Source organism: Otolemur garnettii, unplaced genomic scaffold, assembly GCF_000181295.1.
Source record: "Otolemur garnettii isolate 467f Iridium unplaced genomic scaffold, OtoGar3 scaffold00008, whole genome shotgun sequence".
NCBI classification, from domain to species: domain Eukaryota; kingdom Metazoa; phylum Chordata; class Mammalia; order Primates; family Galagidae; genus Otolemur; species Otolemur garnettii.
Window position 1 is genome coordinate 23,669,536 of NW_003852403.1, and position 144,179 is coordinate 23,813,714.

Consider the following 144,179-nt stretch of genomic DNA (forward strand, 5'->3'; position numbering starts at 1 on the left):
TATTGGTTGTTTTGGATGGGGGAGTTGTTTGTTTATTTTTGTAAGTTGCCTATCTATGAACTATACACAATGGAGACATGTTTTGTATTTCAGGACCTCAGCAGTTAGACATCTTAATGTCAGAAAAGTTTCTAATAATACTATTGTCTGTAATTTCCACAGTTACATCCCAGGATGGTGAATCTCTTTATTCAATAAACCCCAATAAAAACCTGCACTATCCATTATAGCAGAGAACCAAAGTATCACTGTCATTCATCTAAGAGGGTAAGATATATCAAAGACAGTGTGTGAACATGGAGAATAACTAAGTTAAGATCATTTTTCAGGAAGAACTGGAGGGGTTGATGGTGTAATCTTTTGGGACACACTGAAGCAGACTCAAAGCCCCTAAGCTGGTTGCTTGCCTGTGAGTTGCTCAGATAGCAAGAAGGGGACAGGTAAAATGTTTTAGTTGCCCAAAATTAGTTTAGAAATAAAATCAACACATATTTTAATCATGTGACTATATATATAGATATAGATATATAGATATAGATATATAGATATATATAGATGTTCTTATTCTAATTATAGTTAGGCTCACAGGAAGAAATTAAGCTTCACGGAAATGCTTGATTTACAGGATGCAAGTGAAAAGATCAGGTTGTTTCCATGCATGCTGTACAGCACCCTGAATGCATCAGTCTCATCTGACCATCTTCTCTCTAACCTTCTGTTCCCTCCTCCATTCCTTCTCCCTGCCCACACACACAGAGCTCATTTTCCACAATGCATTTAACACTTTAGTTCGTCATTGGGGAGGGTGCAGTGGAAGCAGCAAGTAAAAGAGGCACAGTCTTGTTCTGAAATCCAATACTTCTAATAACCTGAAATTCTTTTCTCAATGATAATGACATTTAATGTTATAATTATAACTTCTATGTGAATCCGCTATAGATAGTAGGCATTATGTTATAAAAATATTCCTTAGAATACAATTATGAGGAAGCCCATATTTTACTCTCTATGACTTTTAAGTTTGTAGGTCACTCCAATGCCTTGGCACTACAGATTCCCAAGATAGCACTGGGGACTTGGTATCTCCTGGTTTTAGCACTCATAAACTTTGCATCTTTGTACAAATTACCAAAATTGTACAAGTTTCTTGAAACATCAAATGTGTGTAATAATAACATCTACATCACAGTCATAGGGTTGAGGATGAGGGTCAATTAGCAGGTTAAGTGAAGTCCTCTGTACAGTGCAGGGAACATAGTAAATAATTAAAATTAGTTGTCATCCTTATTATATTATTAACATAATTATTTTTATTGTTCAGAAACCAAATGATAATAAAGAGAGGAAAAAAGTTCTTGAGGTATCTCCAAGATACAATTCAGTAAGACAGATCCTTTCACACAAGATTTGTTGGTGTCTCCTATGCACTGCTGTGAAATGTCTAGCCCTTTAGCCTCATAGACAATCACAGCTCTCCTCCTCCCTGCTTCCCCTTCTGAGTGCTTCAAATTGAACCTGAACTCCCTGAGTATTTACTGGGGAAGAGAACCAGGATGAGCTGGAGGCAGGAGGTATGGATCCACATCCTGTCTCTACTACTTGGACAAGTTCCTTAAGCTCTCCAAATTCGTACTACCTCCTTTGTAAAGCAGGGATAAAGATATCAACCTATAGGGTTGTTGTGATTGTTAGAGAGATATAAAACATATGTAAAATATGATCATGGAAGAAATCAGGGTAATGTGTTTTCTTTACGAGTGACTCTTAAAAAAACCCATCTTAAATTCAAAGTAATTCCACCTTAATGAATCTCTAAAAGTTGACGGACTCCTTCTAAGGCATAATGACTATGGGTGATCTGGACCTGTTCCATGTGTACCCACCTGCAGGAGGGACTAAGCATCCACAGGGCAGAAACCGGAGCAAGTAATCTGGTCCTGAACACTATCCTGTGTGGTTCATTTCTTCCTTGAAACCCTTTCAGATTTAATGGAGAGGAGAAATATCCTCCCTTTCCCCTGATGATATAAAAATACCTCTAGCCCAAGCTAATGCCATTGAAAGAAAGTCATTGAACAACAAAAGACGGTGGGTCCTTGTTGATGGTTTTTATAACATAAACCTGGGAGAACATAGGCTGCCTTTTAAAACTTTATCTATTTAATTATTAACTAAATGGGAAGATGGAAAAATTATCAGTTGTGAAATTTATAGCATGCATACAATGAAAAGCCAAACGCTCTTGTGTGGTATGGTTGTCTCTGGTATTGGCACATCCTTATGAAGAAGGATAGTGTGATAACCTTCCAACTAGGCTCCTCATATCTAGTCTTGTCCCCATCCTTCACTCATAAACTAAAATTTATCTTCTCAATTAACACAATTTATTATGTCTTTCTCAACTTAACATCTTCATAGGTCTGTTTTGTCCTCAGGAATACCTTTTGAGAAGTGTTAATCTGGTAAATGTTTAATAATCAGTTCTTGGAAGAAGGCAGGGGCTCTGTCTTGTGGACTTGCCAATTATTATGGTGTAAATACTCCTACCATGGCTGCTCTCTAGCTACCAAAAATGGATTGCAAAGAATTTCCACCAACCAGATACCACAGACATAAATAAATTCAAAACGTGGATAACACTATATATAGAAATATATTATCTTCATACATATGTATATATATGTAGTAACTGATACATTTTAATGATTAATTTTTATATCATTTATTTAGCCATAATTTTCTATAATTTAAGTTTTATAATACCTACTGAACAATAGCTTACAAAATTCCCAAATATTTAGCAACTGACTCTCTCAAATCCATAATAAACTGGCTCTAAAATACTACAGCTTCTAAGGTATTACAAGATCTGGCCCCAGTTGTCTTCTACTGACTCATCTCTCTTCACTTCCTCTCTCACACTTTCTGCCCCAGACATTCTAAAATATCATGAATAATCTAAGCTTTCTTCTTATCTCAGAGCTTTTGTATAAAATGTTTCCTTTGAGAAAAGACCCTGACTATGCTTATTTGGCCTGCAGATCTCCATTTATATATTTTACCCTCTGAGAAGTCTTTCTTGGTACTGTACACTGGTATGGTAAAGAATTAATCTGGTTTTTGTCCTTGGCTCCCAAAGAAAAGTTTTAAACCACTGGAAAGTCCTGCCTATTAAGAGTATCTTTGTTTACCTGGGCCATACCCAGTAGTATAAGTTTTACAGTATGATTTACAGTGGAAGCTTTGGACATTATGGGGTATTATCCTAACTTCCTCAGGGTCTGAACACTAAGGTTGAATACATGAGTGGTCAACCATATCTAAGTCAGGTTGACGTTAGGCATCTTAGGTAATCCCCTAAGGTCAACCTTACCTAAGCTCCACATAAAGATTCAGGTGAATTTTTCTGCAGATACCATGTTCTATATGTATCATCACACATTGCTGCTGGGAGAAACTTGCACTGTCTATGATTCTACTAGAAAACAGCTAGCAGTTTGCACTTGGAACTCTCCAGTGCTCTGCCCTATGCACTACTTTCCCTTGCTGATTTTAATCTGTATGCTTTTGCTGTGATAAGCCATGATTATCAGGAGAACATACTCATACTCATTTCAAAACTCATTTTGATGAGTTTTGTATTTCTAGCAAATTATTGAAACTGAATAATCTTAGAGCCCCCACCAAACTTACAATTAGAGTCACAAGTGAGGGCAATTTTAGGGACTACCAAACTTTGCAGTGAGCCTTTGAGATGCTTTCCCTTACCATGGTACATGCATCACCCTGTGAAACATTTGCTTGTTTACCTAAGAATAGTAACCGCCATATTAGCTATTACATTCCAAGACTCTAAACCATCGCAAAAATATATATATAGCCACTCAATTCAGTGGACAATATCATTATATTGATATAATAACCACACACTTATTCTCTAGGATTATTTTTATTTTAACATGAATCTGTAAAACTCAGGACAATGATGCCTGATGGTCATTCAATAAAACCAACTTCACAAACAGCCAAGAAGCATGTCATTGTAACTCTCTCTTTGATAATTTCACTGCATCTAGTAACAATATTTAGACCATAGAGGAATGAAAAATTTTTCTCTAGATTATGTTCTATTAGTATTGTTCTTCCCTATTGACCTTCTAATGAAAATTATCCTGAAGAATATGAAGGCTTATTTTTTGGAATACTACCTGGAAGGCAGATAAAAGAGTTGGTCTAGAAGTTTCAGAAGCCTTCCAAGACTAGGAGCATATTGGCACAGGCCTGGAAAAAATACAGGGATTTGATCAGGGCACTTGGGTTGGAGAAGGATACCAAAAGAGTAGAGAGAATCACATTTCTTTTGTTTGTTCTCCATGGAAGTAAAAACACCTGAAAACTTAACCTAAATCTACCACAAAGAATATGACAGATCAAAACCCTTTACCCCTGTGAACTACAATGTACTCACCTATAGAACAGCCATAATAACATTCCTCTTGCTTCAAAAAAGATGTTGTAGGGATAAAAGGAGATGTTATAATAAGCATAAGGGCCTTGGAAATACCATAACATGTGTGAATATTGTTTTTCTATTAACTATTAGCATACTAGAGACACTTCCCATCTGGACACTTACTTAATAGTATTTGAGATCATTACTTAGTCTAAGGAAGAAAGATACAATACCAATGTCTACCAGGTCAAAATGGTGACATAATGTCAACAGCTAAATTTTATTGAGTACTTCACATATGCCAGACATGGGGGGCAGGGGCAAATCCCTTTAAGTGATATTTTTTTCTCCTCACAACTCTGCAAGGTATATATACTATTATCCTCATTTTATAGATGGGGAAACAGAGGCTCAGGGCTATGAGCTAAGTTGCCCAGGGTCACATAATTGGTAAGTAGAAGAGCTAAGACTCCAGCTCAACTTTGTCTCTGTAAAATCCAAGCTCTTACTATGATGTACACCTCCCCTTCTGCAGAGGGACTGAGTGAGGAAATAGGTGGTAAATTTTTGTTCATTGCACTGCTGTGATTAGGGATTTAGTCACAGCTCTCACTAGTGTTCACACAAGAACTCAATGGACTAAGGAAGGATGATATATGAATATTTTAACATGCAATTTAATGTCTGCCACTGACCACACCAAATACTGCAACCCCCATTTCAGATGGCTCCTTGAAGATGAGAGAAGATCCCCCACGGGAAGCTTGAAATTTAAGTCTACTTTACAATCCATTTGAACAGGGTGCTGAGGCAAAATTAATTCATGACAACTTGTTCTCTAACTGTGAATTTGGGGGAACCTTTCCAGTATTCATTAAGTCTAAGATTCACACTTCCACCTGTGTGCTGAAGAGCTGTTTTATCAGTTCCTGAAGCCAGAGGATAAAATATATGGAGCAACTGACTTTGTCTCCTTTTCTCTTTAATTTTCCAGTTTTAAATGTCAATCTAGTAAGTTAAGAATGGCGATCAGGAGTTCTCTAGTTCCCAAATCCCCTCCCCTGTTAAATCTCTAGTCTTCTTTATGGTCATTTGTTCATGCTCCGGGTTTCTCTCAAATTTGAATTATATGGAGAGAAGGTTTTGTTAGAAAGAATTTTTGCCTTATGATCTATAATAGCTTTCTTGGCCAATAAATACTATAATAAAACTGACCTTATTTTAAGGCCACTATGCTCTGAAATGCCGCTGAGCTTAATACTATAGCAAAACTCTCAGTGAATTTCTTACATTCACCAGAAAAACTAGAACTCAGCTAGAGAGAAAACAGGGGTCATCATCCTGGCAGTGAATTCATAGGTGTCTTCTTGGGTAGCAGAGCTTAGCATTGTCCCTATGCTATTGGGTATAGATGCCCAAGTTAAAATTGATCTTCTAATTCTTCCCTCTACTATACCTACCTCATCATATACTAGGCCTATTACTGCCTCATTTCTTATGGCAAGTTAGCCTGGATTTATTAGTGTCTGGACCAGAGCAGGAGTACACTTTGTAGACATTTTCTTATGCAAATGAGGTCATACTCACCTGACTCCCACCCCCTAACTGTGGATGCTATTAATGCATTAGAAATTTTGCAGGTTTATTAATTTAAAAGTATCCTATTAGTCTCCTCTTCTAATAACTCATACTCAGGGAAAAACAGAACAGATGTTCCCCATTTCATTTTTCTGCCTACCTGACAAAAATATATTTTGGCAACAGTAACACCAGGAAAAAAAAAAAAAAACTTTAAAAAAATGCTTAGGAAGAGAAAGAATTGAACAGATGTTGTGGTCAAATCCTCACTTTCCCTACAAATTTGGATCAGTATGGGGGAGGGGAGGGACACAAGTGACAAGGTTGGGGTTTGGGACGACAATGCCCCCCTGAATTTTTTCTGCTTCTTTTCTGCATAAGGAGCAGCCCTGCCTTCAATGTTCTTCCCTTTTTTCTTTCCTTATTTCAAGCTCCATTTTTTTTTCTTTCAACTATTTTACACTGTCAATTGAGGTTCCACACCCCTTTCAACAAATCTAAACATTTTTGATAAAAGAAATAGAATCAAGGGTATAAATTATCTGGATGATTTTGTTGATTTTCTGTTTTGCATGCTCAGTAGACACTAATTAATGTACGGCTATGCCAGTATGAACAGAAATAAGTGAACTCTTAAAGTCATTGCTAAGGCAGGAGTTAGTTGGCTCGATCAACATGCAGTCATATTCTTTAAATTCAAAAAGACTTGTCAACTAGGAATTTCTTAAATGCTCTGATTTGATGAGCAAAGGAAAAGCTTCAGAGAAATGTATGAGAGAATCATATTTATATGATTGTGAATTTTCTAAGCAGCAAGGATCCAAAACATGCTTTTTAAAATAGCCAGATAGAAAAATCTTGGTGTGAGCAATTTACACTTGAAGTGACTGTTCTGTCTTTAGAACTCTGGGGAAAGCGAGGTGTTTAATGTATCTTCCAGACAATTACAAAGCAGTCCTTGATCAAAACCCTCTGTGAGGGATATTGACAAACCTGTCCAATTGCAAGAATCTCCTGTAGAGAAGATGATCTATGAGATTACCTACTGGTGGGTTCATGGGTCAGATTGTCAATATCTAGAGAAGGATCACAGAAATAAACATTTAGCGTTTGCTGTTCTGACATCTATATTTATGGTCCTGTTAAAGCACTTGGTCAATCAAAACCAGTTAAAGCAATTACAATTTTCCCTAGCTACATGCAGGAGAAAGAAACTAAACTCTTTGTGATGAGAAGTCAATATAGCAAGATATACAAAAAGCTTTTTATTCATGTGGAGAGAATTTGGTACTATTATATCTTATCCCGTGTAATTGTCTGATTACATGAACACAGTGAAGATGCATTAATGTAATAAAATCAAATACTCAATTAGATTTATTTTTTCTTCCCTTCCTACATTGTTTTGGATCCCCATGGAATATAGAACAGAATGGTCCATTCCCTATTGAGTTTGGCTTTTTAAATATTTGGCAAATATTTATTCTTTTATCAGTGTTTCAGTTGGAATTGCAATGAGTGGATCCATTTTTCTTATGGTTTGACTTCTGCTGTCAAACAATACAGGCGATGTTGTTAGGTGTAAAATTATTTTGGAAATGACATAAATCACTAATGCAAGACAGATTGTGTGCTGGATTCAAAAAGCAAACCTCTTTGAAGGGATAAAAGAAGTATAAATGGCAGTGTCTAAAGGGGGCTGTGATTTCCAATATGTTGACTTAGAGCTCAAATGCAATCTGGAGGAAGATGTGTCAAATTGTAAATCTTCTGAAAGGTTAAAAAGAAAGGCCAATTTAATGAACCAACATCTATTTTGGAAAATTCAATATTAAAATATTTGAATGAAAAGTAATACAACTTCTGATTAAGAGCTCGGTGTCTTAATCATTGAGTGTCTAAAGTTAGGCCAAATGGCTTTCACCCCACCTGCTGATTATGTGACCACAGGCAAGTTACTTTACCTCCCTCAGCCTCTGCTATCTCATCTGTAAAATGGAAATAGTTATCAAACCTGCCTGATAGAACTGTTATGAGTTTTAAATCATGTAATGCATGCAAAGCACTTGGTACATTGTCTGAATTATAGTCAGCACTCAAAAATGTCAGCTATGATTATTAGAGCACAGATTAATAGTCAATTCAAGGAGCATTTCTTTTGTGCCTTCTCTGGAAACAAGAAACCAGGTGGATTCAGAGATAAATAACACATGATCCCTATGCTCAGTTTAGGGGATTAAATCTGGTGCTCACTATTATCTCAGAAAGTAGACTGAGATAAGTATTTAAAAGAGACACTGTGAGGTTATGGTATCTTCTCAAGGGCTCCTACTTCCATTCTGACCCTTACTCTAATTTATTCTCTGTATGGAAGTGGATCTTTATAAAACATTTCAGTGCCCTCCTGTGGAATATAAAATCCACATTATTTACCATGGGCTAGTAGGCCCTGCATTATCTAATATCCAGAGACCTCACTTACTGTCACTTTGTCCCCTTTATGTTGCAATCTCTCCCCACCTCACTGCAGGGGTTTTGCCACTCCATACCTTCCCTCTGCCTGAGCTCTTCCTCCTCCTTCTCTTCATCTAGCTAATTTCCACCAATCCTTCAGGTCTCAGCTCTGATGCCACTTTCTAAGGGGAACTTCCTAAACTTTCTTGTTGCCCACTGATACTCTAAACCAATTTCTGTGAGATTTTCCCTTAGGACACCTGTAATTTTCCTTTAAGACCCTAGAATATTATTTATATCTATGATATTTGGAAAATAACTATCTACCCTACTAGACATAAACTCCTGACATCAGGGACCATGAGTGTTTTGGTCATCAGTATATACCCTGCCCCTAGCATTAAGCTTGGCATAGAGGAGTTACCTGATAAACATTGAAGAAATAGTATTAAAGGGTAATCTATAGAAAAATGTCAAATCATGATTGTCATATAGATATGTAGTATGAAATAAAAATATGCTAAATATTTTATTTAAGTCATTATTAGTGATGGAACCAGACAGATGTTAAACTTATTTAAAGGAGAAGTAAAGGAACAGATATAGAATTCATTTATAGATGGGGAGTATTGTAATGAATTTGCAAATCAAGACAAAATTGACTTCTTCCACAGTGGGGTGGGAAGCCAACTGAACCTTTGCCTGACAGAGTTGATTGCATATTTGTAGACAAGAATTGTTCTGCATTATTTTCAGTTGTTTACAACTCACAGAGTTGTGCAATAGCTCAAAGGCAGTGGACAGCTAGAATCAGATAACTTGGAAGATTGTACTCTACATGGTGCATAATTCTCTACTATAACATGCATTTTTCCCGTCAACACATGGAGGGAAATTATGCAGGAACATAGCAAGGTACATTTCAGTGGGATGGGAGGATGAGAGATTTAAGAACGCTTCATAAAGGAGGAACAGTTGAGCTAAGACTCGAAATGTTGGTAGGATTTCAGTAATAATAAAGCACTAGAAGTGTGTGAGCAGAACTCCAGAGAAATCTTTCTGATAGCAATGAATGCTTGTAGATGAGCATATAGTCTGGAGACAAGAGAAAAGGCATTGCAATAACCCAGGGGAGAAACTTCTAGAAAAGAGAAAATAGGCTGGACCACAGTGGCTCACACCTATAATCCTAGCACTCTGGGAGACCAAGGAGCTAGGTGGATTGCATGAGCTCAGGAATTTGAGACCAGCCTGAGCAAGAACAAGACCCCACCTCTACTAAAAAAAATAGAAAAACTAACCAGGAGTAGTGGCGCATACCTATAGTCCCAGCTATTTGGGAGGCTGAGGCAAGAGGATCGCTTAAGCCCAAGAGTTTGAGGTTACTGTGAGCTATGACACTATGGTACTTTAGCTGGGGTGACAGAGTGAGAATCTGTCTCTAAAAAAAAAAAAGAAAGAAAGAAAGAAAAGAAAAGAGCAAACAACATCCAATGGAGAAGAGGCCCTTAATTTTGGTTCTGGCATGAGCATTTCTTATGTGACTTTGTAGTAATTTACAGATACCTTTGGGCCTAATCTACCTTCATCCCTGAAATATGTATTTAGCACCTGGCACCACAGACACAATGATGAAGAAAAAGCAAGCATGGATAATGAGGAAATGTTAACATCCTAAAGGCGCTTCCAAGCTCTAAGAGTTGTGGTTACAGGTGTATTTCCTAATGTTGTATTGAAATGGGAACAATCATCTTGTGTCTATGAAGGGGTCAGTACACGAACAGAGATTCCTTGTCACATGATTAACATGTCTGATGCCTTCTAGTACAAGGGTCAGTACATTTCATCAGTAAAGGGCTACATGTTAAATATTTGGGGGTTTTCTGGTTATATTAGCTCCATTGCAAAGAGTCAGCCCAGTTGTTATAGCTCAAAAGAAGACACAGACAGTATGTGAACAAATGCATATGCCAGTGTTCTAACACAACTTTATCTTTAAAAACAGTCAGCAGGGGGTGGCACCTGTGGCTCAAAGGAGTAAGGCACCAGCCCCAGGCCCTATATGCTGGAGGTGGTGGGTTCAAGCCCAGCCCCGGCCAAAAACAACAACAACAAAAAAAAAAAAAAAAAAAACAGGCAGCAGGCCACCTATGTCCCCCCAAACTGTACTTTCTAAACTGTTTTAAGAGATGAGTGGCTAGATACCAACCATCATTGTAACTGTCAATGATCATTAGTGATATTGATCAATAGAGGGCAGAGATCGTTTTATTTACCTTTGTCCCAAACAGTGCCTTACACATAAATCCTCAGTGTACAGTGTACACAAAAGAAAAAAAATCTTTTAAAGAACCCTCCCCTGAATATTCAGAGTAGTTTGTAACTCACTTAGAGCAGTCATCACATCTTCTTTTGTGTGACAGTTATCCATGCAAATGTCTTCATTCCCTCCTAGCATCTAAAATCCTAGAGGAGAAAGAGATCATGCCTTCTGTTTGCTCCCTGATCAGCACTAAAAAATGTTTCCTAAGTTTGTGAAGGATTTCTTTTGTATTTTTGTTGCTGCGTATTAATTTCATTTCTCATCTTTCAGTGGCCTCAGAGAGATGCAAGGGCTTCCCCTTGGGCACGCACTCTGCGTGTCTCAGCCGTCTTCCCCAAGAATGAGCCATCTCTTAGAGGAGCAGGACCCTTGTGTGTTGCCCCTCACCATTCTCCCTACTTTCTGGGATACCTCTTGAATAAGTGATTATTTGCCTTCTTAGGAAATGTCCTCTTAGTGGCTAGCCATGACCCATTTAACATAATTTAATGCAGCATTCAAATATTTTCCCCTGGGCTATCCTTTCTGCGTGACGATCTGAGAGTTTTACTTTATGTAAGGAAGGGATAGAGTTTTATTGTGGGTCATTTTATACATATGCCACAGACAATGAACTGTCAATGAGAATAAATTTCAACTGCATTCAAATTTTTACTTGTTTTTTTTTTTTTTAATTTCCCTTAAATGTTCCTTCCTTTGTGAGAACACCAAGCTTTCATTTTCCTGCCTACTAATGGCTTTTTCATAAAGTAATTTTTTTTCTATTCTCTCTTTTTTCAGCTTTTAAGCAGTACCAGATGTTGAAAGAAACTTTCTATGATTGTTGTCCAGAGAAAACAAAAAGGCTGTATCACTTCAAGCCTGACCTACACAAAGAGAAAATGGACTCAACAAAGGCTGCCAGAATTAAACGCACTACAGATGGTATAAAGGGAAAATTCTAGATTTGTATGTTTTTTATCCTTGTGCTTTCATTGTTCCTCTTCACACCTGATTACAGCATTAATTTTTGTTAGGAAGAAAAGCTAGAGTAGGAAACAGAAAAGCCATAAGAAAAGGATTTTATTTAGACTTAGCTCCTTGGCTTATATGATCCAGCAGGGAATTCACATGCATTCTATGGGATGCTGAGGATGTTTTCAAAGGGGAAGGAGAGGTTGGGACCAAGGGCTACAGTTTTAATGTATACATCCCTCCAAAATCCTTAAGTGGGAACTTTAATCCCAAGATGACAGTATTAGAAGGTGGGGCCTTTGGGAGGTCATGAGGTCATGAGGGCTCTGTCTTCATGGATGGAATGAAGGTCCTTATAAAAGGGGTGGAGGGGGCTGTCCAGGCCTTTTGCCTTTCTGCTTTCCACCATCTGAGACCACAGTGTCAGCTCCTTTGCCAGGTGAGGATATAGTAACAAGGAGCCATCTTGGAAGCAGCCCTCACCAGATACCAGATCTGCTGATGCCTTGACTGTAAACTTCCCCGACTTCAGAGATGAAAGGGATACATTTCTTTTCCCAGTCTCAGGTGTTCTGTTATAGCAGCACAGAAAGACTGAGACACCAAGTAAACTAATAGTAGGCTGGATTAAACAAGCCAAACAATCGACTAACAAGCATCATTGTGAACCTCCACAGAAGCAAGTAGTTCTGTCCTTCCGCAGTAATCTGCACAGAACACTTTTATTGTAAACTATTTTATACAACTATTGCCCCTTGGCATGCATTTTAGGAAATGCCCTCTGGTAGGAAAAATAGATGTGGCCTATGATTCCTAGTATCATTAACTCTGTGTTATTTATAAAATGCTTGCTGACTGCCTGGTGTGGTGAGGCATGGTGTAGAAGACCCCCGGTCCTTATCTCCTGTCTCCAAATTATATGCATTCTAGTTAGCAAAGCATGGGACATACACAACTGAACAAAGGCACAGTGCAAGATCAGTGGCCAAGAAAGTAGTCACTACATAATTTTTTAAAACCGTGTGTGGTGATACCCAAGAGATTCCCCAAAAGTACCACAGGGGCATCTCAAAGGGAGGAATGGTTAAGGGGAAAGACAACTGGGAAAGACTTAATTTCTCAGACCCGATTTAGCAAATGAGATGTCACTTGAAGACAAGATATTGCCACTGTATGATGCTCAAGTGACTAATAGGTAAATTTCCACTCAATAAATGCAATGATGTCACTGCCATCTCTGCTTTCCATCACTGAGCAGCGGAGCGTCCCTTCTTACACTAGGAAGAGGCAGCAACAGGAAGAATTGGAGCTGAGCAAGACAAGAACTAAGAACTGGAAGGAGGTGGACAAAGCGTATGAGGGAGGTTAGAGAGAGAAACAAAATCAAGAGGAAGAAGAGGGCGAGGGTAAACGAGAAAAGTCAGGGCAGAGAAAAGAGAATTTTAGGAGGTGTTTATGAGTACAGGCTCTGGGGTGGGGAGCGGTGGGAGGAAAGAGAGAAATGGAGCACAATGAATGTTGATAGGATCATTAAGTAGTATTCAAATGTGTTGCATAAAAAATAAAACCCCTTTCAAAAAAATACTATTTAGAACTATGCTCTGTTTGAATGTGGTTCCACATGCATATTGGACTACATAGGTTCAGAACCCATCAGGGTTATACAGGTAAATGTGTATTTGAAATACTACGAACAACGTGAGGGCCCGCTACTTCCTGTAAACATTCTGAGGTACTCATGGGTATCAGATTGGGAAATCATTTCTTAAATTACTTTGATAAAATTGGGAAGGTCTTTTAAAAGTTTCAATTAAGAAGTCTAATGACATTAACTGCTTTTATTATTTTTATTGAACATGATACACAACCTAAAGTGGTTTGCTTTTTCTTACTTAGCATTTCCTACTACCAGTCCTTGTAACTTGCTTCTAATTGCTGTAGAAACGGTGTGAGTAATCTTAACTAATTCATTCTGAAGAATGTCTTTCTTTCTGACATCATGCTTCTAAAAGCAACATTCAGATTATTTATAAAAATTGGGTCTTTTGTGTTTGGTAATTATGAATGCTGCTATTTTAATCAAAGGCTATGAATAAAGCACTTCTGATTTTATATTGGTTAGATCTGATGGGTCTTTTGAGGTTATATTTAATCTGGATGTCTAATATAATTCTCATATTTCTTTCTTCCTTCCTTCCTTCCTTCCTTCCTTTCATCCCTATCAGTACTTTTTCTGAAAATTCCTTTGTCAGACACTTAAATGTGACTTAAACCAAAAAGAGAACCCTTTATTTCCGTTCACTCTACTTTCTGTAACTACCCATCTTGTTGCTAACAGCCATTTCACTGTGGGTTATCTTAAGGGATGTGAGTTAATGAAGTAAGAATTCATTGCCTTCCAAAATCATCTTCTCCCTTGAATTTATGGCCCATAGGAGGCCCAGGGCATGATTCTCAGGTAATTTTCTGTACATACCATGACAAGAATGAACTTATGAGAACAAAGAGTGCTCTTTGGGGTCAGAACGCCTTCATCTCTCTGATGACCTCAAACAGAAATTGGCTATTCCTGTAATTAGAAACACTCGGGGAGTGGGGAGGGCGTCTTGGGTAACTCAGGTGCAGATAGCCTAGATCTTATTACCACAGATAAAATGACTACGGCTTTTTAAGAAACTTTGAAGACATCCTGTTTTCAGTTTCCTTTTCTGATCCTTGTAGATGTGGTTTCATCCTTACATTTCAGCCACTTTATCATCTTAACATGTGGAACTCAGAGGCCAGCTCTGTTGAAAGTACTGTCTCTTGCAGAAGAGGATGCCTTAGTTTCAGCTGCACTATTTTTTTGTTGCATTTTTGCATATGGTAGTCTCATATTTGATTTCTTAATATAAGAGGCCGGGGGCTAAGGAGAATTTATTTTGAGGCAATCTTACAAAACATGTTTTTTCCTAGAGCTGATAAAGCTGGGATCATTGGAATTATGGAGGCCAAAAGAGAACGCAGCTGTCTATTTTCACAGGGACTTCTGATTAGTATTAGGAGCATTGGGACATCTTTCCCCAGCCTGTCTCTGTCTGTCTGTCTGTCTATCTGTCTCTCTCTCTCTCTCTCTTTCCCCCCACAACAGAAAAGTTCAGAAATCGCAATTAAGAGCCAGGCTCAGTGGCTTACACCTAGGAGACCCAGGTAGGCGGATTGTTTGAGCTCAGAAGTTCAAGACCAGCCTGAGCAAGAGTAAGACCACATCTCTACTAAAAATAGAAAAACCAACCAGACATCATGGTGGGCACCTATAGTCCCAGCTACTAGGGAGGCTGAGGCAAGAGGGTCTCTTGAGCCCAAGAGGCTTAGGTTGTTGTGAGCTATGATGACACTACATCACTCTGCCCAGGGTGAAAGAATAAGACTCTGTCTCAAAAAAAAAAAAAAAAAAAAAAAAGGAAAGAAAGAAAAGAAAGAAAAGAGAAATAGCAATTAAGAGTCTTACTGCTTTCCCAGTTCTTTTGCCAAACTTAGCAGCACTACCCATATTACTTGGCTGAACAAAAATCCAGTCCCCTCTTCTTTTTTTTTTTTTTTTTTTTTTAAGTTCTCCAGTTATTTGCTTATAAATGGCTCATTTAGCTGTTCTTCATTTGCAGGAAAGCCTTCTGCAACCTCCTCAAAGCCCTCTTCTTTTTTTTTTTGTTTTTTGTTTTTTTTGTTTTCTTCTTTTTGTTTAGTTCTCCCTGCAGGTTCCTTTCATGTTTATTTTGAAAATTCCCTTTCATTCAGAGAAGCTCTGACCTAGCCACCTTTCTTTTCTAAAACAAACGTCAAACCCATTTCCATATCCAAATTATTATGATTTCAAGAAATTGTATTTAGAAATCTAAACAAGATGGGAGGAGTTTTAGAAAAACAACTCTCTATGATATTTATGTATTTGTTTACTATGCTGCTACACAAAGTGGAAAGGAGACATTTAGAGAGCATGCTGAGAACGTTCCAATCTCTTCATCCAAAGCACAGAACTGGAACACAAAGTGAGAAGTGCTTACACACACACACACACACACACAATGAATAACACTGCAGTGAATATTGGAGCACAGACATCGCTTCAGCATTTAAAAAAAAAAAAAAAAGCCCCAGAACAGCAGCTTAAAGGAATAACAATCATTTTTTTGGTCTAAGAGTTGACTGAGCTCAACTAGGTAGTTCTTCCTTGGGGTCTTTCTAAGTTACAATTAGATGGTGACCAAGGCCAATGTCATCATGAAGGTTTCTTACACAGAGGGTGCCAAAAAATGTGTACACATTTTAAGAAAGGAAAAAGCTGTATTAAATTTGTAATACTTGATATATACTAATAACAAAAGACAAAAGTCATATTGAATACCTCTTATAATTGCAAAAATCAAAAGTGACTTCAATATTACAATTTTAACACAGTTTTATTTTTTCCTTTCTTAAAATATGTGTACATTTTTTGACACTGTGAGTATATATGAGATCCGGGATAGGAATGCTCAGGAAGCTGGGAGACAGAATAGTTGGGGCTCCTTGAGCACCTCTTTCTCACTGTGGTCTTTCTACTATGTCTTTCCACATGGCCACCTCATAGTGGCCAGATTTTTTACATAGTTGGTAAGGGCTCCCAGAAGGAGTATCCCAAGAGAAACTCACAGACATGGCATGGTTTCTTGCCTCAAAAGTCACTGGTTTTCACCTCTATGGCATTCTTCTTAAGACAGGCCCCAAAGGCAGCTCAATTGCAAGCAAAGAGTGTCAAAGGATTTGCAGTGTGTTTTAACCACTGGAGCCACCAGAGAATAATGCTGGCTCTATTTCTCTGGGGTCCTGTGGTCATCATAACCCTTGGTAAGTTATCTCTTTTTCCTCCTTTCCTTTTAAAGTCCTTTTCTTCTTCCATCCTCATCTGAACCACTAACATGATTCCTATAATGGCTGTAGCCAAGAATGGCAAATAAGAAAATAAAAAGGAGCCCAAAGATTAAAACCTATAAATACGACTCTGGTATAAAGGCTAGGATAAAAAAATAATCCCTGGCCAGGGATGGTGGCTCATATCTATAATCTTAGCACTTGGGAGGCCAGGTGCAGAAGAATTCCTTGAGCTCAGGAGGTCAAGACCAGTCTGAACAAGAGCAAGACCCTGTCTCTACTAAAAAATAAAAAAAATTAGCTAGGCAAAGTGAGACACTTCTTTAGTTCCAAATACTTGGAAGACTAAGGCAGGAGGATTGCTTGAGCCCAGGAGTAGGAGGTTGCTGTGAGCTAGGCTAAGGCCATGACACTTTAGGCTGGGCAACAAAGTAAGACTCTGTCTCAGAAGGAAAAAAAGAAGGAAAGAAGGAAGGAAGGAAGGAAGGAAGGAAGGAAGGAAGGAAGGAAGGAAGGAAGGAAGGAAGGAAGGAAGGAAGGGAAAGAAAGAATCTTTTACTATAAAAATAGTCAAGAGAAAATTATGATGACAACTAATACTGGAATTTACTTCAAAATACAATAGGAAATAGTGAGGACTGGGGCAAATTATTCATCTCCTACTCTAAGTTGTTGCCATGAGGGATATAGATAGGCTCTATTTTGCCCAATCTGCTTATCTTTCTAGGAAAGTCAGAAATCTATATTTTTACATAATTATTAAATAATAGTTACTAATTCCAATTCTCTCAAAACATCACTCAGGCCAAGCAAAATGTGTCATTGGCCATATTCGGGGGTCTGGATACCAGCTTGCTACTCCTCCCTTGCATTTCACAATAGGTAATAAGAAAAGCTGATTTCAGGACACTTCTGATTTCTGACCTATCAAAATTCCTAAGGCAAGAAAACCTAAAAGAACCTGTCTACACATGACAATGAAGAAAACAGAATCTATAGAAAAAATATGAATTAATATTTCAGTGAATTATCCTGCTGTGTGGAGTCAGTAAACCTTCATGTGCTGGAAAATTCTGGCCCCTCCCCAGTTTTTTGTAAATAAAGTTTTATCAGAATACAGCCACACCTTTGTTTGTGTGTCGTCTGTGGCTTTTCTCATGCTATAATGATGGAGTTTGGTAATTGCAACAGACTGTGTCATTTGCAAAAGAGTTAAATGTTATTATCTGGCTCTTTACGTACAATATCGGCCAACTCCTGATATATACCATACCACACAGTGTCATTGGAGCTACAAATCACAGACACTTAAAACTAAAAACCCTTAAATCTATTTACTACTTTGGGGGCTACAACAGGGATATTTCCATTCCAAGGAAGAGGTTGTGGTTTATCTAGATTGCTGGTAGCAACCTGGTGTTCCTGCTGAGCCCGGTCTATAATTAGCAAGTGTGCTCAACCTTGACTGCTGTCTCTGTGACATGATAGTCAAAGCTCATAATTCAACAGCTTTATGCAAGTCAAGAGGAAGAATAAAACACACTGTACGCTGTGCTTTCCATCCCTTCCATGGTGTCTTTATTTAATAATCAATGGCATGTGCCATTTTAAAGCATAATACTTCCCTGTCCAGACCAGTAAATTAGAATGAAGATGCAATTCCCATATCTTCAGGTGTATTTAAGCAGACTCTCTAAATAATATCTTAAAAAATTGGTTGATATTTTTAAGAAAATATGTTAACCTCCTTTATTATTCTTTTTGTATAAAAACAGACAGCCTGCTATCACTTTATGTAGTGGAAAATAGTGATTAACCAAGGGTGCTGCTTTTCTTCCAAAGTGCACAATTCAGAAGGAAGTTAACAAACTGGTAAGGTCTATAAGCACCCCAAAATTTCAACTAAAATAATAACATAATAATATAGCCTTATTATTTCTATAGTGCTACCTAGAGCCTGTGTTTCACTAACTACTCAACAAAATTAAATAAAATAAAATGACTCTAATACTTCTAGTTAAAAACCAAGATGGCATAGGCACATTTCTTATTTCTCTCACCATGTGCAACTAAACACCCTGCACACTATATATAAAGCAAACATAAGTAGATGTTGAGAAGGAAAACATGGTGGTGTCCATGGAGGTAAAGCAAAGAGCCTGGATGTCCAATGTGGGGTCAAGGGGGCCTGCAAAAGCCGGAGATTTAAATAACATCTAGGGTCTTACAATACTCAGAATGTCCAACATTTTTGTTATAATAAAAAATTAGTCATCATATCAATTACCAGAAAAATCGAAACTTGAATAAGAAAAGATAAGCAATAGATGCCAACATCAAGATGACAGAGATGTATGCATTATCCCCACAGGCATTTTAAAGCAACCATCATGAAAATGCTTCTATAAGCAATTGCTATCACACTTGAAACAAATTTGAAATAGAAAGCCTCAGCAAATTTAGACGATATAAAACAGAACAAAATGAACACTTTAGAATAGAAAAATTCAATAACCAAAACAAATACGAAATTAATAGATGAGCTCAATTACAGAACAAAGACTGGGTGCAGTGGCTCATGCCTATAATCTTAGCACTCAGGAAGGCCAAGATAGGAGGATTTCTTGAGCTCAGGATTTCAAGACCAGCCTGAACAAAACAAGACGCCTTCTCTAGTAAAAGTAGAAAAATTAGCTGGGTGTGCTGGTATGTACTTGTAGTCCCAGCTACTTGGGAGGCTGAGGCAGGAAGATTTCTTGAGCCCTGGCGTTTAAGGCTGCTGTGACGTAGGCAGAGGCCATGGCACTCTAGTCCTTTGCCTGAAAAACAAAAAATGTTTTTAAAGATAGCAGAAAAGAAAAAGAAGATAGAGAAAAAGAAATCAATAATAGAACAATAGAAATGATCAAACCTGGATAACAGAAAGATCATAGACTATAAAAAGTAACCAATTTTGAGGGACCTGTGGGACTATAACAAAAGATCTAACACTCATGGCATTGAACCAGCAACAGGGGAAAGAGTGGGGCTAAGATATATATCCCCAAATTTAGCAAAAATCATAAGCTGCTGATTTAAGAAACTCAGTAAATCCCAAACAGGATAAACTCAAAAATATCCATGTCAAGATACATTATAATCAAACTTCAGAAAAATAAAGGAAAAATCTTAAAATTAGCAAAACAGAAAAATACCTTACCTATATGGTTAAAGCCATTCAAATACAATGAATTTCTCATTAGAAACTATGAAAGCCAAAAGGAGGGGATATATCCTTCACATGCTAAATAAAAGAATGATCAACACTAAATTCTATATTCAGCAAAATTATTTTTAAGAATGAAAGGAAAATAAAGGCATTCTTAGATGAAGAAAAACTAAGGGAATTTATCACCAGCAAACCATCCCTAAAGGAAGTTCTTGAAACAGAAAGGAAATACTTAAAGAAGGAATCTTGGAATAATAGGAAAGAATGAATAACAACACAAACAATAAAAATATAAGTAAATACAATGCATTCTTCTACTCTTGACATTTCTAAATTATATTTGATGGTTAAAGCAAAATGTATAATGTGTGATATGGTTCTCAAGAAATACCAATATATGAGGAGCTGGGTTATAAACAGAAGAGGGAAAAGAACTTTAAGGGAGGTGAGGTTTTACCCTTCATTCAAATTTGTCTATAACTCAATAGTAGAGTTGTTACACAAATTACTCATGTGATAAAATGTTTTGGAACATTATATTCACACGTTGTACCAATGTCAATTTCCTGAATTTGATATTGCTCTATAGTTATGTAAGATGCTATACAGGGAATGTTAATGTGTCTCCCAAGTTCATATGTTGAAGCCTAATCCTCAGTGTAATGGTATTAGGAGGTGGGGCCCTTGTAGGGTGATTAGTGCCCTTACAAGATGACCCCACACAGCTCCCTTGCCCCTTCTGTCATGTGAGGTCACAGGGAGAAGACAGCTATGAAGCAGAGAGTGAGCCTCGCCAGACACCAAACTACCAGCATCTTCAACTTGGACTTTTTAGCCTCTAGAACTGTATTAATTAAATTTCTGTTGTTTAAAAGCCACCTGTCTATGGTAGTTTGTCATAGCAGCCCAAATGGATTAAGACACAGCCTGTAACCCCTGGAAGAAAACTAGGTGAGGTGTATTGGGACCTCTAGGTATTATTATTGCAACTTTCTGGAAATGTATAATTTTTAAAAAATGTTTAATGACTCTAGATAGATTAATAGAGTTTCTGTTTGGGATGATGAAAAAGTTTTGGAAAAAGGTAATCATGATGGTCGCACAACATTGTAAGTATGCTTAATGCCACTGAATTATATACTTAAAATAGTTAAAGTGGTAAATTACATATTATGTATATTTTACCATGTTAAAAAATTGACTATAGAAAGACTGTCTTTTCCTTGGATTATCAAATTTAATCTTTTAAAAAATATGAACTTGATCCTGGGCGGAGAGAGGAAATGTTTTCAGTCTCTCGGTATTTAGCATTTTAAATGGATTCATTTTTTAGATGACAAACCAGAAAGTAAACATTCCCACTCACCTCCCTTCACCCTCCTAAAGATGTTTGGTGCCATCTGGTAAGGAGGTGAAAAGATTGGGTTTCCAGAGGGATTAGTATAGGCTGGCTGTTTAAAGTAGTAAGTTAGCAGAGAGGCTTTTAACTTGCAGTGACAAATGGCTTTGGGCTCTGATCAAGTTCTACAAATAGATTAAGCCCTTTTTCTTCTTAGAAATAAAACTCGCCTGTCAAGTACTAAAAATAGGTTGCTAATCACCTGGCCTATTTTCTTACCATTATTATTTTTTTAAACTCTCCTGGCCAGACCTTAGTAATTCTCACTTACCTAATTAAGAAATTAACTGTACAGTTCTTTAATGAGAGCTTTGCCTGATAAATGAACTCCTTTAAACAGATTTATGGTTTCTTATACCAAAAAGTACAATTGTAGCAGGAAATCAAATATCTAAGCAATCCGGTCCCGGGAAAATTTTGATTCCAGCAGGCAACTCAAAGCTCTTTCTTAAATCTTGTTCATCCCAGTTTTTTCAATAAATAAAAGTTTTTTATTTGAGATTAATTTTATATTGTTTGGACGTTCACGGTGAATAGTGTTGAGTCTGTTAAAGCTCAGCCTTGGAAAACTCCAATCAACCCTTCATTTTTCCAATAGAGTCTGTATTTCCAAGTGTTCTGAGGCCGTAGCAGAAAAACATCAGTCTCCTCAGGACACCTCGTGTTTTAGTGGCAGATTTCTCTAAGCCTTTTCAGATAAGTTTTTCTGCTGTTTGATTTTGTTCACTTGATTCATTTTCCTGTAAAGTGAAAGTCTTCACATTTTCCAAGCAAAATATCTATGAGAGCTGGCAGGGCATTTTATATTTCCCATGATTAAAAAGACACCTAACAACAATAATAGCTCTTTTATTTTATTTACATCCCTTCTTGTTTCAGAGTAGATTTTAAGGTAGTTGTAATACTAATAGGAGTTGTCATTTAATACGTGCTCACTACACATCAAGGGTGGCACTGGGGAATTTTATGTGAAGGTTAAGAGCACATTTCTGGAGCCTAGCGTTCCTAGTTCAAATCCCAGTTAACCACTTACCATAACCACCTATGGAATTTTCACTTTTTTTTTACTTTCTCCCTTTGTAAAAATGGGGGGAAATCATTGTTCCCATTAATGATGACGTTTAACTGAGATGTAGACAACTTAACATAAGCTTTAACTTATAGAAAACACTCAGTGGAAGCAAGTCTCATCAGTATCAATTTGATCCTTGTGATGTCACAAAATAAGACAGTGTTCTTCGACAGCACACAAGCTTAGAATGATTAAGCAATTTGTCCTAACTAGGCAGGGTCTGGATTCCTGTTTATCAGCCCCTGCAGTCCAGGATTCTTTCCTGGCTGCTATGATTCTATTTATTCTATTCATTTTATTGGAACAGTAATGCTCAGAACAGCCACATTACAAGTGGAGGTTACAAAACAAACCCTGATGTGGATTTGTTAGTTCTCACTACATTCGTGTCTTCCAGGCATTTTCTTTTTTCTATTCATTGATGCTCTGTCTTTGGCAAAGGGAAGGTTCTGATGGTTGGATCACAAAATTGCCGGAACTGTGACCGAGAAAGAGGTCTTGCTGCAGGATTTAGGAGGCGATACAGAGCCTTAAATGCCCGGGCTACCGGCTCATGCTTAGTTCGTCCTCAGACCTCATCAGCCTGAAAACAGACACAACTGGGCTGTCCAGGTGGCTATTTTGCTTGAATGATGCTCCAGCAAATTGGAGCTCTTTAGGCACACACCACTCATGGCTGCAAAGTACAGGAGCCACTTGGGGGGTTTTATGACATGGTATTGTTCAACTATAATAACGCATGAGACAGATGACTGCCACCATGGAAACAATATTGTCACCCTGTACTCTTTACTCTTGTTATCTTCCCAGTCCTTGACACCTTTGCTAACAGAGCTTACTTGTTTCTCTATGTCTTGTATATGTGTCATGTTTTGTTCTGCTTTATTTAGCTGGATCAGCAACATTTGCTATTATTTCCTTCTCTCCTCCTCCTCCTTCTTCTCCTTCTTCTCTCTTCCTTTCTCTTCTTTTCTTTTATCATTATTATTATGACTGTTGTTATTGTTCTGAGATTGTCCAGGTCTCCCCAAACTTACCGATTCCATTTGGAAACGACTCTGAATAGTTCCCAGAACTTCTCTTTAAAAATAATGGCTTGCAAATCCATGCCTGCTACTCATCTCGCTAGGAGCAGCCTGCCTAATATTTTTTTCAACACCTGTTGCCTGATAAAAATGTATTTTCTCAACTAGTATATGATTCCCCCCACTTGTCTCATGCCACCTGATTGAAAACTCCCATTTTAGTTTTATGGCTTCAGCTGTCACCTTTGTAAATTACAGAGCCAGCTTCATGAGACACCGCTGCAGCCAGGAATTCATTTCAAACTGATATTTTTGGTGTGACCACATGTGGCCCTATTTGTTCACTGAAACCTGCAAGAATGAGAATGCAGACATTTTAAAATCTCACCAGGCTTTCATCTCTCTTGCTGGGCTGTCCCTTGGCTGACACGGACCATTATTTTCCCCTCACTCACTCAGCCTCTCTGATTTGCTTTCTACAACCCTACATATTTCTCATCAGTTTGTTGTGAGTTCTGACACATCCCAAGTAAGTTATTTATTTTGACAAGTGTGTGTGTAATATACCTAATGTGGGATGAACCTAGGAGTCAGATAACCGGTTATTTTAGTTCTGGGAAACAACTTCATTATCTTGTGAAATATACTTTCAACACTCAATCCTAGCAAGTAATGAATGAGATTGTGTAACACGTTCACAGCAATTACCTTTGGAAATGAAGACTCCCTCTGGTGCTATTGATAGAATGTGAGGTGAGACCCTTCTTCTTGTAGAAGCTGGGGTTTCTATGCAAGCCCAACAATCACTCAATGCAAGCTCAGAACAGCTATGAGATTGGACTAGGGTGATGACCTGTCCACCCTTCTACCCTGCAGACCCTCAATTCCCACTCACTTCAGGCCCAGCCTTGCCACAGGCTCGAAGACCAATCCAGACTCCTGTTAGAGGGGAGGGAATTTATGGGTCCTTAGATCAACAGCCTTCCTCTTTGTCATCACGCCAGCCTTTATCTGGTTCTGCAGTGGCCACATGCCCTGATGCACACAGTTGGACCAGCTGCATGTCGTGGGAGTGAGTGAGTTTTTTATCTCCTTCTGTTGCTTGTTTTATTGAGCAGCATTTAGATATTTGGGGTCCCCCAGCTTCTAAACAGTGGCTCCTTCCAGTGGGCACATTTGTTATTTCTTCTGAGGACCCTTTAGGGTTCCTCCCTGTGGGAGGTGATGGCATAACCCAACCTTCTTCTCTACCCTGTGGCCCTAAATGTGGTTCAGCCTGCAGCCTCTGTGCATGCCCACATCTCATCCACCTACTCCTCTGTTCTGTCCTCTGAAGGTTCCCAGCAAACCAATTTAAACCCCAGCTACAGTCCCCAGCAGTGCTATACTAAATGTTGCAGGTGTTTCCCTCCCCCTAATTGGGTTCTCTAGCTCTCAGGTTCCCTCTGTCCCCTCCCCCTTCTCCACACTCTGCACCATCATTCTCATCAACTTTCATATGCAGCCACATCACCAGTCCCTTACATAATAGCATGACTGTCCCAGACATTTCTGACTGCAAAGTGATTAGCACATATCAAATTCCATCCCACTGAGGGGAGAAAAATACAGCTTTCTCCAAAGGGCAACCTTCTCTCCCCATCTCCAGCTTTTTTTTTACATAATCAAGATGAGTGGAAAAGGCCCTTAGAATGATCTTTCTTTGTAAGAGCATTGGTAAGCTGGCTGCCAGGGCTTCCCCTAAATTTAGAATGCATGGGACTTTGTACTTGGTTCATCAGCTGTGAATGTTGTCAGCAACTCCAGAGATCCAGGGAATGTTCCCAGTTGGCACCTGACACCTTCCATTTTATAATAAATGTTTATTGAATGCCTACCATGTCCCAAGCATGCGTGATTCTATTTGAACCTCACTAAAATCTAGAGGGTACATATTTTTATACCCATTTTACAAATGAAGACTCTGAGATTCATTCAGTTTATCAAACTTGTCCTAAGTCACACAGCTAAAAAAGGATATATTTTCATTGATTCTTTCAATAATCATTTAAGTAGATAATACGTTCCAAGGAATGTCATGGCTAGTGATGATGCAACAGATTTGTAACAACAATTTGTATTCTCTGTTTGCGTTTGTTTTCCCTTATTATTGTATGAACTGTTTGAAGGGAATAAGAATCTCAGTTATCTCTATACCTTCAGCCACTACCCCATTGCATATGGCAAGAGTGCAACAGTCACGTGGAGCTGAACCAATCACTTATCAATCACCCTTTAGGTCAGCCCTTCTCAACAAGGGGCAATTTTATTCTGCAGGATACATTTGCCAATGTCTGGAGACTTTTTTGTTATGACTGGAATCTATTGGGTAGAATCTAGGAATGGCTCAAAACATTCTAAAATGTACAGGAAACCCCCCTCCCCCATCACCGTATATACCCACATATGCACACACATGCACACACGTGCACACACACATACACGCCTGCATAGCAAAGAATTATCCAGACCCCAAATAGGAAATTGAGAAGCTCTTCTTTACACCAAAGCCTCTCCATTCTATGGCCTGGCAGCAACCATCTACACCTTGCATTAGCCTGTTATATGATTCTTATAATGGATCCTTTCCCCATTGTGTGAGGGTAAATACTATAAAATCACTGCCTCTTGATAGTCGTGATCCCATTTTACCCACAACGAACACAACCCTAGAATGTAACCCTCTAGTGGACTTCTTCCAAAGCTGTCACTTTTCTATTTTCCTTGTAATTTTATACCTTGAAACTTGTTCTTGGACTAGTTTAAATCAGAACTTAATGAGGAATAGAGTAGACATCAGTTGAATTGAATGCTTAATATCTGAAATTTCTTTTCCTTGGCTAGCCCCCACTAGCCAAGGTGGGCTTTCAGTGGCTGTTACTACCCTTTGGCCATAGCTTGGACTTACCTGTACCAATCTGAGCCTCACAGATTTTGAAACTTTGTGAGAGAAACACAAGCTGGAGGTCTTGATTGCTGAACAGAGAGTTTCTGGCCTTCCAGAAACCTGGGTCTTCAGCTCTCTCTTCAGTTCTGTAAGAACTCTTATCACTCCAGTCACCCACTTTTGATTCAACTAATCAAAATCTATTTGTCTTGCTTGCCACCAAAACAACAGTAAATAATCCCAAAACACAACACTGTTATACTATATCTCTACCCACTTACAGAAAAGACTGGAGGCAATTTGTAAGAAAAGCTCTGTCATAACGGACCAAAAGCTATTACTAGAAAGCAAAAGGCAAAATTCAATAAATAAATTTGAAACTAAGCAAGTATTTTGGTTTTTTCTCCCTTCTCCACTTACACTATCCCCAAGAAACATAGGCAAGATCTCCCAACTTCTCTTCTCCCTCTTAATTCAAAGAATATTATAATACTGTGCTCCAGATCGATGGTGCTCAACACTCCATGCACTTTACATAATAATTGGTAGTGTACTTTGTTAATTTCCACTCCTCATCTCTCCCTCTCAGGATACTCTGATTTAATAGTCCTGGTGAGGGGCCATCCATAATTTTTAAATGCTGGGCACAAGATTTTAACAGGCAGCCAGGATGGAGAGTCACCTTGGGCTAGCAGTTTTGCAGAGTCATACAATCCAAGGATCTAGTGAATCTATGAAATTGCTCCCCATAAAAATTAGCACACAGTTTCTACATGACACTGTTGGGCAATGGGAAGAGGAATAAGAAAAAGGTAAAAAGAAAGCACAGTCCCCATCTTAAAACAGCTCATTTCAGCAAAGGGGCATAGAGGTATAAGCCAATAATAGGTCTTAGACCCACCCAATGTCTTTCACTGTCTTTCTTCTAACTCACCTACAGTACATTTTCCACATCATTCTCTCAGACTAAGTATAGAGAAGAGTTTGCCTGTCCAACTTCTAAGCTAAGGAAATAGGCACCAATTACAGTTTCAGTCTTTTTCAGGCTTAATTTTTTTGTGTGTGATTATGACTATTTTTATTCATTTATTTATTAATTAGGTTAACAAATATGAATTGTCTACTATTTTCCAAAAACTTACTTTATAAGTATGCTTAGGTATTACATTTGTGTAAACTGCCAGAAGTTAGGGAAGGTGGAGAAAATGCCTAATGTGGTATGTCTGATAAGCTCTTGCTAAGCTTGGTTAAATCTTTTGATTTTCAGTGCAAACTGCACCTCTAAGCAAAGTACAGTGGTGGCAAGCTATGGACATTCACTGGTCCTGAAATCATGGATGTCTTCTACGTGATGGAAACAACACAGGATGAAGAGTCAGAGCACCTGGCTGCTGCCAGCCCAGGTTGGTCTTTTCCCAGTTGTATGAACCTGGATGGGCTTCTTAGTTCCTTTTGACCTCCATTCCCTCATCATAAGGCCATGGCAAAGGACAGAAACCTAATGAGTAATCCCTGACACACAGTGAAACAGAATAGATGAAAAAATCTCCTTTCCTTTATAATTACTTTGCAAATGGTATTGTTAGAGGCATCATGCCATAAAGGAATGAGGGTGGTTTGGGAGCAAGACAAAGCTGGCTTCAATTTGACACATATCTTTCGATAGCAATATGATCCTGGGAAAGTCACCTGACCTCCATGAGCCTTATTTTACTCTTCTACAAAATGGGATTTTTTATATTATCTTATAAGATTGTTGTGAAGATTATAGGTGAAAGGCTTAGCAGAGAGTTCACTCTTTACTAGGCTCTCGAAATATATTACTTCCTATTATTAATATCAATAACTATTATTATTAGTTAATAGTAGAGATGAGTTTACGCTAATCTAGTTACACTACTTTCTTGTCCTATATCTCAAAGGGAATGTTGGATGCCACACATTTGCAAAACTATTCTGTTAGTTGAGCCTTTGGTCATCCTGAAATTGGCCACAGGAAATTTAAAACCATTCCTGACCTCATTAGTACAGGGCTTAAACAATGTACTTGACTTAGGAGTGACTTCTGCTAGACCTACCCTAATCAAAGCAGAAGGTAGAGAAGAAGGAAGAGGTTATGGGCCTAATAAAGTCTGTTTCCTTACAAAAAGGCTCATTAGAAGTCTAATTTAAAATAGTGGTATTATGGGTTTCTTACACTTTAGTTTAAAAATTCTTAGAACTCAAATGGTCATAAAAACCCTACTTCAAAAAAAAATTGTATTTTTTTAACAGCTACTCATGGTTTTAGAAGGCTGCTTTTCCTCTCCTCCAAAAGGGTTTACAGCCTACTGTCAAAACATCTGGCAATTACCTTGACACTGACGTCAATCCATCAGGCCATGAAACTGCTAATATTCCATTAGGAAATAAAGACCACTGTGACATCTGACTGAGTGTATGTTCAGATCATCTCTGACCCTGCATTTTTGTAACAACCATGAACCCATGATAGCAATGCCATATGAGTGAAGCAGAGCTCTGATGAGTCTATTTAAGCAATTTCCCTTGGTGTTGCTAACCTTTCTAGACAGCTGGGGCAAAAAAAAAAAACATTTATTGTACTATGTACCCAGCCACTGTGATCATCCCTGGGGTAAAATGATGAAAAGATATACATGGTCTGTGGTCCATGGCTTCATGTTTTAGGGTCTGAGTTTTTAATTCAAATACAGAGACTTGATGCTTACAGTTAAAATGTGAGGGGCTTTGAACCTGAATTTGTATGACAGCACTGGGGTTTTGCTGAAAGTTTACATAGTTCCTCCTCCTCTTACAGCCTCACAACCATTTACATCTCAGGAAGATGGACATCCTGAGAAAGGAATGGTTTCATCCACCAAAACATGGTGCTAGAGTTGACCTTAAAAGCAATGTCATTCTCTCAGGGAAACAGAATAGGAAGACACCCCCTATAATAAACACAGAAATACCTGCCTGCTTCCCTACTTGCCCTAGCAACTCATAGGGCAAGTATCACCTATCATTAGGCCAATATTATCACCACCGAGTTACTTCCTTCAAGCTTCAACAAGATTATTGGCAAACATGGTATAACCCACTTACACCTCACCACCTAAAGTGGGATGAGTTGAACTTTACTAAAATTATCTATAGGACAGATAGATATTTTTAATGTTGCTTGAGAAGGACAGGTTTAAGCATTTAGTCTCAGATGTGAGGGGCAGAGGACAGGCCCTGATGACAAATTGCATTTTCTTTGCTGGCATACTAGCACTGCCAGATCTCATCCAGTCCAAGGTCAACAACAACAAAAACAATCCACCTGTAATCCTAGCACTCTGGGAGGCCGAGGCAGGGTGATTGGTTGAGTTCAGGAGTTTGAGACCTGAGCAACAGCAAGACTCTATGTCTACTAAAAATAGAAAAACTAACCAGGCATTGTGGCACACACCTGTAGTCCCAGCTGCTTGGGAGGATAAGGCAAAAGTATCACTTTGAGCCCAAGAGTTTGAAGTTGCTGTGATCTATGACATCATGGTATCCTAACCAGAGCATGAACTGGGACTCTGTCTCAAAAAAGAAAAGACAAGACAGAATGGAAAAAAGAAAAGTCAAGAGAAGAGAACAAAAGAGAACAGAAGAGAAGAGGAAAAGAAAATAAAAGAGAAAGGAAAAGAAAAAAAGAAAAGAAAAGAGAAAGAAAAAACATCCACAACCACATCTCTCCAGCAGACATGGCTGCTCAATAAGAAAGCCCTTTCCAGCCAAATCCAGAGGATGCCTCACAATTGCTCTTCTCCCATCCAGCCAGAAAGCTATTGTGAGCATCTGAACTGGGAAGGAAAGAGAAACCCCGTTGCCTTCCAAGATCACCTTTTTCTCCTTTTGTTACAGGCAGATTCTCAGGCTAATTTTCCTTGAAAAAAATAATCTCTCTCATTTTTAAAAAACATTCTGAGAAGAAAATGAAATAGAAATTGAAAGTTGTTTCCATTCTTAAGGGCTTTGGTAAATCATTTGTTTTTAGAAAATTCTTCCTGGGATTTATATCATTTTCCTCCCACCTTACCCCTCCTGTGTTCATTTTGGAGAAAAGCACCTCGTTTATCTTTGGGAGACAGTAATGCAGAAACTGTAACTGAACAGATTTCCCCTTGAGAATCAAAATATTTGTGTTAAATGAAATGAGAAATCTGCTAAGTGGCGGCATGGATCCCCCAGGGAAGGATATTTTGTAATTTTAAAAAATTCCTACTGAAATTCTTCTCTTGCCAAGAAAAGAGGAATGATTTCTATTAAAATGACTTCATGTCTGAATTACTCTCTGCCCCTTGGGAACATATAACATTACAGCTTTTATACTCAGTAATTTAGAAGGACTGGGGACACCTTATTTGGAAAGCATGCAGACTTAACATGAAATGTTGGGTATTAAGTCATTTCACCACAAAAGCCTCTTTTTGTACTTAACCTGTTCAAATTAAAGTTCGTTTTCAGAACTGGTTTCTACCGTTGTCTGTGTAAGTCCTTTTAACTTTCTACTCTTATCTTACGATTCCCTGAAGCTGCAGAGAAAATCCTTTGATTGGTGTTCAAGAGTTGTACCTTTTATAGAGAACAGGATAGATGGCATCACTTTAATAAGGCAGGTGCATGCTTTCAGGCCGCTTAAATCAGTCAATTTTATTAAAATATGTGTATATGCCTTTGTATATGCTGGAGCGAAGTCTTTGGAAAGGCACGAGAGACAGAAAATAGGTTTCAACTCACAGGCCAACTCTCATCAAGTATTCTGGCTCTCTCTGGCACTGTGATGAGAAAGAATCTGAGGCCAAATTCAGGTTGAGAAAAAAAAAATGGGTGCCACGGAAGATGAGGATTTTGCCATTATCCCAAGGGGGTGATTTGAAAGTACAAGCATTAACACAATTGTCACCACTCGTACATATTAAATATCCAGGCAAGTGCTCTCCAGTCGGTGGATTGGGGTTGTTTCTCTCTTTTCTAATTTTCTACAGTAAATATGTATTGTTTTTGTGGGAATAGTAAAAGTTTTTAATATTTTTTTTCAAGTGGAAAAATGTATTTGATCACTTTTCCTTGAGCTCTGTCAAAGCTTCAGCGAAATAGATTATCTTCTTTGTGTCCTTTCCAGAAAAACTCTTCGGTGGGACCAGTAGCAAGACTGGCAGAGGTGTAAGATTTGTTTCTGTGTGTTAAAAGTCATTATTCTTTGGATGATTAATTAATTTTTGAGTTTACCCTGAGGCATAATCATAGGCTCACTCAAGGCAGAGCTTCCTACATAAATAGAAATAGGTGAAGGACGCCAGGAACAGCAAAGCTACAAGAGTATAAATGCTCTCAAACAGCATGGTTACTGATGTCTGTGATGGTTTCATGCTCACACGCTCTTGCACTTGCCCATGAGCGCTCTCTCTCTCTCTCTTTCTCTCTCTCTCTCTCTCACACACACACACACACACACACACACACGCGCGCGCGCACGCGCTTTCTTCACCTCTCAAAGGAAGAGATTAGTAAGATACATCTCACACCACTGCTGTGAGGTCCAAATGAACCAAGAAATTTTGAAAGCACTTCATACATTACAAACACTAGGACTATCCCTCTCAGTGGCGACTGTAAACATCCTTGACTTCAGTGTTAATGAAGGAAAACAGTAGTATCCAAAACACAGATAATCTGAACTTATTTCCTCTTGTTTTGGTAACTGGTTCCTGATTAGCCTAGACGATGTTTCTATACATCTGTTATCAAAGAATTGTGGTTCAACAGGTCATAGCACAGATGAAACAAAGCCCCAAACAAATCAGGAGATGACTCTGGGTCATACTTACAATTAGTGTGGAGGGTGAACTGGAACCTGTAGTTTTGCATTCTCTGTCTAGTCCTACTCCCTAGGACACACTGCTACCTTTTTTTTTTTATCTTTATAATAATTTTTCTCTCTGTGGGATTGGAATAAATGGCCCATATTTGGCTGAAGATGTCAACAAAAAAATTTTTTTTTTTTTTTTTTTTTGCATTTTGTGTCCGGGGCTGGGTTTGAACCCACCACCTCCAGCATCTGGGGCTGGCGCCCTACTCCTTTGAGCCACAGGCACCACCCCAACAAAATTATTTTTTATTAACATAGCAATCACTACCTAAGAGAGAAGACTTTACCTAGACTGGCAATACATTTTTTTAAAAAATTAGCCTAAAACAGAAAATTTACCAGGGATCTCCAATATCTATATTTGTCCAATGTATGAATAAATGTCATCCAGATTAACAAATGACCTGGTTTATATTGGTAAAAAAAAAATAAAAGCAGCATGCCATATATGAATTTTCACATTCTCCTTCCTATAGTATTTGGATATAAAGTTAGGAAAAATATAAGAATACTTAATTCACAGAGAACTTGGACTTGAAATAATAAGTAAAAAAATAGTTGTCACTTAGTGGTGTACACTTATTTTGTTCCAGGGGTGTTAAATGTATTGCAGATAATCTTTATAGCAACTCTGTGAGATATTGTCATTCCATTTTACAGAGGCTCGGAGATTTTTAGTAATTTTTTTAAGTATTAAATAGCAACTACTTGAGGACAGAAGCAAGATCTGAGCCTCCAAAGCCTCTCTTCGTACTTATACTAACAGGTTAGTTCTGGGGAGTTAATTATAGCAATTTTTCCCCTACTAAGGTCAAATAGTGGAAAATATGCTCAGGAACTCAAAAATCTTTTTATTCTTGGACCAAGGTCAGGCCATATGGCGGTGAGAAAGTCGGACCTAGAACTGAGTCTCCCGACTTTTCCATTAGGGTTTTAGCTACTTCCTGGGTCAGACTTCAGAATTAGCCCACAGTTAATAAGAAGGCCCACCAGCCTTTGTGGGCTTCTGGCCTAATCCCCCTCTTCTCACTTTTTTAAAAAAATTTATTTTATTGTAGTAATATCACTTAACATGAAATATATCATCTTAAAATTTTTTTAATGTACAATACAATATATGCATACTTCAGACATAAGGCAGGTTCATTCCCAAATTACCACAATAAAGTGAATATCACACTAAAGGGAGTCACACAAATTCACAATTTGTTTTGCTTTCCCAGCATGTATGGAAATTACGTTTATACTATACCATAGTTTATTAGTGTGCAATTATTTGCATACATAGCATTGTGTCTAAAGAACAATGTATAAACCCTGACTTTATTTCTAAAAAATGCTAATGATCATCTGAGCCTTCATCAAGTAGTAATACTTTTGCCATGGAGAGTCTTGTCTCCATGCTGAGTGCTGCTGAATGATCAGGGTGGTGGTGGTTGAAGTTTGGGGTGGCCATGGCAATTTCTTAAAATGTGGTAAAGTTTGCCATATTGATTGACTATTCATCTCATGAAAGATTTCCTCTTGGATGTCATTTCAACAATGTTCACTGCATCTTCACCAGGAGTAGATTCCAACTCAAGAAATCATTTCCTTTGCTCATGCATAAGAGGCAACTTCTCATCTATTCGAGTTTTATCATGAGATTGCAGTAATTCAGTCAGATCTTCAAGCTTCACTTCTAATTGTGGCTCCTTTGCTATTTCCACCATATCTACGGTGATTTTCTCCACTGAAGTCTTTAACCTTTCAAAGTCATCCATGAAAGTTAAAACCAACTTCTAAGATATTGTTAATGTTGATATTTTGACCTCTTCCCATGAGATATAAGTATTCTTAGTGGAATCTAGAATTTTAATTGTGTACCCAGAAGCTTTTCAATTTACTTTGCCCTAATTTATCAGAGGAATCATTTCTATGGCAGCTATAGCTTTACAAAATGTATTTCTTAAATAATGAGATTCAAAAGCAATCTTACTCCTTGATCCATGGGCTACATAATGGATGTTGTGTTAGCAGACATAAAAATAACATCAATCTCCTTGTCTTATATATCTCCATCAAAGCTCTTGAATTACCAGGTGTATTGTCAATGAACAGTAACATTTTGAAAGGAAACTTTTTTTTCTGGGCAGTAGGTCTCAATAGTGGGCTTAAAACATTCAGTAACCCTGCCACAAATAGATGTGCTGCTGTCATCCAGGCTTTGTCCCATTTATAAAGCATAGGCAGAGTACATTTAGCATAATTCTTTAGGGCCCTGGGATTTTCAGAATGGTAAATGAGCATTGGCTTCAACTTAAAGTCACCAGCTGCTAATGACCCTAACAAAAGAGTCAGCCTATAGAAGCTTCAAAGCCAGGCACTGGCTTCTTTCCAGCTGTGAAAGTCCCAGATGGCATCTCCTTCCAATATAAGGCTGTTTTTGTCTACATTGAAAATATTTGCTCAGTATAGTTACCTTCATCAATCATCTTGGCTAGATCTTCTGAATAACTTGCTGTAGTTTCTACATCAGCACTTGCTGATTCTTCTTGTACTTACATGTGGACAACTTCCTTCCTTAAACCTCATGAACAACCTCTTCATGAGGTTTCTTCTATAGCTTTCTCACTTCTCTCAGCCTCCACAGAATTGAAAAGAGTTAGAGCCTTGCTCTGAATTAGCCTTTGGCTCAAGAAAATGTTATGGCTTGTGTGATCTCTTATCCAGACCACCAGAACTTTTTCCATCTCGACAATAAGCCTGTTTTATGTTCTTGTCATTCTTGAGTTCACTGGAGTAGCACTTTTAATTTCCTTCAACAAATTTTCTCTATATTCTCAGCTTGGCAAACTGTTTGGTGCAAAAGGACCAGCTTTTGGTGGATGTTGACTTCCAACATGCCTCCCTCACTAAGCTTGATCATTTCTAACTTTTGATTAATGTGAGGGGTGTGCAAATCTTCCTTTCTCTTGAACACTCTGAGGCCATTGCAGAGTTATTGACTGGCCTAATTTCAATATCATTGTGTGTCAGAGAATAGGGAGGTCCAAGGAGAGGGAAAGAAACCGGAAAATGACCAGTCAGTGGAGCAGTCAGAACACACACAACACCCATCTATTAAGTTCCTTGTCTTATATGGGCAAGATTCATGGTGCCTCAAGGGTAATTCTAACATCAAGGTCACTGATCACAGATCACTGTGATAGATACAGTAATAATGAAAAATGTGGAATATTGCATTAATAACCAAAATGTGGTACAGAAACACAAAATGAACATATGCTATTGGTCTTGCTCACACGGAGTTGCCACAGACCTTCAATTTATAAAAAGTGCAATAAAGAGAAGTACAATAAAGCAAAGTGTGTCTGTATTGTTAACCATAGGCACAAGGTTGGACAGTAGATCTCTGGAATTTATTCATATTATTTAACTGACACTTTTGCCCATTGCTTAGCAACTCCCATTTCCCTCTTCCCCAGTCCCTGGAAGCCATCATTCCACTCTGGGTCTGTGAATTTGACTATTTTAGATATCTCTTCTGAGTGGAATCATGCTGTATTTGTCTTTCCATGACTGGCTTATCTCTTAGCACAGTGTACTCAAGGTTCATCCATGGGGTCACATGTTGGAGAATTTATCTTCTTATTAAAGCTGAATAATATTCCATTGTATGTACTGATGTATTTCACATTTTCTTTATCCATTTATCTGTCCACAGACATCAGGTTTTTTCCACATCTTGGCTGTTATGAATAGTGCTGCAATGAACATGGAAGTGGTAATTATCTCTTTGAGATCTTGAATGCAATCATTTTGAAAAAGTACCCAGAAAAGGGATTGCTGGATCACATGGCAATTCTATTTTCAATTTTTTGAGGAACCATCAAACTATTTTCCATAGTCACTGCACCATTTTGCATTCTACCAATAGTATATAACGTTTCCCATTTCTCCACATGCTCACAGACATTTGTCTTTTGTTTCTCTGACAACAGTCATTCTGACAGGTGGGATGTGATAGCTCATCGTGGTTTTGATTTGCATTTTCATGATGATTAGTGACACTGAATACTCCTCCTCTACTTCTAAAAATGGTTCTTGGAGGTAGTGGAGTGGCAATCACTAAATAAATTCACAAGCTGATCCCACAAATGTATGTAGAGTTGGTACTGATTGGTAGAAAGGAAGGTACAAAACTAGGTAATTCTGAAAAGAATAATAGATTGTAGAAGCTTATCTTCTAAAATGGCATGTTTATAAGAAGAAAAAATCCCAGGATTCATAGAAGAGAGATTAAAATTAGCTGAAACGGAATGAATGCCTTTGGTCTTGACCATGCCCTTGTGTAAGTCACTGATGCCCTTTCGCAAGTCATTGGCCCCACTGTGCATCTTTCAAGTGGACGTCCCAATAGGAATCTAGTTAATCAGAGAATAAAGGTAAGGAACAGCCGTACAATGATTATAAAGCATTCAACTTAAGAAGAATGCAATAGAAATTATTAAAATTAATGATCTGGGCAGCTTGCAGGTAAGGTGCCTGCTCCAATTTTAGCCAAGTTCTTTCAAGTCATACATTTTTTTAGGAGCTCTGCCTCAATTCCTTGAATTGGATTATTTAAATGAAATACACTTAATAAGTTCCCTTGGGCATCACTTGATACTTCTTTACTATTCTTTTTACCTTTTTTTTTTTTTGTATTAGATTTAACACCTGGGTAATACTAAACGCCATGGTTACCATAAATTATAGGAGACTAAATAAATATTTGAGAAAGCAGGAGAGATTTTATTAAATTGCTGAAAATGAAAAGTTGAGTGCTATTTCCCACACCAAATAGACTTTCTTGCATGAGTGTGCACTGCCAACAGTGGATTTAGTTTTCATAGCCCCAGACGTTTTCTAAATGGGTAAATTGCCAGCATGACCACTTCCGTTTTTCTTTCTTGTTTAAGCCTCAACATATTTTTCACCTTTTGACTTAAATCCAAGCTAGTAAATTATGGCCAAGAATTGAAGGCTTAATAATAAAGGGCTGTAGTAGTAAAACTCTTGCAAAATCTGCCTTGAGTGGACAGGAATATTTATATTGTAAATGTGAGTTTTAGGCACATGAGATTTATGATATGTCAGAAGTAGAGTCCTTCCGATAAGTAGGCATGAATGGGGGACTCAGCTAGGATAATTAATAATAATTATAGTGATGTCAGGAAATTTGGAATGAGCATAAAAGATTACTGGGTGCCTTCAATAGAAAACTATGTACTGTTTAGAGCAAATAATTTCAGTATTACTGTTCCATAAATTAATCTGTTTTCTGAATTCCTCTTTGAACCAGTTACATTTATTTAATGAGTTAAATGAAATCTTTGACACATGTTCATTTTAGATCTCTGTGTGAGTCATGATTTTACCTTTGTAAACAATTATTCTCTCCCTGTCTTAATAACTAATATATAGTGAGCCCTTACTGTGCTAAATTCTCTAAGTGAATTTTCTCACTTAAGCCACACAACCATAAAGCCTATTTCCCCTTTTAAAAGATGAACCAAGTGAGCCTTAGAGAGGTCAAATAACTTGCCTACCTAAGAAATGAGATTGAAATTCAGAGGGGTGTCCCCTGCCACCCAGAAAATAAACAAACTTCTGGTTAGTTCTCTGTCACCTTTGACTAGATGAGTTCATCATGCAAAATTCATTTTCCTTTTGATAACACATTTCCCCAAGGCACATACTGATCCACATACCTGTCTGCAATCTCACCAACTCACACTCCACCTTCTCCAATGGCTGATAACACAAACGTCTTCTAAGATATTTAGTTGTTCATTCGACCCTGGCCTAGGGATCCCTCCAAGGAGAATTAGTGTTGAGGAATGATAGGGAGAGGAGTTCTAAGGTGAGAAGATGAAAAGAAGGAGGTAATGGTTGCAAAATGAAGATTTTTGAAATCTTTGCTCAAACACAGGATCAGGCAACTGTCAAGCATCATAAGATCATCAGTGGAACTTGGTGTTGCGGGCCTGTCATGGAACTCACAATTCCAGTCTCTATGAGTTGCAGAGAAATGCTCCCAAGTGCCCCATGACCCCTCGTTTTTATTCTCTCTGGAATTTGGCTCTCTGCTTTTAGGCTGAGATCTTGTCACAACCTAGGTACAGTGACCTTACTGTCCCAAATGGAAAATCCTACTAGGACCAATAAATCATTAAATCTGGGTATGTCTGGTGACCTTCCCAGGTCCTAATTTTTTTGTTGGGGGAGGGATAAAAACCAGAATGGAGATCCCTTTCAGCTCCAAAATGGAATGAATTCCATAGTTAGTATTCATCATTAAGTGAAACATAATTCCGAATATGGAATTCTAAAATATGTATTTACCCCTTTATTTATTTTATTTACTTAAACTTTACTTTATTCCAAAGGAGAATAAAGTAAACTGAGCTGACTCGCTGGATTTTTGCATAGTGGTAACCCAGATGTTACTGTCTGTGGAAGAGGCACAGAAAAGCCAGGAAACTATATTAGGCAGGGCTGTTGTTACAAGTACGGAAACCCACTCTGCCATTCCAGAGTAAGTAGTGTTCTTATAGAATCCAAGAATAGGAATGTATCTTGGCCCCATAAACAGACAGGAACCAGGGCCAGGAATGATTTTAATAATGTTCAGCTCCCAACTCTGCTGCCCACTACACATCCACATCACTCATTTCTATTACAGAATATGGTACATAGCAGAAAAAGATGTCCACAAAGAACAATCACACATATGCACCCACTAAAGTGGGACCAATTTCTGTCTCTCTCTCACCCAGTCTAAAATTCCTGGTTACGAAGTTGGCTAAGCTTAGAGCAGATGCCAACCTTTTAGCCAATCAACTGTGACTATACTCTGGGAATGGCGCTCTCACTGAAACATGAGTTCTTCCCTCCTCCAATCCGCTGTGGCCTATGGGTTGAGTCACACTGCAAAATGGCTAATAAGGGCCACACACCAGTGTTAACTGAGGTGTGAGGAAGGAAAGATGCCTAGAAAACAAGGGATCAGGGTAACAACCAAAGAGATGTCAGCATAAGTTCCATTAAAAAAAATTATTAAACAGTGCAGTGTTAATAAAAACATGAAATTAGGTACTACCATCAGTCTCATTATAAACTCAAACTGACGCCTTTATACACTCCTTCACTCGACGGAGATATTTTGACACATGCTATCAAAAGTGGTAAAGCAAAGCACACTGTATTCTCTCCTCTAATCAAAATCTTTCTTTTCTTCTCTCAGGGCCCTTGTATGTGATCCCAGTAATAGTCTCTGCTCTTCATCTGTTTTCTAAGCATTTTTCTTTTGATACTTGGACTTCATTTGTCCCGTAAAAGCACATTAGAACATCAATGCATATCCCAGTTTTTGCAATTGTTCTCTCTGCACAATTAAGCATAATAATTAGAGTATCCTTTTGTCTAAAAGGCAATTAAAGTACAACTTTGAAAACATGAGACAATAATATTGAATAACGTTGCGTTTGTCAGCAAGGTTACTAAATGGGCAATAGATCTTAGAGAGCAAACAGTCTCTCCTTTGTAAACAGATCACGGCTGAGGTTATTTAAATGACTGTAATCGGTCCCATATACCACTGGCTGCTGTAGCGAGTTTTTCTATCTTGCTGTGTTTCTATTCCTTTATGAGAAATGAACACTTTGTGGTAACTGGCGCATCTCCATTGACGTACTGATGAAAAATGAGTCTAAAGCCACTTGAAAATCAGCAGACAGCCAAGAAAGAAGAAAGCATTAGAGATAAAAATAATAATAATATGTGAAGGAAGGTCTTAGAGACAAAACGAAAGATAATATACTATCAAATGTTTAACTATAATCAGACCCCATAAATTGAAAGATAACAAGGGTGGCTACAAAGTATAATGGCTACTTAATAAAGGCAGTAATTACAGATCAACTACAGTTTTGAAATATCCCTGGCTTTTCTTCATTGAGTAATGCTGAACCATAGCCTCCCTGAGGACAGGGATGGGGGTTTTTTTCATTGTGTCTCCAGCACCCGGAATAGTAGGTGACAATAGATGATGCTCTTTTTTTTTTTCCAATTTTCTTTTATTTTATTGTGTTTGTCTTAATTTTTACCGAAGTAAAACATATACAGCAGGCGTCCTCAAACTACAGCCCGCAGGCCACATGCGGCCCACCTAGGACATTTATCAGGTCTGTGGGGTGTTTTTGCGGCGGCTGCCTGTCCTGCTTAGTAGCCGACTCATCCCAGGGCCCGCAGTCCGGCCCTTCAACGGTCTGAGGGACAGTGAACTGGCCCCCTGTTTAAAAAGTTTGAGGACCCCTAGTATACAGAGAAGTGCACAGATCATAGGTACAAAATTCATTGAATCTTCACAAACTAAGCACATCTATGCAACTGGAGCATCAAGAAATGAAACGTTACCAACACCTTCAAACCCCTCTCTGCCCTTTCTCAGTTTCCAACCCCCACCGAGGTAATTGCCATCCCCACTTCTAACAGCATAGTTTAGTTTTGCTTACTTTGGGGGCTCTATGGGCACAGAATCACACAACCGAGTTGTTTTGCATATGACACACACACTGCGTTGGTGAGATTCATTGATATTATGTGTCACTGTAGTTCACTTACTCACCTTGCTGAATCATATTGCATTGTGTGACTGTACCAGACTATTTACCCATGCAACTGTTGATGGGCATTCGGGTCATTTCCCGGTTGGGTCTAATAATACAAATGGTGCTCTTACAAAAATCCTGGTTTGTATCTTTTGGTACACACATTTCCATTGGGTACCTACCTAGGAGTGGAGTTGCTGTGTTATAGAATATGCATGTATTCAGATGTCTTTAAACATAAACATCTGTTCATTAATGTAATGAATTGAGCTTTTAAAGAATATATATGTCAATTGAATTTGGAGCAAAATTAATGCAATTCAACAGTTTGATTTCCACATGGAGAAATGAAAGGCCAAGTTTACTTAAGAGAAGAAATAGAGTAGGATGCATGCTGCCACCAGATAACTATGTGACCTTGAGCAAGAATGCCTTGGCCTCAATTTCTTTATATAAATTGAGGGAATTGAATAAGATAATCTAAAAATCACTTGCACACATTCCAGGTCTAAAATTATAAAACTCACATAAGGCATAATTGTCAGAGCCATGACTTCCAAACCCATATCCAGTACATCATGTTCAGTATACCCAGTATTTTTTTATTTCATATCAGCCTTTATTTTAGTGAAATTATTTATGTAATTATTACTGATGTCTATAATTCATAACATTAACTAAGATTTATTGAATGCTTTTTCCAAGTGCTTTTCATGAACTAACTCATCCAATACTCACAAGAACCCAAAAGAGTTATTATACCCATCCCTATTTACAAAGGAGGAAACAGAGGTACAAAATACATCATGCCTAGTTTAAGGTCGGTCACACAGCTGTTACTTGATCAACTAAGTTCTTTTGGGCATGACACAATGCTAACAACTTTATGTGTGGCCAACCTTAAACATGAACAGCATCCAGTATTACATTCTCTTGCTGCAACTTACAGCTATTTCTAACCACTTGCTCCAATGGAAACTTGATTCCTACGTGTGACGTGACATGCTCAGTCTGAAATCAGCTACACTGCAGTCATATCCTCTCTGGGGTACTCCCAAACTTGTCTCTGCACTCATGTATCAGTTTCTTCTCTGAAATCTACAATCCCTGCCGCTGTCCTCTGTCTTCAATACTTGCACCAGCTTCTCAACTCAAAATTTAAGAAAAGCAACAAAATTAAAAACTACCACAGGCATAAAACTATATGGAAAAAATGCTAAAGAGAGTAGTAAAGTCAGGCATCATCATCTATTAGAAATTATAAATGTTTGGCCATCAGTTCTCTAGTACTAATGTCTATGACCACCCTGCAGAGAGGCCAATGGAAACCTTTAGTCATGTGTTGGGTGAATTATCTCTGCCCTAATCTAATTTACATTTTTGTTTTGATACTCCATGGCTCCTCTTTTTCTATACTCTGTGAAGGTTCTATGGGTTTAAATGTCCATTTTCTTGTGTCTTGGGTTACTGGTCATTCAGTAAAGAGAATTCTCAGGTCCTATCTGAAATGGCTGTAATTGCTGACTTTTAACTATAGGTTTCTCACCAGCTGATTTGAAGGAGGATTTGCTTTCAACCAATACATTAATATTTTGTAGTAATACGCCTGTGGGGCATCTTGTCCTCTAGAAGTTGTTCCTTTCTCTCTACCCATATGGTCTGTGATTCACAATCCATGTCTCGTATAACCCATCTAAATGAATCTATAACTGACGTCTGACAACTCCCACCATGGTCTGTGGTTAGTTCAGCCCCAATATTTTCAGTGGGAGTGATATGAAAGGAAGGGACCCTGATCTATATACCCTCATGTAGAAAAGGTTTCTATCCTTCTTTCCCTTACAGACTCCTTCTAGAGAAACAAATTACACATACACAAATACATAACATTCTACTTATTATATAATGTCCTATCAGTATTTATTCAACTATTTACCACACAAACAAGATTGACATTGTCATTATAAATATTTAGGATGGTATTTTTTCTGTGATAAACACAATCTGGAAAGCAGTTTTTATGCTCCATCTGAAGAAATATGAAGAAAGTATCTCAAAAAAGGCTGGAATCATCAAGTCTTCCTTCCCTTAGACCCTCATTCTTTGTTCATTGCTAGTGCCTGGGTGCCTGGTCCATATGTGACCCTGACTGAAGTTCAGATACAGATATTTTCAGACCTTTTCTGCTACCTATGATTTGACCATTAGTAGACCTCGGTACCCTTACTTTGGTCACTAGTGATTGGCTGTGCTATTATATAACACATATGGAATAACCAGTAGGGATTTTGACTAGCAGCTTTCTAGTTCTGGAGAACCACAAAAGAAACCCAAACAAACCCAAAAGTAGACATTATGGGTTCAGGGATTGTAAATCTATGGGTCAACCCCCTAGAGGCAACCACTTCTAGACTGCTTTTATTGGCAACATTCTGGACAACAAACCCAGACCAATCTATGTAATAGGGTGAAGAAGAGGAGGGTATTCAATAAGTTGTTCAGCCAGCCAACTTGCCTATAAATTGAGATTATACATTCTCTGAAGTATGCAATACTTCATCGTAATCATTCTCCACACTCTTCTTGCTGCAATGACCAGTGTCAGTATTGTTATTTTTCCTTCTTAAAAGAGAAGAAAAACTAATACTCATGATTTGGAGGAGAACAATTAGGTAAAATACTAAGCACGCCCCCTGGGGGAAGGAGACTCAACTACAACTTGAACTTTACCTTAGAATTAAAAACAATGTAACCTAAACATTTGTACCCCCATATTAATCTGTACCCCCCAAAAAAGGTCATGTTCAAATGTCTTAACAACTGTATATAAATTAATATATGTAAAGAGTGGTTTTCATAGAGATCCCACATCTCTGAAGCCAGGTTTACTATCATTTAATCATATTAAATTAAGACACAGAACAGGAGGCAGATGGAACCCAAGACACATTCTTAGTGGGGCACTGGAATGAAAACCAGTAGAATCTCCATAGTTGACCACCTCCCAACATTGGCCACTCTTTAAATTTACATAATTTTCATAGAGCAGACATGTACCACCTGTACATATCAGTACAGTTGGCCTAGTTCCTTATGTTGCCAATCTGCATATGTTGGCAAGTTTGTTACAGTCCCTGCCTAGTCACTGACAGAGGTTCTACTGTATATGGTTAGTGAGACTGGAGAAACATTTTTGAGTCACTAACATCTTATAGCAGTATTTCTCAACCTGTGGGTTGCAACCCCTTTGGACTGTGTTAAAGGGCATTAGGAAGGTTGAGAATCACTGTCTTATAAAAATATAATAAAAGTAATAAGGTGAAAACTGCAGAATGCCTACATGAAATGACACCCCACAATTATTGCTGAGGTTTGACCAAATAGCTGTGCATGACCCGTTCGTTTTTGTCTCAGCCACAGGGATCTTTCCCCATGTTAGAGATACTCTAATTTTTAAAAATTACATGAAAATAAAGTAAAATTAAATAGAAGAGGTCTGAAAAGAAGTGTGGAAGAAGTAAGTTATATTGCATAAAATAAAGTCAGCAAGCAAAAGAATTTGAAATTTAAGAGTTAATATAGCCTGTATTGTGAAGAATCTTCTGGCTCCTCTTGCTATTACTTCTCCCATTGTCTCCAGTAAAGTCCAAGTGGATGATAAATCATGTAGTTACATAATGATATTTCCTTCCTTGTCAAGATCACTGCTTGAAACTAGCCATGAACTGGGAAGAGAAATGAGTTTTCTCCAGGAGGCTTGTATGAGTTGAACTGAGACTATAATAAAATAGTCAGGTACGGAATTAGTTCGATCTTACCCACATTATTATGTGAGGGTTAAGTCTACCCAGAGTTGAGAATCAAACAGATTTAATATTCTGTGTGTATTCAATAAATCTTGGATTTCATGAGATCTATATACGTCAATAAATATCTTAACTAGATTGGTTGGGTTTCTATCTTTTATAGACAATCTCTGACAAACATGGGGTCTCAGCTGTGGACAAATTATTGCATTGGGCAGAAACATGATGTATTACTTAAATTTGAATGAGAACATAAAAATGACTCTAGATATTTTAAATAGATAGAATTTAATCTAGGTAAATGATTATATAGGTGATGAAAGAACCAACAAGCCAAACAGGGAGCAGTGAGGCATTCTAGAGATTGACAACAACAAAAACCTTCTACCTTCCTTAGGCTGGAGGAAGATAGGAAAAGGGCTGTACTCCCCAAACCAGGAGTTGCAGTCACTAACTAGAAGTAGGACCCATTGTGGGCTGGTCCAGTGGGACCATAAAGGGAATGCTTCTAGGAAGATCTGGACTAATAGAAGAGGCAGAAACGTAACCAAAGATGTCACCAACAGCAGAGAAGACAGAAGGAATATCCTGGCTTCTCTCTTTCTTTAGGCACTCTCTACACCAGTGCATCCCATTGACCAAACCTGCACAGATGTTAGAGGACTAAGAGTCTGATAAATACAGTTTCTTAAAAAAGAGAACAAGGCAGAGAAAGATGACGTATGGATCTGAAAATAAGCACACCAAAATCTGCCCCATGTGAGCTCCATGAAACAGCTTGTAGAACACTAATAAACACCTTGTAATAATTTTGGATGGTCTTGGGGGCATAATAATATAATTTTAATTTGTGTGATTCTCTCTATAATTTTTCTTTTACTCATTTTATTCAGATCCTCAAAATTTTACCTGGGGGATTTTTGCAAGGTGGAAATCATAAATTACTTGAAATCATAAGCGCCTCTTATATAAAATAAAGGCCTAAACTGGTGGCAGATACTATACTAAAGATATTAGAGGAGAAAGGAAAAGAGGCATGCACCTCTGTGAGCAGCAAGATGCAAAAAGGGAATAATGGCAAACACTGCAAAGAGGATCAAACACAAGTATCCTCGAGTGTTTCAAACACTCACATGCTATTGAGGGGTGACACTCCAGGGAGAAGTCATGCACTCAGGAAAGGATGGAGGGATATATGGTATCCCAATGCAGCCTAAAACCTAACCATCAGAAATCCTTTCCTTGCCAAAGAGTCCCCCTCCCTAAGCAGGGTGCAAACACAGCAAACCTTTCAGATGTGAAGGAAATATGCAAGCTGAAGTATCACAAATATCAAAGGAGCCAAAAGCTTTAGCTGACTCCCCAGCCCAGCCTTCTCTCCTTGGGCTTAATATCAACATCCACATCAGTCCCAAGAGATAACAAATAACACACTCAAAAAAATTTTTAACTAAAATTAAATTTAATGCTAGAACTACATACTGAAGTCTTGAACAGGATTAAGAAAATCAACAGGATGATGAGGCATCTTGGGAATATATCAAAAGAGAAAAGGAGAGAAAGTGGTGTTATCAAAGCCCCATCAGAGCTGAAACATGGAGTAGGAGGCTTGCACCAAGGCCTGAGGTCTCAGAGGACTATGTTCACTGCTACAGCTATGTGTGAAAGACAAAAAAGAAACAAAAGGAATGAGGACCCCAACATTTCTCTCCTCATGAAGCCCAAGTGCAAGTAAGCCCAGCTGAGGCAGTCTATAGAGGTAGTCAGGCACAGACTGAGGGAGAGAGGGGCAAAAAATTGGAGGGGTTAAATGAAGAACAACCAGCACCAAGCAGCTCCAATTTTGTAGGATCTGAGGTTTCTGCAATCTATGGGGCCCGCTACAAAAATGACATATAAAGGTAAAAATACAAAATATGCAAAATTAGGTATAGAAGTATACATTTTTAAGATTAAAAAATCACAATAAATAAAAATTTCTTAAATCTTGACAAATACTCAACTATCACAGAACTTTAAATAAAAACATATTTGTAACTAATGCCTGAGATATCTTTATGTTCCTTCTCTACAGTTCTGACTACAATTTATTTATTTATTTATTTATTTATTTATTTCAGATTAATATGTGGGTACAGATGATTAGGTTACATTGTTTCTTAGGTAAAGTTCCGGTTGTAGTTGAGCCCTTTACCCAGAGGGTGTGCTGTATACCCTTACATTGTGCACCTTAGGGCAGAGCTTACTCATCACCCTCACCCCTCTCCTTACTACTTTCCTTCACCCTCCTTTCCCCCCTTGAATATAATTGTGTTTTTCTCTCTTGTGGGCATTTAGTTATTTATCTATTGGCTTCATATTAGTATTGAGTACTTGGATACTTACTTTTCCATTCTCGTCATATTTTACTAGGAAGAATGAGCTTCAACTCCATCCAGGTAAACACAAAAGATGTAACGTTTCTGTCTTTTTTGTGGCTGACTAGTATTCTATAGCATATATACACCAAAGTTTATTAATCCATTCATGGGTTGATGGGTACTTGAGTTGATTCCACATCTTGGCAATTATGAGCTACAATAAACATGCAAATGTCTTTATGATAAAATGATTTTTTTTCTTCTGTGTAGATACCTAGAAATGGGATTGTAGGATCAAATGAAAGGTCCACTTTTAGCTCTTTGAATATTCTCTATACTTCTTTCCACAGAGGTTGTATTAGTTTGAAATCCCACTAGCAGTGTAAAAGTGTTCCTTTTTCTCCACATCCATGCCAGCATCTGCAGCTTTGGGATTTTGTGATGTGGGCTATTCTCACTGGGGTTAGGTGATATCTCCAGGTGGTTTTGATTTGCATTTTTCTGACATTTAGGGACTTTGAGCATTTTTTCATGTGTTTCTTGGCCATTTGTTTGTCATCTTCAGAGAAGTTTTTGTTCAAGTCTCTTGATCACTTATAAATGGGATTGTTTGCTCTTTTCTTATTGATTAAATGAGTTTTCCATAGATTCAAGTTATCATCCCTTTGTCAGATTCATAGCATGCAAATATCTTTTCCCATTCTGAAGACTGACTGTTTGCTTAATTGTTCACCCCTAGCTGTGCAAAAGCTTTGTAGCTTTATCATGTTGGATTTATTTCTTTTTGGTGTTTCTGTAGTTGCCAAGGATGGGGGGGGATCTTCATAAATACTTTTCCCAGGTTGATAGTGTCAAGAGTTTTTCCCATATTCTTCTAAAATTTTCATTGTTTGGTGTCTTAAATTTAGGTCCTTTATCCAGCAAGAGTCAATTTTTTTTAAGTGGTAAGAGGTGTGTGTCTAGTTTCAGTCTTCTACATGTGGCTAACCAGTTCTCCCAGCACCATTTATTAAATCAGGATTCTTTTCCCCAGTGTACACTTTTGTTTGGTTTATCAAAGATCAAATGGTGACACCATCCAAAAAGACCTACAGGTTTAAAGCAATAAGCACCAACATCATCCTTTGAAGAACTTGAAAAACAGCACTTCATTTCACCAGAAAAAAACCTGAAGCCAATGCAGTTTTAAGAAATAAAAACAAGTCTGGAAGCATCATGTTAACAGACTTCAGCTTATATAACAAGTCTACAGTGATCAAAACAGCGTGGTACCAGTTCAAAAATAGCGATATAGATCTATGGAATAGAATAGAGAACCTAGAGATAACTATAAGTTTTGTATTACCTCTTCATGTAAAAATAATTTTATAATATTGCTTTCTGCTGAAGATAATAGATGGATAATTTAATCTTTTCTAGAATGATTAAGTCAAAATTTTTGTTATTTTGATAGCTGGCATGCATAATACATCCAACTTCACAAAAATAGATATTTGTTTGTAGTCCTATTATAAATTTGTGTCCTAAAAATAAAAGACTTCATATAAAATTAATTTTGCATGGTTACCATAAATGTAAATTTTTTAAATGTATGCGATTTTTCATTTATATACACTGCATTATCAAATATATTAGTAACAGCAGAGCACTTCCATTTTGATGAGGTGTTGATAAGAACTGACTACTCCACTAACTATTAAACATGTTTGATGATGGTAGGAATTTTTCAGAGAACAGCTTCAGGTTCCATACATTGTGAACCTCTTTTTATAGGAATCATAAAAGTAATTTATACACTGTTGGTTAGCAATAGCCTCACCTCACACAATAGTAACTGAAAAATTACATAAATATTTCTCACCAAATTCAAACTATATATCATGAATTTAATTTTCCCAGAACTAGATCCTATATGTCTAAAACATGGTTGAAAGGAAATATTGTAACTTCTGCAAACCATTTCCAAGCACAAATGCACACACAAAACCACTAATATCCTTGGAGAGGTAGCTGACTCCAGTTCTGGTACAGTCAATTCACAATATGAGCCTGGAACACCTACACAAAATGAAGGACCTACTCACATTCACTGTGGTCATATCAAGAGATAATGAGAGCCAAGTTAAAGCGACTCCCACTGGCCAAGATGAGATAGCTTCTGTACCAAAAAGTATAATAGCTATATAATAGCTACAATAAATTAAAACACATTAAGTAATGTTTTTTGTTTTTCTTTTTAAATCTATGAGAGGGTGTGGCAAGACAACTGACTGGAGACATCAGTTACCAGATTGTCTCAGAAAGAAGGAAAAGATTTAGATGAAAAACACACACACACAACTCAGGTGTTATTCTGAGGAAGAAATACCAGAACCTACCAAAGATTCCAAAGCAGGAATTTGTGGAGCAGAACAAGAAGGAGCAAGATACTGGCAGAGATCAACCCCTGAGAAACTTGGAGTCCCATGAAGAGGGTATGTGGGGGTGTTGTCTCTCTTTCCCTCATACCTCTGGAACTCAGCAGGCTCCCCAGCTGCTGGAGAGCATTTCTACCCAGATGAACACAAAAGCTGCTGCTGCCAGTGAAATGGGAGCTTCTTGAAAACAAAGCACTCACACAGACTGGAGCTGAGATGGTGGGCGCCATACTACTTCGCCACCCATACTCACCTTTGTCTTCAGTTTTCATGTCACTGGTCATCACATAAACATTTTCCAACTACTGCCCAGACCACGGGAGCCACAGAGGCTGACAGTCCCCAGTGATATGTGTGATCCCAAAGCTTGGGCATTCTGTGGAGATAGAGATTATCAAAGTGCCTGCTCTTCTCTATTCAAGGTTTTTCCTCCCGCTCTACTCTCCCATTCACTTCTATTGAGTGGCACAGGTAGCCCAAGAGATGAATGGGCCAGGGCTCTCAGGAGTAGCTGCGTCCCCTTTGTTGGCACATCCATCCATCACTACATCAAGGTTCAAATAGAGAATGGAACTCAGACCTTTTGTCTTACAGACCTGCAGTGAAGCAAGGGGAGCTCAAAAGTCTTTAATTTAATTTTAAAGGTGAGTTCCCCACCCACTGTCCATTCCTGGGGCTGCTCTCCTGACTGCTGTAGCAGAGCAGGGTATACCCTGAAGCGGAGGGACATTAAGCCTGCTTGAGTACCTCTTATCAACTTGGGACTAGCATATTTCTCCCTCACACAGTCAGAGGACAGGCCTTCTGGCCAGATTGTGTACTCCTAGGACTTGGTCATATGGCTTGAGGGCATGGAGGAAAAATTGATAAACTAATCTTGAAAGGCTAGGAAGCCCACATGGGCAGGAAAAAAAGAGTGCAGAATGAGTCCAAGCCATGGCACACTTGAACACCCCTAACCCCACACAAAAGCCTTGCTTTGGGTCTGGGGTAAGATCTTAGGCAGGGAGAATCCAAGCTGGCAGCACCATTACTAGTGAGCTCAGCTGATTTGGGCTTTTGCTTTCAGATAGACCTGGAAGGAGATCTGCAGAGCAAGAGAAGATGGAGAAGAGCAAAACCCACTCCCAACAACAAGACTGTGAATCCCAGATGGCCCCTGCCTTGAAAAACAGACTTTCTGGCATGTTAGGGTTGCTTCAGTCCCTCCCTGGTAACTTTTCCCCAGTGGCTGGGAGCTGATGCTTAACTGCTGAGGCAGCTCTTATGGCCTCCTAGGCTTACCCAAGGCATTTCCATTTAGCCTTACTCCTCCACCCTCATCTGCTTCAGGGCCTTGCCCAATGCCTAGAACATTTGAGTGATTCTATTGATGGACTAGTCACAGGTCCTGAAACACCCACTGCAGCTGGCTTCTTTACCTATTGGAGGGGGGGCAATGTGTACAGTCTATTACAGCACTTACCAATTCAGTTATATGGAGTGTGGCTGATACTTACCCAAAAGCACCATCTATATATCAGAGATTAAAATGGGTATATCAATATAATTCACACCATTAAGTCCACAGGGTTGGGAAAAGAGAAAGGGCTTCAAAGACCTCCTCAATTGTCCCTTGTCAACAAGAGACAGGAAATCTGCCCAAGCACATAGTACTTCACTGCTACAGCCTACAAATAACTACAGATAAAGAAAACTACCACACTAGGATATCTATAACCAGGTGACATCCAGAACCTAGAGATCAAGAAAGTACCCAAAGCCAAAGGTCTTAACCCAACATATGCTACATACACACTCTTAAGAGTAAGGGGGGAAGCCCTCATCTAAACCAAAAAGAAATCCTAAAACAAGAAGCAATAGTTGCTCCAGATGAGAAGGAATCATTGAAAAGACTCTAGGAGTATAACAATTCAGAGTGAAAGAGCGCCACCAAAGGAGGACACCAGCCCTCTAGCAATGGCTCCTATTCAATACAAGAATACCGAAATGACAGATAAAAAATTCCAAATATGGATTGTAAGGAACCTCAGTTAGATCCAAGAGAAAATGGAAAACCACCTCAAATAAATCAGAAAAACAATTCAAATGAATAAAAAAAATTACCAAAGAGATAGATATATTTGTTGAAACAAATAGAACTTCTGCAAAGGAAAATTTATTTGGGGAAAAATAAACCACAGTGGAAAGTTTTAAAAATAGACTAAGACAAGCAACAGAAAGAATTTCAGAGCTTGAAGACAACTCTTTCAAATTAACTCAGTTGGTTAAAAATAAAGAACTAAGAATCAAGAGGAACAAAAAAAAAATTCTACAAGAAACACAGGATTATGTAAAACAACCAAATATAAGAATCATAGGCTTCTCTGAGGGTGAAGAAGAAAAAGCACAAGGCCTGGAAAATTTATTTCAGGGAATAATTGAGGAAAACTTTCCTGTCTTTACTAGAGATTTAGACATCCAAATACAAGAAGTTGAATGAATACGTGGGAGATTCATTGCAAAAAAGGAATCACCAAAGCATATAATCATCAAACTGGCCAAAGTCAACAAAAAAGAATTCTTACAAGCCAGGAGGTGAAAACATCAAGTAACATACAGAAGAAAACCCATCAGACTAACAGCAGACTTGTCAAGATAAACTTCATAGGCCAGATATTTAGTCTTCTTAAATAGCCAAGAATTTTGGATCCTGCCAAACTAAGTTTCATAAAGGAAGGAGAAATAATCCTCCCCAGACAAGCAAACACTAAGGGAATTTGTCACTACTAAATCTACCCTATAGGAAGTGCTTAAAATTTATTGTACATGAAACAGCACATTAGACACCAACCTGTGTAAAAACTCCCAAATGTTATACCTTACAGCCATCATAAAACAATAGCACAAGAGGGAAAACAAAATGAAAAGGTATCATCCAAGGTGATGAACACGAAGCATCTCACTTGTCAATACTAACTCTTAACATAAATGGTCTGAATGCCCCTCTTAAAATATATAGAGTAGGTAAATAGATGAAAAAACACAACCCAAGTATCAGCTGTCTCCACAAGGAAATACATCTGATCCACAAGGATTCACACAGACTTAAGGTGAAGGGATGGAAAAAAAAATTCCATGCATATGGAAAACAAAAGTGATCAGGTATAGACATTCTCATAAGAGATAAAATAAACTTTAAGTTAACAATGGTTTTTAAAAAAGAAAGACAAAGATGGTCATTATATAATGGTAAAGAGGGCAATTCAACAAGAAGATATAATAGTCCTAACTATATATGCACCTAACACAGAAGTTCCTAGTTTCCTGACGCAAATTCTTCTAGATCTAACTAAAGAAATGAGCAATAGCATCTTAATAGTCAGGGACTTCAACACTCCCCTGAGAGTACTGGACAAATCAGTGAAGCAGAAAATGAATAAAGAAACACTCAACTTAAATAGGACTCTAGAAAAAAATGGACCTAATAGACATTTACAGAACATTTTATGAAAAAAGTACTGAATATACATTTTTGTGCATCAGCACATAGGGCATTTTCCAAGATTGATCATATCTTAGGCCACAAACTGTCAGCAAATTTAAAAAAATGCAATCATATCATGTATCTTTTCAGACCATAGTGGAATAAAACTAGAAATCAATTCCAAGAGAAACATTCAATTCTTCACAAAGTTGTAGAAATTAAATACATGATGCTCAATGATTTGGGGTCAATAATGAAATGAAGATGGAAATAAAAAGATTTCTTGAACTGAATGACAGAGGGGTGCAAGGTTTCAGAATATGTATGATACAGCAAAAGCAGCTCTACAGGGAAGGTTCATAGCTTTAAATGTCCACATCAAAAACACAAAAAGATCACAAATTAACAACCTAATATCACATGTCAAGGAATAGAAAGAGAACGAGCCAAATCCAAACCGCACAGAGGAAAAGAAATAACAAAGCTCAGAGAAGAATTAAATGAAATAAATGGAAAACAAAAACAAAACAACAACAACAAAAAGGGTCAATGGAACAAAAAGTTGGTTCTTTGAAAATTGATAGAAAATGAGCTAGATTGACCAGAAATAAAAGAGAAGGGATTCAAATAACCTCAATCAGAAATGAAAAGACAAACATTACAACGGATACCACAGAAATAAAAAAAAAAAGTCATTCATGAATACTGCAAAAACCACTATTCAAACAAACGAGAAAACCTAGAGGAAATGGATAAATTCTTGGAAACACACCACCTCTCAATCTTGAATCAGGATGAAATAGAAACCCTGAACAGACCAATAATTAGCAGTGAGATGAAGTCTTAATAAAAAAATCTCCCAACCAGATGGCTTTGCAGCCAAATGCTATCAGACCTACAAAGAATTGATAGCATCTTATAGAAATTATTCCATAACATCAAAAGAGAAAGAATCCTCCCTATTTCATTTTATGAAGCCAATATCACCATGATACCAAAGTAAGGAAAGGACATGACAAAAAAAGAAAAAAAAAAAAAGAAAACAACAGACCAATGTCCCTTATGAACATAGATGTAAATATCCTCAACAAAATACTAGCAAATTGAATTCACCGGCATATTGAAAGATAATTTACCATGATCAAGTGGGTTTCATCCCAGAGATACAATGATTGTTTAACATATGAAAATTAATAAACATGATTCACCACATAAATGGAAACACAATGACCACATAATCATCTCAATAGATGCAGGAAAACTATTCAATAAAATCTGGCACATTTTCATGATAAATTCCCCAAAAAGCTAGCTATGGAAAGACCATGCCTCAAAATTATAAAAACTATATTTGACAAACTCAAAGTCAACATCATACTGAACAGGGAAAAGTTGAAAGCATTCCCTCTGAGAACAGGAACAAGACAAGGGTGCCCACTATCACTGCTTCTATCCTAAATGCTATTGGAAGTCTTGGCCAGAAAAATCAGGCAAGAGAACGAAATAAAGGGCATCCAAATCAGGAAAAAAAAGGTCAAACTATTCTTGTTTGATGATGATATAATCTTGTATTTAGAAAATCCTAAAGACTCCATCAAAAGACTTCTGGAATTGATCAATAAATCCAGCAAAATCTCAGGTTACAAAATCAATGTACACAAATCAGTAGCATGGCTATATATTTAAAATGTTCAATCTGAAGGTGAACTCAAGGGCTCAATACCATTGGCAATAGCTACAAAGAAAATAAAATACCTAAGAATATACTTAACAAAGAAGTTAAAGACCTCTACATGCGGAGAACTACAAAACACTGATGAAAGAAACTGCAGTGGACACACACAAATTGAAAAACATCTCTTGGTCATGGATTGGTAGAATCAACAGCACTAAAATGTCCATATTTCCCAAAGTGATTTACAAATTCAATGCAATCCCCATCAAAATACCAGCATCGTAGTTGAGATGTTTTGAGAATACAATTCTAAGCTTCATCTGGAACCAAAAAAGAACATAAATAGCCAAAGCAATCTTAAGTAAAAAGAACAAATCAAAAGGTATCACATTGCCTGACTCTAAATCACAGTATAAGACCATAGTAAACAAAACAGCGTGGTACTGGTATAAAGGCAGAGACATAGACCAATAGAACAGAATAGAGAACCCAGAAGTAAAACCATCCACCTAAAACTAGCTAATCATTGACAAAGCAGACAACAACATACACTGGGAAAAGGAAGCCCTATTCAATAAATGGTCCTGGGAAAATTGCATAATCACATGCAGATGAATGAAACAGGATCCTCACTCCATATACAAAAATTAATTCAAGATGAATTAAAAACTTAAATTTAAGCTGTGACACCTAAAAATTACAGAAGAAAACATAGGAAAACTCTTTTAGACATTGGCAAAGAATTTATGACTAAGACCCCAAGGGCAAATATAGCAGTAATAAAAATAAATGAATGGGATTCAGTTAAATTAAAAGCTTCTGCATAGCAGAGGAAATAATTAACTGAGTGAATAAACAACCTACAGAAGGGAAGAAAATATTCACAAACTATATATCCAACAAAGGACTGCTATGCACAATTTATAAAGAACTCAAACAAATTAGCAAGAAAAAAAAACAACTACATCAAGAAGTAAGAAAAGAATGTGACAGAGTATTTTCAAAAGATAAACAAATGGCCAAAATATGAAGAAATATTCGACATCACTAATCATCGCAGAAATTCAAATTATTTAATAAAACCACAATGAGGTACCACTTTACCCTATCAGAATGGCCACTGTTAAAAAGTCAAAAAACAATAGCTCCTTATTTGCATATAGAGAAAAAAAATGAATCCTTAAACACTGTCAGTGGGACGGCTGCAAATTAGTACAACCTCTACAGAAAATAGTGTAGCAATTCCTCAAAGAAATACATGTAGACTTACCATTTGATCCAACAATGTATTTCTGAGTATCTACTCAAAAGAAATGAAGTCATCTGATCAAAAAGACAATTATACTCCAATATTTTTTGTAGCACAATTCTTTTTTTTGAGACAGAGTCTCACTATGTCACCCTCCACAAAATGCCGTGGCATCACAGCTCAAAGCAACATCTAACTCTTGGGCTTAAGCAATTCTCTTGCGTCAGCCTTCCAAGTAGCAGGGATTACAGGTGCCACCACAACGCCCAGCTATTTTTTTTGTTGCAGTTGTCATTGTTGTCTAGCTGGCCTGGGCTGGATTCGAACCTGCCGACTTTAGTGTATGTGGCTGGTGCTATAACCACTGTGCTACAAGTGCCAAGCCTGCAGCACAATTCTTAATTGCAAAGATGTGGAATTGACCTAAGTGCTCTTCAGCTCGGAAGTGGATAAAGAGAATGTGGTATGTTTATATACCATGGAGTACTACTCAGCCATAAAAAGAAACAAAATGTTCTTTGTAGCAATGTGGTGAGAACCAAAGACCTTATACCATTATCCTAAGTTAGGTATCTCAGGAATGGAAAACCAAACACCCACCCCCCCCCCACTAATAACTGGAAGCTAATAGATGGTTATATACAGGCACATAGAAATATAAAGTACATAAGAAACCAAGTTGGGGGGAGGGCCAGAGAATAAATGTGGGTAAAAACTGACCTACTGTGTACAATGATCACTATTCTGGTGAGGGCACACCAAAAACCCTGTCTTAAGCATTATAGAAGATATTCATGTAATAAGAAAACACTTATACCACCTTAATTAATATTTTGAAATTTAAAAAATCTATGAAGTCATAAGAATATTCTTATAAAAATACCTTATTAGTCTCATTTGAAGGTTGCTAGGGCTTGATGTCTTCCTCGATCTAGTAAATTAAGGGAGATTAGAAGTCAAGCACTTATCCTGCCTTTCCTATATGAACTATATTCTAAAGTGGTCAACTAGTTGATGAGGAAGAATTCTTGAAGAATTCTACTTAGTAACCTCAAAAAGAATGACAGAATTAAAGAAAATAAAGAATGATAGAATATCTCTGTTGTTAACCCCTACTGAAATAATAGGTCTATACAATGGTCCTCATAATTGCTAAAGCTATTTGAGGAATAATGTATGGATAAAGCAGACAATGTCAGACTTCTTCAGCAAATTTTAACATTACAAAAAAAAATACAGTAAAGAGAGGGAGAATGTGTGTCAACATCATATGCCTCTGATGTGACACAATAGTGAGTACATGGCATCACTTAGGAAGTTTTCGTCAAAAAATTGAACTTGAATATGATCAAACATCTAGTATAACTTTCAGTTTACAAGAAATACACAGAGGATAGATGAACGTGCCAAATGTTATCACAGGGATCTAAGCAGGCCAACCCTAGAATGCAAGATATGCCATGGAATACAAATCTGGCAGCTTCCATACAAAAAATGGCATTGCAAAAGAGAGTGAAGAAAGCTGTTACCAAATAAAATGTTTTTATTAAACTTATCAACCAAATACAATTTGAATTCTAATTAAATAAGCCAATTTAAAAAAAGATATTTATAGCATAATAAAGGAAAATTGAAATTTGACAGCACCTTAGATCATATTGAAAACAATGCTAATATTTTTGGATATAACAACAGTTTTTAAAATAGTGCCTTCATCTCTTAGAGATACGTACTGTAATATACAGGGGTAAAGTGACAGAATGTCTAGTATTTACTTAATAATAACCCAGTAGGGTAGCAGTAAGACATGGGGAAGAAAGAACAGATAAAACAGGACTGGCCATATGCTGGTAATAGTTGAAGCTGTGTTATTAGCACAGGAAGGTCTATTATTCTCTCTAATCTTGTATGTGTTCAAAACTTCCATAATAATTTTTTAAGGCAGTTGATGAAAAATGAACTTCCAGGAGTTTTACTAAGACTATAAAAAAGTTACTTTCTGCACCAAAAAGAAAGACTACATAGGCCTTCAGATCTTAAAAAAAAAAGATAATTTGACCAAACAACAATCGCCTTTCTCTTTTCTAATCCCTGCTTTGTCAAGAGCTGGAAGCCAACTTTTTGTCAGGTAACACATGGCATACTTCACCACTGACACTTGACAAAGATGAAAAATTTTGAGTTGTGTGTAGCAGGACCAACACTTCTCTGGTCTGTCGTGTACTTACTCTAGAATCCGAAGAGGGAGGACCACTTGAGCCCAGGAGTTTGAGGCTGTAGGGTGCTGTGGTCATACCTAGGAATAACCACTGTGCTCTGGCCTGAGCAGCACAGCAAGACCCTGCCCCTAAAATAAAACCAACTAACCAAAAACCACAACCACCACCCACCCCCCAAAAAAAAACCTTTCTGAACATCTAAAGTCTGGTCATCACTTGGAATGTAATTAAAATAACTAATTCTCCACTATTATTGAAGGGCTTGACAGATTAAAGGGGGGAAATACCAATTAAAGCTCGAGAAGCAATCATTAAAAGTATTTATGTCATCAGCCTGGTAACAGTTGTCTTAGTGCCAATGAGCTCAAGATTCATGTGCTCTCTTAACTTGTTGCTGAAATAGCCAAAATGCTAGATCTTGAACGTGCTTTGCTTCCTCTCCCTGTTCTCACCAGCCTCTGGAGTCCTTGTTCTATGGAAGCCTAACACTCAAGCTTTCCACCTTTCCACATTGATAAAGTATAGAATTCATTAAGAATACAGAACCCTGAAATTCATGCTTAAGAATATTTTTATGTTTGAATATATCATGTGTCAGACAGTGACACCTATTGGTGAAGTGTAATGCTGTAAATGAGAACTGCTAAATATTGTATTTAATAATCTCTCTAACTCACGGACAATGGGGAACAGCCAGACTGAACGGAGCAAAATCCATGATAGGAAAATAATCACTTTCCAGTGCTTTTATCTCCTTCAAATAGCCTAGACTATTTGTAACTAGTAATTACATTTTAGACTCAAAGTCTGGTGTTCTAGGTCCTTACAGACAATATTTCTGATTGTTACAGCAAATATTCAGCATGTAGACTGTAGTTATGTTAAGCTGACATGTGTTTTTAAATGAAGTGTTTAAAGTTCTCAAGGTCACTTGGTTCCGCTAAGTGGACAAACATTTCACGATCCTATCTTGATGACATGAAATGATGTCATGATGACATTTTTTAGTTGAATTTTTTTAAATGGACCTTATCTGAAAATTCGCAGATTCCAAATTTGTGAAATCCAAATGTATAAAAAAATCTATAAGCAAATTAAACAAAAGATAAGGAGATTGAATTTGAGCATTGTAAATATGGAAACAGGAGATTACTGGGTATGAAATAAATACTTCTTACCACCAACCAGGGCAGACAGAAAGAAAGGATCGGCTGTTAAGGGGATCAGATTACAGGAAGAAAAGTAAAGAAACCATGAAATGTAAAATCCCATCCAATTCTCTAAAATGCCCACCATGTCAGGACTAGCTATCAATTTGACCCCTTGCTCATCAAAAATCCACACTTCACTCATTAAAATGATTTATATAACTTCTTAAAAGAATTTATATAATTTAGAATCATCAACAAACATAGTTAATCTGATGTAAATATGTTTAAATGTATTATATAACTACATATTACATGTAATTTATATAAATGTTTAAGAATTATAATTTAATACTTATTTGAATACATTTTCTTTGTGTTACATATTCAAATATAGTAAATATATTTGTCATATTTTTAAATATATTTATGTTATAAAAATTCATTATAAAATAATTTTCATGATGAGATCAACAGGAAAGTTAGACTCTAAATAATTTGGTTTCATAACCTCGCTTGAGGAAATCCACCAATATTGAGCACAGTGAGTGTGATATCTCTCACTAGAAGTGCTCTTGGACCCAGTCTTCTGCTCGTATAAAGTGTTTCACTCTCAGATCGCTCATTCATCTTCCTGCTAATTACTTGATTTCATCATAATGGGTGGTGTGGGGATTTTTCCTGCTCAGTTCTGAACTCATCCTTCCTTACCTTTCCCTCTTAATCATCTGTCCCCTTTAGAATCCCCGCCTCCTCCTCTGAGTGATACTAGTAAGCCAGCATTGACTTCCCTACAGCACAAACGAGCACTAACATTTTATTTTCCTTTGCAGCTCTCTCCCCTTCCCTCTCTTTGGCATTTTGGTCAATGCCTGAGGAGTACTTTGAGGAATCCCTTCTTTGGCCCTAAAGTCACTGGCCAAGTCACTCAAGAACAGGGAGCTGAAGGTACAGCAGCAGCCTTCACATGTCTGGAGGGCTCAAAGGAAGCATGTATATTCATGACAGTGAATGCGGTAACCACAGCGATTTTGTGGCAGGAAATTCAAATCTGAAAAGAAAAATGAGACTGGAAGTTTAGGTCAAGGAAAATAAAAGGAAAAAGAAGAGCAGTGTGAAGGAAGGAAGGAAGGAAGGGGAAGGAAGGAAGGAAGGCAGGCAGGCAGGCAGGCAGGCTAGCTCTGAAATACTCTACTAATCCTTCCAAAGGAAGGAAAAGCTCTTAATAACAGGCCAGGACAGCAGTCTTGTAATTAATTTTTATTTTCTATTACCATCATCAAAATATGTTTAAGGAGGGCCTTTGCCAAAACTGAAATCAGGAAAGATTAGCCATCTGTGAGAGGTAAAGGAACATAGAAAGAGTCCGAGAACAGAGGAACAACTCGTGGTATAAAGAAATATTTCTTTAATTCATGGCGGCTTTTGGGGGGCTATCCTTGTTTAAGGTAGGCATGCAGGGTAGAAGAATTTGGAATCTTTAAATAAATAAAACATTGCAAGTATGCCGAATTATTCAAGTCATTCACTCAGGGAGTTGACCCTGAGAGAGTTAATTAGAATCTTTCGGGGCCGAGCAGATTCCATTTGCTGTAGATGCCAAGTGAAGCCTGAGAGGAAGCAGTTGTGGGAAAAGCTAGAGCAAGGCTGATGGCTCCTGAAGACAAATTAGTTGGGCCTCAGAGAGCTTGGTGAGCTGATGCAGATCCTGAAAGGGCAGGATCTCAGAGAGTAGCATCGGTGTTTTATTTAAGCACTGGGATGCTGGTTATCAAAAGCTGAGAATGCTATCGGGGCTGGAAAAGCCCAAGACTATAATTCTCTTTATAGAAAGATAGGAATGAATCAGTGGTTCTCAAAGTCTGGTCCCAGGACCAGCATCAGTATTCCTCAGGAGTTAGTTTGAAATGTACACTCTAGGACCTTAACCTGACTCTCTGAATCAGAAACTCTGATACAGGGGCCCTCAGATTCCTAGAATATGACAGTCCCAGAATAAACTACTAGAATGTATGATGGATGGTTCAAGAACTTTATTGTAATTAAATAGCGACTCGAGGAGTCTTTCCCTCCCTGTTGCTCCACCCCAGTGTAGGCCACCATCATCTTGTGCTTCAACATCTATAGCAACCCCTTCCCCGGTCTGCCTGCCTCCAGGCTTGAGCCTCTCCACCCAATTTCTCACACTGCAAACAGAGTGAGCCTCTTAAATTACAAATCAAGTAGTGTTATTCCCTGATAAATACCCTTCAGTAGCTTCTCATAGTATTTAGGATCAAGTCCAATTTGTTATCTGAATTTCACCTGTGTCATTCCACAGTGGCTCCCAAACTGCTATTTCTTTGCATTCTAAGGTCCAGCCAAGTTGAATTGCTCTTAGCTATTGGATGAAACTTTCAGGCTGGTTAGCATGCTGTTTTCACTACCTGAGATACTCTTTCCGTGTCTGTTCATCAAGCTGTCAACTGAAAAATCCCCAGATTCGTAAGTTTGGAGAGGAGAACATTTTTTCTTATAAAGGGTTGCAAGTGGCCATTTCACAGACTAGAAAGCATAGCTTCCAAGCAGAAACTGGAAGCAGGTACTTTGGGGGAGGGAAGACAGAAATTTATGCTGAATGGGTCAGCTATACATATTTAATAGGTTAGAGGAGGAGTATGAATATTCAAGAAGGGGGAGGATGTGGACAAGTATTGTAAATAAACAAGCATGTTACCTAACGTCCCATGTTAACTTTGCAGTGGAGACTTAACATCGAAATGGATTAAACTTAGGTTCTGTACACCAAAAAGTGGAAAGGAGAACACAGAAGCATCCTGTGTGCCACCACTGGACTCCAGCCAGAACTAGTCCATGGTCGGTGGTCTCTTATCAGGAGGGACTGCTGCTCAGTTGTGTCCAAACTACAAAAAGGGAGGGGAGCCCAGAAGTCAGCAGTGGAGTAAGTCTTTTCAAGGCACTGGTTTTGGTTTAACTATTAGGAAAGAAAGCCTGACAGTGGTTAGCAAGAGAGGTGGTATACTGAGGCGTGTCTTACCTCTTGTCCTGTCATGGCCAGGGACTCAGTTTCTGAGGCATCTCTAGACCAAGAGGTGGTCCATTCTGTCAGCTGGAGGGCTTAGGACTTTATTTCTCAAGGCTAAAGATGACTCATTAGAAAGAATGGGAAACCCACAGGTGTCAGAGTTGAAAAGAGAGTGGAAGCCAGGAGGAAGAAGAGAAAGACAAGATACACTGAGCCAGACACAACTGTGAAATTGGTGCCACAAGGTCTTGACCTCTTCCCTGCTCTCCAGTCTTCACCTTCTGCAGGTGCTCACCCTATCCCTGACTTCACCTTTATCCCCCCAGCATCCTCTGGCCTCTCTGCCTCCAAATACAAAACACCACCTGGAGCAGGGCTGTCCAACCTGTGGCCCACAGGCCGCACCCTGATTCTTGAGGACATTTTTTGCTATCTGTGCAGGCAGATATCATGAAAAGTATGCAGGGACCTTTTTTATTTTCTAAACAATTTTCATTAGCGTTTGTATATTCAATGTGTGGCCCAAGACAATTCTTCCAATGTGTGGCAGAGGGGGAAAATAATGTTTAGAAACCCCTGCCTGGGAGATTAGGCTGTCAGTGGCTTCCAAAGTGATAATTAGCTACCTGATATGGAGTAGTTCTCAGATGAGCAGTATCAGTAGCATTTGGGATTGTCTTAGAAATGCAAATTATTGGGTCCCCAAATTTACTGCATCAGAAATTCTAGGGCAGGGCCCTGTGATCTGTATTTTAAGAAGCCCTCCAGATAACTGATGCACATTAAAATGTGAAGATTACTGTTCAATGTATTTGTGTTACAGCCATGCTAATTGAATACCAGATGGTCCCCTTGTCCCATAAGCAGACATTATAATTTGAGCCTGGAATGATAACACTCCTCCCTTTTTTGCACAAACCATAAGATCTTCACTATTGGTGGGAACTTACGATCAGACAGATGAAGAAATACAGAGAGGAACCCTCAGCAGGCTGCACCACCTGTCAGATCCAATTGTATAGGTAGCAGTGACGGTAACTATGGCAACACTAGTAATAATCAGGAATGGTAAATACCGGAGATGCAAAAATCAAGCCTCAACGGGATCAGCTGATTTGCCTAAAAACACCTGAGTAAGAAATCATAGATCACTTAAATGCGGGTCTCTCTAGCTCCAAGCTACTGGCTGCATTATCCCTCTTAATCCTACAGGGATGCAGCGTGGTCATTGGCAGACCCTCTGCTCCCTGGACCCTCATCTTCTGAGCAAACATGGCAATAGTCTAAGTTTAATTCTGGCCCTCCTGCCTTTCTTTCTGCCTTTGGTGCAGTGTTTGCTTTGGGGTTTTTCTACTCCCCACTGACCAATGACTGTGATGACGCAGTTTGCATTTTCTGTTGCCATGCAGAAGGTGGCAGACAGTGGTGCAGTGTGAGAGAGCGCCTTCCAGATAAAATGCAATGTGTAAATGGAAATTGTCATCATTATCTTCTGAATAAATGGGGATGATGCACATTGATTCTAGCAGAACTGGGAAGGAAAAATTGGAGTGTGAACAAAAGCATTATTAATTTAAGGAACTGCCTGAATTTGCCTCTGGCACTTTCCTTTGTAAACACCGTTAACACCCTGGAATGCTTGAATTGTATCTAAATGCATAGCTTAAATATGTAAAAACAGAAACCTAGATGTTACTTTTAGGCATCCAGAGAATTGCTTGCTTCTAAAACCTGCCAGAACAAAATAAAACTTGCATAGGACACTTCTGAATTATGAGAAGTGTCCAATATATCTTATAAAATTATTTTACAGAATATAGAATTGTTGATCTCTCTCCCCTCCCTCAAGACCAGATATAATTCACAACTAAAAAAATATATAGCTCTGTGACATTGCTGGTGTAGAATGTGCTTATATTTGTATTTCTGTGTAATGTGAACATAGTTCTTAGGGGTAAATGGCTGATATCTTTAGGCAATAGGGTTATTTAAGTGGCCCAGTCACAGTCACAGCCGAGTAACTTTATAAATGAGCCTGGGAAAGTCAAGTCCGTGGAGAAGAACAACTGCATCTTTATAATCTCAGTTGTGAGGTGGAAAGCCCCTCACTCAGGCACCGCGGTGGGGGGCATTCAGAGAAGGTGTATTTTGAACACTAGAGTCAAATAAGCTATATTTCCCAAAAGGAAAAAATATGAATGATTTTGGATGAAGTGATCCTAAGTGAAAAACCATTTTACTATGGCCATGTTCACAGATTTTTCCAAGTAATCTAGAAAGTAAACACAGGCTTGCCAGCTCTCTGGAGCCTACAGTGCACTTGGAGAAATCCTGAATGAGTCTGATATGCTTCCATAGACTGGGGAAAGGAGAGGTAAGAGTGGGGTAAACAGAAGACCATGAGATCTGCAGAGGGAAAAGGGCGAGCTTTATATTCTATATGTAATGTGCAGACTGGGGAGACACAGCCTCTAGTGCAACCCAAAATCTGTGCTAAAGAACAAAGGGGGACCTGGCTTAAATGGGGGGAAGTTCCCGCCTTAGCCTTGGTGAGCTTCATTCATACAGATGAAGGATTCAGACCTGTTCTGTCCCAACTGATTGAAAATGACTAAGTCTCCTTTTTGTAGTTTTCAGGCGTGAAGCCAGAAGCCTCTGCTGAATGTCCTTCTTAGATGGCCAGTGGTAGAAGTTATCCACACAGTGTCTCAGCTCCTCAGATACAGAGGTGCAAACAGGAGGTTTGTCTGCAGCGGCTCTTATTCCCTCTCTCAGGGAACAAAAAGGACATATGACCTTGCTTCTCTCACCTGCCATGGCCTCTCAGTTCCTGTTATTTTGTTTTGGGGTGTTTCTGTCTGGCCTGGAAAGCCAGGGATCTTGCTTTCTTCTTTTAGTTTACAAATAGTTGCTGTTTACCATGAACCAGCCTGTGGGGCAGACTGGTGGTAAGCTAGTGCCTCTTCATGCTGTGAGAGAGTCAAATTTTGCACTCTTTACCGAAATATACAATAGCAATGGCAGTGAGTTAATAGATCGAAGTCTTACGATGGGAGGTGTGAGCATTTTATACATATTGTATGATTTGATCTTCTCAACAATTTTATTAAGCAGTTGAATAATATCATTCCCATTTCCCAGATGAGAACACTGAAGCCCAGAGGTTATGTAATTTGCCAAAAGTAAAACAGCCAGAGAGCAGTAGGAGCAGGATTCAAACTCAGTCTGTGATCAATGTTTCTAAGCACTTATTGTCATCACCAGCCATGGAAAGATCAAGTCGGACACCATGAATTGAATTCTGGTTTAGTCACTTGGAGGTCAAATGTGATCTTGAGAAAGCAACTAAACCTCATTCATCACCTAAAAAATAGGTAAAAACTGAATTAGTAGGATTATCATGAAAGAGGTACTTGGCATGTCTCAGACATTCGATAAACAGTCTCTTAAGCTTTTCTTTCATCAAACACACCAATGAGCTCTAGATACAGTCCAGCCTTGGGATGGCATTGATCAAACCCAGATCATTTTCCTAGCTATATCTTTGAGAGGCATAAAGTAGGATGACTGCAAACCATAAAGGAAAGAATCATGTGTGCACACATGCACATAGGCACAGACACTGGATTTTTGTGGAACACAAAAAACAAAAAACTCCTGCCTTCTATATGTAATGCTTTGCAAACAGCACATTTATTAGATGCCTAGCATAGTTGGCCAAATATCCAAACTTAATTCTGAATTTAATTTGTGTTGGGGGACTGACAAAAATTTGTATTTTGAATGCCGGTAACATACATATTTTAAATACACATCACTTTATACACTCAAATATATAAAAATATAAAGAAGCGGGTGGGAGTGTATATGTGTGTGAGTGTGTGCCTGTGTGTGCACACACACACTCTCCTCTAGGATGATTTTGAAACAAATTGACCTCACTGCAACAAGCTATTTTGAATCTTTCCCTTGACTGGGCTAGAATGACCCCAAACCACCCTGAATTGATTTGACTTAGAGTCTGTTTCTCTGGGATTATTAAGATGAGATTTTTTTCCCCCTTTCACAACAATTTGACAATTTTTCAAACATGGGTAATGACTGTCCTTTTTCTTCTATTCTTTTCCCATCGGCCTTCCTGTGAGACATTAGAAAAGGACATAAGATTATGAACGATTATTTTTCTACCTTTCAAAGCAGGAACCATGAAGTTGTATTGTGCTTTCTCATTCATTTCCCTGTTATTTGGCTTTTTTCCTCTCTGTTTCTGGGAAACAAAAGGTTATTTCAAGAGTAGGGAAAATTGATTAATTCTTTTCAGATACCTTCTTACCTTGTTCTGTCGGGTTCTAATATCAATGGATTCATTTAAAATAACTTTCTGCTCATTGGGGTATTATTAAGAAGATTGCCATTGCCATATATTCTAACATGTGTTTTTGAGTTCTCAAAGACACAAGAAGTTTCCCAAGATGTAAATATTCCCTAGACTTGTACCCTGTTATTCTGGTTTCATTCTACATCTCCTAGTAAAATGTCCACAGAGAAAAAGAGAGAAAAATTATTTTCTTTTCCTTAACCTATTTTGATAGACAGTAACTCATTCAAGTCACTTCAAGATAAGAGAGAGAGAATGGGTGATCACAAAGTCATTGCAAAAGTGTAGGAAGGTATTTAATGCCATTTTTCTTCCACATGTACAGAAGAGCCATTTTTCTTTCTCTTCAGCCACCTCGCCATGACTAGGTCTCCTGAAAAAAATATGGATGGGCTTCTTCTAACTGAGAAAGTCCTCACCATTGGCAGCAGTGAAGGAGGCAGAGCATGTGGGCTTAACCAGTCAGATGACCCACGCAGCATAAGGGATAAGGTGTTGGAGAAGGTGCTGCAGCCAGGTCTAGGATGACTTGTATGTATTTCACCTTGATGCCTGGGCAGATGGTGCTGTCATCTCATTAATATAATAGAAAGCACAAATCAGGAAAAGAGGAAGATAAACTCATGCTTGCACATCTTGCTTTTGGGGCACCTATGAAACATTCAGGTGCACACCTGAGTTTGAATCTCACAAGAGATTTGAGCTAGAGGCCAAGTCAAGCAACCTGCCATGGCTACACAGCTTGTTGGTGGGGTGGTTTGAAGGCTTGAGTGGAGTCAAGCCAGTGTTAATTCTACCAGTCTTTGCTTCCCATAATTCCCAAATCAACCAACCAATGAGATCATGAGATGTAAAGTGGCCTTTCTGGTGCTAACATTCTGTTGCTTCCTATTCCACTGACTCAGCTTGCAGACTGCCTATGCCTCCTAGTTTCTCCTTCTCCTTTATCTTAATTAAAACTCTATTCAGGAAAGGATCCATTAGTATTGCCTTCCCTAGGGGAATTGACTCTTTAGCAGGAACTCACCATGGACAATGATGATGATGGTAATCATAATGATGGAGAGAGTAACAGGATTATGTATAGCAGTATTGTGTCCCCTACATCTTTCTAAGTCAATGCACACTATATTTCTCTTTACCTCCATGAAGATTTGCCTTGAAAAAACTCAGTAATACCCACAACTTCCATTGTTAGGTCTTTCAAAAGCAAGAATCTTTAGGGTAATGCTGCCATATAAAATTACCCCCAAAATATGCTTCACTCCCATCCTCCAAAAATAGGTAGATGGGCAGATCCCTTTTGCTCTATCTCCCCCAATCCCTTCACCTATGTTCCAAGCCTCTCATTGCCTGATAAGAGGAGAAAAGAATTAAATGTATGCATCATTTGATTTAAAAAAAAAAGAAAAAAAATATATATATATATATGCTTCACTAAGTAGACAAAATACTTATTTCAGGAGTCAGCCCTGTGTCCACCTCCCTGTCCTTTCAGTTAAAAGGTAAAAAGCATTAGTCCTGATGTGAATGTTTAATGTCCTTGCTTTGCTCATATATTTTGGCATAGCTTAGACATTGACATCTTTCACTTGATGACATGGGTTCTCCCACGTTCCGTAATTCTGTAAGGAACAGGCTGTGTCTTTGTGCCAAGAGTTAAGTTAAAGCATCATTTTCTGCAATTACTATTCACTTGAAAGAGGGAAAATTTCCTTTCCAATTGACACAATATCACGCCCCTAGACTGTGAGAACATGTGCATCTAGTACTCAGTGTACCTTCTCCAACAATAAGAAGCAAAAGTTGCTTGTCTAACTTGGAAACATTTTGTGTCTCTCTATACACGTTAGTAAAAAGTTTTAAAATGGTTTTTCTCTCACCACATGCTGAAAAATAAATCATAGTCATCTAATACTCTGGCACCTGGTTTCGCAGTCTCGACTCATCTTCAACTGACCACCAAAAAAATAAAATAAAATAAAATCTTGCTCAACAATGGCTAGCATTACAATATCTGTCCATAATTAGAAATATTATAGAAAGAGACAGACCATGAAAGAAATTTCTTGGTTCTTGAACAAAGGCTCACAAATTATGCTTTGAAGAGGTTTTTACCATTTGACCTGACAAATGAACTCCTTAACAAAGCTTATGGGAAAAGTGGGATTTTTACTTTTTTTTATACTTTCAGGAGAGTTTTGTTTCATATGATTTATTGTCAAACCTGTGATCTCCAGTCTCTGGTATAGAAACTTGACACCACAAATAGTTCAATAAGAGGTTAATCTTAAATACCCTGATGTTGAAGACCAGGAGTCATTGACATCAATTCAAGTATCTCTCACAGTGGAGTTCCCAGCCTCCACTAATAAGAGCAGATATGATGGTTTCTTTGTGAAGAAAATGGAAGGCATATATGTGAATATAAAATCTCTAATCCCACATGGATCCTGCAACAGCAGCCTTCTTAGCATTTATACCACTCTATAAATTGCAATAAGTGAAAGGCAATTTTTTTCTTTGGTAGAAATAACTCAGATCCAGACCTATCTCCACCTGGATGTCTCATAGATCCTTCAAGGTCAGAAAAACTTTTGTATATCTCTCTGCCTTTTAAAAATGTATTTATTCTGAGCTATATTTCTCACTATTGGAGATTAGAGTTACAAAGATGGAAGTAGGAAAGACTAGACTTTACCATTATCTGTATGAACTCATGGTGTTTTTTTGTTTTGTTTTGGGTTTTTTTGCAGTTTTTGGCCGGGGCTGGATTTGAACCCACCACCTCTTCTGGCATATGAGGCCAGCGCTTTACTCCTTTGAGCCACAGGCACTGCCTGAACTCACGATTTTTAAAATACAGAGAAATAAGTAGAGAAATATAGTATGACTATTCTAGCTTGTCCACCAAGGGAATCTAGAAACAATGAAATCCCAATAGCCATGAATACACCTAGACTTTGTCACTAGAAATCAGTGCTCCTTGAACAAAAGACAGATTCTACAATGAGGGCAAGGAAAGTACAAATAAGCTCGAAGTAGTATATTGCTTGAGTAATAAAGTGTTCAAAGTATGGTGGGAACCAATTGAAGAAACTCTTAGCAATAAAATCAGGGACCATTGGAGCATCAAAATAAATAATGACAGTGATGGATTATAACTCATTTTTTAAAATAAAATCCATGAGCTCATACTGATATACATAAATGAATACATGGATAGGGAAGCCTAGAAAGCTCCTCCTTATAATAATATTTATCTATATTATTAGTAATAGAAATATAGAAGGAGTGATAGGTCCTTAAACAATCATTAGTGGGCATTCAAGCCATCAGTTAAAAGTTTGGTAAGGAACATGGCCTCAGAGAATTTCCCACAAAATTCTTATTAATTAAAAGGGGAAAAATTAATAACATTACAGTTAAGAAATCTAGGGGAAACCCCAATAAGTTATCAATATTATCAACATTGGAACAAATTGAGGAAGATACAACCTAACTTCTCTCTCTCTTTTTAATTAAATCATAGCTGTGTATATTAATGCAGTCATGGAGTACAATGTGCTGGTTTTATATACAATTTGAAATATTTTCATCAAACTGGTTAACATAGCCTTCATGGCATTTTCTTAGTTATTGTGTTAAGTCATTTATAGTCTACATTTAGTAAGTTTCACATGTACCCTTGCAGGATGCACCATAGGTGAGGTCACACCAATGACCTTCCCTCCACCCATCCTGCCCCCTCCTTTTCCACTTTGCCATATTCTTGAACTATATTTGGGTTATAGCTTTCATATGAAAGCTATAAATTAGTTTCATAGTAGGGCTGAGTACATTGAATACTTTTTCTTCCATTCTTGAGATACTTTGCTAAGAAGAATATGTTCCAGCTCCATCCAGGTAAACATGAAGGAGATAAAGTCTCCATCTTTCTTTGAGGCTGCATAATATTCCATGGTATACATATACCACAATTTGTTGATCCATTTGTGGGTTCATGGGCACTTGGGTTTCTTCCATGACTTAGCATGAATTGGGCTGCAATAAATATTCTGGGATAAATATCTTTGTTATAGTGTGATTTTTGGTCTTCTGGATATATACCTAGTAAAGGAATTGTAGGATCGAATGGCAGGTCTATTTTTAGTTCTCTAAGTGTTCTCCAAACATCTTTCCAAAAGGAACATATTAGTTTGCAATCCCACCAGCAGTGTAGAAGTGTTCCCTTTTCTCCACATCCATGCCAACATCTCTGGGTTCCTAACTTCTCTTTTCACAAAAATATATAACCTGAATCAAATCAAAAGAAACATTAGACAAACCCAAATTAAGGTATGTCCTATAAAAGAACTGGACTATACTCTTTAAAACTGCCAAGATAGGGAAAGACAAAAATAGTAAAATAAATGTCTGAAATGAGAGAATTATAGAGACTACTAAATGCAATGTATAAATTGGAATTGGATCCTACACTGGGAAAGAAATACCTATAGAAAACATTGAGACACTTGATAAAATTTGATTGCAAACTGTTGATTAGATAATAGTATTGCAAAAATTTTAAATACTGTAAGTTTGGGTTTCTTTAGTTTTGTTTTTAATTATTATGAATACATAATAATTGCACATTTTTAGGGAGTGCATGTGATATTTTGATACAAGAATACCATGTGTAATGACCAAATTGGGTAATTGGGATATCTGCCACTTAAAGTATGAGCACCCAAACTTTTGATACCAGGGACCACTTTCATGGAAGAGAATTTTCCATGGATTCAGGAGAAGGGAGAGGATAGTATAGGACAAAGCTCAGGCAGAGACATGAACAGGGGGTAGCAGCTGTAAATTAAGATGAAGTTTTATTTGCCCGCCTGCCCCTCACCTCCTGCTATACAGCCCAGTTCCTAACAGAGCATAGACCCAGTACCAGTCTAAAGCCCAGAGGCTGGGGACTGCTGACTTAAAGTATTCATCACTTCTTTGTGCTAGGCACATTGCAATTTCATTCTTTTAGTTATTTTGAAATATGTAATAAATTTTTAACTCTAGTCACCCAATTTAGTACTGAACACTAGATTGTATCCCTTCTATGTAACTATAAATACCATAAGTTTGATTATTTTACTGTGAGATGTAATTTATTTTTTCCTTGAGATATTTACACTAAAGGATGTAGGAGGAAAGGATGTAATATCTCCAACTTACTATCAAATGATTCAGAAAATAATTATCTGTGTGATGTGTGTGTGAATGGTTAGTCTGTATGTGGAGAGACAGAGAGAAAGAAAGAACATAAAAGCAAGATAAATGAAATAAACTATAAGGTAATTTCTTATATTATTCTAGTAACTTTTCTGTCATCTTAAAGAAATAAAGTAATAAAAGCCTAGTGACTCTTTAATGCCCAATGGAACCCCTACCTCATCTATGAAGCCATAGATCACAGAATTTTTTTGCTGGAAGAGATTAGATACTCTCTCCAGAGAAATCCTATAGCATGGTGAGTCAGCATTTTTCAATTGGTAATTGATCAAAGGTCTTCCAAGGAAGTCACTTCTCCATTTCTCTATCTTTTACCAACATCTTTTATCATAATTTATCTTCCCAATTATATTGTAAGTTTCTTGAGACCTGAAAATATGTCTTACAAATTCTTTAACATTTCTCACACCTTCTCCTACCCCAGTCCCATGACCCACAGCCTCCTTGCAAAACACACACACTCACACACACACACACAGGTCAACTCCTCTTGACTCCTACTATTCTTCATGTCCTAGGTTACACCTCAGTTACCATCTCCTCAAACCCCTTATGACCCTGTAGACTGGATTGGATGAACCTTGTTCATATCCCTCATAGCACTCCAGTCTTACCCATTCAGACCATGTATCTAGCTAAGTTGAAATCAGCTATGTTCTTGTCTACCTCTTTCACCAGACTGCATACTCACTGAGGGCTAAGATTACAGGGGCGGGACATAAGGGCTAATTAACCTTTATTGAATAACTAAATGAGTAAATGTTGTTTAGCTTTTGGAAATTAACACTTCTTAGTAGTTTTTATACTCTTTTGGGGGAATCTACCTCTAAATACCTTGGGGTACATGTAAGTGATACAAATTTCTAGGACTCTTCTAGAATATAATTAATCTTTGAGGAATGTGTCTTCTTGAAGACCAAATGCATAAAAGGTTTTAGGCATGATTCTGATGTGCATTGTCATTCAGAGCCATAGATGGAGAAGAATGAAGACATTTCTCATTATTCTTGTCTCCTCTCTCCCAAATTTTCCACTATTCCATAATCAACCTCTAGAGTAAAACTCTTCAAAAGTCACTTGCTGAGATACTGGAGTTTTGTTGTTGTTGTTGTTGTTATTTTTCTTTTATTAAATGATAGTTGTGCACATTAATACAGTCATGGGGTATAGTGTGCTGTTTTTATATACAATTTGAAATATTTTCATCAAACTGGTTAACATACCCTTCATGGCATTTTCCTAGTTATTGTGTTAAGACACTTATATTCTACATTTAGAAAGATTCACACGTACCCTTATAAGATGAACCATAGGCATGATCCCACCAATCACCCTCCCTCCACCCATCCTCCACCCTTCCCTCCCCTCTCTCTCCACTTTCCCCATATTCTTGGGCTATAATTGGGTTATAGCTTTCCTATGAAAGCTATAAGTTAGTTTCATAGTAGGGCTGAGTACATTGTATACGTTTTCTTCCATTCTTGAGATACTTTGCTAAGAAGAATATTTTCCATCTCCATCCATGTAAACATGAAGAAGGTAAAGTCTCTATCCTTCTTTAGGACTGCATAGTGAGATACTGCAGTTTCCACTCAATCTACAATCTCCCTGTTGAGGTATTGCCTTGCTGACTCCGCTTTGCAGATGGCTTCTAAATAATACCTTCAAATAATTCTGACAAATAAACTAGGAAAACAAGAAAATAAAAATAAAAATGACCAAATAAATCTACATGCAAACCAGTTGAAATAAGAAAGAAGCTAATATGCAATTTTCGTCAGAGGTAGAGACATTTAAATGTGATCTATACTGAAGTTCTTCAAGTATTTCCAATTAAAGAGAATTTTTCTCAATATTGAAAAAAAAGAACTCTGTACGCCCTCTTGTGTTCACTCAAAATTTGAGGCTGGTTGGTGCCAAAGACATCAATTTGTATAATATGTCTGAGAAGAAATGCAAAGGAAATACATTTGAACATAGCCAAGTCTTTACTGAGAAAATATTTACCAAAAGATGTGTAGGATAAAGTACAAAAAAGAAAAATATTCGTGTTCCAGACATAGTTTTACTAGGAAAAAAAAAAAGGTTTTCATCTAAAAAAGCAGTTACTTTGAAATAAGCCTGTTATTTCATATCCCTCCAAGTATTGGTGGTGGTACCCTCAAAGTTTCTTACAAAAAGAGGGGGAAGTGGGGACTTAGAATGTGTCATCTCTTAGTGAGGTTCCTGATAGTTTGATATTTTTAGTCCATGAATTGCAGGTTATAGGTTAATACAGTCTGTTTAAAAGTTACTATAACCTCTCTATTATGTGGTTCTAAATGAACAGTAAAAATAAAAAATTGCTTCCCTTCTTATCTCTTAAATGCCATGATTTTATCATCACCCTTACTTTAGGGTTCATGAAATAAAAAGACAAACAAAGAAATCAATGGACAGCATCTTGAACACTATGACATAAATTATCCTTGAGTTAATAATTTACTAGTTTATAGAGCCAAGGGAGATAAAGCATGATCCCAACGTAAGTGAAATAAACTGTGTGCATATATAAATAATTCACACTTTAATTAAAATTGCCTACGGAACATCAGGATATTCTAAAATCATTTTGATTCACACCCACTTTCATCAGCTTAAAAAAGAAAATAAAGAGTCACCAAACATAACTTTGCAGGGTTTTTGAAGGTCCCTAGACATAGGTCACATGCTTTCATTCTACGCCCTGGTCTATAATTAGCTCTTGGTGTCAAGAGGAGGAAATGCACACTGAACAGCAGGTACACAGTCGGTTTTGCTGCATGAAGCATAATGAGGATTTCAGATTTAACACACTAATACTTGTTTTATTACCATAGTCAATTGTCCGTGCATCTTAGGATTCATGTAGTGCTCATTGGCTAAGTCATGTTTCTTTCATTAGCTGAAGCAATTAATGTACATTCAGCCTTTTAAGTACTATCTCTTTATGCTGGCTCCTTGTGTAATTCAGTTTGCCGTGATTAAAATAATTTTTCAATGGAGATGCCACAGCTTAATGAAGAATATACAACACTAATGTAAGAAGCATTTGTAAACATTTTGAGGAGGATATTGTTTGTGGTTACACAACACTGTAACAGATGGCTGTAAAAAGCAGCTCAAACTCAAGAACCAGCAGAGAGACAGACCTCAGGGGACTGGGCTAAATGGATCGAAGAAAGAAAGAGATCTCGCTTTTTTGAAAAAGAATTTAACACCATCAGAAGTGGGTTTTGATCTACCATTTGGTTTGTATAGTTAAGGACCAAATATTGGCTATCTCATTGAACCTTTTAGCTACTGAGCATTTATCTTGTACCAGCCCTGAGCGAAATCTTTTACATACAGTTTCTTATTCAATCCCAGTAACAGAGAAACTGAAATACAGAAGGATGAAATAACTTTCCCAGAAGTCTTCTTGTTCATTATTCATGGAGCCGAGGTCCGTATCATAACCTGTTCCCTTAATGATCTTGCAGCATGGTGGAGGAAGGCAAGCTGCTGGAGTTTGGGTTTGCCTCCCTACATACATGGCCATGGGGCTTGGAGCAAATTACTTCACCTCTTTGAGACTCAGTTCTTCCTCTGTGAAAATGGAGAGAGTAATAGAACTCTAGCTCACAGTGTTTTTGTGAAGATCAAGTAAGTTCCTATGTGCCAAGTGCTTATAAAAATGCCCTGGACACATTTTTTATAAGTAAATGTTATTATTATCCCTATGCTATACAATCTATCCTGCGTTGTGTACTTTTCTGTGTCAGGACTAATGGTTCCTTTTTTTTAAGCAAAATGTTATGCTATTGTGATGCCTATTAGTAAATGAACATGTGGATAAATGGCCTTAGAGATGGTTGTTTCACACTTGTTACATGTCATACTCAGAATCCAGGATTAATTAACTTTCTGAATATCTTTCCTAATTTAACAAGTGATTATCCAGTTTAACATACGCAGACAATAATTTCAATAGATATATTTTTTAATTATGTTTCACTTCTGTGGGCATGATGTGATAATTCAGTATTTAGCAGCCAGATGTAAGTGATTAGACAAAATAGCTCAGATATTGAGAACATTGGGCAGTGTTTCCCTTAGCTGCTCAGTAAGCACAAAACAGATCTATGGTGACTGACTACATTCTTTACTCAGGCTAGCTTCTTTCTGAAAGTGAACTCTGATACTCTCCCCCTGCCTATATCGTGCCTTCTCTGATCCTATATCCAATTTCTAATTTTTCCTTTCAAGACCTAGTTCAAATAGTACCTCTTCCAGGAAGCCCTCCTTTCTAGGTATAATTTTCTCTCCCTTGTCTGAATTTCTGAGGCAGAAAAAAAAATTATCCTCCCATAACTATCCTCTTTCTGCTTGGTTAGTGAACTTCCAGTTTGTAGTCTGCATATGACTTTCCAGAATAAAGATCGGATCAGCCTTGCTCTGGGTATGGTCAGCCACGTGATCAAGGTTTGGTGAACAGACACAAACAAAACTGCTGTGTTGCCTCTAGGGTGCCATTCTTCAGTTATTTCCTCCTCCTTCTTGCTAGAAGATTGATTTGGTGGCTTAAGTTGGAAATCGAGTGTTGCAGATGGCAGAATATCCAGACGGGAAGAACCTGAGTTCCTGGTGACAGTAGAGTCATTGGGTAGTTTGACCTGCCCACATCCAAAGATTGTTTCTGTGAGAAAGCAATAAACTTGGATTTCTTGTCCTTTGCATGGGAACCCTATTGTAACTCAGTTGATGCCTTTAACATTTTTATTATTTGTACCTGTGTCTCTTTAATGTGGCACTCACAATGTCATGTCATATCTAACTGCTAGCACAGCTGTTGCTACTCTAGACGGAGTTCAGAAAAGTGAGGACTATTTATGAAGCATTCTGCTTGGTGCCAGCCTCTTGGTAGGTGCTGAGGAAATGCTTGTTGTTGGGCAGTACCTGTGGCTCAGTGGGTAGGGTGCCGACCCCATATACCAAGGGTGGTGGGTTCAAACCCGGCCCCAGCCAAATTGCAACAAAAAAATAACTGGGCGTTGTGGCAGGTGCCTGTAGTCCCAGCTACTTGGGAAGCTGAAGCAAGAGGCTCGCCTAAGCCCAGTAGTTGGAGGCTGCTGTGAGCCGTGGCACCACAGCACTCTACAGAGGGCAGTAAGATGAGACTCTGTCTCTAAGAAAAAGAACAAATAAATGCTTGTTGCATAAAGATGGCCTGAATCAGAGTGTGTGGAAGACACAAAAAATACAAGTCCTATTGCCACTAATTTGGGATAATCTTTGTTTGTACAAGCACGAAGTCTTTTGTGAATAGACTTAAAATGCACAAGAGAAAAGGGACACAGAGTGTTTTGTCTTGGTTGTGTGCCTGTTCCATCGCACCTATTCAGAGTGACTCTGTTGGAGTCAAGAGATTGAATTTTCTCACTTCAATATTATTTGTTTGTTTGATAAAGCCAGCAGGAAAACTTACACATTTGGTTGGAAAACCATCTAGTCTGAGAAGATCATTCTCTTTGAGAATAAAGATTTAGGAAAAGTGACTGATGTCCCAGAGAGCAGAAAGGCCTCTGCATGGGTCACAGAATTCTCACATCTGACCTAAAGTTATAAGATATAATTATGTGGATTATAGGAGCTGGTTTGTGTTCCAGGTTTAACTGCTTGGTGTCTATTTCTACACTTAGTCTAAGTTTCTTATCCAGGATATTTCATAGGTTCATTGAAATGGAGAGTGCATATCAAATCAATAATCTATATTACTATGAACCATAGGATTTAAACAGTAGCAACAACAGGAAATTTTAGGTTTAAAAAGCAATATTTCAACGCAAGTATTATATTTAGTGATATATACTTTGGGGGGGTTATTTGTTAGAAGAAAACAACCAACTGAGAGCAAATAGAACATCTTGGGCATGAGAACCTTATTGATTTATCCATTCTCTGCTATGATCCCATGACTCTTTGGCAATGCCACAAACTCTGAAGACTCTGTAAAGGCATTCCTTCAAGGGGAATTCAAAACTTACCTCTAGCATGAAGCACTTAGTTGAATTTCCCACATCACTGACATCATGAAGCTCTTCAGAAAGTTTTGAGAAAGATAGAACAAGATTTTCCTGAATTTAAGAGCTTAATTTGCCCACTTTAAAAGAAAAAAAAATCTTTCTGTTGGCAAAGCTTTTTGAGATATGAGTACAATATTCCAACGATTTGGCTGTAAATCTTTAAATGGCAAATAAATGAGCCATGTGCTTTTCCTCAAATTCACACCAGGTCAGTAATGAGAATCTCTTCATATCTCTTCCTTTGTACTGGGGTCACTTCACCCAAAGGACAAAAAAGTATGGTCATTTAATATTCAAGAGCAGCTGCAGAAAATGTCTTCATTGCCTTTCTGAGGCTCAAGGCAAATTGGAAAACATATGTCTTCATGATTTCAGAGTCACTTAACACATTGCTCATCCTAAGGTGGCATCTCCTAGTTGACCATGTACTGGCCAGCTTGAAAGCCACTTCACTAGTACCACACAGCAGGGCAATGAGGACTGATTCACCCAAGACATTTCCCTATTCAAAGTAAATATTTACCTATGGAAAGCAATGCAAATGTCATTAAAATACCTTCATCATGGGGCATCATTATTAAACTGGGCACAGCTAGATCATTGTAAGGGTGGGGGGGATTCTTTATGAAAATCATTCATCACACAAGTTACTTTCACAGTGATAAAACACACTGTGAAAATATATTTGCCACCAAGAAGGGAGAAAGGAAGTAAAGAAGGAAATGGAAGGAAGAGGAAGAAAGGGAGGGAGATGAGAAAGCAAGGAACACTTTTTTAGAAAGATGTCATAACTACCCCAATGTTAAGGACTTTGCACCAGAAAATCTTGTTGAGGAAAAAAAAAAATCTGAATCCCTAAAGATGTAGCCAACCTTTGAATCCCCTGGGAAGCTGTTCACAGCTGTTGTCATAAGCATTTGTTCCAGCGAAGGTCAAGGGACTTAGGGACCCCAAATTTTATCTGTAGTTCTGTCCAACTCTGGATCCTTGAGCATGAGCAAGTTTCTTCTTTTCTCTGTTCTTTATCTATTAATGTTTTTTCCAAAGTATTTTGAGAAAGAGAAAAAGAGGAAGAAAGGATGAGTTGAGGAAAGGAAATAATATTAACACACAAGCGAATTCTCATTTATATCCCAACTTTTCCATTTTTTTTTCATCTATTTTATAGGGCTTGGGGACTAAAAGTAGAGGAGTGGGGGATGACATTCGGCGACGTCATTGAAATACTATGTACTAGAAGTACTAAGTACTAAAGCATGGTAGGAGTCATGAAGAACAGCAGAATTATGAGTAGAATCAAACTCCTGGTTTACTATCTTCCATTAAAACACTAGACCAGTTTCGGTGACCTGGAACCCAGAACAGTTTGTACAATGACCCAACCAAGTGCTTATCCTCCAACCTGAAACCCCAGCCAAAACTACGGTTTCAGAATATGTAACCAATATGAGTCTTAGGCCCAATACACAGAAGCTCAAATGTTTTCTACTGAAATGGAGCCAGATCCAAGAGTTCCACTGAGATGTTTTTGACTTATTAAAGTCTGAAAGAGTTTATAAAGAACCCAGCCTAGTACTACAAGGGAAATTTGGGACAAGTGAGTAATAATTTTATATCAAGTCAAATCAAAAAGAAAATTGCCAGAAATTGTGTGATTTATTTTTTGAGATAAAGCCAAAACCATTTAGACAATAAATTATATGTTACTTAATTGATAACTCACACTACTGAAAATAGTTTCATTTCCCTTTTATTAACTCAGAATACTTAGTCATAAAATTATTGAGCTTTGGGGAGTTTTGTTTGTTTGTTTGTTTGTGAGACATGCTCTCACTCTATTGCCCAGGCTAGACAGTGGCTTCACAGCTCACTGCAAACTCAAACTCCTAGGCTCAAGCAATCCTCTGGTCTCAGCCCCCTGAGTAGCTGGGACTACAGGCATGTGCCATCATACCTGGCTGATTTTTCTGTTCTTTGTGGAGATGGGGATCTCTCTATGTTGCTCAAGCTGGTCTCAAACATGTGACTTCAAGTGATCCTCCTGCCTTGCCTCTCAAAGTGCTAGGATTAAGGTGTGAGCCACCACACCCTGCCCTCTTTGGGCTTTTATCTCTGTAAATTGATAACTATCTTAAATCTGAACTGTGTTCATGGATACTGTAAAACCTGAAACTTGAATCTAGAGAATTTTTCCTGTTTGTTTTCAGGAATTTTAATGACAACTATAACTACTAGGGGTAAGTTTCCACACTAAAGCACTGGTTGCTACTAAAATACTGAGTTACCCATTTGGAGGAAGTTTGCTGAAAGATGAACTGTGTACTATTTCTAAGTAATTCTTTCTTAGTCTGGAAAGAACCCTTCTTATTTCCCTCCTTCCTCGCTGCAATCTTCCCCCAACAAAACCCAAAAAATCCTTTTGGAAATTTATTCCTTTGTACTAAAAAAATTAAAACTTATTTTAAATAAAAATGAGCCTAATGTTCATTTACCCTGGCCATAATTAGAAGATCTGAATGTGTTAAGCAGTATTTTAAGCTGGCCTCAAAAACTGAAGTTCCCTGATGTCCAAGCTCTGGATAGACCTCTACGTCCCCGTGGGTTGGAGCAGAACAGAGCCCAGAAATATGATGGAATATCACCACTGTGATAGAGTAACTAATTAGGGGGCTTCGAGTTAATCAAAAAGCAGACCTAATCAGAAGATTATTTAAAAAAAAAGGTTGACCATCCTCTGAGGCTGCTTCTCCTGCTGACCTGGAAGAAAAAAAAATTGCCATGTTATGAGTAGAGAGGGGTCTCTAGGAGCTGAGAGTCCCCAGCCAACAACTAGCAAGAAAGCAGAAACCTCAGTCCTACAACCACACAGAAATGAATGTGCCAACAACCCGTGAGTTTGCAAGAGAATTCAAGTCTCAGCTGACAGCTTGATTTCAGCTTGGTGACTGAACAGAGGATCCATCTAACTTGTATCCAGACTCCTGACCCATAGAATCTATGAGAAAAAAATTTTTTTTGTTGTTGTAAGCCACTAAGTTTTTGGTAATTTGTCATGTAGCATTAGAAAACTAACACACTGAGGAGTATATATAAAAGTCAGTCAGTCAACAGAACCTCACACAGTAAATGGCATTACTTTATGTTGCAGGGAACAAAAGCAAAGGTTGGACCTGGCATCCAATACTGTCTTCTTTTTTCAATTCTTACATGTGACGAAAGTGCTTAGAAAAGTATTTTCACTTCTTCACTGCCACTCTCTTTCAGGTACCACATAATCACCTTCAGATAGAAAAGCACTGGAGCCAGCCCTTTGTAAGTTACTCAAAGCCAACATTCAATTGAGAAGAATATATGCAGCTAATCATCTTGATTGGCCAAAGAGGCATCTCTTTTATGTTGGATATCTCTTTAAATACAATCAGAACTTGGTCAATTAAAATATGTGTTTATGAAGAGAAAAGCACATAATGTCCAAGCATACATACAGAGTATGTTAATATTCTCACTATTGGTGTACAGTAGAACCTCTGAAAGTTGACCATTCAAGAGAGTGTAGCAAACTAGTCAATATATGAAAGTGGTCAACATAAGGAACTAGGCCTACTTTACTGATACATACATGTACATGTGGCGCATGTCCAGTCTATGAAAATTAGGTTAATTTAAGGAGGTGGTCAATATAGGGAGGTGGTCAACTATGGAGGTTCTACTGTATATTCTACTACATTGTAACTTCAACGTGTGCCAAGATTGCCTGTAGTCACCACAACCAAGATGTTCCACTCTAGTTTCTATTTTGTTTAATTTTAAATTTTAATTAAATTTTATTTAATTTTACTCAATAAAGTCAATTCATTGGGTATAATAAAAACACATTATATTGTAAAGCTGTTTATATAGAAAATTCATCAAAAATCAAGAAAAACAAATTCTTTTCCTGACTTTTTGCCCTATTTTTGAGTTTTAGTAGCTGAATTTATGTTTGACTGCAGGGTAAGACCAGCCCCTCCATCAAGCAGAGCAATTGCTCAATACACTAGGAAGCTTCCCAGATGATTAAAGGGGTAAGTACTTCTGGTCATGGGAAAAGTAGGAGAAAGACTAAGAGAAAGCATAGTAATAGTTTCCAGGAATTAATGATGTCAACTACTAGGAAGCAAAGATGCAATTCTATGTTGTTCTTGGTATACTTCACCTCTCCTATCCTGACAGAACACTAATAAAACCAAACAAATGCTTCCTATTTCTTCTGCTGAATGAAAGCACTGTCTGATGTTGACATACACTATTGATCAATTTTAACATAAAATAAACTATTATAATGCTAATGATTACTTTTTGTTAATACTATTGAATTAGATGTGCCAGAAACTGTGCCAAACACCTTACTATTATTACCTCCTTTAACCTATTCAACCACCTATGGAGAAGGTATTATAGCCCAAAGCCCACAGAGAGTCATTTGGCTTGCTCGAATCACAGTAGATACGTAAGAAGCCCATATCTATATATCTAACTGCTAAGCACTTAACACAAGTTGTCCTCAAACCTTCTCAAACCACTGGAGTTTGATCTGTTTGGGAACAAAAGCCAAGACATCTATTTTGGGTTGCTCTCAGTCCCTAGACCACTACCTTGCCTAACAAATGGCATTTAAAAATAATGGTTATAGAAATAATTATCCCTATTATTATTAGTGATAGGATTGAAACAAAATCCATTGGAGGGTATGTAAATATTAATATGCTGTATTAATAGTAATTAGATGTATCAGTGAAGCTAATCTTTGCCTATTGCCATGGCAGGGGAAAACATATATGTACACAGAAAGGCATGATCTTAATTTATATAATTTCTTCTCTAAATTGATTTGTGTACATAGGACTACTATCTTCTCCATTTGGAAATTCTGAATTATCTAAAAGACAACAATATCTAAAGAAGAATGTCAAAGCATTAATTTTAATGTCTGTAATCTCTTCTCTAAAGGGATTTATTTCCATAGTCATGGTTTCTCTTGATGGAAATGTTTAATTCTCTAGAATACAATATTATTTAAAGAAGAAAATTAAAGTAATGAATCTGAAACAATGACTTAGATAGCCCATGTTAGTGGGAATTCATCTCAATATAACATTTAGCTCATTAGCAATAGAAGCCTGATCTGTTCTCCCTAGTTAGTATTACATATGGTATTGGCAGCATTTTCCAAACCTCAGATCAGGGTACATGACATAGGCTTTCTAGGGAATATCCAGAACATATGGTCCTCATCATATTAGGGAACAGCGACTGAAGATACGTTGGAGTCTCTATTCCTAAGCACACACATGTTGCAGAGAATAACTTCTTATTTTCCCAACGATATAGCCCAAATCTAGCAGAAGCCTTTGAGAGCTAAAGTTAATTATATACCCAGGTAGGTGGGCCAGTAAGAAAGCTCAGAAAACAGCTTGATAATATAAGAAATCAACCCTTCAACCGTTTTCACTTTAGAGAAGCCGCATCAAACCTTAATGAGAAACCACATGTAGTGGTAAATTCTGGCATTTAATTTTATGATTATTTACAGCCATTCTGGTGCATAGCATATGGCATGGAGTTACCTTTTTAAAAGTACTAGAAATATAAACTAAAAAGGACTAAGCAAATAGCAATCAAGTTTTATTCCTCTTGGTAAAGAGATGAAAGACATATTTAATTAAACACAAAAAGATAAAATGGTGTGAGCTATGAGTAATAATTTATACTTTCGGAACTGCTTGGCATCATGCCTTAGGTAAAAACTGGTAACAAATATTAAGAAAGTAACAGAAGTTCCAAAGTAATTTATTCTTAGTAATTTATTCAATGTCCCATAGTCTGCCAAAAAATGCCATTCTTTTAATTTTATAGATATTTATCACTCTTATAAAATGTTATAAATTATATTGTAAAACTTCTCACCTATTTGGTTTTTCAATTATTTTACAGAGTCTCCTAGTAGCCGTTGACAGTAGAAGCAACATTGAGCTTCATTTTTTTTTCCTCCACAAAATAATGCCTTTTTTTAACTGCAATATTTTTTTATTAAGTCATTCGTACATAGATTGTAAATACATTTATGCCATCATAAGTTTCAATGTGTTGATTATTTGTACAAATTGGAATGCTTACATCCTACTAAGCAACATAGCCTTCACCACTTTAACCCAATTACAGGATTAAGACATTTATGTTCTAACCTGATAAATCCAACTTGTACTTGCAATATGTTCCATAGGTGTGATCCCCCAAAATAATGCCTTTGTTTATCCATATCCCTGGGTTGTAAAGCTGTGAGATTTGAGTAAATCTACTTCCCAAATCACTACTCTGGCATGTTGTATTAAGTGGAAAGATGAACTATCAGATGGCATGTGACATGGTAAAAATTAATTAATTAATTAATTAAAAATGATTTTCAGGTACAGGATGGCAAACCAGGCATTTGCCTCCCTTTCCATCCAAAATCCCAACCCAAAGTGCATCTATCAGTACAAAGAAATAAATCCATAAGAACAGAGAGACTGGGAGAAAATGCAAGTTATTCATAGTTCTAGAAGTGGAAAGTGATAGAAGTGTGTTGATGGATAAAAAGTGAAATAATTCACAGTCCACCATCTACAACAGAGGCATGCAGTGCAAACGGCAGTCATGGAGACCACCAGAACTAGACGGACTCTAGGATAGAATTCTGTAAGTCTATAGGAGGAATGAGAAACAGGACTGAAAATATAGAAGTTGGTTGAAGGACAGTAGAACAACTCTAATCAGTGCCTATCTCCACCTCCATCCCCAGACATGAAGACTGATAGGTTGAACACACACACTTTTTACTGTAATGAGAGAGTAAAAAATTAACATGAGAATTAACACAAAAATTAACAGAAAAAACATAATTTTTGCAAGAAAATAATATTTATTTGAAAATAAGGCATTGCAATGGGAACATATATACCAAAGTAAACTATGTGTATATCGAAATAAAGACAAATGATTTTAAAGAAAAAGAAGTCAAAAAGATTACATAACTGTTTCAAGATAATTATACTTGGCTACAAGGTTGAATAACAAAGGTGGCATAATTGTGGGGTTAGGCAGGTAGTTGCTGCACTGATATCTTCACAGAAATGTTTTCTGTGTAAGGTTGTGATGGTCTTTGTGCAAGGTTGTGGTTTTTGCAGTCTTTTTTTATTTGTTTTTATTAAATCATAACTTTGTACATTGATGCATTTATGGGGTTCAGGGTACTGATTTGATATACAATTTGAAATGCTTACATTGAACTGATTAACAATACATCCATCACAATTATACACTTTTCTTAATAGTTTTGAAATGTACCATTGCATCATGCACATTAGGTGAGGTCCTCCCCAAAGCCCTCCCTTCTCTTTCCTCCCCCCTCCCCTTCTCTCTCTCTCTCTCTTCTTTCCTTCTACTTTCTGGACTATAGTTATGTTTTACCATTCTCATGAATGTTTAGATGATTCTATATTGATTTTATAGTAGCATTGAGTATATTGGATACTTCTTTTTCCATTCCTAAGATACTCTACTAAGATGAATATGCAGGTAAACATAAAAGATGTGAAGTCTCCATCTTTTTTATGGCTGCATAGTATCCCATCGTGTACATATTCACATTAATAGGGAGAATTGATAAGCCTGGCAATGTTTGGGGTGTTTTGTTTTTCAAATGTCCAGTGGACATTTTTAATCCTTTCAGCACTGTGGACTTTGTTCAAAAATTTCTGAGTTTACTTTGGTAGTAGAGCTTTGTGCTGGTCATTGTGGAGGATGGGTCTGAGAATTTCCTGAAGAACTGGTTTAGTTATGGCAAATTTCTTCAACATGTCTACGTCATTAAAATATTTGATTTCTTAATCACAAATGAAACTCAGTTTAGTTGGGTACAGGATCTTGGGCTGAAAGTTGTTTTGTTTTAGGAGATTGAAGGTTGATGACCATCCTTTTGTGGCTTGAAACATTTCCACTGAGAGATCTGCAGTCATTCTGATATTTCTCCCTTTGATGCTTTTCTTACATCTGGCTGCTTGCAGAATTTTCTCCTTCGTCTTACCTTTGGCAAAGTTAATCACAATGTGTCTAGGAGATGCTTATTTGGATTGAGTCTTGCTAGGGTTCTGAAACTGTCTACTGCCTGAAGTTCTGTATCTCTTGCAATGCTTAGGAAATTCTCCTCCAAAATCTCTTGGAATAGAGCATCAATACCTTTAGGACCATCCTCTTCTCCTTCAGGAATTCCTATAAAACAAATGTTTGAACTTTTGGAATGATCCCACAACCCTCTCAGGGAATGATCAGTTTTTGCTCTCCGTTGTCTGCCTCTCAATATTTGGGAACATTCAAAAGCTTTGTCTTCAGTTTCAGAGATCCTTTCTTCTGCCTGGTCTACTCTATTACTGAGGGATTCCACTGTATTTTGGAGTTCCTCAAATAACTTTTTCATTGCCTTGAGCTCTGCTAGCTCTTTTCTCATTATGCCCATATCTTTGGTGGCTTTGTCTTTGAATTCATTAATTTCTTGACACAACTTTAGAACTACTCTTTGGATTTTAATTTCTAACTTTTCTTCCATTCCATGCATCTTATTTGCCATCCATATTCTGAATTTGATTTCTGACATTTCAGCCATTGGTCTATGCATGGTATCTTCAGTTTTATATCCTTTGTTATTCCTTGCAGGGGTTGATCTACTCTGTTTATTTATGTTACCAGAATTTTTCTGTTTGTTCTGCACCATATTTGTTTTCCACCATTTTGTTATTAGAACTGGTAGGTTGAGATTGAATTGGGGTTCCCAGGTAGTAGACATAACCATCCCCTTATCAAAATGCTAGGCTTTGTAATTATGACTTACCGCCCTACAACCTTACAAAGGCTCCTTTCAGAGTTTTGACCGGAGACTTTGAAGACCTACTTGGTGAGGTAGTGCAAGCTGGCTCTATTTTGATATCAGCCAACTCTACCTTATTGTAAAAGTTCACTGCATTAAGTTTAAATATTGACTGTGGAGAGATGCAGAAAGCTGCAGCATCCTGCCCCAACCCTTCAATTCTTTTCCACTACAAAATTTCAAGCAGTCAGCCTCAGAGTGACCCCAGGTAGATAGCCCCAGAGACAAGTTCCAATCAAATTGTCTTGGGCAGTACAAACCCTGCTCAACAGAGAGGGATCCAAGGGTCTCCAAGAGCACAATTGGAGCTGGGCACCATGCCCCACTCACAGGTCTCAGTCCACACCTGGCAAGTCTGTGCTCACCAACCTGGTTGGAGTCAGGGGACCACACTCCTCCCACAGGTCTCAGTCCATACCCAGAGGCTTGCCAGCTTTATTGGAGTCAAGGGATGATGCCCTTGCCCTAAGGTCTCAGTCCACAACTGGCAAGCTTCTGCTTGTAGGCTGTAACTGGGCCAGTGACCACCCTGCCTTCCAAACTCAGTCCACACCGGGCAACCACTCTCCCACTTGTGGGCACTATTCTGCACCTCCTTCCACCAGACACAACCCAAAAGGAGGATCAACACCACCACTGGCCAGGCAAAGTCATAACCAGGGGACTGCTCCTCCTCCAGCCCCTTTCTTCCCATGCCCTCTTTCTTCCCCAGTAGTCACAAGATTCTGTCCTGATGTTCGGAGGTTCACACTATGTCCAGATCTCTCAGGAAAAGGCCAAACACTCTGCACTCTGGAGAGAACAGAACTTAGACCACCATTTGATGGGTGGGAAGGGTGGACTGGGAGTTTGGAATTGTAGGGGAAAATATCTGTTTAATTTTATGCCTGGTGGGGTAGTATCTAATTAGGTTCATAAGCAGGACCACTCTGGAGAAAGAGACCTAGTGTTTAGCAGCTCTTTGAGGTAATATGAGAGGTCTTTTGTTCCCTGCTCTCTTGCAGAGAACCCACAGGAGGCCTCCCACTTGGGGGAGGGGTCTCCTATCCTCTAGTCAATAGGCTTTGTACCTGCAATTTGTTTTCTTGAATGCTCTTCCTTGGCATCACAGCTTGCCAAACTTCATTCTTGGCTCAGCTCCCCACCTTTGGCTTCATAGAATCCGATTCTGTCTGGTTTTTCTCCCTCTGGTCAGGAGCCTCTGCTGAGGGTTGCCACTAGTGGGCCATCTTCCCAGCATAATTTTTTTCTTAAACAGCAAAATTGTTGGTTGGACTGCAAACTAATATAATCTTTTTAGAAGAAAGTATGGAGAATCCACAAAGGAACTCAAATTAGACCTCCCATTTGATCCTGTAATCTCATTACTAGGTATCTACCCAGAAGAAAAAAGAAATCATTTTATCATAAAGATATTTTCACTAGACTATTTATCACAGCTCAGTTTACAATCACCAAAATATGGAAGCAACCTAAAAGCTCACCAACTCAGGAATAGATTAACAAGCTATGGTAAATATACATCACTGAATACTATTCAGCCATTAAAAAAGATGGAAACTTCACATCATTTGTATTAATCAGAATAGAGTTGGAACACATTCTTCTTAGTAAAGTATCACCAGAAGGGAGAAGCAAGAATCCAGTGTTCTCAATTATAATATGAAGCCAGTAGATGATCTAATAAATACTCACATAAGAGAAAAACTCAAATTAATTCAAGGTGGGAGATGGGGAAACCAGGGAGAGGGGATAAGAAAGGAAGGAGGAAGGAGGGTTATGGTATATGGCACATCTCTTGGGTGTGGGGCACAATTATAAGAAGGACTTTTCCTAACAAATGCAAACAGTGTAACCTAATTCTTTGTACCCTCAATGAACCTGAAGCAATGAATTTAAAGGGAAAAAAAAAGCAAAATTGACTGGACCCAGACATGGATTTCTGTATGATGGTACCTGAGAGCACATGGAAAAATCACCCCTGTTACTATTACTGGCTATGAATTTAAGGCTGAGTAAAAATAATACTTAATTCAATTTTTAAAATACAAGATTGTCACCCATTATTATTTGAAAACAGTGACCAAACCTTTGGAAATATTTAGAGCCCACCATGCCTATGCTAAAATGCCTTATGTGGCAGAGAAGTATCCAGGCATTGACATGGTCACTGTTTTTCTGACTCTGTTTATTTGATGTGCTCAATTGGAAATACCACTCCTCTAAGCCACTTGTGGGAACTGAAAATAGAGCTTGAAAGGAATCTAGTTAAAGCTGAAGCCCCACAGCATGAGACAGCTGGATATACATACAAGCAGACAAGCCCTATATTATCTTTTGAAGTCCCCCAGCTAGATAGAAACAATTGATGGCAGGCAGCTGAGCATCAAAGGAAAATGTCCTCCATGTCCCAGTGAATGAGTGCTTTAGAAATCCAAGTAGATGTTTAAGTTGGGCTCTTTTTATTGTAGCCTCACAAAGCTCTTTTAAAAAATGAGTTTTAACTCAAAATCAAGCAATGTTGACATAGAGGCTGTCAACATGTGATGGATAATGGAAACCAATCAGCAAAAAGTTGAAGATCTAAAATCTGCCTCCCAAGAAAATCTATAGTTGATTTGCTTCAGAACTTCCTAATCTACAATTCTCGTTCTGTTTTTATATTGGAGTCATGAATTTTTTAGTCTCACTTAAATGTTCTGTAGGTATTTCTAATATGCATCCAGGGTCCAGAGCCATTGAACCTGCCTCTAGATAGAAAATGATAGAAGATGATTTGAATGAGGAACTATAAATATCAATATGGGCATGAGGGAATATAGGTATTTCATAAGCATATAATACTTCCAGATAGCTATTCAAGAAAAAAAGAAGAGACTATTCTACATAATAAAATACTATATATATAAAGGCAACAAATTTCAGTCTCAGAAGACCAAAACACAAAGAAATAGATTCTGGGTCACCACAGACACCAAGTTTTCTTCTGGCAAATAACCACTTTCCCCACTATCAACTAGTACAGTTCAAATAAACTTAACTCCACTCTCCAGATCTATTATAAAGTGGCCATGTGTAACCAGTCTAGCCAATCTAGGCTTTTTATTTCTGTGGCCACAGTAATTGTTCAAGGCTGCTCAAAAGGCCAAATCATACAAAATAAGACGTAATTTTGCTACAAGTATGAATCTAAGAAAGTTTCTCTTTCTCATGAGACTTCATTCTGAAAGGATCTAAGTTAAAGTTGGTGGAGTCAGTATTTCTAACACAAAAGAAGACTTATTCAAGAATGAATCTACTAGAAAAGAAGAGTGGCCAAGAGAATTTGAAAGAGAAAGCAGGACATGATTATATCATTTGGGTCTCAGTGGCCAAAAACAGCCTGAAGCTAAATCTACAACTGAATTTTAAGTTATAAGGGCCAACAAATTCGGACTTTGATAATTCATCCTAAATGAAACACACACCAATCAATGCAGCAGGCATTTTCTTTCTTTCTCTCTGTTCCCATTCCTAGTGTAAACATGAGGTATCATTTACACAGAGCGTAGTACTCACATTCATAAGCATAGTATCACAAAACAATTCACTCACTGTCCTTTCCAAAAGCCGTTTAATCCCATCTAGTCCCATGATAGACAGGCCTAGAGGATTATGTCCATACTATTACACAAAGAACACAAATGCTTGACTGAAAGGGAGTTAGGGTGTGATTGCCTTAATCAGCAGTTTCTATCATCCAAGAGATGAAGACACAGATACATGAAGAGGATAAATACATAGAAAAAAAAGAAGAACAAAGACATATTAGAGTAAAACTACCAGCACCTAAAGACTAGTGGAAAATCTTCAAGGAAGCCAGGGGTAAAATGCACATTACCTAAAAGAAGCCCTCATAAGATTTATAGCTGATTTCACAACAATAAGAATGAAAGCCAGAAGACAATTGAATGGCATCTTCAAAATGATGCTATAAATCACAACTGTAAATGTACTAGGAAAAAAATGTGTGTGTGTGTGTATGCATGTGTAAGAGAGAAAGAGAGATCTGGCAGTTTGAAAATCTTTCTTAGCATAACACCAAAGCTAGAAACCATGAAAGAAAAAAAGGGTAGATAGGACCTCATAAAAAGTATAAATTTATAAATTTTTATTTGAAATAAATACTATAAATTGTGGAAGCTATTATTAATAGATGAACAGCCTTTATAAATCAATAAGAAAAATGCAAACACCCTAAGACTGACATAAGCAAAGATATATACACAACTCACAAATAAACAAATATAAATGTCTAATACACATGAAAATATTTAGCCTCATTAATGATGAAAATATAAATTAAACCAAAATGTTACAGAAGACTTTAGCTATGAAATTGTTGATGTTTCAAATAAATTTAATACTGAGTTTTCAAAAAAGATGCTGATAATTAGGCCCCTCAACTGTTAGTAGGAGTGTAGATTTATGCAATGCAATCTTTCAGGAGGGCAACTGGGCAGTACGTGTGAAAAACAAAATTTTTAAAGACCTGCCCTTTATCCCATTAGTTATATTTCTAGGAAAAGATTCTTAGTCAATAAGCAAAAAGTTAAGTGAATGTTTCACTATGAAGTTTATAAAGCACTGTTTAAATGAGTAAAAATTTAGAAATAGCCTAAATCTTCACCAATGGGAGAATCATAAAAATATATTAATTATAAAGTAGTCACAATAACTTGTAACAAAAAACACAACCAAGTAAACATTGTATTATTTCACTATTATTCCATTTTGGTAGAAAATTTTTATAGACTATACATCACATTTTGTGGCACAGCACAAATTGTAAATATGTTGTCCTAGACTCCATCAAATGCTTCTCTTGATTTACTCAATCTCACAGACCTCCCAGATTTAACAGAGTCACAAATGAACCCTGATGTAACTGACATGAGTGAGTCTGATGATAAAGAGTGCATCAAGGTAGGAGACGTATTGGGGGCGTGAAGGCTCTTGGATGACTCTCAAATCACATTCCAAAATTTCTGTTTACATATCTGGGAAGTCTCAGAGCGTTAAGGCTCAGTGTTCAGAGACCTAAGAGGTGAATCTGATGTGTTCTTATCTTACATCTTACTTTGTTAGTATTTATTAGTAACTTTGATGAAGAAAAGTAGCACCTGGATTTAAAAGATCACACTGGAATTTGGCACCATTGCCAATTCATGCAAAGAATTCTCAAAAAGAGTTTTAAAACATGATCTGATGATCTATGCTTATGCCCTAATCAGATTGAATTGGTGGTGACCCCCAGTTATCATCTGAGATGTTCTCTTCAATTTTGAGCCTTCTCTTTCTTAAACACAATCCCTCTGTATCCCTCCTCAAATCTAGGTGGTATTACATTTTGCTGAGGGTAATAGTGAATGGTGAGAGTAAGACAACAAAGGACAAGATTGACTATTCCTTAATCAGATGTCTCAGAATCCAGGCAAATTTACTAAAATTATGACCGTGCAAATGTTGACTTTAGCGTGCTTTCAGAAAAATCCAGTTAAATCTATATCAACATTCCAATGCAGATGATCCAAGTCAAACATTATTATCTTTTATACTAAGTTTCCATTGCCAGGACACGCATTCTCTTTTTGTGATCTCAGCAGTGAAGATTAAAAAAAAAGAATTTTTTTTAAGAAACCTCATATATGTATTTTTACAAAATGTGGCTGAAATTAGTTATGTGAAATTTCTGAGCTGGGAAACTTTTTTTAGAGTCTTAAAATTGGTAAGAATCCCAAAATATATGAGTCACAAGACTGTATATTGTCCAAGACTCAAGACTTTTTTCTATTATAGGAGAAATCATGCATGTTAAAGGAAGGTAAACAAAGATCTGCTTTGTACAACTCAAATGGCATTAAAAATAAACATTTTTTAAAAACCCATTTGTCTTATCTACACAGTAGATTCTATGTTCCCAGAAACAGTGGATTGTAAGTTCCCAGGGAGTAGTTGATGGTCCCAGAGAGCAGTAGTGGTCTATTCATTATCATAGTTCCTTAAGAATCTAGGGTAATCTTTACAGTAATTTTTTTAATTGAATTTTGCATTAAAAATTCTCTTAGCTGCTAAATTCTAGCAAATTCTTCCTTAATACACATAACAAACCCAGAAGTCACCCCAGCCAGGCGTTGGCCCATAACTCAAATAAACCACTAAATCCCCTCCATGGATTGTTGAGACTTGGAAAGGGACAGGTTACAGGTAATGCCTGCCTTGGTGACTGAAGTTTTAGGATAGGGTATCAGAGAACTATAACCAGCCATGAAGAGAAAAACCAGTGCCAAATAAAAGCATGAAGCAACCCGCAGAAGGAAGTAGAAAAAGGGAGGAAAAGGGAACCAACCCAATGGCATTTTAGTCCCTTACTGAGGCCCAGCAGTAACTTTGCTATTCCTGAGTTATATCCCACTAAGGAAGTGTCCCTTTGGCTCAAGATGCTTCAAGTCAAGATCCTATCACTTGTGCCTGAAAGATTTCTTATTAATCATTTTTCTCCATGAATCCTCCCATCTAGTCTTTTCCTGGTCTTATTTCCAAACTCAAGTTGTATCTCCATTGAGGAAACCAACACATATTTTGTCAAAAAGGAAACCAGAGGAAGACAGATTAGATACCAGAATGGTGAACCTCAAGTTTATGTTCAGAAGTCTACGTTTATTAAAAATTATTATTTTATAGCATTAGGTGTCACTCAAAATAAAAGGCTTTCAGTTAAGATTAAAGATGTTCTCATAATAGCATATAACCTTATAGCAGTAATTATTTTAAACAAGCTCACAACTGAGTCAATTGCATTACTTATTAAATTCCCTATTAATTTTCAGTAAGTAACTTTTTTTAGTTGTTTTCCAATCACAATCGCTAACATCTGTCTGGAACTTAAAATTTTACGATGCCTTTCCCATCTACTAGCACATCTGAGGCCCTCAACAACTGTATGAAGGGTGAAGTTGATATTATTTGGCTTCTGTGCTACTCCTGGTAGGCTAACTGCTGCAATTAACAAACCAAAATGCTTAGGGACTCAAAACAATGTAAGTTTATGTTTTGTGACATGGAGTTGGATGCAAACCAGGTAACTCTCTAACACCAACTCAGAGGGAGGAGTAAAGGAAGGAAAATCAGATATCAAATCTCCTTAGAAATGACACTCATCCATGCCACTCTATCTACTGGCCAGAAATAGTCTCATGGCCTCGACTCAGCTGCAAGAAAGGGCAAATGCAGACCTTGGTTGAGCAGCAGCTACAAGAAGCAAATCCACACCATGGAAGGAAGCACACATTCAGAGAGCCACCTCGGCCACAATTTTACAGGTGAAGACATTGAGGATCACTGAGCAAGAACTGCACCAGAGCACTTGCTCCAGTCTGGGTCTTTCAGCGTTCAAGAGGTGTGTTCTACTCAACGCTAATGTTAAAACCAATTGCAGTGACATGTATTTAGATTCAACATTGTGTTAATCATACCTATTTTCTTCTTCTTACTCAATTCATTGCGCCTTACTTCAGAGACCCTTTAAAAAACAAAACTTAATTATTTGAGGGTTTGTTTTTGCTGACCTCCTCCCTTTCTCACTCTTGTCTCCACATTCATCACGCTCTCACCACATTCATCACGCTCTCTCTATTTTTGCATTTATTAGTGCCTATCTATAGTGTAATGTCTTTCACAGAGGTCTACATCCCCTGGTGGGACATGAGCCCTGGAGTCTTACTACTTCAGGTGTCTGGTCCACAAAAGGTGATCATAAATATTTAGTGACTGGTGAAACACTTTCTCCACATCTGACTTTACTCAACACCTTGACCTCTGTCTTGTAGCTTAGACTTCACTAATAGCAAATATCAAAAACAGGGAGACACAGTACATTGCAGATATAACAATGTTAAGCTTATAGTCTTCTGTATTTAACTCACTTTATTATCCTTCTTGTTCAGTACTGGCAGAAGTCCCCCCCTCCATTTTTTTAAATGTTTGTTTAATCCCACCATTCAGCAGTCTCAAGAGTCAGGGTGCCTGCATTAGCTCCGAATTGATGCTTGGATGAGCTTTAAATCTTCATGTTTTTTGACACCATGCTGAGACAAACTCTTTGATTTGGGAAAACTGCATACTCTGTGGAATAAAACTAAAGCAATTAATCAAATATTTAATTATATCGTAACAGAACACAGTTTTCGAGCTTTTAACTAACAATAGTAAAGAGTCCCCGGTGACCTAGGCAACAGAAGACACTAAGACACAAAAGGCTGTTTAAACCTTAGTTCTTCCAGCCCCGGTGGAGATGTGCAGAAGAGTCTGGAATGGATTGGCACCAAAGGTTAACAACCTGACAGGCCAGCCCTGGAGAGCTGTGGGAGACTGCTTGTCCCAAAGGTTCCTAATCACTAGTCCAGACTGACCCAGCAAATATTTACCACCTTGCACACCCTGAACCAGAGCTCGTCACGCCTCTTTCCCTTTATCTCCTTTCTCATTCCTGAAGGTCTTAGTGAAAAGTTTACATAGCATAATCCTGAAATGTTGCAGCACAATGTCCTGAAGGGTTTTACAACACCAACAGAAACCAGCCTCCTGTCCTATTCTTAGCCAAATATAAATAAATTCAAAATCCAGAAGAGGATTCAATACATTAGTTTCATGTTCTTATTGCTTGCATCTTACATGGATATCCAGAAGTCTCCTTTCTGCTCTCTGCCTCCTTTTCTACCTCTCAGCTTTAAACCGAAGGTTCTGGCACATTGTGCTGTTATCCTTCTGTCCAAAGCCAGACAGGCAGGTTCCTTTCTCTATTCCTGGTAAGGCGAGGCTGGAAATGGACATTCTTTGGATTGCAGTTCCTATTAGATAATCCAATTCCTCCCTCGCTAATAATGAGAGCATGATATGGCATAACTTTAATGGCCTTGGCTTAAACAAATGTTTCATACTGGTGTGAGAATGGGAAGAAAGAAAAGTGATGAGGGGCCAGAGAGTCCGACGCTTTCGTGAAAGTTTGCCTGCTCAGTATAATCTATAAGAGGAAACAATTGATCTACCCAATGCTCTTGCTCACATAGGGCACACTTCCACCTTTCTAGACTAAGAGTTATTTCTGCTTCCCAGTAAGTGTGTCAAAGTGGTATATTAGTGACAAAGTGAAGATTTAAGGTTTAACTCTGAAGAAGCCAAAATAGCAAAACCCCATTATTGCTAAATATATATATATGTATATATATATATATATATTTTTTTTTTTTTTTGAGACAGAGTCTCATGCTGTTGCCCTACACTAGAGTGCTGTGGTGCCATAGCTGCAGCAACCTCAAAGTCCTTGGCTCAAGCAATCCTCTTGCCTCAGCCTCCTGAGGAGCTGGGACTACAGGTGCCTGCCACAACACCAGGATAGTTTTCCTATTTTTAGTCAAAACAGTGTCTCACTCTTACTCAGGCTGATCTTGAACTCTTGAGCTTGAGCGATCCACCCACCAAGAGTGCTAGGATTACAAGTGTGAGACCTGGTGCCCGGCCTGTTAACTTATTTTTTGTGTTCTTACAAAGTTGGAAAGGGACACACAATGCATTCCCACCACATACATGGTGGTGTACAAAGCCTTGTGAAGGATGCAAAAGAATCAAACGTCACTTCTTGTTTCTTAAGTTAGAAGTAGAAATAAGAAATACAAACATGCTTAAAAACCTTGGATAGCTTCTCATTTTCTATATAAAGCTCAAACTCCCTAGAATAGTACAATAGAGTAGATTATTGCTCCAATGTCTCAGTCCTTTGCTATTTAAAAAATTACATTTGTATCCTTTGCCATGGGATTTTGAAGTGCCACTGGATAGCATAGTTAAAATACACAATTAAAATACACAATGCCACCCTTAACTGGGGATGTGGCTTGCCTTGCCCAATGGAATGTGGATGGAAGAAATGGAATAGAGTTTAAGAGGCAATGCTTGCAGCTTTGAACTTAAGTCCTTAATGTGAGAATAACACATCTCGTATGTTGCCTCTTCCCTTAGCCTGACTCTGGGAATGAGAAGACACAGAGAGCTGCGTTAGGCTGAGTCGAGCCCAGCCAAGTTAAACCCCACAGGGCCAGCCAAGAGCCACAGGCAACTTACACCTTTCATGTAATCCGAGCAATAAATAGATATCTCTTGGAGGAAGTCACTTCAATTTGGGGAGTTATTTGCTACTGTGGCAAAAGTGAAGCCATATATATAGCGTCCAGAAAATTCAAAGTCTATTCCCACCACACCTTTTCAGTTGCACCTTGCCACCCCTCTGCCCTTCACAAACTACGTTTCAGCTAAGTATGCTATTCCCTAAATGTACCCTGTACCTCTCCTTTCCTGTGGCTTTACTTATGAAAATTTCCTGCCCTAGAATATACTTGTTCTAATGGGAAGAGCAGAGGCTTTAGAGTCAGATAAGCCAGGATTTTAAACCAGGACCATCACTCTAATGCCTCCGAGGTCTTGTACAGATTACTAAACCTCTCTGAGTCTCCGTATCTCTGTACACATTTGGGGGAGAGAATTTAAAAAAAAAAAAAAAAACTATAAACTTGAAAATTGGGCCAGCTCAGTCTCTGCTAATCATTGCTTTGAGCCAATTTCTTTGAACGTTATCCTTATAATCTATAAAATGGTGATCACGGAGTTGTTAGGATGGTTAGTGACATGAACTTGGAAAAAAAGCTAGCACAACACTCGATACTCAGTCGGTCTTAATTAAATTTTTGTTGAGGCAAAATTTAAATGAATGAGTAAATACCGTCCAATGCAGCTGAATAAAAGATACTATAAAGCCATCTAAAAATAATTTTCAGATGAACAGACATGCATTCTCTAAATTGTGCTTTATAGAACATTAGTTTTCTCAAGATATTAAAATGTATTTATTGAGAAAAGTGTTCCATGGTAAAATAAGGTTAGAAAACCTTGCATAAAATATTTCCCTTTGGAGGTTCATAAATGCACTTTAATAATTAAAGCCTTTGAGGAGTACTGTGATAAAGAATCCTATTTCACTTAATTCACTACCTCCTAAAATTACTTGGTCATTTCCCCTTTACCTCCTGTGGGCACACCTAGTAACATCTGCTGGGCTCCAACATTTTTCAGAATGTGTCAAAATACCACAGACTGGGGGGCTGAACAAACAGGAATTTCTTTTCTCATAGTTCTGGAGGCCAAAAGTTCCAACTCAGGTTTTCATCCATCAGTTTCTATGGAGGGCTCTTTTTCTGACTTGTAGATGACCAGCTTCTTACCATGTGTCCTCACATAGTAAAGAAAGAGAAGATCTCTCTCAATTCTTCTTCTAAGGCCAGAAGTCAATCTTATAATATTAATGCTCTACCCTTGTGGCTTCATCAAATGCTAATTAACTTCTAAAAGTCTTATCTCCAAACACAGCCACACTGGGCACTAGGACTTGAATGTGAATTTGCTGGGAAAAAGCAATTCAATGTGAATTTGATGGGAAGATCAGGACATCATTCAGTCCCTAGCAGTTGGGAAATGCAGGCAAAACAGCGTATGTTAGGAGTTTAGTAGGGTGAATTAGCCTATGTCAGTAGAAAAAGGGAAGACTTAGTTGAGGAGGTAGGACTTAAATGAACCAAGAGTACATTTAGCAAGTTATGTAAGGGATCTATAAAATGGTCTGTTTTAAGCTGACACTTTTGTCAAATTATAGGAGTACAGACAATTTGCTGACCCAGGCATAGCAGATAGAGGAACACATGACTTATTTAAAGTTGGGCATGTTCAGTCACCTCTCTGCCTTTGAATGTCTTCCTACTCACTTCCGACTTTGTTCTACTGAGATTTAGGAAGAAAAATTTATGTCATGATAATTATTTGGGATGCTACCAAATATAGAAAAGAAGAAATGAAAAATGAATTTCATGATCACCTTCTGGGCTCAAGCCAACTCCCTGCCAAGATATCTTCCATTTAGAGGGTATAAATCTGGAAAAACAGTCACATAGATGAACTTAAATTGGGCAGATAACTCAGCTCTGTGGATTAAGAACAAAGGACTGAGGCAACTGGAATTCTTGTTAGCCTTCCTATATAAATGGTCAATTGGTTAATTCCAATGCTTGCTTTTGCCACACAGCTCAGTGCAGGGATAATGCAGGCATTGTAGTTAGCCATCTCAGAAAGCACTTCTCATCTGGGACCAGACTTTGGGTATTGTCAAGCCACCTATTTCTATAGTGAGAAGAGGTTTATTTGTTTGTTTTAAGGTAGTACAGTTTAGGAGAATGTTCTAGTACAAAACAACTTAGTATGCTCCTAACATATGAATTAAAAATGCAAATGTTCATAGGAATCAACATGGCAAATGCAGGTGGGTGAAAGAGGCCACGTGCAAATAACAAGGAGGGGTGGGAATTGGAGCAGACAGGTGAACAGGTGCTTAGTCTAGAGGGCCCCCAATCCAGAATCCTAGTCAATGTGACCTTGTAAATATACGAAATGAGTGCTGTCACATCTCCTGATCTTTCATGGAAAGCTGGAAATATGAGTTCTTTCATGAACTCTCCTAACCTTTAAACATTGGCAGAGAATCAAACATTTTTGAACCTTCTCTATGTAAGTATAAATATAGTCGCCCACTTAACCACACAGACATATACATATGAAAACACAATTACAGGATAAATCCAGACCGTAGGTCACCAGTGTTTAACCTATAATACAAGCAATAAATACTTACTGGATGAAGACATTAAGCTACCCCAGAATATACTGCTCTTCCCTCTAGTTAAGAAATACATCAGTCCTGGTATCGTCAGACCAATTGCTAGGATTGTCAGAATCATACAACATTGGTTTTTATCTTGGCTCCATGAAGAAAATTGGCTACTAAGATTTATGTAAATGATTGAAAGAAGTTACCACCAAATATTATTTCCTCTGTTATACAGATACTTCATAAAGATCCCTAGTGGAGATGTCATTATAGATGAAATAGGCATGGAATTTCACTGCCTGATTCAATGTCAAATTGGAAACATTACTACTCTTTCCATACTCTTTATGAATATTACTTCAAGATGATGACATTAAGTCATGCATAAAAAGTTATGTATATAATATTATGTCATTAGGATTTCATAGCAGGATGCACTACATATAAATCCATACCTCTCATAGCTAATATGGTTTTTGTTTGTTTTTTCTTTTTCCCTCCAAGATGGGCTACTAGTAACCTTGGAAGAAGATACCTCAAGGGGAAGGAAAAATCTGCCAAATTTTGAAGGGTTTATTACATTCTGGGTTTTCTAGGCAAAACTGTGTTCCTTGCATTCCTTTCCCATATCTATCCTTCACCTCTCTTCCACCCAAAGGGAAAATAAGATTCAAGGCATTAACAAAATATGTTCTGTTTATTTCTTGAAGAATTTATTTTTGGACCATATTCCTCACCCCTCTTTACTGGGAAGGAAGGACTTTCTGCCTCCTCTACCAGATGTATGCCCCTCCCCCACATCCCATGGCCCCTGAGCCCTAACCCACACCAATTAGATTGTTTACTCCCATAACAGAATGGGATATGAGAAACAGTCTGCATTCTTTTAAATATAGAGAACAGGATATGATCACATATGATGTGGTCACCTTCTATCAGTCAAAGAATTAAGAGTAATGAATTCTGTAGAGGGATAGAGCAAACGTTTGAGACAGGGAGAAAGTTCTGGGAACTACAATTCATGTCTCTGACTGCATCTTAAGCCCTGTCACCATTCGTGTCCTTGGGGTCCTTGAAACAACTCTATGCCCCCTATAAAAAAAATTCTTCCTTTTCCATTTTAAAGAAGGTTCAGATTTGTCATCAGGAGCTGATCAGTTCAATAGCAGTTGAATTTTAAAAAATTTAACAAGTTCAATGCTAGATATCCTACATTGTAAAAACAAAACAGCCTATTTCACTTCAAAATGGCTGATTAGAAAAAAATCAAAATTGGGCGGTGCCTGTGGCTCAAAGGAGTAGGATGCTGGCCGGTATACCAGAGGTGGTGGGTTCAAACCCAGCCCTGGCCAAAAACTGCAAAAAAAAAAGAAAAGAAAAGAAAAGAAAAATCAAAATTTGGTATATCTTAAGAGATACCATCCCAAATTTAGTCAAAATTTTATAGAGAAAGTGAAAAGAAATATGGCAGACTCAATGTTTAATTGAAATAGGGATCTACGTATGCTCAGCACAGTATAGACCACCACAGAACTTCAACCTCTACTGAGTTTTCCAGAGAAGTGAGAAATGGTAGGAAGTCAGCAAGCTGAATGACAGAATCCACCTTCAACTAGGCCCACTGAAATGTAAAATAAGCCAATAGGACAAGATTTATTCAATTTAAGGTCATTCTTGCTACCGTACCAAAATCTGATAGCAAAACCTTGCTGTAATTTATTCCACAGAAGAAGGCCCCTGCCTTGTTGTCTTTTCTGGGCTTCACACCCCCCTACCCCCACCTCCACTGTAGCTGTAGATTTTTACTTTTAATTTCACCCAACTCAACTCTTAGCTTTATAATGACTTCAACTGTTCAATATTTAATGAACCAATTAATTAAATAACATTTATTATGCTGTAGGACAGTGGTTCTCATACTTCAGTACGCATCAGAATTACCAGGGGAGCTTGTTAAAAACTCCAGGCGCCCACCAACCCAGAGATTTTGATTCAGTGAGTCTGAAATGTGGTGCAGGAATTTCATTTTTTTTAACAGTCATTCCTGCTGCATCTGATTTTAGGTGATCAGCTGATAATATATTGGGAGACACCACTCTAAGGATATAGCATTCCAAGACTACACAGTCCATAGAAGGTAAAGAACACTGGCAGTAGTTTACATGTCCCTGGCTTGTAATGTGTTGAGGGGCAAGATATTACACACTTGAGACTCAGTTTCCTCATCTGTAAAATGAGAAAAATTATAATACCGACAGCACAGGGTTGTCATGGACATTACATGGAATAATGTTGATAAGCATTCATGTCTCACTTTATCCCAGTTGGGACTTTTGCTAATTCTAGATGCCTCCTGCTTTGTTTGCCAAAAGTTTGGGAGCACTTGGGGAAAAGGGTCAGGCTCTGTTAAAAAAGAACCATGGAAAATTCCAGAAGAGCCAATATGCAGCCCAGTCTGTCCGTGTTCTGGGGAAGAAAATGCATTAGTCTGAGGTCAAATGAGAGATGTTTCCCACGTGTCCCCATCCCCTCAGTCACCCCAGCAGGTGAGAGATAGTACCATGTGAGGATAAGCAAGGATGGTCACTTCTACTGAAGTGACTCCCCAAACATCTCTATGGGACAAGTGACACTTTCCCACCTAAATGGTCCTGTACCGGGAACCACTTACAGCATATATACACAGATTTTACTGTCCTATTTTTAGGGGGAAAGTGGGTAGCTGCTGGCCACTGACCTTCACTAGCCCAGGGTGACCACCTTATATCAAGAGCTTGCTATAACACAGCTGAGCTTAGCAATTTTAATGAGAAATCTGCTCCTGCCGGATTACTGTTCCCGGGCCACATCTTGTCAGCAATTCCTCAGGAAATTATTCAACCATCCCCAATTGCAAAGAAACAGATGGCGGACTGGAAAAAAAAAATACTCTGAAGTGTATGTGCCGGTAAAAAGCAAATTTAAGGACACAAAGGCCAGCGCTGACACAAATACCAAAAGTACTTTCTCCTCCAGAAAAACAGACTTGGGGGGATTTTTGTTTTCCCTCCCCTTTTAAACTGTGAACTGTGGCAGTCCTCAGTTCACATGTGCAACGGAGAGATCTGTTTGACATTTCAGAGCCATTTAACAGAGACAGCTTGTTTTCATAATATAGAATAATACTGATCAAATGTTCTCATGGAAGATCAAGTTTTCAAATTTGTATTAATGCCCTGCTTTTTTTTCCTGTAATGTCCTTTAACCAAAATTCTCGGATCACACTCTATTATGCCAACTGCCCATTAAGAAATGCTGAATTATTATTAAAAATTATCATGGCACCTGAGAAAATAGCAGTGTAACCCTCATGAATATTAAATCTTTTCATAATGATCAGTGTTATTACCATGAATACTAAATGTTATGAATTCATTGCAAATTCATAATGCTTAGTGTGAAAACTTGGCCTGTAACCAGAAAGTCTGAATTGTACTTGGCAAATGCTTGAATCAATTTTAGTTATGAAATCAGGGGAAGAAAAATGAATAAAAATTTTTAATCTTCAGTCTGAGAGGCCAAAGGGTTTCAGGACTCTTTCACAAGGAACGCCAGTTGCAATTTTGAAATCGTTCGTGTGAATGTGTGCATCTTTTCCAGAATTCCATCCCTACTTAATTATATTCCAATGAAGAAGAGCTGTAGGAGTATTAGGAATGAGAGACTAGCACATACAGATATTAGTCTGGGGCATGGCATTAATTTTTGGAGATGAGGACTACGGCATAGAGTGGGTGTGATTCTGACCTTAGAAGATATTTGGGGGAAATAGTCATACGATAGAGCCTTTAGTTATTATAAACAAAGCCAACTGTTTGTCTTTACATCTCCCACTTAAGCAAGCACCAACAAATTTTGCTTTAATAACTAAAATGCACAGCTACACAAAAACAATGTATTTGTGCTGAGTATGGTTAACTCATGGTCACATACCTTTGACCATGAGTTTTTATATTCACGTGACATTCAGGGAAATAAAATGGGATGATTGCTTCTCAAGACATTCTAAAAGCAGAGTACCAAAAAGAGGTTTAGACAAATAGATCTGAATGAAATTCTGATAGGAAAATGGCTCCCTCTCAGCAGGATTCTAAGTAAAAAACAGAGAATTTATAACAAACTGTAAGTCTTCATCTCTTAATAGGATAACATACAGCTATTTTTAATGAGTAATCCCCCCCATTCATGTCCTATGATCAAAACTCGTAATAGCCAGATTTTCAAGTTTCTACTCATGCAAAGAAGCTCCAGTTAAAATTCTTTCCTTGAAAAACATGTTTCAAGATCCATTGATATCCAAGATATTTAGCATCCTTCAGAGATTAAGAGCATGTTCAATATAGATTTTAAGTACTGTAATTTTATCCCAACTACTTTAAGCACCACCTGAAATTTCATTGAAAATATCCTAAAATATCCTCAAGAATTAGAAAAAGTTCTGATTGATGGGCAGATTTAAGCATCTCATGATTTCCTAAAACATGTTTTCACAGTCCTCAGCAATAATTCTTTAAGGTGATGGAGAATGGGGGACAGATGCTAATTTTGCCGCTGGGAATTTCTATGAAGTTATAGGGTGGCATTGAAATTGCAAAACAGCAGGATTTAACTAAACAGAACATCAATCAGTAAAGAACAGTATGGTGTGCCTGGAATCCATTCAGAATGTCCTCAGGGCAGATTCCAAGATATTTTTTTCCCCTCTCAATTTTAACTCTCGTAAGTAATGTCTTACATTCTTCCAGTAATTTCTTAAGTTATATAATCATGGCCAAGCAGGTGGCTCCCAAGACTTACTCAGCTAACAACCACCAGTAGGAATTCTGGTTATCTTCAGGATAACTATACTGCATTCCTCCTAAATTTATCCACATTCCTCTGGCATCTTCTGAATCCTTTTGATTTCAATAAGACTTTCTCCACAGTATCAGAGCTGCTTCAAAGTCTGAGGTACCCATAGTAGAAATCACATAAAAAATTTTCTTAATAAATAACTATATACCTTGCGGCATTGTCATGAGGATTAAATGAAAAAAAAAAAAAAAAGATTTGTAAAGCATATAGCACAAGGACCAATTTCCAAATCCGCCTTGGTAAACACTTTGAGCATACTCTCTTATTTCCCTGTGTATCTGCAAAGGCCTGAGACAGGAACATATGTTTTAAGTAAGTCTCCTTTTTAAAAAGCCCACTCTTTAAAAGATTGCAGATTGCAAGGAACAGACCCTTATTCAAACTAACTCAGATAAAGCAGGGCCATAGAAAGGATATAGTGAAAGGTCCAGGAAAAGCCTGTGATGATCCAAAAACCCAAAGGCTGTGTGACCAAGGCAACAATTCTGCTCTTCTCTGTCTTTCCTTCTGAAGTCAATTGGTCTCTGTTCCCTGCTTTTCTCCTCTCATCTTCTTTTCTCTCCTGTGTCCATTTGAGTGCCTGCTTTCCCTACTTATTAATCAGCAAACTATATAGCTGAAAATGCACCTGATCTAAGTCTTTTTGCTACGTGGTTTCTTCATCCAGCCATGCATGACCCTATTTGGACACACTTACCCTTGCAAGACAGGAATATGGTTTAGATCTAGCAGATTGGTTTTATCTCTGTGTGACAGGTTGTGGCAGGGGCAGGAAATGGGACAACAATGTGTATGATGAGGTTCACAACTAGTCAAACCCATCCCTTCAGCAAAGGCTGTGACCAGGGTCAGCTCCAAAGCAAGAAAGAGTAGATTCGATAGGACCCTAGAGAAGATCTACTTAACTTCTCAACAAGATGCTATCTTTGGCTTCCTGTTTCATCCTCAAGGGTCTGGAGGCATTAGTACAGGTGTACTACAGTGCCGTCAACCAATGGGCATGCATACCTGTCATTCTCTCAAAAACTAAGGCTATGAGCCACCTGGAAAATTTGCCCCTGAACAACTGCAAACTAAATTCACTGTGCATTCATTAGCACTTCAGATCACTGCATTTTGGGCTGTAATTTCTGCCACTTGCAGGAGTCCAAGGACAGAACACTCATCTAACAAGTTGAGTGAAGCTACTTTATTATTCACAGATAGGCGGCAAGGGACAGTAGAAGCCAAGGATTCAGAGTTCTCCAAGGCTTAGCAAAGCTACCCAGGCAGATGGAATCTTGTCTTCATATGCCCCGTGTTGCACTGCAACTGAGGGACCCTGAGAAGCAGCCCATCTGAGGTATTATACCCCAGGGTTTTGTGACACACCAGGCTGAGATGTTGTAGGATGTTTTGTTCTAGGAGGAACAGAAACAGAGCACAGGATGTTCTAGCCAATTTTTCCTTACATTAAGATGTTGCACTTCCAAGACATTCTAGTTATTCTTTAGAACGTCACATGAGAATGGAGAAAGCACTAGGTCAGTCCAAAGACTACTCAAGGCAGAGAACTATTCCACAACAACCCAGGAAATTCTCAGCCATCCCCAGAATTGGAAGATGGTGCTGAGTACATTCCCTTCCCCATTTCTTCTCCCACCCATTGTAAAGATAGCTAGTCCCTCCCACAGACACACTACACACAATCACCCTACTAGACAAGTCTACTCACAGCTCACAGTCCGTAACACAGCCTTCTCTTACTCCTTTAACCATTTGTTTTAAATTAAATTTCTATCCCCTCCTTTCTTTGCACTTAGTTCCCAAACCATGTCTCTAACCTTCCATCATTTCCCAATTTCAGCCCTCAAGTTCAGAACTAAGTTGGGATCTGTATAGTATATATTAAATCAAGTTATAGTGGGCAAATTTTGTTGTCAGATGTCCACCATATAATATGCTTGGCACTCAGAAGCAAGACATATCAAAGAAAAAGAAAGAAATATCACATTGATTCATTTGTTCCAAATTAGATTTACTCTGGTGCCAAGCCCTTCACTAATCAAAGTGTTAGTAAACTGAATCTTAGACAAACAAGTAGAACAGAGTCCAGTTTGAGGCACTAAGAAGAATAAGACACTAGTTTGAAAAAAGACCCTATCAGAGCAACATAAATTCTGCTAAAATTGATGCAAGACCAAACATCAAATTGATGGTGAAGCTTGGGTGGAAGAATAGTGAAATCATTAATGCTTTATGAAATGTTTATGGGGATAATGCCCAAAAGAAAGTAGAAATTTACAAATAGATAACTCATTTTAAGAAGGGATGAAGTGAGGTTGAAAATGAAGCCCACAACAGCAGACCATCCACATCAATTTGTAAAGAAGCAATTCATCGTGCTCATATTCTAATTGAAGAGGACCAACGATTAGCAGTAGAAACAATAGCCAACACCATAGACATCTCCACTGGTTCAGCATACACAATTCTAACTGAAAAAATAAAGTTGAACAAACTTTCCACTCGTTACGTGCCAAAAATGTTGTACTTATAGATCAGATAAGAACAGAGCTTTCAATGGAAAGTTAAACAAGTGAGACCAAGATCCTGCAGGATTCCTTTGAAAATTATAACAGGAGATGAAACAAGTCTTTGCTAGTATGATACTGAAGACAAAGCACAATCAAAGCAAGGCTACCGAGAGGTAGAAGTAGTCCAATCAAAACAAAGGTGGACTGGTCAAGAGCAAAGTTCATGGCAACACTTTTTGGAAAGCTCAAGGCACTTTGCTTGTTGACTTTCTGAAGGGCCAAGGAATGATAATATCTACCTCTTACAAAAATGTTTTGAGAAAGTTAGCCAAAGCTTAGCAGAGCAAGGCCCAGGAAAGCTTCACCAGAGAGTCTTCCTCCACCACGACAAAACTCCTGCTCATTCTTCTCATCAAACATGAGCAATTTTGTGAGAGTTTCAATGGGAAGTTTCACACATGCCCCTTACTGTCCTGACTTAGTTCTTTTTTTTTTTTTAAGACAGTGTCACTCTCAGTAGAGTGCTGTGGCGTCACAGCTCACAGCAACCTCAAACTCTAGGGCTTAAGCTATTCTCTTGCCTCAGCCTCTCAAGTAGCTGGAACTACAGGCACCTACCACAATGCCTGGCTGTTTTTTGCTGTGTTATTTTTGTTATTGTTGTTGTAGGTGTCATTGTTGTTTAGCTGGCCCAGGGCGGGTTCAAACCCACCAGCCTCTATCTGACTTCTTGTTGTCTTCTAATCTTTAAAAATCTTGAAGGGGCATCCATCTTTCCCTAGTTAATAATGTAAAAAAGACTGCAGTGACATGTTTCAATTCCCAGGACCCTCAGTTCTTTATGGATGGATTAAACGGCTTGTGTCATTATTTATAAAATGTCTTCACTTGATGAAGCTTATGATGAAAAATAAAGTGGGGCTTTTTTTAATCTTTTAAATCTATTTTACACAAACTTTTTGAAGACTCCATGTACCTAGGAGGTTCTCTCTCTCCAGGGAGTTATTCAATAGACTCAGAAGATATATCTAATCCTTAAAATCAGGCAAAGAGCCCTCTTATCTTCAAACCATGACGACTGTTTTTGAGGTGCTTATTATCCATGACACACACACAGTCACAAATTCTCTCTCACACACACATACCCGAGCCCATATAAAGGCAAATGTTTCCCCTGCCTCTTGATAAGCTTGGGCATAAGACCTTTTGCCTTGACTGGGATGCAGTGGAGAGATTTTTTTAAGCATTTATGTTGATATTCCCATCTAAGGTCCAGGCATCTTGAGATAAGAGAGAGTAAATCCAGCTCTTTCCTTCCAGAGATAAATCATGTCTTCTTCTAGCCCTCTGAGGCCTATTCTCTCCCAGGTAATCCATTCCTTCAGTGAGTTTAGATTTTCCAAATCAAAGAGCTGGTAATTTTCTAAGTCATGCTCCATACTCTCCATGGAAGTATAGGAATTGATCTTATGTCGGGATACTTGGGGCAAAAGTAAACTTTTCTATGTAAAGACAGGTCTGGGAAGCAAGGGAAAGTCCAAAAAGTGAATTTCTTGGAGCTGGCAGAGAAGACTTGAAGGCAAAGAGATGGTCTACATGTGGTTCTCAACCTTCCTAATGCCGCGGTCCTTTAATACAGTTCCTGTGGGTTGTGACGCATGGGTTGAGAACCGCTGGTCTATAACATGAAACATTCATGGCCAGGCAAGGCCAAGAGTGGGCACCTAGGAAATATTTGCTGAACTGGCCTGTGTAAAGTAAGAGTGCCTTTAACAGGCGTGCACAAAAATAGAGATGGAATGGAAGAGCAGTGGGGGGCCCTACCCAAACTCAGTGGATAAAGGCAAAGCTTTCATTCAGAACAGGGACTCTAATGCTGCTGATAAAATACAGCTAACATTTTGGGCTTTTTATGTGCTGGGTGATATTGGAACCATTTTAATATTTAATGCATTTAATCTCACAATACTTATGAGGTACTTCAATTGTTGTAGATGGCACAGCTAACCATTGGCAGAGCTGGAACTGGAATGTAAAAGGTTTGACTTTGCCGGCCAAATGTTCATAAGGTACTTAGTACATGCCTAGCATTCCTTCAGGTATTTTACATGTGGTAACTCACTTGATACACTCAGCCACCCTTTTACACAGGTGCTATTATAAATCAATTAAAAATCTGTGGATTTTCATAGAAAAAATACACATGCAAAGATGATATGTGTGCTCCAGTGGTATATGTAAGAAAAATCTATTAACATTCAGAAATTAATTGTAAGAGCCCTGAAGCATGAAGCAAAAATCTCAGGTCAGACTATCTTCTAAGGAGAACATGGACCAGGTCAAGATAGTGGCTCTCAGCTTCATTATGATATTTAAGGATTATCACCAGCTCCTTTATGAAGAGGAATCTGAAATTTAAATCAGCCCCACAGGAGATCATTAACTGGTCCATCGCGAGTGTTCACTTAACATACATATATAACATATACACAGCACGTGTAGATATGTATCTGCATATCTATGTATCTGTATCCTTGGATAGACGGAGAGGTCTACAGCGATCTATAGCTATGGATATAGACATAAACTATATGGATAGAAATATACAAAACACCTGGACCTAGACAGATTTCCAGGTAAGTAGCACATAAAACTCAATCTAAATTCTGAGCATGGTTATAAAACAAAACCAGCAATGCACACACATACGTATACACAAATACCTAGCACAGTGGCTGAACCTGGTAGGAAATAAGCAAATAAACATCTGTCAAGGGCTTAATGCTGTATCAAGAACAACTTTAGGCATTTCTTATTAACTGACTCAAATTGTTAGAAACACAAAATCATATCTATTGGAACCTAAGAAGTTTTCTTTTAAGACCAGGAGCTGGCTTCCCAAGGGCAAAAATTGAATAACAAAAGGGGCACTATTGAAATTAAAGTATTTTAAGAAGAAATCATTCTATGTCAAGATAGCTTGAAAGCAGTAGAGGGTGATGTGCCTTAATGGGGAGATGATTTTAGGCATCTTAACACAAGAAACATGTTGCAAAGTTTTACTTGGGCTGAAAGGATTCAGGACTACATGGGCATAATGGTGATGGATCATAAGAACCTTAATAGTGTCAACAGGAGACTCAAGCATCCCTGAGACAGAACTGAGTATTCTGCCTAGATTGGAGTGCACAGACCTTCACATTGTCAAGAATGTGCAGGAAGAAAGAAAACCGAGATCAGAAAAAGATAGTAATACTCAGAAACGTAGAAATGGAAGAACATCTCTGCAACAGGCAATGATATGCCCTGACAGCTCAAACTTTGGGGTTTTCAGACTCAACTTTCAAAAGGAAATAGCCACTCTTTTAGCTGAGCTGATGGGGAGTAATTACATCCTATCTGTGCTTCTGCTCAAATTAGACAGCTTTTAAAATATGCTGACAGGCAGGTTTCATGGCCATCATAATTCAATATTTTGATAAAAAGACTTCTGAATATCATAAGTACTTCTCTGGCCTGTCTTTCTTAGGTGGCCTGGAAGCTAATGTGGAAGTAAGTTGCTTGACCTACCTACCACGTAGGCATATAAAGAAGACCTTTGGAAGATCAATCATAAAAATACGATTTCCTTACCTTTCTTTTCTTAAATAAAGTGAGGTACCTCTCGCAAAGACCAGTGGATTCAGACTTCCTGCCAACTGGAGAATCCAGGCTGGTTAGAAAGAAGCTAAAGTCCCAGGTCTTGATTTGAATGAACCCTGACCCTGTCCTGGAAGTAGTGTTGACATCTTTGGCAGAATGTCTGACCTCTGAGCTTCTGTTTTCCTCTCTGCAAAACAAGTAAAGTTATACCTATTTTTCAGGTTTTTGTGCAGATTCTAAATCTAAACATACCTGGGTGTGGTCGTCACTATTTCCAGAAGGTTTCGCTGGGGGTTGCATGAACACGCCTGCCAATGACCACGCAGCACCTGAAAACTGCGCCTATCAATTTCCACGTCAACACTGAAATATGAAAAGAAAAGCTTGCATTAAGAAAAATTTATTTTTCTAAATATTCTTTACTGATTTGTAAAATTCAATCTTATAATTTCTACAACTTGAAATGCTAAAATGTAGCGCATAAAATCTGTGAACAAATGCTGTGCCTATCAGAGGCCTCATAGGAACAGACACGTCACAGAATCTGCTTTGTATTTTACTAGCCTTCATTTTGTGCAGTCAGCTGCGGTAGCTATGGCTCTCTGTAGATTTTGATCACTGGATTTATTAAGCGATGGATCTGAAAGAATAAAATTGTTGATTGGGATGTACACTGATTTCTATTAGTAAATAAATATACAGCATTAACACATAACGAAGAACTATTAGAGCATGTTGGTAAGGCATATGCCTATATTAAACACATAGTAATATATGTTAAGTAGCTTATATGGTGCTGGTATAAAGTGGATACTGGGACAATGATGAGTGACACCAGTCGTCCTGTAGAAAAAGAAGAGTATAATTAAAACAAAGTGCTGGTCTGCTCATTTGAAACATGCCTTGCCTTCTGTAAATAGAAGCATCCTACATCCTGAAAGAAACCATCTTATTCTCATATGGAGGTATTTAGCTTTTTTCTTATTCTAACATGTACATTTTTTAGTCCCCAATTCTCTTTTTAGGCAACTTTGATGTTTCTGAGCATTTCAGCATCTCATCAGCATAAAATAGTGTATTTTTTTGTCTCCCCATCTATTAAAAACCCCTGAATCTGTTAGTCAGTTATTAAAAAAACACCACTCCACCTCTGACTGTCTTTGCTATGCAGCATACATCACAATTGTCAGCTCTTGCTTTTCTGAATGCATCCAATTGAATAGAATTCATGACTGAATTTCTAAATCACAATCCTCACCTTTCACATTCAACAAATCTCTTGTTTCTCTTAATCAAAAATTATGTTCCCCTTATTCTGCTAGAGTAATACTTGGAAGCCTGATGATGGCATCAGAAACCTATGTTACTATTAACTCTTATAGTGTATATATCTTGCTAGGATATCGATGGCCTCTAATTATTCTGAATTGAGAGCCTGGAAAATTTCTTAGTTAAAAGTATAACACTGGCTTACATCAGAATATGGCATCTGTATTCATCTCCTCTGTCTTTTGGGACACCGTTATCCTAATAGTCTAGGAACAGATAGCTATAAACCCTCATCATCATAAGAGCAGAATCACCCATAAGCAAGAGATTTCATAAAATTTCTGTAAGACTAGTGGCACCTGTGGCTCAGTGGGTAGGGTGCTGGCCCCATATATCAAGGGTGGTGAGTTCAGGCCTAGTCCCAGCCAAACTGCAACAACAACAAAACAGCCAGGCATTGTGGCAGGTGCCTGTAGTCCCAGCTACTTGGGAGTCTGAGGCAAGAAAATTGCCTAAGCCCAGGAGCTGAAGGTTTCTATGAGCTGTGTGATGCCACGCCTCACTGTGTGAGGGCAATAAAGTGAGACTCTCTCTATAGGGAAAAAAAAAAATCTGTAAGATGAAAAATAGGTAGATGAGTCTGGAGACTGCTGGCAAAAGATGGAAAAAGCCACAACTAAGAATGCTAATAAAATGGACTACACTCAATAAGAAAACAGACTTGCTCTAGAAGACTTAGGAACATAAGACATGATGGGGGACAGATGGAGGATTCACTGAAAGCCTGATGGAACAGTCAACATTGTCCTGATCCTCTCAAGTGAGATATTTATCCCTTTCTCAGGGAGATGAATGTCCTCTGGCTAAGCTGAATAAATGTTCTATGGAGTAGTAGGAAAGAAGTAGGGTAGGCCATGTAGGAACTTTTACATTTCGGAATGACGAGGGATTTGCTCAGGGGTGCTAATTCCCGGGCTTTGCACCTGTCTCCCATCACGTACACAGGGTTCATGGTCAGTGCCACAGATGACGGCGTTTAAGACAAAGCTCGAAGCATGCACAATAAATATGGGAGAAAAGCCGGATTGAAAACTTAATGATAGGTAAGAATAACTGAAGATGAAACAGGGGAAGGGATGGAGGAAAGGAGAGAACAAGAACAAAGTGTGTTTCTAATTGATCATCAAGGACAGGGTTGGGAAGACATTGCAGTCATAAACCAAATAGAGGCTGCTATGAAAAAAAAAAAAAAGCACAAGCACAGACAAAAAAAATTCTTAAAAATCTAAAAATGGTTGAATTTTTAAAAATCAATAGAGATATTGTAACAGTAAATCAAGTAAATCTCCCAAGAGCAGAACAAACACAGAGAGATAGAAAATACTATTACAGCTTGTCTAAATAATAAAAATTATCTTCATTTTCAATTTTTAGAGTTAACCTCTAGAGAAAGTATGGAATACATCATTATAATTCCTGAACAGAACGTACATATTCCCAAACTTGTAAAAGAACAGTTGTAACTGACCGAGGACAGAATGAAGGGAGAGTCAAGGTGGAAGAAACTGCAGGAACACGGACGCTTTTGTCCTCATAGCAAGAAATCGAAGGACGTGGTTAATTATGGTGCAACAAGAAATGGTGTTTTAATACTGTTTGGAGTTGCAAAAATGACCTGTCGAGTAATTAAGATTGATTTTGAAGACAGAGTTGAGGATGGGGACATAGAAGTCAGTATTATTAAGCTAAATCCTTGTTTACTGTAATAGAATACTGATAAATTAAGGAAGATAAATTAAGAAACAGCAACAGGAGCATTTTATATTAAAAAATGGAGAGAAACACACAAATAAATAAAAGCAGAGACAATGATAAGTAGTTATCTCTAAGAAGTGAAAATGGAGTAAGGAAATTACCAGAAGCCAAGAATGATTGCTTTGCCTTCTAAGTGTTTCTATACTATCTGACCTTTTAAAACATGGGCATCCAATAAAAGCATCTGTTAATTTTAATGCAAACATTAAGAAACAAAATAGCCTCTGTAGGCCTCAGTCTGGAGCCCTTCGTGAGGCTGTCTGTGGCCCTTTTGTATTTCTTTGGTGGCTGCCCACTAGCCTGAGCATTTTAGCATAGCAGGGGTCACTTTTCAGCCTTACAAATCTCCGTAGAGGCCATGTTTTATCTATTTGAGAGAGTGATAGTCTATACCCAAATTAAAGATAAAGTGGTAGGGAGAAACGGGAGGAAAAAATCTCATTTTACCTGCAGAATCAGATATGCTCAGGAAGCATTTCCACATTTAGCCTTTGAAAATATGCTGAGTTTATTATAAATGAAGCAAAGCCTTAGTTATTTAGAACCCAGTGTCAGAGAACCCTTAGAAACCAACCAGAATTCCTGCTGCTGCTGCTGCTGCTATTATGATTGTGATTTTGCGGCATGTTACCCTTCAGGAGAAGGGAAACACCCAGGTTTACGTCTCACTCCGCTTCCAACCTAGTGGAAAGATTCAGTTCCTAAGCATGTGCGGTATGGTTTCATCTCAACCTCCCCTTGACTCAAAGTGGGTCAGGAAGGAAACCCTGCAGAACTGAGAGGCAGTTTTTTCTTCCTCTCCATATCTTTTAATATTTTTCTGATTTTACATAATGTAGACATATTACTCTCCATGGATAGAAAGAAAATAAGAGCTCTCAGAGGGGAAAAAGCCAAGACTGAAAACTTAAAGATCTCAATTATCAAACAGAGATGCATTTCAATTACATATGCTGTTATTTACAAGGCAAGGAAAGAGATGCATGTATCTTGAATTTCACTTGCATGGAAAGTGCTACCTTAAAAAAGTTCTTTCTGTTCAAGAAGCCCTATATTAAGCTTATTCTTTTTTTAATTAAATGATAGCTGTGTAGACTAATGCAATCATGGGGTAGCCCAATTCATAATAGCCAGGTCATGGAAGAAGCCCAAGTGCCCATCGATCCATGAACGGATCAATAAACTGTGGTATATGTACACCATGGAATACTATGCAGCCATAAAGAAAGCTTACTCTTTACTAAGGGTGGAAGCTGAAACCCTCTCTCACCATAATTTTACTCTTCAATTTCACACAGTTCATGGTATGTACATTGGGTTGGTTTACATATTATAAAAGTAATACACGCTCAATACAGAAATACTGGAAGACATTAAAAAGCAAAAAACTAAAAGGATTCATTATCCTGCTTTTTGAAGACAACCATTATTAACATTTTGGTGAAATGAACTTCTTCCAAGTTCTTTTAATAGGCATATAATTTTATACAAAAATATGCATATACTATAACTTGGTAGACTGCTTAGCAATTTACTGTGACCATTTAAAATATATTTTTCCAAAAATCTTTTATTGGTAACAAAACATTCCATCTGGTATCTGTTTTACACTTTTCTTAACTAATAATATATTGTTGAATGTTTCAGTTTTTCTCAGGTTCTGTTATCAATCATGCATGGATGAATATCTTTATACATGCTGATTCAAAAAACCAAGCATTTTTTTGTTTCTTAAAACATATTATTTAAAATTTTTATAAGTTGTCAAAATTTATTTTTACCCACAAATAATAAACAAGTTGACCTGCTCATTCTCCTTTCAAGATTTGCCCTTGTTAAGCACAGAATTTTAAAATCTATGGGAAAAAAGATTGGAAGTCAATAAGTCAACTTGTTTGTATTAGACATTTTTAAGAACCCCTTTGATATCATGGTATCATGTATTGGATTTATTTCATAATGAGATTATGGGTGATTTTGTTATGTTTACCCTATGAAAAATCTCCCAAACTTTCTTCAGTAAACCTATATTACTTTCTAATTAAAAATTTTCAACATTTAAAGTCTAAATATGTCAACATAGTGTGTAGAATATATATGTCAATCAATCTGTTTCCACATCTAACGTTCTCATTTGTCTTAATTTAATCTGCCTGTGGATCTTTGTAAGGATTTGTTAAGTTCTGCCTCAGTCAACCACAATCTCTGTCCAGCCTGGCTTATTGGGCCAGCAGAAGGCTCTTTGTCCAAAGGGAACCAATCAGTGGCCTTGTCTCAACCAATCAGATTCTCTAGACTAAGATACAGAGATTGTCATCCATAGTCGGGAGGTTCTTGAACTTAAAATCATATATGTAAGGCAGCAGTCCTTGGAAACAGAAGAATAATTCTGCAGGGGGGATAGAGGAATATGCCTAGTAAGGCAGAAATACAAGACCATCTACCTCAGAAAGACTCAGAGAAAGACACTACCAATCCTAATTTCTGATTTGCAGACCTGATCCCTGGAATAATTTCTTTCTAGTCATATGTACGTGATATTTATGAGATGTCCAGTTATATCCTCACCAAAAGAAGAAAAAAGGGGGGGAAATATATATGCATGGCTTTTTGTGTCCTTTGAGATTGTAAACCGTCCACTTGAACAACATGTTGACAACTGACTTCGTAAAGAGTTTGGTGTGAGGACATTGACATTGTTCATGAATGTGGCCTCATTTGAACCAATATTTTTATGAGTCTGGACAGACATTTTTCACTGGGGGTGGTTTTATATAGAATCCAAATCCTTAGCTTCTTTGAAAACATTGCATAGATGGCGTATCATTGAGCCCACATTTCTTTGAGGTCCAAATTGACTCTTGTTAGGCAAATGCTGACCCTTTGAATACAATGTGTCACCTGCATTTCACATCCTGCACCATTCAGGAGCTATCTTTTTAGGTGCCTTTGGTGTCCACCTGTGTTCCTTTCCTTACTGTTTAAGCCCTGAGTCCCTGTTCCCAAAAATCGACTCTGAATTTTTTGCCTCTCCTTTGCATGCTTCTGAAGTTCTGATTCCTGGGTTCTTCATAAGGGATTACAGGCAATGCTCACTCAGTCTCTTACACTCTCCCCAGAGCAGCACTTTTTAACTGAAGCTAATGGCTTGGCATTAAAGGGTAATGTTGGTGTGCCTGTGGAACAAGGCATTTCATCTGCCTCAGCGGCACATCTGTGGCAAAGGATAAAAGTGAGAAAAATCAAACACTTCATTTCTCCAGAAATTCTTTCTTTTACTAAATTAGAAACACCCCTTTGGAAAATCTTTTTTTATGTTTTCTGCAGTGCGAATCTTTGTCACCACATCATTATCCCAAATCCCAAAAACAAGCCACAAAGTTGGAGGTTCTGATGAATGATCTGAACATTAAAATTACTAAGTTTCAGTAATGAAATTGCCTGGTTTACAAAACAATAAGATGTTCATTCTTTGGCCTTGCAAACCTTTTATGACGCGCAAACAGTGCATCATAGTATTTTTTGCTTGGATGGTCTTGTATTTCTGCCTTTCCAGCTGGCTTTCAGTCCCTGCTGCCCTTGAAGACGTCTTCACTCTTTCATGTCCTCGGACTAAACCAAGGGTGATATGAATTAATGGGTAGAACTCAAAGAAGATCTTCATCTCCAAAGTCTTGAAAATCTCAAGTCTTGGTATCTGCTAAACCACAGAGGGAAAATGTGTGATATGAGATGATTTTTGAAAACTATTTGTAGAGAAGTATTTTCTTTTACTCTTATTTTTAAGAGATAGGGTCTTATTCTGACACCCAGTCTACAGTACAGTGGAGTACAATGGTCAGATTTTAGCTAACTGTAGCCTACTACTTCTGGGCTCAAGCAATCCTCCTCCCTCAGCTCAGTATCCTAAATAACCTAGACCACTAGTTCTCAACCCTCCTAATGCTGTGACCCTTTAATACAATTCCTCATGTTGTGTGACCCCTAACCATAAAATTATTTTCACTGCTACTTCACGAAACAAGCATAATTTGATAGTTGGGGGTCACCACAACATGAGGAACTGTATTAAAGAGTTGTGGCATTAGGAATGTTGAGGACCACTGGCCTAAAGTATAGGACCTTACCACCATGTATGCCTAAATTTCTTTCTTCTTTTCTTTTTTTTTTTAAGCTAGAGTTAAAACCATAAGGCACCACACCTGGCTGCTTTTAATTTTCTTGACCTGACCTATTAATAGCTTTCAAAAGGCGCCTAATCTCTGGCAAACTAGCACATTTAGAAAGATAAAGTCTTTGCTGTTGAGATCTGAATGAACTTTTCCAGTTTACCACTTGAGGGCAGGAAATCAAACCTAAAATTGAATTAATTTCAAGGAATACTGTCCCACTTTCTCTCTACAAGGCCCAGGCTGGGAAAGGGAGGAGGAAAAGGCATTCACTGCACCACCGCCTTCTATGAGTCAAGGTAATGTATTTCTATGCAGAAATATTCATAGATGTGAACTTCAAACACAATGTCAAATTAAAAGTGTAACCAGGGTTTCACTGTAGTCAATATTGCCCATCCTTGAGCCAGGTTATTATAATTTTTTTTTTGCAGTTTTTGGCTGGGGCTGGGTTTGAACCCTCCACCTCTGGCATATGGAGCTGGCACCCTACTCCTTTGGGCAACAGGTACCACCCAGTTATTACCGTGTTTCCCCAAAAATAACACACTGTCTTATATTTATTTTTTTCTCAAGAAGACACACTAGGGCTTATTTTCAGGGGATGTCTTATTTTTATTAAGTATAATACAACAATCTACATTTATTCAAATACAGGTAAGTCATCTTCTTCTGAAACCTGACAGAGGAGCCAACCTTGTTGGTGAGGCTGGAGCTAGTGATGCGTGAACTCCTTTCCCCTAGCTGTTTGCATGTGCACAATAGGATGCTTGTGACGGTGGTTACCACACGCGCACCCACACAACTGCGAATGGCTCAGAGAAAGGAGCTGTAGATAAAAGGTATTCTAGTCTTCCTTACCACTTCGAGCAGAAATGCATGGTGTGGCTCTGCAAATACACTGCATAGCCATGCCCATCACTAGGTCTTATTATTGGGGTAGGGCTTATATTTAACAAATGCATAGAAATCCTGCTAGGACTTATTTTGGGGGTAGGTCTTATTTTCAGGGAAACACAGTATAATTTTATGTTAGCCGTAACAATGATAATAATAATAAAAAGAATTATATACATTTATCCAATTCACCATGGTGGGGTTCTCAAATAGATGTAAAAAAAGATCAGTGAGTTGATTCACTCTCCAAGAAGACTATTAAATGGAAATTTACTTGACTTGAAACTATAGAAAACTTACATCTGAAAGCAAATGACCAAGAATCTGGAGGGAATCAGACCTTTCCAATCTGCTTTGGTGGAAGACAGTCCACGGCTGCTTAGCATTAGACACTGAAGGTGGAATATCTGCTAGTATTCATCTCTATCTAGATTCGCCAAGAACTTTAAATTATAACCCATTTGAGTAATCACAGGCTTGTGACTAGGTATATTTTTCATTTTTAGCAAACTATGAGAAATTAAGGATTCCAGAAAGTAAGAAAGAAATAGTCAGGAGTCCCCTATGAGATGGCTCATTGGTCTCTGCCAGGTGCTGACTGTAGAAACCCAAGAGAGCTTCTGATCTCAATTCAGGGCTCAGAAGTCCAAGCCCCCCCCCCATCCCAATTTCAACCCACAAAGAATGAAATTTCTGTACTCGGGAAAGAACAGTTGTGATGAAATGTGAAGCATATTTGGTAGGCAGTAAAGACCCTAGTGGTGAAAAGGTGATTAAGTCAGTTTCTGATGTGCTGGTTTGCTAGAAAACAATCTAAACTGACAAAATAAAAATATACCTTTCAAAAATGTATGTACCACTGTTTCTCCCCAGGCACACTTCTTCATATGTGAAACATAAGATACTATGTTGGGAAATTAAAATGTGAAATGCTATAATATGTCATTAAACAGACACAGAGAAGAGTAATTTACAGGTGAACGAATTTCCCAAGTAACCGAAATTGACTCTGGAAGCATCAACTTCTTAAAAACATATCAGGCAGAGACATGAATGGCAAATGGTGAATGATAATACAAGACCTTCATCAGGAATGTGTATGTGTGTATATTATATATATATACTTATATATATATATATATATATATACGTAGCATTAGACTACATATATATAACTTATCATCCTAATATTGCCACACATTTTAGTTTGGCATTTTATAGCATTTTAGTCTATAAAGTAGACATTTTCAGCTATTAAGTATCATTTCAAGCTGATGGTAGTAATCTTTCTCAACCATCCAAAATCCTCTTGTTCTAACACTTTATTTCCAATCTGCTATCCAAATAGACTAGAGTGTGTGTGCGTGTATGTGCACACGTGTGTGTTGAGTATCATATACAGTAGAACCCCCATAGTTAGCCACCTCCCCACATTACCTACTTCCTTAAGTTGAACTAGTTTTCATAGACTGGACATGAACCACATATGCATCTCAATATAGTAGGCCTAGTTCCTTATGTTTACCACTTCTGTAAGTTGATCAGTTTGTCACAGTCCCTTGGATAGTCAATGTACAGAGATTCCACTGTAGTTGTAAAGTTGCCATTGAGGCCTCTTTAAAGAGTAAAGTTCAGGAGTTTTAATAACTGTAATTCAGCCACACTTTGCTCAGAGTTCCTTTCTTTCCCTGGCTCTCTGCTAAGCTCCCAGTAATCGATGTGTCTGATTATGTGAGGACCTGATGAATGAAGTTTCAGCAGGCCATGATATCATATAAATTCTTTTCAACTGAAGGTATAAGGAAACCATTCAAGTCTTAAGACCAGCTCATTTCCATCCCCAAATCATGCAACCTAGATGGGCCATGTGAATAAAATAGTGTTGAGCATAAGGCATCATGTAACACATAAAGAGCAGAGTATTAACTGGAGAGCACAAATGTTTGAAGAGACAAATAAAAGGCAGAATATTAACAAACACTCTTCTCATGAGTCAGCAAAGAATTATACCAGCCACATGCTTTGGAGTCCTGGGGGAGCTCAACAGCTTATTCGCACATGTCTGGGAGCCCCAGCGGGAGATTCTGCTTCTGAAGGTTGAGGAGCAGTTACTTCTAACCCAGGGTTGAAAACAAGTGACCCCTCCACAATCTCATCCCCAGGTTCTCCTTTCCTCTGTGTATATTATCATTTTTCCCTTTCTCTCCTCTTCATCTCCAACTCTTTTGTTATCTCATCCTTTTTCTGTTCCTCTTTCCTCCTCCCCTTTAGCTAGCAGAGGCTCCAGTGGTGTCATCAAGAGCTGTGAGACCTTCTGGTTTACTAAGGCACTGACTTATGTTGTAAATTTAAACTTTATTTGCTCAATCTTCATTGTTTTTCCCATACGTGTTGCTCTTTAGTAATTATTTCCTCCTGCTTCATGGAATAATTTTTTTTACCTGTCAATATTCCTACTAGATTTGATTTCCTTGAGGACACATATCATTTCTTACCCACCTGAATATCTTCCATAAACAGTAGTCATTAGACTATACATGTAAATATAAATGTATACATTTAATTACATTGATATTATTTATACATAGTAATAATAATTATATTAATACACTATGTTTATTTGTTGTTTCCAAGGCACTTCAATATCCATGATCTTTATTTAATTATGCAACTAGCCAGGGGTTTAAATGAAAGCAAAATGGCCATTTAATATTTTGCCTGCACTCCAGTTATTAACTTTTCTTCTGATACCAATTCTTTGATTTTCCCTGAAGAAGGATTCCTATCCTGCACATATTCCAAGTGTTATAGGTGGTACTGACTGAAGCTCTAACTCCAAAGGTGCTGAATGATGGATGCCTGGCCCATCAGAGCACTACATTCCCTTGATTCTAGTCATTGTTTTGAGATGATCTTCTGGTCCAAGAAAGAAACACGGAGACTGCATTGTGGGATGTTTGTGTAATTGCTGGGAAAACAAAATAACTCACGTCTTATGGTGTTGTTGTGATTATTAGAATGTAAAGAAATGTGGCACCAAAAGAAGAGAACCAACAGGGAGGACAGCAGAACTGAGGGAAGAAGAAAATAAAATTCACGCCTAATGCCATCAAGTGAACCCCTAGATTCAGCCATGCCTAAAGCTTGCATAGAACATTTTTTTAATAAGGAAACAACTGCATTTTCTTTCACCATAAAGCCATTTCAGTAAGTTTTCTCTATTTGAAAAAGAGTCTCGACTGATCCCAAGACTGATATCCCAGAGTATTACTATGCTTCCATGATCCATCTAAGATCATGTAATTAGTCCTCCCAGGACCAGGATCAGTCCTCAGCCAGTGATTTCTCTAATACCTTACTCTCATTTGTGGAAGTTAAATTGCAAAAGCTTTTGAGGACTATGTTAGTTTTTTCTCTCTTCCCATCTACCACATATAACCAGTATTATAAAATATCAACATCCCTTGACAACACTCAAGGAGAGTCAGAAAAGAACTTTCAGAATAAATTAGTCAGTGGGGGTTTTAAAAAGTCCATTTCTTTGGCTGGATATCAGTACTGGGAGCGCTGGATTATATGAGACTTCTTTATCTGCAGCTCCATGTATATTACAGCACTATTCACACTATTCACAATAGCCAAGCTATGGAACCAACCTAAGTGTCCATCAACAGATGAATGTATAAAGAAAATGTGGTATCTGTACACAATGGAATACTATTCAGCCATAAAAAGATAATGAAATCCTCTCATTCACAGCAACATGTGAGCCTGGGGGACATTATGTTAAGTGAAATAATCCAGTCACAGAAAGGTAAATATTGCACATTCTCACTCATATATCTGTAAAAGCAAAAAAAAAAAAATGTTAATCACATGGAAGCACAGAGTAGAATAGTGGTTACCAGCACTGGGAAGCATGGTGGGGAAGGATAGGGAGACGGTGGTTAACAGATACAAAATTATAGCCTGATTAAAAAAAATAAGATCTAGAGCTCTCTCACAGTAGGGTGGGTATACTTAAAAATAATTTATTGCATATTTTCAAATAGCTGAAAGAGAAGATTCTGAATGTTTTCAACTCAAAGAACTGATAGCTATCGGAGGTAATGGATGTGCTAATTACCCTTAACTGATCATTCCACATTGTGTACATCCATGGAAAATCACACCATACCCCATACATACGTACAATTATAATGTGTCGATTAAAAATAAGTTTTTTAAAAGTCTATTGTTGCATAAATTTATTTTTCACAGTTCAAATGAGTCTACCACATATTGACAGCTTTCACAACTTTATCCACAGTATGAGTGAATATAATCACCCACATTCCTCTCTCTAGTTTTTCTCTCCTCATGTGAACACACAATTTTGTATTTTCTTCCAGACCCAGGTGAGTCACTATACCATGTGACAAGAATAGAAATTATTTGAGCAGAATACATTTTTTTAATGCCATGAACAGGGACAAAGAAATGAAACTGATCAAAACCTGTCCATGTGGCATGACTAAATAATTCCACAGCAGATGGCTCTGGCAGTTCAGGCAGATCTCGGTAGTTAAAGACCTCTGCCCCAGGCAGAAGGAGGCTTGCTTCAGCTGTTTCAACAATGCTTACCCATTATCAGCCCCAAATACTGGTTGCTGTGTACTCACCTGGCCTTTTTCACAGAACAGAACCTCATGAAACAGGGAGAAAGGCAAACAAACTTGGAGGCTCATGGGAAGTATTGGCTGCCATAGCTGATAGGAATAGGATCTGTCCTTGCTTTGGGTAAAAGGTCAAGGTCAGGGTTGTCAGTCCTCATGCACATTTGAAGCTGAGGAGGTCATCAAGCTTTTGGATAAATTTTGTTTTGTTTGTCATTTGCCCATGATACATTGTGCACACGCACACACTCTGAAAATCGTCATGATATGTGGATTTATGGATTCCGTACTTGAAAGTATGAATACTTACTAAAATATGTTACTCAGAAATCAACAACTGTGGTGGGTTTTTAGATATGCTCAGAGTGACAAAAAGTTTCCATTGCCCACACACCCTCAGCTGAGGTGAGCAATGAGACAGCATCTCCTCATTCCACTCTCACGCTGTAAACGAGTGTCCTTTTCACAGTCTATTTAGTGTTAAGTTTTTCTCATTTTGGGGCTTTTTGGTGATGAGTTTGCTCTTAAAATTGTGCCCAAGCACAGTGCTGAAGTGCACACCACATTCCTGAGTGCAGGGAGTCTGATGATGTGCCTGACAGAGAAAACACAGGGGCCAGATGAGCTCCCTTCAGGCACGAGCCACACTGCTGCTGGCTGTGAGTTCAGCACTAATGAATCACAGCACATATTAAATAAATTGTCACACATAACAAGGTTATGTATTGACCAATTGATAAGAATGCTGTGAGCCCACAGTAGTCTAATTGTATAATTTTCCAAGAAGTAATGGTTTGGCATTTAACAATCAGTATTCACAGAAACTATGTAGAAACTGAATAATGAGACTTGACTGCACAAACATATATAATATGTGTATGTGAATTGTATATGCACATTTTTTCTTGCTTTCTCATTAATTTTAATTGACAATAAAATTATATACATTTATCCTGTACAACATGTTGTTTTAAAATATGTATACATTGTAGAATGGCTCAGTGAACTAATTGTAAGCATTACCCTTACCTCACATATTTATCTCTTTTTCTGTGGCAAGAACACTTAAAATCCACTTTCTTAGCAACTTTCAAGAGCACAATAAGTAAATTCTTATTAACTAATTCTAGTCATAGGCATATATCATTAATTGGCATTGTCTACAGAAAGACTTTCACTTAAATAACCATTTTTAGGGGAAAAGCTACATTATCATTTTCGTATTTAAAAGAAAGTTCCAAAAATAGAGCTGTGGTATTTAAAAGGAAGTTCCAAAAATCTTAGCTTCTTTTTAGTAAAATTTTTACGTCACTGAAAACAAAGCTGGGGATATCTCCCAACCAACCTTTCAGCTATACTACAAGGCCATGGTGATCAAAACAGCAAGGTATTGGCACAAAAACAAAGATATTGACATTTGGAACCAAATAGGAAACCATGAGATGACACTAACATCTTATAGCCACATGATATTTAATAAACCACATAAGAACATACACTGGGGAAAAGAATAACTATTCAATAAATGATGTTGGAAGAACTGGGTAGCCATATTTAAAAGACTGAAATTGGACCCACACCTCTCACCACTCACAAAAATTGATTCAAGATGGATAAAGATTGAAACCTAAGACATGAAACAATAAAAAAGTGTGGGGAAAATACTGGAAGATATCAGCCTGGGGAAAGATTTTATGGAAAAGATTTCCATGGCAATTGCAACAATAGCAAAAATAAACAAATGGGACTTAATTAAACTGAAAAGCTTCTGTACAGATAAGGAAACAACAACCAAAGCAAATAGACCACCTTCAGGACGGGAAATGGTACATATATATATATATATATATATATATTTATTCTTTTTTTTTTTTTTTTTGAGACAGCATCTCAAGCATTGCCCTCAGTAGAGTACTGTGGCATTGCTACTTACAGCAACCTCAAACTCTTGGGCTTAAGCCAGTGGTTCTCAACCTTCCTGATGCCATGGCCCTTTAATATAGTTCCTGTAGGTCTCAACCCACAGGTTGAGAACAACTGACTTAAGTGATTTTCCTGCCTCAGCCTCCCAAGTAGCTGGGATTATAGGGACCCACCACAATTCCTGGCTATTTTGTTGTTGTTGTTGCAATTGTCATTGTTGTTCAGCTGGCCCAGGCTAGGTTCAAACCTGCCATAGCTATGGTGTATGTGGCTGGAGAGGTAACCACTGTGCTATGAGGGCTGAGCTGGGAAATGATATTTACATATTATGAATTAAACAAAAGCTTGGTAACCAGGATCTACAGACAACTCAAATTAATCAACAAAAAAAGACCCAACAATCCTATATATCACTGGGCAAGAAACATGAATAGAACCTTCTCTAAAGAAGGCAAACAAATGGCTGCCCATGAAAAAATGCTCATTGTCCCTAATTATCAAAGAAATGCAAATCAAAACTACCCTGAAATATCACCTCAGCCCAGTGAGAATGACTCAGATCACAAAGTCTCAAAGCTGCAGATGCTGGCATAGATATGGAGAGATGGGAACACTTTTACACTGTTCAATGTTCAGTTTTCAAATGTTGCAAACTAATACAACATTTTTGGAAGGAAGTATGGAGAATCCTCAAAGAACTCAAATTAGACCTACCATTTGATCCTGCAATCCCATTACTAGGCATCTACCCAGAAGAAAAAAAATCATCTTATCATAAGGACATTTGCACTAGACTGTTTATCACAGCTCAATTAACAAACACCAATATGTGGAAACAACCTAAATGCTCACCAACCCAGGAATGGATTAACAAACTGTGGTATGTGTATGCCATGGAATACTATTCAACCATTAAAAAAAGATGGAGACTTCACATCTTTTGTATTAACCTGTATGGAAATTACATTCTTCTTAGTAAAGCATCATAAGAATGGAGAAGCTAGAATCCAATGTACTCAATTCTAATATGAAGGCAGTAGATGAGCTAATACAAAGGTGGGGGAGGGGATTGAGGTAGCAGAGAGAAGGGAGGATGGAGGGGGATTGGGGGGGTCATGGTGTATGGCACATGTCTTAGGGACAGGACACAAGTATAAGAGGAACTTTATCTAACAAATGCAATCAATGTAATCTAATTCTTTCTACCCTTATACCCTCAATAGTCCCAAATAATAAAAAGAAAATCTACCTACTGAGAACAATGTACAATATTCTGGTGACAGGTGCACTGAAAGCCCTGACTTGAGAGTGATGCAATTTATAAACATAACATAAAACATTGTACCTCCTAAATTTTTTTTAATTAAAAAAACAAGCTCTATGAGAGCCTATGTCTTTGTTTTGTTCACTGATGATATATCCTAAGATCCTAGACGTGCACGTGGCACATGACTGGTATTCAGTAAATAGTTGTTGAATGTAAAAATGTAATAATAATAAAATAAATTTAAGTATTTAAGAAAAACAAATAAATATTTTTTAAAAAAATAAACTGTACAGCATCTTTAGGCAGGTCCTTCAGGCGACATTCCCGTAGAAGGCGCTGTTATCATGGGAGATGCCAGTTCCATGCGTTTTATTGCTCCAGAAGGCCTTCCGGTGGGACAAGAGGTGGAGGGAGAAGACCATGATAGCCCTGATCTTGACCCTGGGTATTCCTAGGCTAACGTGTGTGTTTGTGTCTTAGTTTTTAACTAAAAATTTTAAAAAGTGAAAAAAAATTAAAAATAGGAAAATATTATAGGAGGATGAGGATATAAAGACAGAAATTATTATTGCACAGCTAAATGATGTGGTTGCCTTTTAGGCCAAATGTTATTACCAAAGAACCCAAAGGTTATTAAAAAGTTTGTGAAGTAAAGATTTTACCGAAAAGAAGCTAAGAATAAAAACGTTTTTTATAAATTCAGTACAGCCTAAGTGTACAGTGTTTATGAAGTCTATGCAGTGCACATCAATGTCCTAGGCCTTCACGTTCACGCAGCCCTCACTCACAGACTCACCCAGAGTCACTTCCATCCGTGTAAGTTCCATTCATGGTTGTGCCTTATATAGGTCTACCATTTTTACCTTTTATATGATATTTTTACTGTGCCTTTTCAATGCTTAGACGTGTTAGACAAACACATGTTAGACAAATGTTTGTTGTGCAAACATTTACCATTGCATTACAATTGCCTACAGTATTCAGTACGGAATATGCCATACAGGTTTGTAGTCTAGGAGCAAAAGGCTATAGCTTATAGCCTGGGTGTACATATATTCTGCTATCTAAATTTGGGTAAGCACACTCTATGATGTTCACACCATGAGGAAATCACCAAGAATATCTTTCTCAGACTGTATCCCCATCATTAAGCGACATCACAGCTTGTAAGCCTTATGAGATAGAGCAGGCATCCTCAAACTATGGCCCACGGGACACATGCAGCCTACAGAGGACATTTATCCTGCCTGCTGGGGGGTTTTGCCACCGCTGCCTATCCTGCTTAGTAGCCAACTCGTCCTGGGGCCTGCAGTTCAGCCCTCCAATGGTGTGAGGGACAGTGAACTGGCCCCCTGTTTAAAAAGTTTGAGGACCCTTGAGATAGAGTATATTATTTTATTTTTTGTTTCTTTGTTAACTTTCCTTTCAGTAGCAATTATGTGCAATGCACAGAATTATCATTCAATACATATATTTTGAATTAAGCAGAAAGTGCCTGGTATTCGGTGATATCACCCTAAGTTAAAGGTCTGGTCTTAAATAAAGATTGACTTCCATACTTGTATTCCATACTGCCTTTTCCCAAATTGCTCAAGATGCTAAAGAAAAATAGATCTCTTGAACAAATCTCCCTGAACCATGACATGAGCATGGCAGAAGGGACATACATGAGTAGACAATGAAGAAGAGAGAGATGGGATGTCGGCAAAGGCAGGAAAGTGGGCAAATAAGTGCCAACATTTTATGACACTCCAGTAATGTCGCATCTAATTTAAGAGTATACCAATGAGAACATCAGCTAAACACTGTGGATTAAACACAAGTATTAAATTCCATTCTCCTCTCAAGCCTATTGAGAAAATAAAGAATTATAAACACACAAACCCAGTTAGTTCACAAGTTTCACCTATGGTCACAAACTTTATAACCTTTTCCAGTTCCTCATGACTTACTGGGAAGAGAAAAATCAGGAAGAGAAAAGTTCTCTAACATGAAAGAAAGGTGAAAAATACATTAAAGATGACCATCAAAGACAAAAATTTATAGAAATATTATTAGAAGAAAACTTAGAAAGTTATATTATAGCATAAGAGACGAGAATCAGTATTACAATTGTCAAAGGACAGGATGCCAAGGAAAGGAAGAATATTTTGAGAAATAAAAGAATTATTGGAAATTAAAACTCTCATAGCAAGAATAAAAAATTCAGCTGAAAGGTTGGCAAAGAAAGTTGAGTCCATTGTCAAGTAAATAAACAAAATGACAATAATATAGAAATAAAAGTGAAAGGATCAGAAAGTTAGAAGATCAGTCTGGAAACTCCAAAAAGAAAAAGCATAAAAAAGCAGAAATGAGGACATCATGAAATTAGTAATTTGTGCCAAACTCATAGAATTGAAAGACAAAGGATTCCAGATTTAATGGACTAAGCTGGTACCCAATACACTGAAAAAGACCAATTGATGATGTGCACTGTCAGTACACAAGCCATAAAGACTATTGGAATCAGAAAAGCATCATATAGAAGGAATCAGAAGTTGAATTGGCAGCAGGTGTCTTAATGCCAACACTAAAAGCTAAAGAAGCAACGTCTTCAAAATGTAGGGAGCAGAATGATTTCCAAAATTCTATACCTAGGCAACTGTGTAAGCATAAAGTCTTTTTTAGTGTAAAGCATAAAGTGTAGTGTAAGCATAAAGTCTTTTTTAAGCATGTAAGACCTGTAAAAATTTACCTGTGCCCCTACTGCAAAAGATGTAGGATATTGAACCAAAATCAAAGTATAAACCAAAAAAGAGTAAGAAATATTAACAAGGAAACTCAGAATCCCACCTGGGAGAGCAGGAAGGTAAATCCCATGATGTTAGTGAACAGAAGCTCCACCCTGTGCCCGGGCCCAGAAATCACTAATAAAACTGGAGCAAGAGTGAAGAGGACTCCGCACAAGTTCCCTCTCCAAAACAAACCAAAAGAAAAAAACCACTAAAACCTATATATACAACCTCATAGGTTCTGATGTATTAACAGTTATTTAAATATGACATAGTCTGGAACAAAATTTTTCATCTCAAGAATGAAGGAATGCACTAGCTTATCTCTAAATCTTTTTACAGCTCAAACAACCTGTGACCCATGACCCTAAATTCTTGCAAGATGAAAATCCGTTATCTTAGCGCCAAGATCAAAGATGCATGGTTTATGCACTTAACTGAAGAAAGAACCAAACAATAATATATAGAAAAGCATTTTATTTATGTCAGGATTTTAAAAGTTGGTTATTTAGCCAAATTAGCTGGGCTTCCTTCTGTCAAACCAAAACCCACCTCCCTAGCCTCTTTTCTGCACAGATTTCTTTTTAGACAGTTTCATCACGTGCACTAATTGGTATCGCAGAAAGGAAACTGTAAACAGGGAATAGGAAAGGCCTTTGCTGATACTGGCATCTGCATAGACACACTGGTCTGCAGATTAAAAGAATTTAAGGATTAAGAAGCCACTTAAGTATAAGACTCTCATTAGCCAATTTATCTTTGCATTTGCTAATGACCAAAAATAAAACCTTACATATGTGTGAAGTAACCAGCCATTAAAGTGTATTTCTTCAGAAATCATTTTCTTTCTTCCTGGCCTCCAAAAAAATCCTAGGGATCAAGGCTGGTGACACATTTCATGTCTAAAAGAAGTGAATTCACAAACTATAACCTGTAATCATAAAATGGGTGACCAAGAAACTCTTCTTTCTTTTTATTTTTTTCTTGTATCTAGCTTCACTTCCCCTCTTGTTTTATTATTATTATTAAGGAAATAATAAGAGTGTCATCTTTTTAAAATTTCAGGTTAATATGAGGGGACAAACAATAAAAATCACAACATTTGAATTTGTTAGGTAGAGGCCCTCTTGTAGCTATGTCCTGTACCCAAAAGGTCACTCTAGTTTTTAATTCTCAGTTAAATCTTACCTGCGGCAACCCTGGACTGGTCGTATTTGCCCCACTTTCTCCAGCATACCCACCCTCCTTGCTCTGTCTTTGTCCTCAGACACCCTCTCCTTCCAAGATGATCTCCCATCCTACTGCTCCTTATTCCAAGGGAAGCACCATCAACAAGTTTTAGGGCCAGGGACCACCTACCTGCTCAGGTGTTTCAGGAAATCAGGACAAAAACCAAGAGTCTATTCTAGATTTCCTTTATATTTCAGTAGTATCTCCAAGGAAATTATAGTCCAAATTATATGCAACCTATAGAATTAGGAAACCCTTGAATATGTAGAGCAGTCGAAAGGTAAACGACCATGTAAGTCTTGGGTTTAAGGAGATATTCATCTGAAAGTGTGCCCGCAAGACATTGCTTACACAGTAAAGCTGTACATTTTAAAACCTTCATGTCTTGGGAAGGCCCCTTCAGCTTTGAGAGTTTGCAGTAGATTGTGGTACAGGGCAGCAGCCTGAAAGTATTCACATGGACAGCAGAGGGAAAAACCTCATCTTTCTAGATAAATATATCTTTGTACTCAAAGCTTACATCACAAAGTAGTCAAAATCTATAAGATGGACCACAAATTCACCTTCCTACAGATAATTAGTCAGGAGTAACAAAAATGACTGGCCTGTGTGAGGATAGGAGTGAGGAGCTCGGCCCCCGGGGCAGCTGCTGCTTCACTTCAGCCACTTGTTAACTGGTAACAATATAAACCCAGTGTCAAGCTCTGTTTCACTCTTTAACAGCAAAATTTCCCAATATTTGTTTATTTATTTATTTGAGAACAGACTTTCACCATGTCACCCTCAGTAGCGTGCGATGGTGTCACAGCTCACAGCAACCTCAAATTCTTAGGCTTAAGCAATTCTCTTGCCTCAGCCTCCCCAGTAGCTGTGACTACAAGCACCCACCACAATGCCCAGCTATTTTTTTGTTGTAGGTGTCATTGTTGTTTAGCAGGCCCAGTCCAGGTTTGAACCTGCCAGCCCCAGTGTATGTGGCCAGCACCCTAACCATTGAGCTACAGGTGCTGAGCCAAAATTTCCCAAAATACTAGATGGGGGAAAAAAATCTATAAATCTGCACTAATCTAATCTATACATGTTATACAGAGTCATTATCTTTCCCAGCCAAATGGCCTTTCTGAAAGTGAATTGATATTAGTAAGGTTTGGATAACCAACCCTCTTGGAGACATTTCCAAATTTCGAATACTTTAAACATGACCTCCAGGTCTTTACACGTGCATTTCCCTCTCATCAGCATCAGCAGGAGTTACGAATTTATCAGATCCTTTATATCAAGATTTTCAAATGTCGGATCTTCTTATCTCCTCTTTATCAAATGCATTTATTTCATAATCCCTTGAAACATGGGATTCTAGCCTAAACAAAGAATACTGATTTTTTTTCTATTTAAGAAAATATTTGTACTTATAAGAGGCCACAAGAGACTTATGTGAGTTGACGAAAGATGATTTCTCTGTCACTTACACGAAAATTTTTGATATCAAATTTGATAAAGTGTCAGGATGCGTTCTTAAAGCTCAGCTGCTCAAAAGGATTTAGGGAGATGGGTGTGCAGCTGAACATTCAGATATTATTGGTGTTTTTCCTCAGCAAATGTTTGGTGGACACTGTTTCCACAGGATATGGTTGTCTAGTACCTTCATTTATCTCAAATTTTAAAATTAAACCAGTATTTTTGTAGGGGCACATGGATTGGAAGAGATCATGAAAAGAGAAATAGGTCGATAAAAGATAAAGTTCAAACACCAAGCAATCTGTTAAATTGAATTGCCTTGAAATAACCTAACAATGAAGTTATAAAAGTTTAAAAACATTTTAAGGACATTTTAAGAGTTAGAAGCTGCAAATCCCACAGCATTTCTAATTAGCAAAATTCAGTTTATCTAAGAGAACTAAACGTTCAAGATTAAATCCAGCTGACGCTCCCAGCCATTTCCACCCACCTTGCCCTTCTGCCATTTTTCCTGCAGTATATTTGACTGACATTACATTGAACCATTACCATGAGTAGGTTATTTTCTAAAATGCGTACACGTCAATTGCTGAGTCACCTACGTTTTTCTCAAGTCAGTTTATGCCAGTTTCCTTGCTATCAGAATTACCCAATGAAATACACACAGAGCAATGAAATCAGAGTGGAGAGAGAGAGCTTTCTGTTGCTCTGAGAACCTAGCTGAATACTTCAGAAAGAGCGCATAAAAGCAAGTCAGAAACAAAATCCATCAGTTGGATGTGGGTGAGAGATCTATGAAAGAGTGGGAAATATTTATAAAAATCTAGACAGATTATGCTTTCCGACAGCTTCACACTTGTCTTTAACTTCTAGCACTCCTTTTAATAAGCTGAGACGAGTAGAAATGGTAGACAACGTGGGTGTAGTTTATACAAGAAGGATGACAGAGCATTCCGAACCATGTCCCTATACTCAAAGGAAAGCATGGACTTCTCATCAAAAGACTGGCAAGTAACAGAAATATTTAAAATGTTTAAAGTATTTAAGTATTGGAAATAGGTTAAATAGTTCATGAATCTCTTTTCAATTTACTGACAAATGTATTGGCCAATAGCAGCCACATCAGGTAACAAGGATTCTGCTGTGTTCATGTCAAATAAACCTTATGTTCAGTATCTGTGAACAAAGTGGCAATTTTGACCAAAAGGTTTGACCTTTGCAGCCTTTGGATTTTACACCTTTGTCAACACAGAATTTACCTCCTCAAGCTCCTCAGTCATAACAGTTATCATGACAGTCTATTGCAAAGTTTGCAGTTCAGCAGACTAAAATCAGAGTAATGCCTGTGAAAAATTCTCTACTGTGAAGTTACTCTTTTCTCCTTGATCTCATAAAAATGTTTATGTTTGTTTTATAATAAAGATAAACAAACATGTTAGATTACTTCATATGATCTAAAATTAACTGTGTTAGAATTATCATAATAGTATGACTATTGTGAAATAGTCATAATTAGAGCAAAATTCCACAACCATAATCATCAGTAATTTTATGTGTCAGACAGTTTGCTAAATACCACGTATGTTTTTTATACACTTTTCACAGCACCATTTTATACCTGAGACTTTTAAGTTTCAGAGATGATAAGCAAATTGTCCACAGTCACTGTCTGTGAAACAGGGACAGAGCCAGGGCTGGCTTCCAGCTCCCAAGCTCCAAAGCTGGTTCTCGTCAGGGGATATGTGTTCGTTACTTGTACCACTCAACTACATCTTTAGACTACATTCTTTAGACTATCGCGATATTATATTTTAAAACTGCTCCATACAATGTTTAAATCATTGGTTTTAAAGTGCAGTTATATGGTTTTAAAGTACTAGATGCTCCTTAACAAAATTTCCTCAGAACAAAAAGGTGTATGTATTCATTATTAATAAGAAAGTACTTCCAAGGAAGGCTGTATAAAGATTATAATTCTGAAATCTCTTTAACTCCTTCATAAAAACACCTACTCTGATCTTTGTGTTCAGCACTGAAAATACAAAGTTGTCTAAGATGTTGTCACGGATTTCATGGAACACAGGATCTGAGTGAGGAAGAGACCATAAAATACACACAAGCTGATGTGATGGCGGTTCTGATCCAGATGCACAATAAATACTGCATAAGCAAGGAGCCGATGGCTCTGCCCGGGGTCACAGGGAAGGGGGAATCCTCCCCCTACAGAGGGGAGTCTTTTGTCAATGACATTATTTGCAATTGCTCGTACATGGTGCTAATAAAAAGCAGATGACTTTTAATCAGTTTTGCTATTTGCTCTCTACAGACTGAATTTGCTACAACTTGCACCCGGGTGAACCACTCTTACACTACCACCCTCCCTACCCTTGTATACCTCTGTGAATTTGAACTAAGTCTTGCCAAACAGAGAAAACAGGGACAGTCATTTCAGGCAGAGAGAGAAGTCCTATATTTGAACAGAAACAGGCATGGGAGTACTTAAAAACAAACACACAAACAGATAGAGCAAGAAGTTAATGTAGTGAACTAAGCACAGGATATAAGGAATCAAATTACTATAAGGTAACTTAAAGTCCTGCCTGGATCTTAGCCCTTGGGCCCAGGAATCTGGACTTTCTTCTACAGGCAAGAGGAAGGCTGGGAAGCTGACTGGAGTACTAAGTACACATTTCAACTCTGCCATTTAGCTGTTGTGTGCGCTCAACCCGTGAACCTGCCACACCAAGTACACGATGAACGCTAAATGTTCTGTGTGGTACTTGGAAATGAGTGGACAAAACACAGGCGCTCATTGAAGGAGTTTACAGAAAAGAATGGTATAATTAGTGGTTTGAAAAAAATGCTCTGGCAACAGTGTAGAACCAGAAAGATAAGCAAGGAATTTATTTTTGCAAAAATATTGGTAAGGAATGGGAAACATCTGAATTCCAAGTAGCAGTAGTAGCATTTTCTTTTCTTTTTCTTTTCTTTCTTTCTTTTTTTTTTTTTTTGAGACAGAGGCTCACTCTGGGCCCTGGGTTGTGCCATGGCTTCATAGCCCACAGCAACCTCAAACTCTTTGGCTCAAGCCATCTTCTTACCTCAGCCTCCAGAGTAGCTGGGACTACAGGAGCCCATTACAATGCCTGGCTGGTTTTTCTATTTTGTAGCAGAGTCAGGGTCCTGATCTTGCTCAGGCTGGCCTTGAACTCCTGAGCTCAGACAATCCACCCACCTCAACCTCCCAGAGTGCTAGGATTACAGGTGTGAGCCGCCCCTCTCAGCCACAGTAGTAGTATTTTAAGCAGGAAGTAAGTTCTAGAGATATCTGGGGGGAAAGGGATAGATAAAATAGAAGTAGGGGGGAAGGAGGGAGTTATTTTATAAGCCAAACAATAATCAAAATAACTTACACAGCATATATATACACACACACAAACACATATGCATAATGACCTCTTCCACTCTGAACACTTATTTACTTTTATCTCTTAATAGAAAATAATGAGTGTTGATTAAATGACCTCAGGAATGGGAATCAAATGCACCGAGTTCAGTCACAATTCAGCCCCCGCTGGCTAGACAACCTGTGTAAATATGAAAAAAATATTCATTCTACCACGCGTAGGATTTTGAGAAGGAGGAAGAATAGCATTTCCAATAATATTGCAAGCTTTATAACAGCTACTGAATTAATAAAAACGCAATTATCCATAAGAAGACACAATGTTTGGGTGGGAAAAGGGTAATGGGAACTCAATGGTATCTTTTGTAGCTTTTGTCTAAATCTGAAATTATTTCAAATGAAACGTTAAAACAATTAGAAAGGTGTGAATGCATCTGAAATCCGTGTGCGTGTCTGAATAGCTGTTATCGGGGATGCAGTGTGCAGAGAAATGGGACGAGTCACACTGAGTTTAAATGATGTTCCCTGGTGGATTGAACGACTGCCCAGTGACACACTGACTCTTGGAAGCTCCCTTTTGGCAGCATGCTGAAGCCAGTCTTGCCAAACATTTCTTTCTTTTCATGTAAGAATGACAGTAAACAGCCAAATCAAACAAGAGCTGTTTGGCTGGATTTAAAGAAGCCTTTGGAAAACTCGTCTGACTTGCCATTTGTCATTGCCACCAAATCCTGGAGCAGTAGGGAGCAGAAACTGCCGTGTCATTCCTCAGCCCATCTCCAGGCCTTTTCCGTATTTGTTCTACCACACGAGATCAGAAGGTCCACGTGGAATTCTTGGAGCCAAAAATTTCTAGCACAAGCAGGGCAGCTGAGCATTTTTCAAATTAGGTTATTAAGTAGAAAATGCCTGGTTTCCTTAAGTCCTGGGTTTGACAGTTGAGATCTCTGACATTTCACGTTGACACTTCTTGTTTTTGTTGTGGTGGTGGTGGTTTGTTTGTTTGTTTTGTGAAGGCACACCCTCATTCTTTCAAACACGCTTTGGCTTGTGAATATCTCTCAAATTTTTTAGAGCAATCTTTGTGAAATCAAGGATAAGCCAAAAATTCATGTTATTTTTTAATATGTGTTCCATCGTGGATCCAATGCAGGGCAGACAGCTCAAAATATCAGTGAAGTGTTTGGGAAGGATGGGGCTAATGAACGCACTGTGCGTCGATGGTTTGAGAAGTTCCCTTGTGGTGACTATAATCTTGGAAATGAGCTAGGTGGGCGACCTGAGACCAAGGTGAAAATGATGAGCTGAAAGCTGTACTGGAAACACATCCATCTCAACACACACATGAATCAGCAGCCATAGCCAACAATCTCAGAATGTTTGAAACAATCAGCGAGGTAAAGAAAGTGGATAAATGGGCTCATTGTGAATTAAGTGTCAGAAGAGACATCATTTCAAAGCTCGCATTTCTTTGCTGTCATGACATAAAGGCGAATAATTTCTGCAATCATATTGTGACATGTGTGGATTCTTGAAAAGTGGATTCTTGTTGATCATGGCAAGCATTTGACACAATGGTTGGATAAAGACAAAGGGCTAAAACACAGTGCGAAAGAAAATACTCATCAAAAAAGGCAAACGGTGTCTGTTTGTGAGGCTAGGCCTGGTGTGACCCACTACGCCTGGTCATTCAATCACAGCGCATGTCTCCTGCAACCCAACCGGTGACATGATGAAGATGCTTGTGATTAGGCAGCTGAGATTGGTCCATGGAGACAGGTCAATCCTCTTGCAAGACTATGCTGCTGCACAAACAAGGCTGCTCACACTACAGAAACTGGTCTTGGCAACTCCACTGAGTTCACCAACCTTGCACCAACTGACGACCACTTCTTCCAGGCTTTGGATCACTTCTTGCAAGGAAAAGTATTTGCTTCTTAGCAAGCTGTGGAAAACGCCTTTTGTGATTCCATGGCTCCTAGATCTCCAAGCTTCTTCACTGCTGGCACACGCAAGCTACTGTTAATATGGCAAAACTGTGTCCATACTTTAGGCATATACTTTGATTCATTGCTTTTTTGAGATGTAATAAACTAAACTTGATTTGAAATCCGGCACTTCAGGTTTAACAATCTAATAATTGAACGTTGACACTGTTTGGCAGCTTCCATTTCCCTTCAAACAGAAGAGTTTTGAAAGTCTTGATTAATAGACCACATTCATAGGAAGGTGAGACTGATATGTATCCTACATACTGAGGTCACAAGCGTGGGCATAGAAAAAACAAAAATAGTCACTGCTTATTGCATAATGTGTCAGCCGCAGTGCTGAGGACATTCATACACGGCAGTGCTTTGTTTCTTTCTAACAAAAACAATAATCTACCGAAAAAAGCAGAAATTTAGAAATGTAAAACAACTTGCTAAGAATCTCTCCTCTTAAACTCAGCAGAGTCAACTTAAGTTCGGAGCATCATTCCACAAACATTTGACACAACAGTTTGTTCATATTCTAAGACCATACGTAACAAGTCATGGGTGGATCTGGCTGGCACTTCAAACAAGAAAATAAATATATACAAACAGCCTTCACTGAAGAAGTCTTTCATTGCTGGGAAATTATTCCAGTGAATTTGACTTAAAATCGCCACCATTCCCCCATCCAACCCCAGGAAAAATATTTTAAAGCATTAAGCCTCACTGAAGCAGAGCACCCTAACCACCAGATTGTAATTCTCCTCACACACATGCAAAGGAAGGGCTTTCGAATGGAGCAAATACTTCATTAAATACTCAATTAAAGCCATTTCCAGAACGTAAAAGAAGGTGATTTAGGTCACACACATGATGTCAGAAGGATGAGGTGAAGCTCATCAATGCAATGAAGCAGAAGAAAATAAGATTGAAACCAGTTGTTTGGCTTCATGTAGCTAAACAACTTCCCGATTAAATAAATTTTTTTCCTTTCACACTGGTTGTCATGGTACTACCCAGATGGAATTTTAGACAGAGCCCGCCAAAGACAACAAATTTATAACATTCCACCTTGACCCTTATGTTGCAATTATATTTGGGCTGTCACTCTGGGATGCTGTGGAATCACTGTCGTCTCTTGGCAACCTCAGAGTTTGGTAAAAAATTCTGGTAAAAGTTTTGGTTACAAAAAAAGTCAAGGAGTCAGTGGAAGGCCATATCTTAAATCATTTTAAAAGATTGTTCTATTATTTTCAAATATTGTGCACCTTCAAAACTCAAACGTATGAATACTCAACAGAAAATCAATTAGGAAAATTTTAAAATGGCAAAATACATCAAAATACATACAGTTATTTCAGTACAGATGTCATTTCCTTTGCTCTGGAATAAAGACACTTAGATTCAATGAGAATTGCAGTAATGACGATTGTCATTAATGTTTCTTGGACATTTAGAACATGCCAGAAGTTTTACGTGTATTTTCTCATTTAAATTCCTGATAGCCCTTTGAGAGAGGGTGTAAGATGATCATATTTTACAAACACAGAAGCTGATTTTACAAATGAGTTTGAAGAGAGTCAGTCTCCTGTCGAAGATTACACACAGCTAGTGAGGGGCAAACCCTTGTCCACGGGACTCCTAAAACCTTAGCTCCACTCTGAGTACCTCTGAAAGAACAGACTTAATTGGTGGTGTCCGAAACTGATTCTTCTTCACTTAAGTCTCTCATCCATCTTCCGATTTTATTTCCAATCTCACTGAGACCAGAGGACTTCTTTCAAATAAAGCCTCAATGAATAATGATCAATTCATAAATTTAAACTGTAAAAGCAAAGCTTGAAATTTAAAACAGTCAAGCAGTAATTCCCAACTCAAAATAAAGGCATTTTGGTTCAATGGAAACATTTAGGATTTTAACGCACTTTCTCCATTTTTAAGAGAGAGATTTTTTCTTTGTTTAATAGAGTCAAGTCATTAATGATGCAAATTGTTTTTGTTGTTGCTGTTGCCCTACACAACAAATGTCTAGAAAGACTCACCTTCCTTTGTTCTCTCAACTATATTATTATAGAGACCCATGAGCATATTCTTTGAGGGTGACAATCCGTCTTGCAAAAGCACAGAGCAATATGCCTGTGAATAATATTGGAAAACATAACTTCTTAAACACAGAAGTAAAAAACAAAGAATAATGATCTTTCTCTAAGCCGAGAAAATTCTCATTCCTGGGATCCACATTCTACTTGATCCTTTCTGTAATATATTTTGACTGGTGCCTTTGAGATGTGGGTAGTGACTATGGAAATCTCTCTTTAGTCTCATTCCCCAGACACCGCCCAGGGAAGATGGTAGTCATCCCACGCTCTGGAGATGCAAATAGATACCCAAATTAAACCAGCAAACACACATTGCAGCCCAGAGACCACGTTGTTTGCCCCTAGAGGTTCAAAAGTGGGCGACTGACAAAGTATGCACCATGTTTCAGTTAGCAGAAGTGACAAGTCATTATCTTATAACACAATCCCTAATGTTCATGGCTTGAAAAGGAAAAGAAAGGGGGCAATACTTTTTCATCTATAATGTGGCTGATAGATCACAGCTCTGATTTCCTCTCCCCGCTGGATTATTAAATAGAAAGTCAATATGAATATGCAATAGAGTTGTGTCCTTTCTTTTTCTTTTGCAAACTAGTCTATGCTCCTAATTCCCAGTAGTATCAATTAACAATGCATAATTTTAATAGAATGCTTGAAAGTATGGGGCTGGTCCTGTAAAAATTAATTGTCTTGAGCTGATTTCCTGTAGACACCGTTAATCAATATTACACCATCTCGCAAGCAGCTGTTCACTTTCTTCCCCGTGATTCGAGAGAGGAAGGAATGTGAATAAGGGGGCCACGTGGTCTGCCAGCGTGTGGGAGACGGTTGAATTTATAACATCTTGAAATATAAAATCCTAGAAAGAATGTGAATAGTTTTCTTTTTGAAGCTTTTAGCTAAAGTTCTTCAGTTTTCAGAGTTGATCTAGAGGAAATGATTTAATTAAACAAGGTATAAATGAAGACATCTCATAACAATGGCAACTAAAATTTGATCGCTTGTTTGATGCCAGGCTCTGGAAATTATGCCCAATTATGTCGAGAATTATTACATGCGATCATTTGGTGTATTCAGAAACAAAATGATGTAGGATATATCATAGAGGGTGGTTTTTTAATCTCTAGATCCTCATGAATATTTGAAAAGAGGATTCATTTTAGAATAAGAGAACATGAGTTCCAGAACCTGGTGGGACGTTGAGTGAAAGAGTGTGGAAACCAACATTGCCCATTTCTGGATCAAAGTTTTCTCATCTTTATTGTGAGGGAGGGAGAGAATAATCTTCAAATTTCTAATTCTAAACTTCCCTGATTTGAAAACAAAGGCTTTGGAGAAATTAATACAAATGTAGAAAACTCTGGGTTTAACCAACTAAATCCTTTTCACACATACTTATTTAGCAAACATTGAATGCCGGGACATGCTAGTTTTCTAGGCCTGTGCTGCCTAATACTATTGACATGAGGCACGTGTGACTGTTGAGCACTCGAGTTGTGCTACGTCAAATACACATCAGATTGTACAGGTTTAATACGAAAAAAGAATGCAAAATATCTCGATATTTTCATATTGATGTACATGTGATATATTAGGATATATGGGATTAAAAAGGGTGTTATCGAAATTAATTGTCCTTGTTCTTTTTACTGGTTTTAACGTGACTAACAGAAAACTTCAGGTTACGTATGTGGTTTACCTTATACTGCTGTTGGACAGCCTAGACCCTTGCTGCTTAGCATGGAGAGAAACAGACATGTCCCCTCTCTTAAAGCGCTTGCACTTGAATGGACACTGGAAAGAATAAACAGGCAAGTAACTAATTAATTTCAAACAACAGTGTTAGAAAGATTAAAAAAATAATAATAAAAAGAAATTGTGGCCTGAATATTTTTCTTTAGATAAGACAATCAGGAAAGATCTTTAACCAAGGTGACATTGAAGCTGACACCTGGATGATGAGTCACAGCAGCTGCCCAGGATCTGGGAGAAGAAAGGCCCAGGAGGAAGGAAAGCACCCCTGACCTGGGTGTGGCCTTGGAACATTAGTTTCTACTGGATGTTGAAATACTGATATTTATAACACAACTTTTCCCAAAAGTATTATTTAGATCCTATAACATATTTACAGGGCACTAAGCCTTGTTGTGGGAACCATGGTGTATATTACCTCATTTAATCTCCCCGACGACTCTGTACTGAAATTCTGGCATGGTGACCATGACACAGATGAAGAAACTAAAGCTCAGAGCGTTGGAGGGAACTGCTCCAGGAAGTCCACCATGGGAGAGACAGTGGGGGTTGAAACTCCCATCTTTGCACCTCAGACCCGGGGCTCTTCTCCTGCAGCTGTTCTCTCTTACCTTCACAAAGTAAGTGACAAAGAGTTTTCTCTGAAAATGGCTGCTGTCTTTGCCGCTCTTCTCCTGGGATGCTCTTTATTATCAAGTGGCTTACAGAAAGAGGACAAGTTTGAAAAAATGCAGCCCTCACCATCGAATATGTGACAAATTGGGGACCTACATTTGCCCTCAGGCAGCACAGTTAGTAACTAGAACATTGCTCAGTTTTAGAAAGGAGGGGACAAGTTGTTAATCCCCTTCCCCCTCCCTCTCTTCCTCTTAGTTACTGAACATTAACTCATTCGCTACATTTGTTAGGAGCCTTAGCAAACTTTTTGTTTGTGGTTCAATATGACCTCAGAGAGACAGATGAACAGTGACAATCTGGGAAGCAAAGAGACATAGGATTTTTCTTTTTCTTTTTTTTTTTCCCCCAGGCTTGTAAGCCATGGCATTATCATAGTTCACTACAACCTCAAACTCTTAAGCCCAAGTGATCCTTTTGCCTCAGCCTCCAAGTACCTGGAACAACAGGGGTCCACCATAACACTCAGCTAGTTTTTCTAGTTTTAGTAGACATGGTCTCATTCACGCTGGTCTGGAACTCTTGAGTTCAAGCAATCCACCCCACCTTGGCCCTTCAGAGTGCAAGAATTATAGGTGTGAGCCACCTCACACAGCCTTGACCTGGGTCTTAATCATCTCAGCTCCACCACTGCCCAAGTATGAGCCCAAGCTGCATGAGCTCAAACTATATGATCTTGATTCTAAGTCTCAGTTTCTTCCTGTGTAAAAAACAGCATGAAAAGCACCTGCCCCTTAGGGTTGTGAGGGTTAAATCAGAGGATCTGGTGAAAATTCCCATCCCAGAAGCACATAGCAACCTTTCAATCAATGAATGCTGTACAATTCAGGTCCAAGCACACATCAAAGGCTAACACTACTGCTGTTTGACAAAGGTACACTGAGTTAGACAATTAAGTTCATGAACTCATCCTAGAAAAAGTGCTACATATCTCATTGCTTAATATCACTGGGATCACCTTCAAAGTACTCCCCTCGGGAAGCTATCACTGACACCAGCACCAAGTTCACCCTTCAAAGCAATTTTTCTAGAATGAGCTTACAAACTTGTCAGACCTTGTATGTAAACTTCAAAGGAGTGACAGTATCTCCTTCCCTGAGTTACTTCCTTGCCTTTTTTTACTGACACCTTAAAATGGAGATGAGAGGCCAACCAATTGTTCAAATTTCTCTTTCTAGAGTTCTGGAAACTCTCCTTTGGAAAGCCCATAAGCATGATCTGGTGCCCAGACCTAGAACCCCGTACTTAAAAAATTCACCAAAGATCTTGTGCCATATCGTCTTATGGACAAATTTGGCCTTCTAACCTTTTTCATGGGGTGATGGCAATTTCAGGGACTGTGTTTGAAGACCCATTGGTTCCTCAGTAGAGATCTGTTTAGCTCTAAGAAACATATTCAAACACCAGTTCATTTCCAATTTATGTTCTATCACGTTCTAGGTAGAACACTTAACCTGAATTTGCAGTGTGCAACTTTTGATATCAAAGAACATTGGACCTTTCACTTTTTCTAAAGACAGTTGACCTCTGGTTTTACATCCACCTTTTTTATTTCTCTTTCCTTCTATATGTTAATACCGCAACATAGGTGGTTCCCAGCTAGGTGGTGTCATTGACAGATGACTTAGCTAAACACTTCTATCAGAATAATCCCCCAAAAGGTAGAGTTCTGGGCTACTTGGGCAGTGCCCAATAGACTGGAGTGGACTGTTAACTCTGCCAATCTGGCTGCCAACCAACTATGTGCTTCCTATCATCTGTCATCTTTATATCCACACAAAATACCTTATGATGATTTTCAAGGAGATCCAAAAGGGGCTAGGGGCAGGGAAGAGGATATAAGGTGTTAGTTTAGAACTAGAAAGAATCTCAGGAGTTCACCTTGTCCTACCTCATCACTTTTCTGTGAAGGAAATGAGCCCCAAAGATCCAGTGACTTGTCCAGAGACACTATACTTACAAGGCCAGAGCTTAGGACTCATACCTTAGAACTTTTGACTTCCAGGCTAATGTTCTTTCCCCTATCCAATTTACCAACCCCAAACGTAGCTCAGAGTTTTATCTTAACACTATTCCCCAGCTGTCCACGGCACAAACATTTGGAAGACTCGGCACTGCGAACTGGTCTGGAGGTCTGGAGTCTGGTCCAACTGTGTCACCCCAGGA